Source organism: Cydia splendana, chromosome 5 (genome assembly GCF_910591565.1).
Source record: "Cydia splendana chromosome 5, ilCydSple1.2, whole genome shotgun sequence".
Taxonomy (NCBI): Eukaryota; Metazoa; Arthropoda; class Insecta; order Lepidoptera; family Tortricidae; genus Cydia; species Cydia splendana.
The window spans coordinates 16,389,358-16,510,138 of record NC_085964.1 but is presented as its reverse complement, the minus strand read 5'-3'; the positions used below and the strand labels follow the sequence as shown (position 1 = coordinate 16,510,138).

The 120,781-nt window shown below is 38.6% G+C and overlaps 5 protein-coding genes across 9 annotated transcripts; 2 read left to right on the top strand and 3 right to left on the bottom strand.

Moving 5' to 3' along the window:
• Nucleotides 1-6,105: 6,105 nt before the first annotated feature.
• On the top strand, nt 6,106-7,527 carry LOC134790844 (transcription elongation factor S-II). Its single transcript, XM_063761815.1, has 2 exons — nt 6,106-6,290; nt 6,520-7,527. The coding sequence occupies exons 1-2, from the start codon at nt 6,222-6,224 to the stop codon at nt 7,327-7,329; spliced, it is 879 nt and encodes a 292-aa protein (XP_063617885.1). The 5' UTR covers nt 6,106-6,221; the 3' UTR covers nt 7,330-7,527.
• A 6,569-nt stretch (nt 7,528-14,096) lies between these two features.
• On the bottom strand, nt 14,097-60,276 carry LOC134790843 (zinc finger protein 729-like). Of its 4 annotated transcripts, none has more exons than XM_063761812.1 (5): nt 60,064-60,276; nt 22,818-23,765; nt 17,958-19,396; nt 17,527-17,701; nt 14,099-17,271 (listed from the first exon to the last, which is right to left on the bottom strand). In XM_063761812.1, exons 2-5 carry the CDS (start codon nt 23,757-23,759, stop codon nt 14,548-14,550), a joined length of 5,280 nt encoding a protein of 1,759 aa, XP_063617882.1. In that variant the 5' UTR covers nt 23,760-23,765; nt 60,064-60,276; the 3' UTR covers nt 14,099-14,547. The 4 variants fall into 4 exon arrangements, with proteins under 4 accessions (XP_063617881.1, XP_063617882.1, XP_063617883.1 ...); XM_063761813.1 differs by lacking the exon at nt 60,064-60,276 and adding an exon at nt 32,905-33,068; XM_063761811.1 differs by lacking the exon at nt 60,064-60,276 and having other exon boundaries at nt 14,097-17,271; nt 22,818-24,163.
• Nucleotides 60,277-63,816: 3,540 nt separating this feature from the next.
• Nucleotides 63,817-73,417, top strand: LOC134790834 (uncharacterized). The gene is made up of 5 exons (XM_063761802.1): nt 63,817-63,993; nt 64,378-64,578; nt 65,111-65,257; nt 65,561-65,672; nt 71,133-73,417. Exons 1-5 carry the CDS (start codon nt 63,841-63,843, stop codon nt 71,555-71,557), a joined length of 1,038 nt encoding a protein of 345 aa, XP_063617872.1. The 5' UTR covers nt 63,817-63,840; the 3' UTR covers nt 71,558-73,417.
• Nucleotides 65,980-70,113, bottom strand: LOC134790833 (mRNA export factor GLE1-like). Of its 2 annotated transcripts, XM_063761800.1 has the most exons (3): nt 70,020-70,113; nt 67,537-68,630; nt 65,980-66,363 (listed from the first exon to the last, which is right to left on the bottom strand). In XM_063761800.1, the coding sequence occupies exons 2-3, from the start codon at nt 68,622-68,624 to the stop codon at nt 66,177-66,179; spliced, it is 1,275 nt and encodes a 424-aa protein (XP_063617870.1). In that variant the 5' UTR covers nt 68,625-68,630; nt 70,020-70,113; the 3' UTR covers nt 65,980-66,176. The 2 variants fall into 2 exon arrangements, with proteins under 2 accessions (XP_063617870.1, XP_063617871.1); XM_063761801.1 differs by lacking the exon at nt 70,020-70,113 and having other exon boundaries at nt 65,980-67,240; nt 68,466-68,591.
• A 137-nt stretch (nt 73,418-73,554) lies between the features above and the next one.
• Nucleotides 73,555-109,748, bottom strand: LOC134790838 (uncharacterized). Its single transcript, XM_063761805.1, has 5 exons — nt 109,646-109,748; nt 85,748-85,856; nt 75,836-76,015; nt 74,763-74,899; nt 73,555-74,344 (listed from the first exon to the last, which is right to left on the bottom strand). The coding sequence occupies exons 2-5, from the start codon at nt 85,854-85,856 to the stop codon at nt 74,099-74,101; spliced, it is 672 nt and encodes a 223-aa protein (XP_063617875.1). The 5' UTR covers nt 109,646-109,748; the 3' UTR covers nt 73,555-74,098.
• Nucleotides 109,749-120,781: the final 11,033 nt, after the last annotated feature.

Genomic DNA, 120,781 nt, shown 5'->3' with positions numbered 1-120,781 from the left:
AAACGGGACCCTATTACTAAGACTCCGCTGTCCGTCCGTCCGTCCTTCTGTCTGTCTGTCACCAGAGCCAGACCCACAGCCACATTGATATAAACTCGTACTGAACACTAATCCATATTTAAACAGACCCTAAGGCAAGTGTACACGCTCGTAGGGGCCAGGGGCCTTATCTGATAAAATTAAATTATTGATTATCTCCGAAATGAAGTTAATTAGAATACCGGTGTCTTTGACAAAGTTACTAAATTTAAGTTCAGGAAAGCACCATTGAAATTGACGGAAATAAAAAAACCGGATAAGTGCGACTCGGACTCGCCAACCGAGGGTTCCGTACTTTTTAGTATTTGTTGTTATAGCGGCAACGGAAATACATCATTTGTGAAAATTTAATTTAATTTTGGGCTAGCGTGGGGACTTAGCCCAAGCCCTCTCGCGCATGAGAGGCCTGTGCCCAGCAGTGGGACGTATATAGGATTATAGGCTGAGATGATGATGATGATGTGAAAATTTACCCTTTGGGCACGGGACCCTAAAAACAAAGTGTATATAGCTATCAATACGATACGGTATTGAAAATTAAAAAAACATGGACTTTAACATTTTGATTATAGAGGCCTTGTGCAGATATTTGTAAACACCTTGGCCGCTCCGATATATCTGATGGCAACTGTACCTACATAAAAATCCCCAGGAACCATAATAAGTGTTTCATTGAAACATCTCACACTTATTGTTTATTATTCTGACTAATATCTGACTATAAAATAACTAACTAGGTTGTGACAAAGCTTTGAAAACATCATTTACCGCGAATGAGGAAGCCTAAGCGAGTAAGCGTCCTTTGAACACTCATCGATTAGTTGCTACTTTTTTAGGGTTCCGTACCCAAAGGGTATAAACGGGACCCTATTACTAAGAATCCACTGTCCGTCTGTCTGTCACCAGGCTGTATCTCATGAACCGTGATAACTAGTTGAAATTTTCACATATGATGTATTTCTGTTGCCGGTATAACAACAAATACTAAAAAGTACGGAACCCTCGGTGGGCGAGTCCGACTCGCACTTGTCCGGTTTTTATGTTGCATATTATACACGAGGAATATATTTAATTAAACTATCTCGACATCGGTTTCTTCTTTAAGTATACAGGAAAACTTTATACTGTATATTTCAAGAAATCACAATGCGGCTTAGCTAAATGCTATACTACGTTAAGTAGATACAATGCGGGTATTGAACTAGAAATTAATGATTTAGCTAATTATTATTAACAAAGTTAGGGGATTCCCTAAAAACAAGGTGGTCGTAGCTAAAAGGGCCTTTACAAACCCCACCGATAGTTGCATGCTATGCTATTTTGTTTCAAGGTCTATAGAGGCCTTAAATCAGCAAGGGATAATCATTCGTCGCGGCAGGTGTAGTAGCCGGTTTAGACTCTCGTCTCGTGGCTCGCCTCGAGTGGCCTTGAGCGCATGAGCCCGTCGAGCTAAATGATTACACTCTCGCCTCGTGGCTCGTCTCATGGCTCGTAAGCTCGTCGAGCTAATATATTTTAAACACTAACGGCACGGCATAAGGTTTATAATTTAATGACAAGCCGAACGCGAGTGTGAACACAAGCGCGCGTCACGCGCGAGCCCCTTTGGCTCGTGCCCAAAAAACCGCTCCTCCACGCGAGCCAGGCGAGCGTGAGCCGAGCCACGAGACGAGCCGCGAGCCCACCGCTTACACTCGCGTCTCGTGGCGCGGCTCGCGGCTCGTCTCGTGGCTCGCGCGAGAGTCTAAACCGGCTATAGCGATCGTGCCCATTGAAGGGTCGGCCATCTTGTGGCCTGAATCGGAAACACAAACATGTACATTGGCTACATTGCCAAAGCAAGTGCTACCATCTACCGTTCTCGTAAATTTTCTTGTGCATAGGTTCTGCCATCTTCTGGGCTACGCCGGATGCATAAACTTCACATTTAGGCCCCATTCGCACGACAGCTTAAAAAGCGTTGCGTTAAAACCCGACGTTGGCGCTTTTTTACCGTTTCCAATATTTGTGTTCATATGAACGCTTAAAAATCACTTGTGAGTCGTACTGCCACGTACGCATCTCAGCAAAGCCATACTTTATTTGCTATTACGACGTATTATTTGAATATAGGTTGAATATTTCAGGAATTTGTAAGCAAAAGTTGACATTTTTAAGGTGAAACTAATAATAATCTTGACGATTGACACCAAAAATTGACACTTGACAGCCAACTGACAGCAGCGCCGGCGCTTTTTTAACGCTTGTGAGAACAGATACACGGAGTTCCGTATGCTCTATTCAATTTGACGCCAACGCTCAACGCCGAAAATCGAACAGTGCTCGATAAAAAAGCGCCGCGCTTAAAAACCACCTTCGTGTGAATACATACATGGTTATCCATTTGCGTCATTCAAACGCTTTTTTAACGCGCGTTGAAAAAGCTGCCGTGCGAACGGGGCCTTACGTCTCGCGCATAGATCTATTTAGTATATTTTATTTTCTATAGATGTGCTATATACGCGTGCGCCCGTCAGGAACGAACATACGCAATGCGACAAAATAATTGAAAATGAAAATGAAAAAATGAAAATGAAAAATGTTTATTGTGTTAAACAGTACAATTTGAATACAATTACACTTGAGTCCTCCTTGCAAGTATATGTATACCATGGTCTAATAAAACATGGTCTTCCATTCCCAGAGTGACACGGGCCTACGTCACAATAACATTGCCACTTTATTTCAACATAACATGTTACATGGGTACATTATACCTATGGTTAATAAGTTAAAATATTTCTTTATAATTTTATAATTTTCATTTATATGTATTTTAGCTTAAATTTTACAATAACACGTCATTTTTAATTACTCGTTAGCAATATCTTCCGATTCACGAAAGAAATTTCAGACTTTCGGGTAATTCTGTTTATACTACTGGCAACACAGGATAGCGCTGTGCACATTTGACAATTCGGATCTAGATAACTTCATGCCCTGACCGTCATCTTTGTCGAACGCGTGTTAATTGTTATTTCCTTCTCGCTCAGTGTCAGCAGTCGCAGTGTTTTCCAAACTTTTCACGTCGTAAGCTTGGTAATTAATGTGTAACTGTGAATTAGTTTTTTAAACGTTTGTCTTGTATAGATAAATAAAGTTTAATTTAATACATTAGATTTGTTTTATTTTACTATGTTTCTACATGAATAACTTAAAATTAATGCCGTTAAAATAATTTTCACCGTTGGTTAAAATTCTCCCACATTTCAAAGTTTGAGAACCTGTAAACAGCATGATGACGTAGGCGGGTCAAACAGATTTTATTTTATTATTTATTTCCAAATATGCAAGTTTACAGTTCTAGACCAAAGCACTTACATACTACAATAATTAACATTAAATTACATTATATTAATACATGCATGTCACAGAATAATTCAAACCTTATTTCTAAAATATATACAGCCATATTATTAAATTACATTATAAATAATTTGCGAGTTAACATTATAAGAAATCATTAATTTTATTTTATATAAGTAAGTCAAATATAATACCATCATAATAATATATAAATCATGTCAAGTTTGAATTAATTGCCTACCTATATAGCTCTGCAATTGCCAAGATACAGCCTAACACGTCTCACGAAAACACCCATACTGTCGTGGAATATATCTGCATCAGCAACCTGCATGTACAGATTGTTCAGCAGCAGAAGTGCTCTACGCGTGGGAGCATTATCACCCCGTCGAGTGCGCGCAACGCTCCGCGCGAACGGGTGCGGGCGTCGCCGCGGCTCCACCGCAGCGCCACCTCCGCGCTTTAGAATGGGGACGTGCAGTCCTATCTGCCCCAACACACTCGGATTGTCAACTCTATAATTTAGAAGCTGGTAGTAGTGTACTATGAGCAGCAACTTCCTTCTCAATTCCAGAGTGTCCAACCCTACCATAGCCGAAACAAATAGTGACGGATACATATAGGGGTAGTATCCATATTTACGTCTGTATATAAACCTAGCAAATTTGCGTTGTATTTTCTCTATATTTAGGATATATTTTGATTCATGGGGATCCCAAACTATAGCGCCAAATTCCAGTCTGCTGCGAACGTATGCATTGTACAGCCTTATGGCAACATTAGGATTAGGAAACTGGTATGCCATCCTCATGATAAATCCGAGTGTTTTGCTCGACTTCAGACATATGGTAGTGATATGTTGCCGGAAGTTAAGTTCCCTGTCAAGCGTTAGTCCAAGGTCACAAATCTCTGTGACGCGCTCCAATCGGATACCATGCAGAGTGTACGATGCATTTATCGGCTTGCGGATTCTGTTAAAAGTGATAGTTTTACATTTGGAGACATTAAAATGTAATTTATTGACTTCACTCCATTTAGCCACCGCATCTATATCACGCTGCAGCGCCTCACAGTCGCTTGCTTCGCCAACACTCAGGAAGAGTTTGAGGTCGTCTGCAAACAATAAACACTTGGCAGTGGCTACAACTAGATCACTGTGTTATGTCTTTCCTGTAGACATACACAAGAGTTAAGAGCTATAAAGGTTAATTTTCTTATTTAACCCTTATCCACGTGAAAAGGTCCTCCTTTTATTTAAAGAACTATGATAAAATCATTACTTACATGCCCACAAGCTGTTAACTATTGCCCACAGGAGAGAAAACTAGCGTGTTATCGCGAACTGCACATTATTCTCTCCTGTGGGCAATAGTTAACAGCTTGTGGGCATGTAAGCAATGATTTTATCATAGTTCTCTAAATAAAAGGAGGACCTTTTCACGTGGATAAGGGTTAAATAAGAAAATTAACCTTTATAGCCCTTAACTCTTGTGTATGTCTACAGGAAAGACATAACACACTGATCTGTTTGACCCAGCTGCGCGTGTCAGTTAGGTCATACGCGAATCTCGGAATGGAGTACCAGGCGGAGTATATTATTATACCATGATGTATACCTGTATCAGGAGAACCCGCTCTATTAAAAACACCTACGTAATTTAGTCGGTTTATTTGTTACCCACCATAAAAAAATGTGAGACTGTGACCAACTATAGCCGTTCAAACAACTTTGTGAACTTTGTCAGTTGGGAAAGGCACCAAATTCAAATTTTCTATGGGTCAATAGGGGGTATTAATGCAATGTTCTGCCGCCATGCAGAGTGCAGCACTAGCGCTTCTAGTAAACCATAGAGTAATTAGAGTAACGTATACATACTGTGCCTTAAACAGTTTTTTTAACAAGTTTTCACAGACAATATTGATGCATCAAGGCGGTTTGTTAACAAGGGCCTACCGGGAAACCTACAGCTATCCGCCTCTTTATCGCTCGAATATGCAAGAGTGATAGAGAGGGAGGAGGGAGGGAGGAGATTCTGTTATCTAATAACAGAATTTTGACTCTCCCGCTTCGCGGTAGACCCCCAGATTGTGTGGATTGTGGTAGTGGCGCCCCCTAAGCAGAGTTTCGCGTAATATTCCCTATTACCCTTCGCGCCTACATTTTTTAAATTTGCCGCTTTTTTTCTCTTGACTGACTGACATGTTGCCTCCCTGCCACACTCACGTACGAATTTACAAGTGCGACAGAGAGGCAACACTTCGAACGTGGTTCGCGGTAGGCACTCTGCCCCAATAGTTGATCGCACGTAAAGGCCAACGCCGGCCAGTCCAAGGGACGCAGCCATGCGGTAGTATGAGATAGCAATATTGCTGCCTCCCTCTAACGCATAAATGTGTCCCCCAGACTGGCCCACGGTGGCCCATTGTGTACAGGGGCCTTAACAGACTAACGCACCGCACCACGACCTTGGTGCGGTCAAAATACCTTTTTCTCGCTCTAACTTATAGCTGCGTCCTTAACGCACGTACGGCGACCACCTTCGATACGTGCGCCGCACCCTCGCACCGCAACAAGGTCGCAATGCGGAGCGGTGTTCGCAAGTGTGGATGTATGGGTCCTAAGTCCTAATCTCATCTCAACTTCCCAAATCGTGTATAATAAGCATAAATACGGTTGACAGCATCTTTTGATATCTGTGGTTTGGCCATCCTAAAAATAAATATTGTCTATGGTTCAGTCTCCAAATTGGTGTGGTGGTCGATTTACCAATATTTTTCCAAGATTTGTGTGCTGAATAAAGGCGGGAAGAGCTATTTCTCAATTAGAACCTGCAAAAATGAGCGTAGAAGAAGATGTTATGAAAATACAAAAGAAATTGACCAAAATGACATCGGATGATGGCACGGTTAGTTTTATAGATAGAAATTAATGGATATAGATTTCCGTACAACAACGCTTGTCACAAAGCTTTGAACGCCGCTTACTTATAATTTCCTACATTACGAGAAAGAAGTAACTTATTAAAATGACATTTATAGGTTTACAAAACACCGGTTGAAGCTTTGCAAGCGGTGGTTGCAGCTATACTTATTAGTATTACAGTGAAATGATGAATGATCTTTTGTTGTTCATAGGGCCAAGAAGAAGCATTGGAGTTGCTTAAAACTCTGCAGACCATGGCTATTAACCTGGACGTGCTGACTAAAACAAGGATAGGCATGACTGTTAATGCTCTACGTAAGTCAAGTAAGGATGAGGAAGTGATATCTCTCTGTAAAACGCTAATTAAAAACTGGAAAAAGTTCTTGTCCGCACCTAATACTCCGTCCAAGGAGTCTGGAGGGTCATCGAAGTCTAAAAAAGATTCTGGGAAAGACAAGGATAAGAAAGATGACAAGGAAAAAGATAAAAAACTGCCCCAATCATTCCCACCTCAGTCAAACATAACTGATGCTGTAAGACTCAAGTGCAGGGAACTGCTCACTAGTGCACTTAAGGTAGACGGAGAAAACCCCAATTCTTGTGGAACCCCAGAAGAGCTTGCTGAAGAATTGGAAGAATGCATTTATGCTGAATTTAAGAACACAGACATGAGATACAAAAACAGAGTGAGGTCGAGAGTAGCCAATCTAAAAGATCCTAAGAACCCGACCCTGCGCACAAACTTCCTCAATGGTGTCATTTCAGCTTCTCGGTTAGCTAAGATGACTCCAGAGGAAATGGCCAGTGATGAAATGAAGAAACTAAGAGAGAAATTCATTAAAGAAGCTATTGATGATGCTCAATTGGCCACTGTACAAGGCACCAAAACTGAAATGCTTAAGTGCGGTAAGTGCAAAAAGAAGAATTGTACTTACAACCAGCTGCAGACCAGAAGCTCTGATGAACCTATGACCACTTTTGTACTCTGTAACGAGTGTGGTAACCGCTGGAAATTCTGCTAAGACTGCTTTTAATCTGTAGACGAATATTGTGTCAATGTATGATGTATCTTGTCATACAATGTTTTATTATGAATTATGATTTTGTTTTTTTCTATTTTACTTGTGACCTTACTGCTAAGTTTGACAGAGGAATCACATTAAGTAGATAAGGCATTCTTAGTTTAATACCAATAAATTAATGTGCTTATGTAAGTGAAATTATAGTTTCATTCAAGCCACATGTTTGCCGTATGTAGCGCGTAGTCGCTACGAACAGTGTACCCGACAGTCGGGTTCTTTGCCCTGAATGTGTTAACCCTTTATTCTGTAGCGGCAACATACTTGCCATCAGACTTAAAAAGCATCTCCACTAAGAATTACTGTTCGAAATTGAATGACTAGAAAGGAATGTCAATGTTTAAAGGGTTAATGTCCCAGATGCAACCCAGATGTGACAATTTTATTTGCAAATAAATATAAAATATTTAACCCTTTACCAGGCTGACAATTCAAAAATGACAATTGAATGTCAATCTTACTCATCGAAAATATAACTCATGTTTGAAGTGCCGTATGTGGGAAATATATATCCCTTAGCCTGGTAAAGGGTTAAACTAAGCCCATCACCGTACACACTAGCGCCACTGCTAAATAATCGTGATTATTTAAATTTAACGAAATATAGTTAAAAACGGGGGCCGCTACGTACTGTATTTTGTATTTAAGTACGTTTTGAATACATCAAACTAGTTAGGGTTCCGTACCCAAAGGGTAGACCCTATTACTAAGACTCCGCTGTCCGTCCGTCCGTCCGTCCGTCTGTCTGTCACCAGGCTGTATCTCACGAACCGTGATAGCTAGACAGTTGAAATTTTCACAGATGATGTATTTCTGTTGCCGCTATAACAACAAATACTAAAAACAATAAAATAAAAATTTAAGTGGGGCTCCCATACAACAAACGTGATTTTTGACCGAAGTTAAGCAACGTCGGGCGGGGTCAGTACTTGGATGGGTGACCGTTTTTTGCATTATGGTACGGAACCCTTCGTGCGCGAGTCCGACTCGCACTTGCCCGGTTTTTTATTTATTTTGCAGTCGATCTATGAACTCAAAACAAAAACGGCCGTATTAACTTTTATCGCATAGATTGACGAATCCAGCAACATAAAAACTAGTTTGATGTATTCAAAAGGTACGTAAGGGGTCATCCATTAATTACGTCACACGTTTAGGGGGAGGGAGGGGGTCAAGAAAATGTGACATATTGTGACATGGGGGAGGGGGGAGACACAAACTTTGTGACGTCACTTTAACTTCATCAGTAACCGATTTTTTTTTTTAATTATTTTATTCGCTATACATTTAAATAACAAGTTTTTAAAACGATAATCGTTTTTATTCTTTTAATTTTCTTTCCTAAGCAGTTTTGGGTTATAAAATTACTAATATTTATATCGTCAAAAATATTTTGATAAAATATTAATAATACTTAGGTACTTACTTAATTCGATTTGGCGATTTCGTAGAAAAAATGTGACGTCACACTAGGGGGGAGGGGTTTGCCAAATGTGACCAAATGTGACAAGGGGGGGGGAGGGGTCAAAAAACCTAGAAATTCGTGTGACGTAATTAATGGATGACCCCTAAATACAAACTACAGTACGTAGCGGCCCCCCTTTTTAAATATCTTTCGTTAAATTTAAATAATCACGATTATTTAGCAGTGGCGCTAGTGTGCACGTTCATGGGCTCTTAGTAATCTTAAGGCCGTAACGCACTATCGCACCGCACCAAGGTCATTGTGCGACGCACCGATAAGTAAGAGCGAAAAAGAGATATCGCTTTCTCGCTCTTACTTATGGGTGCGTCGCACAATGACCTTGGTGCGGTCCGATAGTCTGTTACCACTATTAGTTTGCTATTATCAGGGGCAAAGAATATAATACTCACTAGGAGAAGAACGGTAACTCCATACAAAAAAATGTCCCCAACCGTTTATACGTTTATACTAGTGGCGCCGTCTTTGTGTACCAATGGAACTAAAGTTGACAACCGGTTTAGCCTGGCGGGTATTGGTAGGTAGTAATTCTGTTGATAAACATATTTGTTATCTTCATATCACGAAATATATGCAAGATGCAAATATTACCCCTTGTTTGTGGTATTATCAATTGATTTAAATAAAAGGCATGTTTATGTTTATAACATTATATATATTATTTATTAAAAAATGTTTTACATATAAAAATATACACTGAAAACTGGCAACTGGCAACTTAATAAAAAAATAGACATTAATAAAGCGCATTCACAAAGTTTTCAGTACCTTTTATACAAATAACATTAGGCATGCCTACCTATTACACTTTACACACAGATACACTACACTTTACATACGGCATTTTACACAGGTTTCCAACTTGTATTCATACATTTCTTCACGGTTAATTAATACGCTTTCCAGATGCGTTATGACTCGGTTCCTTCTGAACCCACTAAAGTTGTAAATTTCACTCTGGCTGCTTCAACAGCCGTTGCTCCGCATTTAGCACATTTTCTATGTGCATTGCTGTAATCCATGTAGGTACAGACTTACAGTCTTAAGTGGTACGTAGCGGTACACGTTCTATGTATTATTTAAAGAGTTAATAAATAAAATTTTCGTTATGAACTTTAACCACAGCAGTTGGACAGAGTCATTGACAAATATATTTTTTATTATGGTGGGTAGACGTACCTACCCTCCATATATTTTATGAACATTGATAAAGACAGTTGGAAGCAAATATTCATTATAAAACTTAATCGCATGTAATTAAGTTTTAAGCGTTTTAAGTCCCGTTTTATGATTAATATTGTATAAAATTCGTGATAATTTAAATCAGAGTTGGGAGCAATGTTGCTGTAGAAAAATGTTTTTATTTTTATTACTCGCAACTTTTTTCCGGAGGCCAACGCACACATAGAAGATTAAGGCGCACACATGCGCAATTATTTGGGGACATAACTTTCTTAGGAAGTGAACAGGCCTTGATCAGGGGTACGAAACCATAGATTTATAATATATAGAGATACCGTCTCAGCGAGCTGTCACTGTTGCCACTTTTGTTTAGTGTACGATTAACAATTTAACACCACCTTGCTGTAGCCATGTCGATAAAGTCATATCGATAAACTATCGACATTTCTTGCAATTTTAATTTTACTTCAAAGGTTTAACGATACCTAAAATGAACAAAAACGCTTTTATTCTTTATTGTAGTTATCAGATCACAATTTTATCGTCACGCCCCAGCAGGGAACGAAGGGAAAGTTCAGATATTTAATTAAAATACATAAATACCTACTAAAATATGTGTTCCGCAATAATTGAATTATTTTATTATATTCTAATATATTTATTATTCATTAGCATTTCAATTATGTTTATGTTTAACGAAGATATTGAAGCTTCAATTAATAGCTATTTCGTCCCGCTGTGTAGCGTTTATCGATATATAACATGATTCAAATCGACTTTTCACATCCCTAAAAGAGCACACATACACATTTTTACGCACACATACACAGCCTGGATGCATCAAAAAAGGCAACACTTTGATTTGAAGTACATCTTGTCAACAGTATAGTTGTCCTTTTTTGACAAACGGCATTTTTAAAAGAGCGAGGAGAGATAAATGATACTAGTTGCTGCGCCGTCAAAGAGAACAGAAAACGTTGGGGCATTGTGCGAAACTCCCTGACTTCGGCCAAACTCGGCTCAGCATTGCTCCAAGCAATTATTAGCAGGGGTGCGAAACTCCTGACTTCGGTCAAACTCGGCTCCGCTCGGCTCAGCATTGCTCCGAGCAATTATTAGGGTTGGCACCACTTGACTTCCTTTTGCGTGCACGACCACAGATAAGATAATCACTTGATTTTTGACAACCCTAAATAGCCGAAAGGGATAGTGTCATATATTAGAAAGGGCCAGCATGATTCGACCCTGAACCGCTGTCAAACTTCGTTTTTGTAGGAAGTTTCCTTTCTGTACGGTAGTACTATTAATTATTCTGTGTTATTAGGGTTGACAAAACATGACGTCCCTTTGCGTGCACGACCACAGATAAGATAATGGCTTGAATTTTGACAACTCTAAATAGGCGAAAGGGATAGTGCCATATATTAGAAAGGGACAGCATGATTCGACCCTGAACCGCTGTCAAACTTCGGTTTTGTAGGAAGTTTCCTTTCTGTAGGGTAGTACTATTATTTATTCTGTGCTGTTATGAATATTTGCAAAACGATCATACTCAGATGCAATAATGCAGCGGTCGGCAACCTTTTAGCAGCCAAGGGCCAAGTAGGGCCAAAAGGGTAGTTAACAAAGTTGACGCGGGCCGCACTTTGTTAATTGACTTTATCAGACATTGTCGTTTGTCAATATTACATACGAAATAGCCAGGGAGGCTCGCGGCCCGCGGGCCGCAAGTGTGAGGTTCGCGGGCCGCATGCAGCCCGCGGGCGCCTGTTGCCGACCGCTGCATTAATGCATAGTTTAAATTATAGTGCTGTTAGTTTAGTAGGTATAAAGAAAGCAATTACGCCCTGAGTAACAATAAAATTAAAGGGATGTTTACAAAAACTACATAACTGACTACACTGGTTGTCTGGTTGGCACCTGAAACGATTAACAATGTTCTTAAAAAAGTGTCAACCGCTCTAAGCAGTTATGCTGTTTTTGTAAGCATCCCTTCAATTGTTTTCTACTATGCATTTTAATCAAATCATTGTATTTTTATATTAAGGCAAAATGTTTTAGTTTCATCATTTCTTAGTTTAGTATCTACATAGGTATAAAGGAGATTTTTTAGTTAGGTATAGTTAATACAATATGGCTCATCAATTAAAACAAGTTTTTATTCATTCATTTGTTTATTGTTATTGAAATTAGGTATATTGATGGGCCTTTACCCTGCGACCAAGTTTTCGTGCAGGTACAGTCAGCAGTTATGGTCATTTGTGTTCAGATATCTTTCTCTTCAACTGTACCTACATATACACAAGCTCGTACCCACTTTTTTGATAAATATTAGATTAATAAGTACTATTTTTTGAGCGCTTTGAGTCTGTGTGTATATAGCTGCTGCTGACTGTACCTACTTAGATAAATCGTAAAAGTACATTGACTAAATTGGACATGTTTTCAAGCAAATATAATGGTTATCATCAGTGCTGTAGTGTTTATTATTACATCTAGCTTACAAAACTGTCAGCGTATCTAATACTTGGCACAGGATTGTTTGTAGGTAATAAAATATAAATTGTTTATGGATCAACCACATTAAGATAAAGGCGAAAAGCAGCCTTAACTGTTATTTCGTAGTTGTCTGCATACAAATGTCCAAAAAGTGTCAGGATAATCCAGTTTTACTGGATAATCACTCATATAAATTAATCTTATTTATCTATTTGACTTAATTATCTATATTGCTACAATATATAATAATATATCTAACACCCTTTTGGATAGACATATAATATACGACCATATAGTAGTTACCTATTATTGATTTAGGTACCTCTACATTACACATATAACATTAGCATCTTCTAGTACAATCTGAGTACAATCAACAAAAAGCTTAGACGGGATATCCAGCTCAAAAAAGGTACTTGATACTTTCTGTACTGCTTGTCAATATGACATGGTTCCATAGTGGCTAGATTTACATTTGGTTATCTGGGGGCCTAGCCAAGATGCCAATCGTTTCCGCTTCGTACGACAACGAAACGCTTTCTGCCTCTACCACTCTTACGTATAAGGCCAAGCGCGCACCACGACTTTTTGTCGCGCGATAATTTAGTCGCAGAAATGTAACGTATGTGTTTATATGGCAGTGCGCGCATATGCGACAAAAAATACGCAGCGATTTTAAAATTGTGATTTGTCACATTTTTCCGCGACTGCTCGCGACACGATTGTCGCAAAGTGAATTGCAGCATACGGAGTTGTATCGCCCCGCGCGCACTGCGATAATAAAATCGCACCCCGGACCTCAGTCGGCATTTCGCTCTTCAAGCGTCAACATATCGGAACCTGCTTCTCCAATGGAGTTACAAGATGAGACGCTAGATGTTGACCGTTTAATTATAGAAATAGAAGGAGATCACCTTTGTGGTATAAATACTCAAAGTTATACAGCGATTGCATATTGTTTCACGACAAGCGACTGGTACGAAATCCATGTCGAGAATGAACAAATCGTCGACTTTTTCATCGCAGTGAATTTTCTGCGATATATTACAGCGCGATTCTAAAATCGTGTCGCTAAAATTAAAATCGTGGTGCGCGCTTGGCCTTAGTGCGATAGCGCCAACGATTGGCATGCTAGCCCAGCACCCCTACCTACCTACTGTACGCGACTAAAGCCCCGCATTTACACTCCTACCTTGTAGTCCGCCTCGTAGCCCGCCTCGTTGGGTAGGATTGTGTATGGGGGTTGCGGACTACGAGCCGTCCTACCGTTTAGCCGTTTGTAGGACGGCAAAACAATGATAATAATCGAATTAGCAAATATATATAGATTGTATTAGATGTGTACCTAAAATTGTAAGATAAATTTGTGTTTCGCATTTGTCAGGTTTTGTAGATGGCGCTGTACTGTTCTATATTATGAGGCAAATCTAGGTTTACATAGTTAATGCTTCCAGTGACTACTAATCGTAAGGCCTATATGGCGCAGTACAGCGCCATCTATTTCAGCTATCCAATTAGGACGCATGATATTTGCTTAAACTTCAAATCATTTTAACTCTTTATAAGTAGGTATTTATAACGTATTTTCCTCCTTTTGTGTGACAATAGTATTGCAGCGTGCTTTGCATAACAAAATGCCTAAAGTAGTCAGAAATTGTAAAATGAGAAACGCTATTATTAGACATTTACCACCTATCCAAAACACAAAGTTCTAGGTACATTTTGTTTAGCATAGTTGCAAAACGGTAACAACTTGTTTTACATTAAGTACCATTTACCTATATATCAAGTAATGAGTAGCTATAGTCCAAATCAATACAATTTTAGCAAAGGGCAAACATTTTTAACCTAATATGGCAAGCTATACTTTGGTGAACATATCAACAATTCCTATTTTGGCTTACCTATACTAAAAAAGCTATTCTGCCAGTTATTCGAATATGGTCATAATCGTAACAATCAACTTATTTTACGAACATTATATAGGAATATTAAAATTACTCTACAATAAGCTCCCCTGTTTTAAGTTTGACAAATATCTTATTATCATTTGAGTCGAAAGTAATTTTTTCATCTAAAGTAATAACTAGATCTGCAGAAGTCTCTTCTTTCACCGCAATTTTTAAATTTAGTTTTGGACCATTTTTCTGTCCGTTTTTAAAGATATCTTTCAGGTCACATATTTTGTTTTCTTCTGCTTTCTTGTCATCGATCAAACCATCCTTTTCTTCTTTGAGTTCAATATCAGTGATATCTTCTTTAAAATTTTCACTCTTGTCTTCATCTTTTGTATCTTCATCATCGAGTTGTTTTATGACAAAAGTCACACCTTCACTAGCTGCATAGCATTCAGGGGTCAAATGCTTTTGATAATTAAAATGAGTCTTCAGGTGTTCTCGCAGAAAGTGTGATTGAACGACGACTAGGTCACAATGAGGACATTTATGAATGCCATTGGCGGCATTTAGGTTATCTTCGTGTCTCTTATAGTGATTTGTTAAAGCATCTTGGCGCTGGTTCGTGTACGGACACAACAAACACATGTGTAGCTTACGTTCCTTTGCGGGAGTGGGGTCCGGTTGCTTTTCTTTTTCAGCATTATTTATAGACCGTCTTAGTTGTAGTAGGCGGAGTGTCTGTTGGTCACTGACAGAAAACTGCTGAAAATCACTTTTTGGCCTTGTTGGCCCCTTTGGCATTGTCTTAATAGCTAGCTTAATATTTCCCTTTGCTGGTTTATCTTCCTGTGTCTCGTTTTCAGCCTCATTAGTCTCTTCGTTACCTTTTCTTCTTTCAGCCTGGGCCTCGTCATTCATTTGATGTTTCCTCATGTGCTGGACGTAGTTGGCATAGTATTTAACAGAATAATCACAAACCTCGCACTTGTATCTCTGTTTGGATCCGTGTAGCGATAAATGTATTTTGTATTGTTCTCTTTTCTCAAATGCGGATGGGCATTTGTGGCACTTGTATCTTTTCTCTTTTTGACGGCCATTTTTCATGTACGTAGGATAGATAAACTCTGGATTACCATGCATTAGGTATCCGAATTGAGGATCTGCCTGAAGTACAGGTGGGAAATGGTCGTTTGGTTTCACCAACTTGTTGTTGTCTTTTACAACTCTTTTCTGCGCTTCAGTTTTCCGTTGAAATAGATCTGTGCCAGATAATGGAATGTTTTTGTAATCATTGTCTTCTCCGGATTCGTAATCACACGTGTTGGCTTTTCCTTCATTCTCGTGTAACGATTCATGCTTAGCCAAATTTCCTAAGTTTTTGACAGTGTAGCTACATTTTTTGCACTTGTGGTCGCCATCCCCTCCGTGCAATCCCGTGTGATAACTTAACGCAGAAGTTTTGAAGAATTTGGCTGGGCATTCCTTGCAGAAATATTGCTTAGGCACTCTATTCTCATTGCACTTTTTCGAAGACTCTATAATCTCAAAGTTAGTCGCAGGGTGCGAAACTATCCAATTAACTTCTGAAGTGAGCGGGCAGTGTACAACTTCCAATTTTGGCTCCTTGTGCGCTGGGTGAGATCGGTGCTTAAACTTGAGCATTTTAGTTTCCGTCGCATACTCATCGGAATGGTGGACCACATGAGCGTTTAATTCAGTCTCATGGGGCACTGAAAACTCACAAAGCTTGCATTTGTTCGCAAACAACAGATCGTGGAATTTATCATGGATCCTCAAATCACTATCAATCAAAAATCTAGCCGGACATTTATGACAGAAGAACAATATTTTAAGTTCTTCATTATCTTTTAGAACCATGTCGTCTCTGGGGCTATCCGAGTTGTTTAGTTTCTCAGTTTCTATAACCTTGCGTAACTTAGTAATCTGCTCTTCATCGGGAACATCGAGTTCGACTGGACAGTAAATGCGTCCGTAAATTTCGCCGTGCGTCCTCGAATGTTCGGCCAACCTTCCGGCATTATCGCAAGTAAACTTACATTCCAAGCATTTATAAATAGTAATTTCACTGTTTTCAAAAACGATACAGTGAATCTTCTCATGATTCGGTATTTTGCACTTTTGTGAATTTACATACGAGCAGTAGCGACATTTGTACATTTTGTGGAATTCGTTTTTAGCCGAAACCCACACGAAAGGAATTTCGTTTAAATCGATAGGAATCTCCATCTTACAAGAGGACGAGGACGCTTCCATTTCTAATTCCATTTCAGTCTTCTTAGGCATGATCCCGTGAACTCTCATGTGCTGATGGAGGAGGTGTCTCTTGGAAACGCTGTAGTTGCATTCCTGGCATTTGTATGGAGTGTCAGCTGGGAGCCGGTGGAATTGCTCGTGATACATAAACTGAGACTTGCTGTTCGTTTCGTAGGGACACTCTGTGCACTTGTGTCGTTTGGTTGAGATGGACCCGCTCGAATTTCCAGGATTATCTGGCAGCGGCGACTTGCATCCCATTGCTTTGGAGATGTATTCTTCTGGGTCTGTGATACCATGTAAAGCTAGATGTTGTACTAAGTCGTGTTCAGTTTTCACGAAGTACGGACAGAAGTAGCATTTGAATATGGACTGGGGCGAAGGCTGGTGCTGCTGCATGTGGTTTTGAAGTTGTTTTCTGTCTGCAGCTTTGAACGGACATTTGGTGCAAGTGTCGTTCATTTCGTTCAACAATGACGAGGCATCAGGTTTCGGTTTGACCGTGGTAATAACTTTGATGACTCCATCATGCTTCAAACGACAGTGTCTCTGAAAAAAAAAGACAAGATGGATGTAAACACACGAGAAAAGATATTGATTTTAAAAAGCAAATTTTTAATATTCAACAAATATGGACACGGCGGCTGTAATGTTATTAAGTGTTTTTAAGGTTTTAAATTTTTTGTCGCCACCCGATTAAGCTCAAAAATAAATACAAACTTTGTAACTCCATGTAGATGTCGATTTCTTGTGTTGTTCGCAACGGAACTGCTATATAATGTCACATATGATAGGCTATCTTACTTGTATGACGTGCTTCCAGTTGGACAGCTGGTTGCAGTGCCCGCAGCGGTAGGCCAGGTCGGCCGGGTCCGGCGTGTTCTCAGGCTTCTTGGTGAAGGACTTGTTCTCCTCGTGTCCATCTTCGGGCTTCGAATGCTCGCGGACGTGTGCTAGCAGCGCTTCCTTCGATGGGTCCCTGAAACCAAACCATTCGTTCGTTGTTAAGTAACGATCTAACGATATTATATTGCACTTAGAAACCTTTCAGTTTTTTAAACAAATTAATTTCACTTGGAATTAAAAGAAGATTCATAGAAGTTTGACGTTTAATATAACACTTGCACAGTCTGGGCTATCAAAATCGGTGCCAACTTAGCTTGGTCTAAGTCTAGTTACAAAAGCGTATATACCTTAAGATAGGTTTGGAGTTGGTAATAGAATTTAACACTTACTTGTAGTTACATTTTTTGCATTTCCACATCGTTTTCTTTGGTTTCTGATCTTCGTTTTTGATATCCATTGTCTCGATACTGTGTTGTCCATGTAGAGTTTGCAAGTTAAGAGGTTGCATTTCAAGTGTTGTGTTGATATTATCATTCGTGTCGTTGAATGATTCATCGAGTTCCATGCTACCGTTTGCTAATGCGTTTGGATCTATGTAGTCAAACTCGGTTTCTCCATATTCGTTTACGACGGGCACTGCTAAGAACTTGTTGTATTTACTGTAGTTCCTACGTCCAGTTTCATCAGTCATCAAAACCTTTGCATCATTGTGTTCAGGGTCTCTTGCTGATTTCAGTTTTATGTGCTTGGTGATGTCCCATCTCCAATTCGACTTATATTTACAGAGGGAGCATTCGAAAGGTTTTTTATTCAAATGGCCGACGATGTGAACATGGAACCGTGATGCGGTCGATGCCCAGAAAGTGCAGTGCGGACATTTAAACACCTTTTTTCCGGCAGCTTGGCTTGGTGACAAGTTCATACCTTCATTTTCATCAACTATTTCTGAGTCATAGTTTTTATTTGTTTCGGGCATAGTTGAATCATCATTAATATTGATGTCCAACGGCGTCTCGAATTTGGCGGTATCGGGATTAATATTATTCCAAACGAAGACGACATTCTCCATGGGATGTGGTTCGTCTTTAACAAAGTCAGCTTCATGGGCTGTTGACGTGGTTTCGTGTTTGTTTTCACTGTCATTTGATTGTTCATTTTCTCCTTTCTCCACTTTGCCACATGTTTGCATGTGAACATATAAATCGGCACTTGATTTGCATCTATGCCGACAATTCTGGCAACGCGTAGAGCCAAGGCTCGTGTGTGTGTTATTAGCCAAAACCCTGTTTGCGGATACTGTGCAGTTCTTTTCGTGCACGGAATGTTCTGATAAGCATTTGCTTTCAAAACCGCAGTTTTTGCATGTCAAAGTTCCTTCCTCTCCGGTTGCCGTTAGCAACCTTTCTTTTAGTCTGTCAAAAAAGGATTCGTTTTTCTTTTTCACCGCGGGTTCTTTTGTAGTAAGGGGTGTACCATTGGTGACAGGTATAATTGTGATATCAGCTGGTAAATTGTCAATTGTATCATTATCAACTGTATTAGTATCTCTACTTGGATCTTCTTTAAACTTTTTGAGCGGTGGTTCTCCTGGTGGTGATTTATTTTGATTGGGCGTCGACGTGTTCAGGGGTATTAGTTGCGGTATTGGTCTGGGTATTTTTCTGCTTTGTTTATTTGTTTTCCCTTCTCCCATCGCGCTGTTTGGCGAGTGTCGATGTTGCGTATCTTGTGCCAATTCAATGTCTTTTTTGGCAGCGGTTTCAGTGCTCGTTTCATTATCACTGGTACAGGTAACCATTTCTATATCTGCATATTGGAGACCCATTTCCTGAAATGAAACAAAACAAATAGATACAATTAAACTGTACGTTTAAGATACACTTTTGCGCTTCTCCTCCACACTTCCTTTAGATAGGTACCTACCTAAGTCAGGTAGAGAATGCTTCTTTATAAGGTACGGTAGAGAACTTTAAAAATCTTAGCTTTTTAAAAAGAAGTGGAAGTGGTCGCGCTCGGTCCTAACGAGCGACGTGGTCGGGGCTCCCTATAACTAACCGGCAATAGCCCTCACCACACCGCGCAGGTACTTACAAAAACTTTTTCAACTCCGTAGTCCGTAGGGTTCCTCCAACCGTATACTTAGGTACCCATACTTGTTTTGCGGGTTTTGTTACACGGGAACTTAAATAGAAATGCGTGTGAATAAAAATAATTCACATGCACTTTATCTTTAATGTCATTCAATTCAACAATTTAACATATATTGTTCATATTATATTAGAAAAGGGTACCTACGCGTAAAAATGTATTTTATGTGCAAAGTGAACGTGTTCTTTTGCAAAACGCGATATTTTGTACAAGCTTGGGCTTTGGGCCCATTACACGCAGGCGAGGGGCATAGCGCCGGCGGGGAGCAGCACGATGGGGTACCTAACTGGGGTAACTTTATTACGGCACGACGCGGCTGCAAGCACTTCTTTTAGGTGTTTGCTACGTCATTAATTATGCATAAAATGCCTCGGTAAAGATAAAAGTCGCCACCGCGTATCTATTGTGTTATCAATAATTGTTTGCTTTGCTTATTGTTGCCTATATACCCGGAATCTATCCATCGACTGAGACAATGGACAACTAATATAAATACTCCGAAAACTATAAAGAACGAATCGAACAATGCAACAAATACTTTGTTGAGTTTTTTAGACAAGTAACGAAGAAGGGAGGAAAACTTTTTTAACACATTCAGTGCCAGCCCGTGCTACGCGCTACGAGCGTAGCCGATAACACGGGAAAAACCGTATGTAGCGAAAAGCGCCTACGAACAGTGAACTCCCCTAGGGAGTCGCTGGCAGTTAAAGTGTTAATGTAGGTAGATCACTTGTGTGTATATTGGTATGGATATTTGTTACTTTCGTTAGCATCCCGTCAATCCAGTGTCTTTCAATTCGACTAGATTACAGAAGTGACACAGCTTTTTTAAATATTTATGTCATTAATTACCTTTTTATTTACAATTTCTAGTTTTATCTAAAACATTGCAGTAAGCTATTCTAACACATCTGCCGAGCGTTTTTTTCTTTAGTCGCATAAATCGCCGCGACGCGATAGCGAAGACAGTGGTCGGACGACGGTCGACCTTGAGCCGATGGAGAGGAGCGCACTCTGTAGAATACTCCTACCTACTTATGTATAGCAGTTCGGTATAGGTAACCACAGACGACCCTTGTGCGTATACATATATATTTGGTTTAGGTAGACGCCTGCACAAATTCATATCGTGTACTTATACGATCAAGTTTTATCAGGAAGTACATATTTTTTTAAATGTTACGTATACGTACCTACCTACATACAGTAAGCTGCTGAGAAAAATATAATAGGTACCTATCTTGATAATCATCATCGATTTTACGTCATTTTAGGTCTTATTTTAGAAATCTGTCACGCAATTTTTATTTATTGTGACAGTTACAAATGTCACAATAAATAAAAATTGCGTGACAGATTTCTAAAATAAGACCTAAAATCGATGATGATTATCAACATAGGATTGTACTATATTTTGGCTCTCTGTACTATATACTTTTGGAAAAATATATAGTACGTTAAAATACTATATTTCCGATTAAACGTATTACACTCATGTTTAGTATTTTATCTAAAAGTACTATATTTTTTTGAAATGTACTATAATTTTGATGCCTTATTCTGGAAAATACTATATTCCACCAAAAAAAAGTTGGCAACCCTATTTGTAACTGTGACTAGAACACTAGAAGATTTTATTATTATTTGCCAACCAACACGTGTTAATGTATCAATCTTTATATTACACTAATTTTATTCTTACAAAGGGTGGATGCCTGGATGGGGTGGATTTAATGCCATGGTGCATTCTTTAAGGTACGTCAAAGTACCTACAATAATTAAGTACAATAATGGATAGCGCGAAAATAAAAATAAAAAATATACTAAATTATTTGATCACGATGAGTGTGTGTCCCTGGTCCTGATCAATAACGATACTAAATATTATGATTATTTTATTACACACCACTTAAATTATCGTTTACAGATGGATATATTGGAGATCCAAAGACCAGAAAATTATAGTAGATTGTTAACCAAGGGATGAAAGGTACTCATTCCTGCCGAGGTAGTCCGAAGCTGAAATGATGCCTTTCACCCGAGTTAAACACTCTACTTTTCATTTCGAATACGAGGAAAGTACCTATCCTTAACTTTAGAAAACATAATGAACTGTTTTATATTGTGCTTCAGATTAACATCGAGGTAAACTGAAGGGTAATAATTAATTAGCAATATTCCGTTTCAAGTTCCGAGTGTTTAAAAATAGTCATAACGTTAAATCTTTAGTCTGGGGGAAGCGGAGCCTCTTTAGGGGGTTGTAGGATGTGGTATAGCTTCAGTAAAAAGATTTATAAGAAATAAGCGGTATTGACTTATTTACAATATTAGTGGTGCTAATTACTACAACTGTTCCAAATTATAGGTATCTACGTCAAACGGTCTCTGAGAAAAACGAATATTTGCAAGACCGAAGTGATACCATAAGTGTTCCGTGAACAAAGTTTTGTACGGAACACTAAAAAGTAGCTATCAAATATAATGTAAGTATTTTTTTTTTAAATTTTTAACAAGCAGAAACGTCTGCGAACGGTGCTATTAAGCTTAGAATAAATTTAAAAGTGGAGAAATTACTGTCTTGGGTGAGACTTGAACTCACGGCCTCTGGATCTGTAAGTACTTGCTTTCATTGAATCTTGTCGTTATGATGCTTGTGATTATTATTGGGGATTATTGGATTTAAATTAGAAGGACAATGTACAGTCACCACACGGGATTGTTATGCCATTTAGGGTTCTTGCTAAATTGAAAATTCTAAGTACATATTGAACAACCAATTTAACTAGGACCCTAAATGGCGCAACAATCGCAATATAAGTGTTCCATTGATTCCGACCCGAGCTTAATGCATTTCATTTATATAGTTACCTATAAGTGGAGTTTTCAAACCACACGCAGCGCAAGCGGTATGAGGGCAACATGCATAGATCGATATGGGCACATATGATACAGATATATGGAAACGTGATGCAAGAGCGCGAGGGGTCGAGAGCTGAGTGCAATCGCACACCAACGGTGGCGTGATAACAGCGGGCGAGCATGACGTCACCAGCGGCGCTCAGGGCGCGGCCCCTCGGCCTCCACAACAGGGGAACACTCACCGATGCGTGCGAGGAACGCGAGTCACCGCTCCCTTCCTCCTCCTTGACGACGAGCGCGCGCGCCGCGTCGGCGAGAGCGATGTCGCTGGCGCCCACCCGGTTGCGTCGGCGACTCGCGACCGATTGTCCCACGGGCGGCGTGTGGTGATTCATCTCGTGCACCGTCAGACTCTGCTTAATGTCGGCGGTGAAGTTGCACATGGAACAGTTGAAACTCCCCGTCCCTCCGTGATTCTTCATGTGTCGATCTAAATTCCATTTGTAAGGTGTACGGAAATCACACATTGTACATTTTATCATTGGCATCGAATGGTATTTGACGTGTTTGGTGAATCTTGCACGGATGTGGGTGACGTAGTTGCATTTGGTGCAGGAGAAAAATTTCGTCTTGTCCTTTGGTAAATCCGAGGGCTCTTCGGCGACAGCCCTGTCGACCTCGACCTCCATATCTGCGGAGTGGTCCATCGACTCTTCGATGCAGTCTTCTAAATCTAATTGAATTTCTTCGGTGTCCTCGACTTCTTCGAGTAAATCTTCAATTCGCTCCTCCGGCTCCGCTGTGGTCGTGGCAACGGGCGCCGGCGGAGGCTCTAAATCCGCTTTGACCACTTGCGATGGCGCCGCATGAACCATCTTTATGTGTCTCACAAGCTTTTGGTGATGTCTCGACGCGTAAACGCAATGGGGGCAGTCATATATTTTAAACTTTTCAAAGTGAACGTCTCTCGTATGCACTAAATAAACCCGCGGGTTCTGTGTGTAGAATGTGCACTTGGTGCAATTATAGTTTCTTCTTATCTTGCACTGTGGTAGTTCAAAATCTTCGGCGGCGTCCGAGGAGGCCTCAGAGGACGCGTCGCCGCACACGCGGCCCTCAAGTCGTACTAGGGATGCGACCTCGCCGACGTGAACGCTCGGCGGCGAGGACATTTGCTGGAGCATAGTCCGCTGGAACATAATAATCGTGTGTCGGTTAAAGTACGGGGGAAGGCGCGCGGCACGGGGCGGTGTTACGCGCGCTGCGGAGCGACACGTGTGCGGACCGCGAGAGCGTCGCCGGCAGAGTGAGGCGGCGGTCGCTGCGGCGCGGCAGGCGGCAGGCGGCGACGGCAGGCCGAGCGCCCCGGCGGCGGCGGCCGGGCCGAGGGCGCGTGGGCGCGGGACGGGCGCGGAGGGTCGGACGGATGCGATGCTCCTATGTTTTTCATCCTCCTCGACGGCTATAGGGGAGCCGGCGGGGACGCGCCGCGCAACACTCGACAACCGGCCTAATGAGATCAGGAGCACCGCTCTTGACGCTTGAATGTCTTTCATTACATTCCAACATAGTATGGCATTGTGAAGTAAGCAGAAGGTCGTTAAAGATCAACAGTACAATAGCGTCATGCGAAGCAAACCATATGTAACATGAAAGTCAGCTACTATCAGTTCTCTTCGCAATCCATCTACCAACACGTACCTACTACTCAAGTAATGTGAGCACTACATAATATAAGTACCTAACTACCTATATTAGTCAGCTCGCCGAGAAGTCGTGTTAATTAAGACTAAACGCACTGTCTATGATACCATCGAAGTTAAAAATAACCTAAATATGTAGTTATGTCCTGCGTTTTTAGACTTGGAAACTACAAAACTCTACTTACCTAATCTTTTTACTTATGCGTGTATACGTACCTACATATATGTTATCTGGGTCGGAGAATTTTCTTTGGTACGTAACATTTCATATAATACGAAAGAGAGCGGCATTTTAACGAACTCATTCATTCGACATAATTTATTTTCATTCATCAAATCCAAATAGTATTATTATGAACGTGTTAGTTACAATGGTATAAAGTAAAATGTGATATTTTTAAAGCCAGAACGTTGATGTCTTTTCTTATGAAAATCGCTTTTTAGCAATTATACTATTAATTTTCTTGTTACACTTGCTACATAAACCCTCAAATAGTCATAAATGTTTAAGTATTATGTTTTTTCTTACAGCAACTTTTTTCTTTATTGAAGTAAGGACAACATGCGTAAAGTATCGTTAATAATATGTATGCGGTGCGATATACCTAACCCTCAGGGACACATGTGATACTCGCTCGTTGCGTTCGCATCGCGTACCCCTCAGCCCCTGTGCCCTCACCCGTACACCCAAAGGCATACGTGGCATAACTATGCAATCTTGCACTAATTGCATTGTATTAATAATAATTACGCCACTAATCACCGCTACGTGCGTGCTATACGCGTGTGCTACGAAGGTGTTAGTGCTACGGCCTACGCAACCTTTTTGAGAAATTGTTAAATTCTCTACAAATCTTATGTCAAGTGTTTTTGTCGAGATTGCTTTGTTTAAAATATTGTGCTCGATATCCATTGAAGGTTGATTACTGTCATACTCATATCATATAATTCATATAACATGAACTTACATATTTATTATACATATTAGGTAGGCAATGGCAATGTAATTTATTCCTCAAATCAAATTCTAAAACGATACCTATTTTGTTAGTTGCAAAATATTAAATTACACGCGACTACGATTTAGCTTTTTTGACATATTATTTACCTACTACCGAAGTGTCTCATTTATTGGTCGACAGTAAAGTGTCTGTGCAAACGGTTGGAAAGAGTGGAGAGCGATTTGCTGAAATATTTTATTTTCCCTGCCTATTTTTAGGGTTCCGTGCCCAAAGGGTAAAAACGGGACCCTATTACTATAATAAGACTCCGCTGTCCGTAGTGTCCGTCCGTCCGTCCGTCTGTCTGTCTGTCACCAGGGTGTAACTTGAACCGTGATAGCTAGACAGTTGAAATTTTCACAGATGATGTATTTCTGTTACCGCTATAACAAAATATAGGTACTATAAACGAAATAAATATTTAAGTGTGGCTCCCATACAACAAACGTTATTTTTTGCCGTTTTTTGCGTAATGGCACGGAACCCTTCGTGCGCGAGTCCGACTCGCGTTTGGCCGGTTTTGTTTATTACCACGTCGCTGACAAAAAGACGTTTGCAACTCCAGGAAGGTCACATGCCATGCCCATACATTCCTTTTTTTTTTGAAGATTTCCATACAATATACATCAGAAAACCTCTGCATAGAGCTCATTCCACATCCGGGGGTCTCGCGGGGGGAAATTCCTCTAAAACCGCACGGTGCGCACCATATATATTATGTGTATGTATGTATGAAACAATGTTGCTACAGAAATATTTAACGTCTTTTATTACGTGATGTTGGGAAGCGACGGAAGAAACGAAACGAGCAGAGAGATTCGGTTAATATTCTCTTATTTATGTAAGACTGTTAGATTTATAGACTATATTTTATAAAATGGGTACATGACGTTTCCCTATATAGGACCGATATTAAGATAGTGAGATACACAAAACCTATGTAAATAATTGCAAACAGTCAGTGGTTGTCCACTTTTACAAACCTAATGTAAAATCGTGATTGATTAAGTGCCACTTAGGTAAGTACAACATATGTATACCTACTCTAGATTCATAATAAGTTTTCCTTAATGAGGTTTTTGCAATGACTAAGGTATTTAGTAATATAAATAAATGAATATATTTTGACTTTATCATCAATTTTAAACAGTTACTTCGGGTACTGCGGATAGTGCGGTTTAGAAAAATAAAGTAGAAATATGAAATATTAACAGTTACGGAAGGAGCATTCGTCAACTTCGTCAGTTAACTTCGAGCATATGATTGTTCACATTTTTAGATTTGATTCCATTGCTACTTACACAATAAGCAGAAAAGTACGTGTATGTGTTGATATTCATTCATTGTGTGATGATTTTTTTACTTGGGACTTATCCCAGCTAACTTTACATGTTTTTGGCTCATGTCAGATTACCCATGTGACCCATGTCCCATGTCTCGCATCTTTGTAAAAGAAATTCTAAGCAGTGTTATCAGTGCGAAGCATCGAGTGACTCGGCGGACCGAACAATACCTACCTAAGTCACTAAACTGCAGCAACTGGTACCGAATTGACTCATCTGTTGATATGTATGCGATGCGATGAAGGAATTAAATATGGTGTGATAATATGTGCTCCAGTGCAGTTTTAGTCATGTCATAGACTGGGCTGTATAACTTACGTGTGAATGAATATAGAGAAGCTGAAAGGTAGTTTTTGTTAAAGCATCTGTAGGTCGGTACTGTATAAGTAGATTGGTCAGCAATTATACGACTTAGGAAAAGACTACGTAGTAGACTAGAGGTCAGTTCAGTTTGAGTATAATATGCGATTTAAAAATGGAATGTGAAACTGTAATGCGAGTTACATTCTTTAGTTGTATTAATAAAAAATCAAATTTTAGATCGATGGCAGCAACAGCATAACCCGCGAGTATTCATTTTCAACGGTAGTGAATAATTTAAAAGCGCGCCTCGTGCAAGTGGTGAGGTGCAGTTATGTAGTCGCCGGCAGCTGTCGGACGTGTCCTGGTGGGACAGGGGCGCGGGGCGCGGCAAGCGAGCGAGGCAAGTCAGGGCCGAGGCAGGAAGAAGGCATCCCAGCCCGAGCACAATGGCGGCGGCGCGCCGCAGGGGGAGCCCTCACAATCGATATGGCGTCGCTAAGGTCCGTTGGCCGCTGCGAGCGGTTTGTGCTCTGCAGAGGCGGATGCCCTCTCCCCGCGCGCGCTCGCCCACCACACCTGCTGTGTATTTATAGAGCCCGGGGATGCAGGGATGTCGGCTACCACGGTCCTCTACCTATCTGCGGCTACGTGCGCACAAGGCTGTTATTCCGGGCACATTCCCTTGGACGAACTAATATAAGTATGTCCTCGAGATTCGTATAAACTGTGCGTAATCGAATACCACACTTATACTGCTTCTCTTTAGTTCCAATCGCTTAAGGAAGGTACACGAGCAATCGACTCATGGGAACCAGTCTACTCTGCGTAAGTAATCTAATTATGCGCAGGTAAGCGGAGTCCTAGACAATCGCTCCCATGCACTCGGTTAGCGATTGCAATATAGGGCAGGCAGTCTGTCATATTCGATCTAGTATAACGTTACCTCGAAATTCATAAACTACGCGGAATCGGAGCTCAGACTTATACTGGTCTACTCTGACCGCGAGTAAGTGCTTCGCAAGCATTGCGAACTAGGGTGCAGAATGTTTGCACACGCTCTACCCAACGTGGATGACGCTCGGCATTTGTCACAACGAACGTAAAAATACCACACGTTTGTCGCGAGTACCGTCTTGCACGTGGTGGCACAGCAACATGATAACTATTCGCACCAACGGATCAAAACATGGTATAATATAATGACGCAATAGCACTCCACATGGATGCGACTAACATTTCAAAATGCTATTTTTACTTGGTATGGAGGAGTACTCGATGTCGTCAGATGTGCGCTGTTGCGAGTGGATAGACATTTTATTTGAACGAAGCTGCATCCTGCATCGCGGTGAATTGTGGCCGTGCTTCGACTTGCCGCATTTTTTTCTTTATGTCCCAGAAGGTAATATTCTTGCTTTTCAAATTACATTTTTTCAAGCTTTTGCATAAATTATACATGAATCCAGACTAAATTTGTATGAAAAATCGCTGTTTCAAAGATGTGTTTAAAATCTAAATATTTTAAGTCCCAATCAGCACTCTATTAATTAAGTACAAGTGAACTGACATATTTTTATCGAAGAATATATATGCAGTTCACCGTTGTCATAAAAATTTGTAGTGTACCCGGTATTCCTTTCACTTTCGTTGCCCGAGTCCGATTCCCGAGACACGAGTCATTTGGAGTTATCGAGGACGCATACTAAAACTCTTGCTTTCAACGACCATCGCTCTATTACCGATTCTCGGACCGTTCATAATCGACTCTACATAGAGCACGTTTGTATTGTGTGGACCGATATCGTTAAATTGTTAATTTTGGCAAACATCACCATGTGGCATATGATTCGATAAGTCTATGAAAATAATTTGAATGTTTTTGAGAAAAAAATTGACCAATTTAACAGTTTTGAAAATAACTTTCCCGCAGAAGAAGAATCAACTCCTCGCTTCTAAGTTTTGTACCGTAAGCCCTAAACTGTAAAAAAAAAATTAACTTGATGTTTTATTTTAAGACTGAATTTACACTATTTACAGCCATAAAACGTTATTAACTAGTTAGTTATCCTATTGGTAACATTGTAATTTGCCGTCTTGTTTTTAATTGTTTTGAACGCGAACAGTAGGTAGGTACAGCTTGTTGCAAATAAAGCGAGTACTTAATTTGGTGCAATGAACCCCCTTTGACCAGGTGTACCTCGCATCGGTACGCTCCATTGTCACCGGCAACGCCTTCGTATGATGCGAATAAAAGTATTCACTAAGCGATATTCATTACCTACCTACTCGACATAAAGAGAATTCCGCTTGCGCTTAGGAAATCTTAATTCTGTTCCATTGTAGCGCCGCAATGTATGTCATTCAAGGAAATATTTTAGTGTTGTTTACGTTTGCGTTCCGAGAGTTTCACATCGCCTTTAACAACATATGTTGTCGGAAATTAATACATCGTAAGGAGGTAGCCTAATATGCTTAAAATCTGTCCGAAGAAACACATAGTTTTATAACCAAATTAGTTAAGGTCTGGGAGGTTTCGCAAGACATTATCTACAGAGTCGGCGATTTAGCACGTGCGGCGTGCACATGTATGGTTTAGCGTCGGTGAAGTGTGGACGGAGCGTATTATTTATAACAATCGTGGCTGTCTGTGGCGTCACATACCTACTTAGTTGATGGTTATACTCTTTGGCGTCGTTAGCGTCCGTCGGGCTAGAATACTCGGTAAAGCGTAGTGTTAACCGGAGCGCACGGAACACTGACAGCACGTTGTAAAGGCGTTAGGATGCAAGGACACATATGTCGTTATTCTACTAAAGGAATATCTGGTCCTCAGTTGGCGTGGGCAAGTGGGCATTCCACGCGTGACTAACCACGCAAATGCCGTGGTACTGGTAATGGTACTGCGCTCACCTCGCCGCGGCCTCCGCTGAACACTTCTTGCATTCGAAACTTGTTCTTGCAAACGGTTATCCGGCACTCCGACAGATATTCTCTTAGGCTAAAATTAAGAATAACCAAGGACCAATAAAGTTCTAGGTTAGGTTCTATGTTATTTATTTACCTATTAACTCTACCTCGACCAAGATACAGATGGTGTAAAAAGAAAAGTTAGCTTTAACCACAACACAAATCACTACTGAATTATGAATAGTGGTCATTACACGAACATAATTATTTTATAGGATGTTGAAGTCTTAATTGGGACGCCGGTTACAAGCAATGATTTAATGTTTTTCGTCTTTATATTGCGATCATAAGATTACCGCCAATTTATTAGACCCTCTACAGCCCTCTTTGAACAACTTAATTTCATAACGTTAACGACTCGAGAGGCACCCTGACTTAACAACTTCCAATGCAATTTAGGTATATTACATGGTAGGTAAGTACTTAGTTTTGGTAGTATGTACTTATAATCCTAAAGTACGCAGCCAACAGCGACAAATATTACATATGCCACTCGGCCTATGAGCTGTCAACTGATAAGTCGTGAGTTGATTCTTTGATACGCACGCCCTAATTAACACTTGACGTGACGTTGCGCCGACACCGGGAAGGTGAAGTATTCTCTTAACAGTCTGTAAGGACTAAGTTCGATTACGAATGTGTTACTACACATAACGAAACACACTATGTTGTAGGTTGGGTAGATATACCTTGTGTTGATAGCAGCGGTTATAACGCTTAATAATGTTAAGTGTTAGCTGGATGGTGCACCGACGCTGCGGATTTTGCGACGCAAATAATTTGCGCGCCAATTGACCTTTCATCGGACGTCGTCGGCGCGGCGCGGCGGGTGCGGTCTCACCGGCTCCAACACGCGCTATATATAGATGCGACAACACGCCACGCCGAGCGAACACCCGCCTGGGGACGACTACGTAGGCAGTTTTCCTTTATCACCCGCCCGACAGCCTCTAGCCTGGATTTTACGGATGCGTCGCTTCTGCCGCTATGGAGACGAAGGCGATGGGATGCCGACCCGCGCCTCCCTCCGGGATCGATACAGATGGTCGCCGCAAGAACACCCTAGTGTGGAGATGTAGGTATACACGGCAGGCGAGCGCCAAGCCCAAGCGAAGGGAACTTATTCGATATGACAACTAGCGCGGCCGGCCCATTGTGTTGCTCATAATGCAATGCAAAGCAAAGACATCGCACATAACTACTAGATAAACTCGAGTTGTAGGTAAGTATCAATGCTCGCATCGCAATGAAAGAGTAAATAACTTTAACAATAGTCAATAGAATTGGTAATAAATCATCGGCGGTAAGACACGCGGCTGTAGTATGTAAAAGTCGGTAAGCATACGTGTGTCGTTTTAACAATTACCTATGCTTTGTTTACAGACTCTACTACGTGAACATTTCACTTTGCTTGTCCAAGTGGCCATTTACATTATTAGCATAACCTTGGAGAGGCAAAGAGGTCGGCGGCGGCGCGACGGGCGCACGCTTGCAGTCGCACATAATGAAAGGAGTGCAGCGGCAGATGATGGCCGTCGCATTAACAACGTGATCTAGAATGGAATTCGTACCGAGCAGCGCGGGCGGGTAGCGTGCTCTGTGCTCGTTTAAAGATGGCTGCGATAAGGCGCAGTTGTGACGCTCCTCGGGCATCGGGCGCGGACGCCGTGTTGTCGTGTTGGCAGCGCGGATGTGTGCGTGCCGGTGAGCTGACGCCAGCCGTCCCTGGCGCTCCCGCCCCTCGCCGCGGCGCCCTCGCCCCTCGGCCCGCTGCACGTTCCGCAACATGTGTGAGAGCCGCCGCCGCCGGCTCTGCGCTCTGCGCGTCCGCCCGACTGCGGCCAACACCCGACCGCAGTCGCGGAGGCCCGCTGATAATGCCCTCTTATCAAACCACCAGATAGCAGAGGTGCTGCTCGCTCGTGTAGGTGTCACGGACGACGACGTCGCGCACTATCACAAACAACCGCTTTAACTTTGTTTGTGCCTCACGAGTCGCTTATTCATACGATGAGATGCGGCAAACAAACAACAACCCATACTACCCATTAACATAACACACGACTACGTAGGTATGTTTGATTACAAATCATAGTTAGCAACCATGTAAACAGGTTGCATATAGGGTCGGCGGGTATGTTATGTTGTTAAATGTACAATCAAGTAGAGTCAACAACACACGACTTGCTATAATACCCGAAATACTGTGGTTGCCCGTAAATAATACATACCTAGGTAGATGGTTGAGTTACCTACCGAGAGTGGACATCTACTTATAGCACAAAGCGATGGTGGGTCATACAACGCACCGAGGCAGCGACGTACCGGCGTGCGTGCCTACAACAAGCCTACAATATTAATGCTTCGGTCAATTCCAGATTAAACCAGACAGCTCGAAATAGATGCCAGAGAACAATGGTACCTAACTAACTAATACCTAATGTATGGCACATGGTGTAGCATAGATGTTTAAAATGTATAAAAACTACTTCAAATTTTCATTAAATAAGTATCCTGAAACGAAGATAACAAAGTCACATAATATATAACTAGCTCTCATACGATATTATATAATACTTGACTTTAAAATGCTAGTGAGTAAGTACTTAGGTAGTAGTAGTACTCACAGCCGTGACTTAGCTCACAAATTTAATTATGGACTGAAAAAATATTTAAGATTAGGTACCTGCCAATGTTAAAATTATCTACTGCTATTCGTAGGTCGGTTGTAATGTAGAGAAGAGTCGTGGAATGTATGGCGCCCGATACATTCCACGACTCTTTACCTTTCCAAACAGACTCTAGTCTTAGCAATACTGTCGCCGGATACATAATTAGTTTACGTTACGTTACTCTGTCAAGGCGTGGTTCTAGTGAAATAAACAAATTTGGGCGAAGTGTAAATAAATTATCTTACCCATTTTATAGAAGTGATTCGTTCACACCTAGCTCTATGAAATAGCGAGTATTGAAATGACTGTTCTTCAAGAAAACAGCGCGATAAATTTTACTCACCTACATATGCGTGTGGTGTAGGGAGTAGAAACCCAGGAAAGCGGTCGCAACGTGTCGCAAGAAGCCGTTGAAGTAACATAAGCGCAGCAAATTATCAGGGCCGTGCGACGACGCCGCCGCGGGCTCACGACGGTCGCTGCCTACGCGCCAGCCGCCTATGTACCCACATAACTAGCTATACACGACTATGTACTCTAGCGACTCGAGTAAACAACTCCGCGAAGGCACGCTCGCAACACCGGCGGAAAAATACGATCACGGACGCGGCAAAGGACAACCGCTCGACAATGCGCACGACAACAAAGAGAGCCAGCAAACCCGTGCGCCCGCTTCTCAGAAACTGTAGGGCTGAAGAGTAGGTATCTATTGTTCTGTGTTAACGATGACGACACGGACGCTGCATCTGCAGGTAGTGGATTAAGGTCATGATAACGTGGGCGATTACTGTTGTCCCGCGATAAGTATTGTTGAATGTTTGGTGGTTAGTCGGCCATATTGCCGCGTCTGTGCCTGGAAACAAGTTTTGAAGCCGACACTGGCAGCCGGCCGCCAGCTGCTCTCGTGTCAGGTGGTGGCCTCGCTAGCCATGTTAGTGTATAATATAACTGGTGCCTCTATAACAGTCCGCGGCGATCGCAGACAAACACTAATTAAGGTGCAGAGTGGAGTCAATTAGGTGACACCGCTCTTGCTAGCGTGCTACGCCCAGCCAACCAATGAAAGCGCGCCAACACTACCATACTATGAGTATATTTAGGTATTTATTATTTAAACATACGCAATATAGCTATCTTCGACCGCGACAGTACATTAAAAAAGAAAATTCGCATAAAGAAAACCAAAGCACTAAGTATTGGCCGATAGTTCCTAGTATGTAGATACAAAGAATAGGAGGATATGCGCTTTTCATAATTATGTGTTTCGGATTTTTGCTACCTGTCGGAATGTGAAAACGGAATCGCGGTAAAAAGTCTCTTCGAGGAAATTTAACTTTCCGTAATAATAGGAATTCCCTAGTTAAGGTGTACATATATATAGGTTTTATTTAGGCACTACAGCGCCTTTGTGAAGTGAGGTCACTACGGGAAACCTTCCGCCCCTGAACAATAACTCTTGTCGGCTAATAACTTAACACCGAGGCTGACATACTGACACATCCCCTTGTCACTGTGGAATCATGAGAAACGAGAAATAACAAGAATGAGTTTTGAATACGAAGTTTTAAAAGCCCGAGTGAAATAGTAGGTAAAGTAAACGGTAGAGTTTACTTGTCGATACTGGTAGAGTCTTTAATGTTCATGAATTAGTACCTCTCACGCCTTGTTGTTTCTCATCTCACGTCAAAACAAAATGAACATAATAGCGGGCCAAGGGCCAAATCTAAGCCTAATATTTTAATTATTTCGGCTAATTTATCTGCCATGCAAATTTGACAAAAACATAATGTTAAATGTTTGTAAGATCAATGATAATCGCATGAAATATTATAGCTACGATTATTTTAAACAGCGATTATATAAATTCAATTCAACATCACGAAATGTTATGCAGACTTGCAAAACTCTTATCACGGAACGAAACGTACGTTGAAAATCTTGTGCTAGGTATCGTTATCGCTGAATTCCCTAAGACAACGACATCGATAGTGCTGAAACAATCATTCGCTCGCGAGTAGAAGTTCGTACCTAGACGTATATTAATTTTAAGCTCGTTCGAATCCTCTTGCTAAGCAACGGATGGCGGTCTAAAAAAAAGTGTCCATGGTGAAATCATGTACTGAAAGGTTCTTGTCATCCCTAGAAATAAAAAAAACCGGGCAAGTGCGAGTCGGACTCGCGCACGAAGGGTTCCGTACCATAATGCAAAAAAAAAACGAAAAAAAAAAGCAAAAAAAAAAACGGTAACCCATCCAAGTACTGACCACTCCCGACGTTGCTTAACTTTGGTCAAAAATCACGTTTGTTGTATGGGAGCCCCATTTAAATCTTTATTTTATTCTGTTTTTAGTATTTGTTGTTATAGCGGCAACAGAAATACATCATCTGTGAAAATTTCAACTGTCTAGCTATCACGGTTCGTGAGATACAGCCTGGTGACAGACAGACGGACGGACGGACGGACGGACGGACGGAAGGACGGACGGACGGACGGACGGACAGCGAAGTCTTAGTAATAGGGTCCCGTTTTACCCTTTGGGTACGGAACCCTAATAAGTAGGTAATAAAACAAATACCGCAATATACCTACATACAAGCATCTGCGTTAGTGCGTCCTTTGCCCATTTCTTGTTGCACACTTGGCTGAAAATGCAGTCATGAAAATTACGGGTACTTTTACATAGGTATAGCATTTACATAAAGTTACAAAGTACATTGAGCACCGAGTACAATGGGAGTGGGTGCTTTTACTAGTGCAATACACACACCATTTGTCTCGTGGAGCTGTCCTAAAACCTCGCCCATGTGTCAAGCGTGCATAAAACAGATTCAGCAGGATACCGGCGAGTACATCGCGGTGTCACGCGTGTGCTTTACGCGCGCCGCTGTGTGCGGTGTGCATGTATGCGTGGTTATACTCGATATAGAGGCGCTGGCGGTTGGCGAGAGGCCGACCTCTTTTCGTTTCAGTGACAGCGAGCATGACACTCCAGCTGCCTAATTCACAAGAAATATCCCAGCGCGTCCCTAATATAACGTGGCCTCACAAGATCTGTAGCTACTGCGTAGTTGAAGATCAGAGCTATACCAGTTTCTCGAAGCGATATACGCTCGGTATGTGATTACAATAGCATCCCAGAGAGGGGGCGCATTGAAAGCATCCTGCCAGTGCGATTCCCATAACACGATACGACGATGAACTGGAGCCCACGGCCATGACTGCTAAATTTCTTTAAAGTGGGCGATACGCCAAACGAGTGCTCGTCATTTTGACGCATCACCATCGAAATGATCGAATATACGAGTCGCAGCAACAAAAAACAGATGCTAAAATTAATTGAATTTATACTAAGTAACGCATGTTTAGAACCTTTATGGTTATTATGAAGCACGGTAATGCCCTAATGCCTCCGCGTTGTCGAGCAGACATCAGCAGACATTACCGTCTTTTCTCGTAAGAGCTCAATAAGTTAATAATTACTCTACTCTAGTTCAATATATAAAAGTAGTGACGTACTTATTTCATTACAGGAAGTATGAAGTCTTGTTTGAGCTTTAACGTTATAAATTATAATCTTACATATTAATCTGATATCAAAACATTTTTTAATCAAAAGGGTACCTTTTGATGATAATGCGATATTGTTTTAGGCATTTGGGCAAACAGGTATAATTAACTTAAGTGTTTCCATTCTCCACTAGATAAGTATAGATTGATGTTTTTCACACATATTTAAGGCGCTGGGAGTCTGCATGAGCTGAAATTAAATGCAATACATATATGTAGTGGACAACGCGGTGCAGTGCAACCGACTCAAAGAGAAAGGCGAGCTGTGCTTGCGAATCCCATTGCATGCGCGGGCGTGGGGAGTAATATTCTAAAAATTCCTAGCATATTTTGACCTCGAGGTCAGTAAAAACAATGCAGCTAATCGGAGAGCATTACACTGGTTCTGCTGAGCCTCGACCCGCCGCTGCTAGGGAAGCGATAGCAATGCACACACGGCCGCAGAATCCTCGGCAAGGCTCGGCTGCCCTAAGCAGAAAACAAGTAACTCGAAAATTTTCAAAAACGGTTTTTTTGGATTTTTGGAATCTACAATTTCAGGCGCATCTTTCACCAAAAAAATAATTATAAAATAATGTGTAGTTTTCAAAAAAATCATGTTTTTAAAATCCGAGTATCTTTTTTTGACCCTGTATTCTACGCTAAATTCAAGTATATGTCCCATTTCTACGCTAAAGACAAGTAACTAAACAGAGATACTTGTAATTCATATAGATGACCGAGATACTTGAGTTTAGCGTAGATATTCGTAACTGCGAATTAGTTTATTACAATGGTAAAACAAGTATCTCCCAACACAATCTGCGATTTAGGTTAGAAATTAGTGACATAGTTATACAAAAGGTAGCTTGTTTAAAGACATACATAGAAAACAAATTTGCTTAGCAATATTCCTGTCAAAGGTGAAAAGTCTGTGAAATTTAAGTTTAAAGAAAAAGTGTTGTTAAAACAATTAAAATTATCTGTATTGTCTACACTGTAGACTCTACAGTAATGAAAACAGAACACTAGAATACGCCAAAGAAAGAGGAAATCATAATTATGCAGTATCCGTGCCAAAGGTTTTGGAAAAAATTAGGAACAAACAACAACTGACTGTATTCAATTGACCAAAAGGGAAATAATATTTAATCCAGGAATAATGCCAAAAATTGAATTTTTATAAAGACACTTATTATGTGGTAAAGTGAATCATCTGAGGTCAATCTCGAGAAGTGTATTAGTAGAGTTCGACCAAGAAAAATCTGCAGAGATGTTGAAAGAGTGCCAGTGTTATTTATATGTCATAATTTCATAGAAGTTTGACGTTTAAAATAACACCTGCACTGGTGTGCTCTCAACATCTATGCAGACTTTTCTTGGTCTAACTCTACTAATGGACTTCTCGGGATTGACCTTGTGCTGTCAAAATCTCTGCAGACTTTTCTTAGTTTAACTCTAGCCACTAAAGAGATCCACCAATTACTTACCATAAATAGGTGTATACTGTATATCAGCAAAATTTCAGATCGATATGGTTTTATAAGAAATAGGTAAAAATGACTTGAAGGATTTAATTAGATTTTTACTTTGTTACAAGTAAAGTTTAATAGTAAATAAAGTAACTATGTACCTAAATATGTATTTATCTATACACGTATGTATATATCGTCGCCTAGTACTCATAGTACAAACTTTGCTTAATTTGGGGCTAGGTCAACCAGTGTAAGATTGTCCCCAAATATTGATTTTTATGAACTCACCAGCTCTCACCATTCCATGCACTTGCCTCATTCCTATCAAACACGTCTGTCAAATAGGACTATAAAAAACTGCAAGTCGGACTCGCCCACCGAGCGTTCCTTACAAATTTAGTTATTGTTTTTTTTATTTTTTACAAATTTATAGTTTTCAGATTATTCCCTGTACTTATAATGTAATACAATATTACTTGCCAAATTTCATAATTCTAGGGCAACGGGACTTCTCGTTGACCTAGCTAGCTACTACCCCCCTACTTAGGTACCCTTTAAATTTTGAATCCCTTGAGAATGTCGAAATATACTTACATATTTTGGCATAAACCACCGTATCTTTTTTTTACGTTAATGTAGATGTTTGATTTTTTTTCTACGTCTTTAAGGGAATGTAGACCTGAGTATGTGGTTTTAATTTCAACTCGATACCTCCACGCGTTTCCGAGATAAAAGATCTTGACAGACAAATGGGCGGAGGACGGACGGACAACAAAGTGATCCTATAAGGTTTCCGTTCTTTCCTTATGAGGTATGGAACCCTAAAGAAGAAAAGTTCGGAAGCAGGATCCTGTAGGTACCACCCATCCATGAAGACAGAGGGTTTGTTGAAGGAATGGGTATCACAAAATAATCTCTGAAAATAAATAAAATCGATGAAATAGGTACCAATAACCATGTGTCAGAAGGTACGAGGATGGCAACATCAATCACTAATTTAAAAAAAGTCTATCTTCCAATAGAAAAGACCTTAAAATATAAAAAAAAAATTTCAAGCGTTTTATTATCTAACAGGGATTTTGAAGTCGATAAACCTGAAAGAAATAACAATCAGTTTCCGGTAGCTTATGTTATTAGCTTTCATTTGGTACCATTTTCTTCAGAATTGCATGAAAATTGGAAAAGTTATTGAGCGGAGAGCCAAATATGTTTAGTATTTAAGAAGCTAAACTGCTTGCTATTTCCAAGCTAAACACGAGATACTTGAATTTGTGTAGAATGGTTCTGAGATTTTCGGGCAGTAAACTACACAGAAAAGATTTTATGCCTGTACAAAGTTTAATATACAAGATTAACAAAAAATAAAGTTTGTATAAGCTTAATTTTATCGCTTTTAACATAATGGTATAAACAGTTGTTACATTTTAGACCAAATACCTAACAAAACTGACAAATTACGTTTTTTTGCTCTACTCAAAAATTTGTCAAAACTGGGTTACTTGTTTTCTGCTTAGGGCAGCCGGGCTATCGCTGATAACATTATCTCAGAGCGGCATGACAGCTACCTACTTCATAAACCGCCTTTGCCTCGACTGTCAAATCTTGTCTAACGTAACTTGACATCTCGTTCCGTAACGGTAAAGCGTAAACTGAGATACACTTATGCCGGTTCGCTTGAGGTAAGTAATCGTTGAACGAGCTCTAAACGCCGCCACCCAGGAAAATTGTGGATGGGTTTTCAGTTTTCCTAAAGTCGCTAGAGTTGGGCCTGGTTACTTGCTAAAATTACTTTTATACTTGCTTTGGCACATTTTATAAGATAGGTATAATACTTATTGCATGTTTTAATTGCCAACTACCTTTCAACAGTATCAACATAAGGAACACGCACTAGATACGCGTGTATCTACTCATTTGTTTGATCCAAGCAAGATCCAAGCAAGATCCAAGTCCATAGCATGCGTGGGAACATTTAACGCTCGCATGTATGAAATCATTGAAATGTAATCGAGAGTTATCACCAGTCGAGTAAAACTGACCTAATTGCTTGTTAGGACGCAGGCACCGCAACGAGCCAAGGACGAGACGCGCCTACCTCATTCATGGCGGCTATGGCTGCTACAGTTACGACACGACACGACGCCAACATACCCTACAGCCCCGCCCGACCCCCGGCAGAGGGCGCGTTCGTAGCGCTTATGGTCCACTTTACCCTGTAGTAACCAGTATAAACCGGCATAGTTACACCTCCGATCGCGCATCTAGTTTATAAATCTTGAGATCAAGTTACACTAGCCATGTTGAGTGTTGAGACAGAATATTTGGTGAGTAAGGCAACTCTTGGCTGCGGAAAACGACGGGAGGCCACCCAACCTCCTTGGGAATACTCCAACCTACCTATCCTAATGCGACTCGTCTTCCACGAGTCGTGCAACTTTTTTCAGATTATTTATACTTATTCTGTACGAAAGCAGCATTAATGTTTAACGTGGTCTTGTTATCGTTTACGTGCATGCATGCTGGACTGATTTTACTGGCTTATGGCAAACTGTTAAACATCTCGGACCATCAATCACACATCAGCTCGGAAAGGCTCTCTTTATTCTATAAAAAGTGATTGGAAAGCTTCTTTTTATCCACATGAGTGGTAAGGTACCTTATTTGATGCAAATTGAATAGTTTGCTCATATTAGCTTAGTAAAATGAACTTTCTAAGTAATGTTTTTGTATGATAAATATTTAATAGCGTTAAATTTTATGTGATTGGTATTTTTTAGTTTTTTTACAGCTCGCAGGTATTTCTCTCGCGTAGATGTGGTTTGAAAACTTTTGCTTTACTCGGTTACAAAGTTTGTTTAACCCTCGCAACGCTCTAGATTCCAATTTTGAATCTTTTACTTGCTCTGGTATCAAGACGACTAGCACGAGGGTTAGGTAAACAATAGGTAAACCCTTTTTTAACCGAATTCAATTTCATAGAAGGAGGAGGTTCTGTATTCGGTTGTGGCTATGTTTTTTTTTTTTTTTATATGTTCATCGATTACTCCGAGACCCGTGGGCCGATTTGAGTAATTCTTTTTTTGTTCGAAAGAAGGTACATATTTCCAAAGTGGTCCCACATTAATCTGGTGCTGTTCTGATGATGGGATCCATAAGGAAATGAGGGAACTCCTCAATTTTTAAAGGTACGAGTATGGCGACATCGTTGTTTTTTATAGTAACTCAATCATTTCCTCCCGAAAATAACCCACTTGATGAAGTGCAACTGTGGCCTTACCACGAGTTAGACACTACATATTCGCTAACGTCTTTCGTAACTTACTTTCTATACATCTCGCTTGCACTAATAGGATGCCAGTACAAGCGAGACGCATAGAAAATAAGTTACGCACACGCTAGCAAATATGTCAGTGTTAGACTTATGGTAAAGCTCCTGAGGAGTCGGGAAATGGCGGTTGAAGGGTTGGTGGTTCAGGCTTCAGGGTCGAGGAGTTCCGTGATCAGGGGTTGATGTGCTGTGAGGTTGAGTGATCTGGGGGTTGAGAGATTGGGTCAGTGGCGGGGCGGAGGTTGGATTTTGTGTTTGTACACTGTATTAGTGATAGGAATGATTACGAATTTAGTGATACGCATCATTATTCTTTTCATTCATGCGTCACGCGTCACTCGTAAGCTGTGAACAATGCCTTACAATTAAAAATGGAAAAATAAAAACTTTTACAAAAAATATAAAACCGACTTCAAAAAGGATAAAATAATATATTATAAGTTTTTAAGTATATGCGTTACCAACTGATATGTTTGAAGTCGGTGCCAAGACAAATAGTAACAATACCGGTCAAAAATAATCAGCTTTATGTCTATAAATCACATTACAACTGTACTAATAGGTATTATAATGGTGAACGTAATTCTGTCTGTCTCTTTGTCACCTTTTCAGCTAAAAAACTGCCATGTAAACTGGTGAAATTTGCCATGCAGGTAAAAAGTTAAAGCCCTGTAGATGGTTGTTGAATTGTTTTATGTTTTGAAATCAAGTTCTCTGGATAAAAGGCGGAAAATAACTCAGTCCCAATCCCACACCTGAGTACTATGGACAGTTCGAAAATTAGTAAAAATTGCTCTTTAAAAAACATGTCGGCAATCGCATAGGTTTTATACTAGTACCGACAAACATGGCACGGACTGCGCCAAGGTGGATTAAATTGACAGTGGGTTCTTAGGTATCTACAGACAGTATGATCATTGCTGTCGTGTAAGGCAATCTAACGTACATACATATAGCCACATTGTTATCGAATCGCCCTAAAATCATGGTATGCTTCAAATTTGGCTTGGCACCGACTTCAAACATATCAGTTGGTAACGCATATACTTAAAAACTGATAATATATTATTTTATCCTTTTTGAAGTCGGTTTTATTTTTTTTGTAAAAGTTTTTATTATACAATCAAGTTATAATATAATTGAAGTTATAATATAAATCAAGTGATATGATGTTAGGTACTGCCGGTACTGGTAAGTTTTAAGAGAAGGAAAGAAATTGACAGGTGGCATGTCATAAATGTACGGGCAGGATATTAGGCAAAGGTACCTACCTCATGTTTACGTACTTTTATACATTTATAATATAAGTATAACGCATGTTTCCTTGTCGATGCCGTCGATGGTATATTTCGAAAAATATAGATCTAAGAACCCATTGACAAAATAAATAAAGGAAAAGCCGAACATGCGTGGTTATTAACAATATTAAAATACGTTGGGATGACAACATTCTTAAATAAAAACTTTTACAAAAAAAAAAGAAAACCGACTTCAAAAAGGATAAAATAAAATATAATCCGTTTTTAAGTATATGCGTTACTAACTGATATGTTTGAAGTCGGTGCCAAGCCAAATTTGAAGCTTACCATGATTTTAGGGCGATTCGATAACAATGTGGCTATATGTATGTACGTTGGATTGCCTTACACGACAGCAATTATCATACTTTCTGTAGATACCTAAGAACCCACTGTCAATCCACCTTGGCGCACCGTACCATGTTTGTCGGTACTAGTATAAAACCAATGCGATTGCCGATATGTTTTTTAAAGAGCAATTTTTACTAATTTTCGAACTGTCCATGGTACTCAGGTGTGGGATTGGGACTGAGTTATTTCCCGCCTCTTATCCAGAGAACTTGATTTCAAAATATAAAACAATTCAAGAACCATTTACAGGGCTTTAACTTTTTACCTGCATGGCAAATTTCACCAGTTTACATGGCAGTTGTTTAGCTCAAAAGGTGACAAAGAGACAAAATTACTTTCACTATTATAATACCTATTAGTACAGTTGTAATGTGATTTATAGACATAAAGCTGATTATTTTTGACCGGTATTGTTACTATTTGTCTTGGCACCGACATCAAACATATCAGTTAGTAACGCATATACTTAAAAACGGATTATATTTTATTTTATCCTTTTTGAAGTCGGTTTTCTTTTTTTTTTGTAAAAGTTTTTATTTTTCCATTTTTAATTGTAAGGCATTGTTAACAGCTTATGAGTGACGCGTGACGCATGAATGAAAAGAATAATGATGCGTATCACTAAATTCGTAATGATTCCTGTCACTACAGTGCACAAACACAAAATCCATCCTCCGCCCCGCCACTGACCCAATCCCTCAACCCCCAGATCACTCAACCTCACAGCACATCAACCCCTGATCACGGAACTAGAGATGTGCGCCGATGGCAAAATCATCGGCGGCGGCGTCCGATGATTTTTTGACCGGCGGCGGCGGCGTGATCGGCGTGAAATCGGCGTGGCTTAATTTTTGATACTGCATGAGAACGTGGCTGTAGAAACTATTTACTAGGCTACTAGAGTCTGGCTACTGAAATATTACACAAAGTTTTGGCGGGAAATTCAAAAAATACTGTGTGTAGTAGGAATTATAGCTTTGATACTAGAAATATTTTTGATTTTCTGTGCACACGTAAGGTACCTAAGGATATAAGTTAAATATACGTTGACGTGCACTCAAAGTCAGCTCACATAATTTCTACCACTATGTAAAGTACAGTCAACGATAAACACATATGTTAACACTTTCTCACCATCATCATCATCATCATCATTTCAGCCTATATACGTCCCACTGCTGGGCACAGGCCTCCTCTCATGCGCGAGAGGGCTTGGGCTATAGTCCCCACGCTAGCCCAATGCGGATTGGGGACTTCACATACACCTTTGAATTTCTTCGCAGATGTATGCAGGTTTCCTCACAATGTTTTCCTTCACCGAAAAGCTAGTGGTAAATATCAAATGATATTTCGTACATAAGTTTCGAAAAACTCATTGGTACGAGTCAGGATTTGAAGTTTGAACCCGCGACTTCCGGATTGAAAGTCAGACGTCATATCCACTCGGCCACCACTGCTCACTCATCACCATATACCATTGTAACAAGGCGAAAAATGAAATATAGTGTAAATAAGACCTAGCTCGATAATAACGTAATATTAATCCATCACCAAAAAAATACATAAGTACTATGCCAAATATGGTAAATGCTAAGTATCAAAATATTTATAGAGCACCAACCTCCTAATTTGTTTACATTTGTTTAGGAGTTGTAAACATTGCAGTTTTTCGTTATACAACGCTACACGTCGACTTCGCACATTGTCGTAATTATTTACGAGCTTAAATAATAGTTTGCGAACCTCACTCAGTATATACATTATTAATATTATTTAAAATAAACCCCTTATAAACCGCAAACAATTTGAATGAATGACATAAATTGACAACTGACTTTCAACTTTTTTTTAAATCATAGACAATTGGTGATACAACAACGAAATATCTGTCAACAATTTTTGGCTAGCCAGACTCTACTTCTGAGTATTTACTAGGCTATCCAAAACATATTATGTGTGTTTTCTAAATGATTGCCGAAAATTATATCCCTTCATGACACTTGGCAACCATTTATTACCAATACCGACCTAACGGCTACCAACGGTATGTTTAAATATTAAAATAAAAAGGATACTTTAAAACGCTACATTTTAGGCAGTATTTTTACTTACTTTGTAAGTGGAATACAAATAGAACACAAAAAAAAATCTTTATAAGTTAAGTCTTAAATCTATGTATATTGACTTTTCCCAGCCGCTGTCGCCTCACCTAGGATTTGTTACGAAATAATGATGAACTACCTACATACTTTACATTTGTCTGAACTGAAGTTTAACAGAAATGTAATGTTAGATTAAAGATGTCATCGTTTTCCAAAGAAAACGTCTCTGGCAGGTAGATTCGCTCAACAGAATGTCTTTGAAGTGTCCCGTTTTATGGAATACTAAGGTCTACTTTGTTTTCTTTACTGCTAGCTTAGTGATGATAGTTCCTATAAATAGGTATAATTGTTTAAGTATAGCTTATTGCGGAGCTTTAAACTGATTTTTATAATTTTGATTGAAATATATATTATCAAACTACACAACGGGACTTAATCGCGTATTTAAGTTTTAAGATTTAAGTCCGACGTTTCTAGGACGGCGTTGTCCCCGTGGTCTCGGAGAAGACTGGCTCAAGTTGACATCAACATCTTCTAGCCGCGCGAGTTTTTCGAACTACCCGCACTTGGTCTTGTTTATCAGTTTGAACGTTTTGCGCACTAGGGATGTTACTCTGTTGACACACAACACTAACGATATTCGATTTATCGACTGTCGATATTCGTTTCCGCTTACATTTACTAATGACTGGATTCCATGTGGATGAGATCTTAAAACCCTCGTCCCGATTAAAATTGCAATGTTTTTTGATTTCAATGGCTTCCCGCACTTTTCTACTGTAGAAATGGCGATCCGTGGAAAGGATTTTAGGGTTATGCAGCTCAATCCAGTGGTTTGGTCCTGACTCCAGCAAATGCTCAGCCACGGCAGACTTGTTCACCTGACGATTTTTGACAGCTGCGATATGTTCCTTAACTCTTTCTGCTATGGTGCGCTTAGTTTCTCCGATATAGGAACTACCACAACTGCAATCTATTTTATAAACGCCAGGTGACTGGAACGGAATAACGTCCTTCGGTGACCTTAGGCTCCCTGCAACTTTGGATAAAGGAGTGTACACCATCTCGTTCTCCGAGACCACGGGGACAACGCCGTCCTCGAAACGTCGGAGGTAAATCTTAAAACTTAAATAAGCGATTAAGTCACGTTGTGTAGTTTGATAATGTTCAATAATCGTGAAAGTTTAAATCAGTGAAATATATATTGTTAAGTAAAAGAAGCTGATAATCACCATAAAATGACTAAGAATTGATCCTGTGTAATTTTAAATGAAATAGTATATTATGTAATAAATAAATAAATCATATTTATTTATCACATAATATACAATTTCATTTACGTTCTACAAAAACGCTGTGCGAAAAAATATCAAATAATAACCTGAGATCCAGAAACTAGATACTGTTTAAATTAACACTAAATCGTTATCACAGCTAACACCGCAACGACAAAAATGATGCTAATTTGGTTAACCGGCAAATAATAACCGAAAAAGCATAAGGATCTTTAAATTATACCTCTGACACTATCTATTCACTACGCAACATGGAATAAGACACGATAGGTATCAACATTTCCCACGCCGATTATACGCCGGTCAAATTTATCGGCGGCGGCGGCGTGGAAAAATCGTCGGCGGCGGCGGCGCGGCGGCGCGGCGCACATGTCTACACGGAACCCCTCGACCCTGAAGCCTGAACCACCAACCCTTCAACCGCCATTTCCCGACTCCTCAGTAGCCTTACCATAAGTCTAACACTGACATATTCGCTAGCGTGTGCGTAACTTACTTTCTATGCGTCTCGCTCGTACTGGCATCCTATTAGTGCGAGCGAGATGTATAGAAAGTAAGTTACGAAGACGTTAGCGAAAATGTAGTGTCAAACTCGTGGTAAGGCTACAGTTGTACTTCATCAAATGGGTTATTAACGGGAGGATATGTTTGAGTTACTATAAAAAACAACGATGTCGCCATACTCGTACCTTTAAAAATTGAGGAGTTCCCTCATTTCCTTATGAATTCTGTCACCAGATTATAACCAACAATATTATGGGAACACCTTGGAGGTAACTTCGTTCAAACAAAAAAAATATTACTCAAATCGGACCACGGGTTCCGGAGTAATCTAAACTTATAAAATCATCATCATTTATCATCAACAATCATCATCATCAGGTCCACTCCATCAAATTAGTGGTTTTCAAGAGGAAATGCTTGATATGCTTAAGACAATACCCAAATCACCATACATGTGCCTTTAAAAATGGAGGATTTCCCTCAATTCTTCACGGATCCCATCATCAGAACAGCACCAGATTAATGTGGGACGCTCTTGGAGGCAGTTCCCTTCAAACAAAAAAAGAATTACTCAAATCGGCCCACGGGTCTCGGAGTAATCAATGAACATACACTAAAAAAAAAAACATAGCCACAACCGAATACAGAACCTCCTCCTTCTATGAAATTGAAGTCGGTTAAAAATATCCGAGAAGAAAATTATAGTATAATTATTTTCATAATGCCAGTGAAATTCGAATCGATATGGAGTTTCATTCCAAGTTCTGTAGATTACTTATTTTCTTTGTCGTTCGTACACTACTTTTATGCACCTACCTAAAGAATTTGGTACTTTTCTTCTACCAAGCTCTATTTGCTAGTTTTTGTGTTGCCACTTACTAGGTTAACAGATTTCGAACGATTTAAAACCTAAATGCATAGTGTATGTAGGCACTCTCTTAAAATATTTAGGCCTGGTAAAAGTTGAAAATCAAACCTAAGGCGAACCTGATGCATCTTGCATCTAAAACGCATCCTCGCTTCGTACGAGTATCTAAAATGCAGCGAAGCGTAAATGCACCGAGACGGACAGCGTCAACGTGTCCGTAATAGGTTGCAACGATGCACTGGGTGCCGTCGGTGCAGCCAACAGCAAAACGAGTGCCGTGCCAGCTGCATTGCAGCTGCCGTGCGCCCGACGGCGGCCGCCGGCCGACCAATCTCGACGCACGCGAATTATTCAACCATCTAGCTGCATGGGATGTACGCTACAACGTGCCGTGCCGGGTTCGGTTCGTTCGTACGCAACCCGATAAGCCTATTCTACTCGTATTTCTCCAAGTACCTAAATAAAGAGTGTACCGGTATTTGTAGCTTCGTTTTTAGCTTTCTGAATTACATAATAATATACGCATTGTTTTTGTTTTACCAAACGTTGTTTAATTCTGCCGTGAACGGCTTTGAAAGAGTCTTCGGTCATAATATGTAAATAAAGCTCTTTACATCATGTTGTGTATTCTCATTTTTTCGAACGTGTCGACCAAAGTGGATGTACGCCCCATTACCTAGAGTATGCAGTAGCCTCTTCATCAGTCATTAAGGCAGCCAGGGCCAATATTATGATTTTATTACTTCCTTCCATATCCGCTTGCTTCCGATCGAACCATTTTTTTCAATATGATTGACATTTATTATGACATTTGTCATGAACAGTCAGCCCGGACGTCCCGGTCGGCTCGGATAGTGCTGGGTAAGCTCGAGCCCTTTGAGTCCTCTGCTTGAAGACTCTACTCAATTTTCAGACTCTTATATTTAAGTTTAAACTCGAGTTCTTTTCAACTAGATAGAGACCCAAGTCTCTTGTAGAGACTTGCCTACTTTTCAGAGAACTCTCGTTTTTTTTACAAAAAAAAATCGAAATACATTGTCTATATGTATAATTTGTAGATTACATAAATCATACAATAACGCTTAATTCCTTTACTGTTATATAGGAAAAACCTATAAAATTGTTCACGAAGTCTTTATTTGGAGGCTCGAGTCCTTTTAAGTTGCTCTTAAAAATACTACAAAGAACTTTTAAGCGCAGTCTTGTAAAAACGAGCTGTTCTCAAATTCAGACTCAAAGGACTCGAGTTCTTACAAACGCTAGAGGCTCGGACTTTGCTCGGACAGCACTATTGTTAATGTAATATTAGTAATATACTAGTGTCGGGTGGCTCTGACGCCCCGATCCCGGAACGGCCCGGTCACGGTGGCGCTCCTGACAGCCCCTGTGTCGGCTCGCTCCGGCCTGTCCCGGTCCGGCCACGGCCCGGTCTAGCGTGAGTCATCCTTTAAGGGTAATTAAGTATCGGTACCGCTCGGATAAGGTAAAATTAAACATAATTCTAGTTACCTACTCACTACGCAAACGTAAATGTAAACAAACTCGAATCAGTGAGCGATATTGCAGAGACATTAGTTCGGTATGTTATGCTCTCTGAGGTTAATGACCACCTTAATGACAAATTACGGAATGCAAGGATCGGATGAATGAGCAATTTTATTACGTTTATTGGACATGGATGAGAACAATGTAAACAAATGATTCGTTGTGGCCAAAAAGATGTAATTATCATATACATAACGTGTACCACGTTTAGTAACTTTTGGAACTTCACCTTATATAGTTACATTAGTTACTAAGGTGAAGTTGTTGGTATAGAAAACATTTAAATTCATCTTTGTATATTTATGAACCATACAATATATCAGTATAAGAAAAATCGTTACTTTCTAGGGGCAACGATGTAGGGCCACACTCACTAGGGCATTAATCAATTTCACCGGCAGTCGTCTCGCCCTTCACAACAGAAAACTAGGTAGGTAATAGTAGGTACTTACAGCACGAAGAATACCTAAGTAACACTTCGGTTGTGGTATACAGAACTTTATGTAAGTAAGCCAAAATGTTTTTTTTTATATGTGCCGTGCTTTGGATAAATATGTCACTTTGTCGACTTATAACGCTCCGTTGAAGACCGTTCTTGTGACAACCGACAAAACATGATAGGTACCTCTTGCCTAAAAACCTCACATGTTTTAATACATCAGTGGTGGTAACGATCCGGCCGGACCCCGCGCGGAATCCTGCCTCTATAAATTGTTTAGTAGAACCCCGTTTATGCCGGAAAATGACACAGTACAACGAATAAGTTAAGCTGGTTTTAAGCTCTTCCTCGATAAAAAAAACCTGTGCTGTCGGAGTAGAAAATAAAAAATTTATAGCTCGCTTTGTTCGGCTAACTTGAAAGATGTGGATGATTTAATTTCAACTTCACAAAAGACATGTAGTTATGAATCTAGAGGTCAATCTATATTGGATAGGTTCACAGCAGAGACGAAATGTTTTACCGAAGATGCTTTTCAGGTCTTACCCAACCGAATATTCGGTCGAATTATTCGGTTCATCTGTAACATTCTAATAAACCATTTTAAAACGCATTAATTACGAGTACATTAGTAGCTAAAGATGAAATGCTACCTAGGGAATTGAATTGGCGTAGGCACTAGAATTTACGAAAGTGACTGCCATCTGACCTTCGAACCCAGAGGGTAAACTAGACCTTATTGGGATTAGTCCGGTTTCCTCACGATGTTTTCCTTCTAGCCGCCGCTATAGCTATATGAGCGCCGATAGGCATTTAGCCGGCGGCGGCGCGCCGGTCAAAATCGGTCGGCGGCGGCGGCGAATCGGCGGCGTGGCCTTGAAACACCTTTGATTAATGAAAAAAGAATTTAACCCAAAATTTTACCGAAAAAACATGTTTTTGCTGTAAGAAAGTTATAAAATAAGTGCATTTTTCGATTTCAAGCAAAATTTATTGAATAAAGGTAGGAAATAAGTTTTATATAGTATAAACGGTATCGCGCGGCATCAGAGGCGGTCTGAATCTTGGCGAGGCCCTAGCCGGAAAATCTTTGCGAGGCCCTTCCCATATAACCATTCCAGTCGCAGAATCACAAAGTGGTAACTAAATGTCAGATGTGTCGTAACAGAGTCCACACAATGTGTCTAGAATTGTTTCGAAACAAAGTGTCGTCGCCGTGTCTACACTTTTCCGTAACAAGGTGTCGACACATTTGTGTGCACTTTGCGTGCGGTTTGCGACTAAACCTGACAGCAAATTTGTAACAGCAAATGTCAATATAAAATACCTCTTGAAAACCAAGGTTTGTCAAACTACTATTAGTGTCTCGTGTGCTCGTAATTCTAGTAAGTCATCATGGGCAATGCAAATGATAATAATCGACCGAAACCATATAAACACCCAACACCCGTCAACCTTTTACAGAAAAGATTTTAAAGAAATGCAATAAGGTACTTAGGTCAGGCAACGAATGCTCCAAAAGTTGTAGAGGGAAATGCTCGGAACACAATTTTTGACTCCGTAACTCGGTTTGACAAGTTAGGAGGTGAACATATCAAAAGTCCCCGGCCGTAGCCCTTGAGCGGGGGGGAGAGAGGGGGCTTTGAAGGTCCCATTTTCCCGTTTTTCGATTATATCTCGGAAACTATGCATCTCAGCGACATGGCCACTTATACAAAATGAAAGTTAATTTAATTTGTTACAAGTTTATTCAGTCAATTTTTTCGATATGTTGAATAGTTTTTGAGATATCCGCTCTTGAAAGTTTATTTAGGGCTCTCAATTTTATCTTGATATATCTATATCAGTGAAGGTGCTAGGCCGTGTTTGGTATCGTTTTCGTATAAATCTGGGGTGCTGAATCCATTTAAGATATCACATTGACACCATTCCACAAAATAAAAATAAATCTTTTTAGGGTTCCGTACCTCAAAAGGAAAAAACGGAACCCTTATAGGATCACTCGTGCGTCTGTATGTATGTCCGTCTGAATACACAAAATAGTTCTTTACCTATAGATGACAGGAAAACCTATTAGAAATGTGCAGTTAAGCGCGAGTCGGACTTAATGTACGGAACCCTTAATACGCGAGTCCGACTCGCACTTGGCCGGTTTTTTTGAAACTCTTCTTGACGCTTAACCGCTGAACCGATTTCGTTGAAATTTGGTATAGAAATAGTTTGCGTCCCGGAACAGGACATAGGATAGATCTTATAACCAAAATCATCTTTTGAAGGTGTGAAAAGTGGTGTGGAAATTTGTACGGGAAATCAATAACCGCTGAACCGATTTATATGAAATTTGGGATGGTCTACATCTTTGATTTAGTTAAAAATGATGAAAAAACATGACTTCAAACCTAAACTTAAACAGTATTAACTTCAAGAAGTCAATACTGAATTCCCCCCTACACCTCATTTCACACCTTTAAAGGATGATTTTTGAGATAACTTATTATATCCTGTCTCGGGACTCAAAATATATGTGTACCAAATTTAAATTAAAACTGTTCAGCAGTTTAAGCGTGAAGAGGAGTTTAAAAGAAAGTATTTTAATAAGTTTATATGTTTTTACTTCGGAATGGTGTCAATGTGATACCTTAACTAAATTTGGTACTGCGAATTTATACGAAAACGATACCAAAACATGGCCTCGTAGCTTTACTGTTGTAGAAGTCAAAATAAAATTGAGATCCCTAAATTCTTATTACTTGGCCAAACTTGTGTAGAAGGAAAAGGTAAAATAAAAGTCTTCGGCAGGAATATAAGACACAAATATATATATTTTTTGCGTTACTATTTCATTCATCAAATATAAACATACCTTGATTATACTATTCTAGTGAGATCCTCATAGATAAACAAAAACATTTACTTAAAAAATTACAAGGTCGAAATGTCACGGAACTTGTGAGAGTAATATGTGAAAAATATAAACTTTTATGAAAAATAAAATCTGGACACAATTTAAGAATCACCCAATTGCGTCGAGGAATCATCTGTATTTTTGCTTGTTTCATTACCTCCTCGCTTCTTTTTTGTCCTTTGTATTCTGTAGCAATTTGTTAGATCTGAAAATAAAGATAACTTGCGTCGTCACGGATGTCGATTTATAGGTTTTAGGGAGTGCAGAATTCGAAAACGATGATCATTTTATAATCCAAGATGGCGGCTACGATAGTCATCATTTTCGAAATCTGCGCCCCCTAAAACCTATAAAACGACATCCATGACGACTTTTATGACATAGTGCATGGCCGCCATCTTGGAATCCAAAATAGTCATCATTTTCGAAATCTGCGCCCCCTAAAACCTATAAAACGATATCCATGACGACTTTTATGACATAGTGCATTGCCGCCATTTTTAAATTGAAAATGTTATCATTTTCGAAATCTGCGCCCCCCAAAACCTATAAAACGACACCCATGACGACTTTTATGACATAGTGCATGGCCGCCATTTTGGATTCCAAAATGGTCATCATTTTCGAAAGCGGGGCCCCCTAAAACCTATAAAACGACATACATGACGACTTTTATGACATAGTGCATGGCCGCCATCTTGGAATCCAAAATGGTCATCATTTTCGAAATCTGCGCCCCCTAAAACCTATAAAACGACACCCATGACGACTTTTATGACATAGTGCATGGCCGCCATTTTGGAATCCAAATTGGTTATCATTTTCTAAATCTGCGCCCCCCAAAACCTATAAAACGACACCCATGACGACTTTTATGACATAGTGCATGGCCGCCATTTTGGATTTCAAAATGGTCACCATTTCCTAAATCGGGGCCCCCTAAAACCTATAAAACGACATCCATGACGACTTTTATGACATAGTGCATGGCCGCCATCTTGGAATCCAAAATGGTTATCATTTTCGAAATCTGCGCCCCCTAAAACCTATAAAACGACACCCATGACGACTTTTATGGCATAGTGCATGGCCGCCATTTTGGATTCCAAAATGGTCATCATTTTCAAAATTGGGGCCCCCTAAAACCTATATATCGACACCCATCTCGACTTTTATGACAAAGTGTTTTGCTACCATCTGCATGCAAGACATTTCTATTATTTTTACGTACAAAAATGGCCCCCTGTCAACTTTCAATCGAGATTTAATCGATAATTTATTCGATTAATATTCAGATTAATTCAATTTCAATCTATGTTAGGTCGACTAAACTAATCGCGATTACAATTTGAGAATTAACTTTTTTTATTCCATTAATTAGTCGAATAAACAGTTAATCGATTAATACCACGGCATTTTTACACTTTGAGAATATCTGAAAACAAATCAACACAAGGAGCCATTTTGCAAATCCAGTAACATACCAGTAACTTTGTTATTACTTTTGACAGCGCGTGTCATGTGTCAACACAGAGTCGACACAAAGTCGAAACATTGCAACTACTTTGTGACTGCAATATTTCTCAGCCTTAAACCATATTTATACATCATAATTAACAAGTTTCGTAGTATGTAAAGCGTTATTTCTGTTATTTAAGTATAGTATACGCATCGAAGTACTAAAAATGCTTCAAATAATATAGTTATGAACACAGGCACTGAGAAGTAAACAATTTCATTTCCGGCTAAACTAAAACAATGTGGTGGCGCGTTGATTATATTACACTTAGTTTATCAAATCACTCGAGCAGTTTAATTCCCCATAATAATTTAAGTCATATTGTAATATAAATGCAAACAATATATAATTACGTCTTGTAATCCGTTTTAGAGATGGCGTATTAATGTCACTTATTTTTATTTAAGTATTTTTCCATCTGACAGTTTCCATTTGACAGGAACAAAATGAACGAATGAACGAATGATTTTGGCATAAAGTAGTCGCAAACCCGAAACAATGTGTGCACACGGCGACCACACTTTATGTCACTTTGTGTCATGTGTCGACCCTTCCCCATTTCTGGTAACTGTGTCGACACGGCGACGACTCTGCGACTGGAATTGTGACCGAAACAGACGGTGTCGACACAAGATGTGTCAACACCGCGTCGTAACGGCGACTGGAAATGGTTGTATGGGGAACAGCTGCCCTTAGCACTAAAGATAATTATCTTTAGTGCTAAGTAAAAAGTATCGGATTGACTGTATCAGGGAAACGTCTGGTCGACATTTCAAAGAGCCGAAGTGAGGAAAATCAAGCCCCGTCATTAATCAATATCGACCCAACAAACCGATTTATGTCAAAAAGTGAGGCCCAAGGCCGAGCTCCACCTAACACCGAAGACCTGATTCCGACGCCTTCCCATGCGAGGCCAGAGGCTGAGCTGCAGGTAAGCAAGCATACAGCTTAGAATCGAACGCCAAGTGTGAACTTGGCTGACGGCCGAATGCCCGGAGCGCCGATTACAGCGAGCTTCTGTGCGAGGCCGAAGGCCAAGCTGCAAGAGAGCAGAGCTTGGAATTGAACTATTGGTCCAGTGTAAGCAAGTCCGAAGGCCGATAAAGACCGAGGCCATAGTGTTAAAGACCTGGAGCTTTCCTGCAGGTGCATTCGTGCGAGGCCAAAGGCCGTGCTGCAGTGGAGCTAAGATCGGAGAAGAACCAATGATCAAGCATTTTAAAAGCGAGCCCGAAAGTTAGGCTCCAAACAGGGCCGAAAACTTGGAGGTTCAGTCTTACTTCTGTGCGAGCGATGCGAGATTGGGTTACGAGAGAGCAAAGTTTGAAATTAGAACAAGGGCCAAGCTTAAATGAGACCCGATTCTGTTTCTGACGCCCTTCCGTACGTAGCCAACGCCCGGACCTTTGGACGTGAAAACGCTTAATATCTGAAATTAACCCCTTTTTACACCTTTTAAAGACATTCAAACCATGCTTGCAATGATTGAATTCGCGGTGAATTACGGATGAGCTAGCCAGCTGGCAAAATTAGTCATTCCATTGCTCTAACACTAGTAGCGTGGTGACGAAACAGAAAAGTTTGATTTACCATCAATATTTTTGAATTATGCGGACCTAAAATACCTTTTGAATGTCTATAAGCTATTCAGACTGGCGCCGTTAAAGATCTAAACTAGATAAAATATATATTATCTTATTCTGAAAGTAGTAGTATCTATCAAAGTCACGCCGACGCCACGCCGATAGCGCAGCGTCGGCGGCGGCGGCGCGACAATTTTGTCGGCGGCGGCGGCGCGCCGGCGCGGCGCTCATATCTATTTCCTTCACCGAAAAGCGGCTAGTAAATATCAAATGATATTTCGTACATAAGTTCCGAAAAACTCACGGTAAGAGCCGTGTGGTTCGAACCCGCGACCTCCGGATTGAAAGTCGCACGCTCTTGCCGCTAAGGCCACCAGCGCCGAATATGCCGAATAATTACCGAATATCGGCCCATCTCTAGATAACATCATTGGCATGGCATCCTTTGTCCCCTGAACCCAACGAACGAATTGATTAAGACCGCCTTACTGATGTGAATCTATAATGCTTTCAGGCGTTAATGGCGTTATTCGTTTCGCATATCGACTATTCCGACAATAGGCGTATAGACTTTATTATTAATAAACAACATTATCATGCAGATGGAAGACGCCTCTGCGGGGAAAAGCAAAGCCTATAAAGGAGATACGAGGAGCTTGACAACTACTTTCTGCCAACGGTTTCTTGTAAACTTGATCAGGTCGTCGGTCTACCTTGCAGAAGGCTTTTCCCTTTTTCGGCATAAGTGCGTTGTCGCCACTCGAAAATCATTTTCGCAAGGGCTATGCTATGCTAGTGTTAATTTGGCCGTCTAATGCCACTTAAGTTGAAACTTAAAGCTTTCTAACAATATTTTTTGCACTATTGTGTGGACAGGGAATGGAGCAGGACAGAGTAGACACCGCATTACCGCACCGCCTTGCCGCTGCCCGAAATTGCCATAAGAGGCGATGTTTCATGCAGCAGGTAAAGGACCGGCATGAGCGATGGGTGTTTACTCTTTGCCCGTAGCGGTAGAGCATGATCAAAGTGTAAATGGCACATCTGGGCTATATCGGTGAAAACATAGTTGCTACGAGTTTTCAGGTCAAATTGCGGTTGAGATGAAGGTTGAATAGGTACCTCATGACTCTTGTACTGTGAGGAGAACTCAGCTAATCGTTCTGCTGACGGCGTGTATAATTGCAATACGGCACCAGCAGTGCTAACAAAGTTAGCGGGTAATTTAGCGGCGTGTCGTGATCACGGGCGCGGCTCGCGTGCTCCGGAGGGCACTCGTCCCTCGCCCGGTAAAATGGGCACTACGAGTACCAGTACAGTCAGTCTAAAATATCGACACGGCCAGCGGCCAAAAATGTGTGTCCACGACCTTATAGCCTGGACATTAAGGACGTTAGTAGTCGTTAAGGCAAGTTTCAAGGGGCTTGAAAACTTCTAGTAAAATCCCCTGTGACATAATCCTTAAAGTTTACAGATGGACACAGATTGATTTTGATGACGATGACGCCCACAGTGGTATGATATTGTCAAAAGGTATCGTTATCTACCGTAGATAGATATGGCATAAGATTACTGCATGTCTGGCTACATCTAATATTGATAGACGTATATATGTATATGTTGATGTCAGCGTAATGCATATTTCCTCATGTCAACATTGAAAAATCCTGCTACTCGCGACTCACTTATTTTCGTTATGCTAACTCGAGTAACTTCCATGAGCACTTTTAACAACTTGCATACTCTTTGTTGGTTTCTAACTAAAAGTGGTATTAAGAATAATGATTCATTAAATACAACTGTTCTAAAAATATATTTTAATTGGGATAGGCGTGTTTAAATAACACCTATATACCTAGTCTACCTACCTACCATTAACAAAAAACATAAAAAAGTCTATCATAGGACTCTAGAATCTAGATGTAGGTACCTACCTAATACCTAGTACCTACCTACGGAAACAGTTGATCTTGAGTAGGTACCCACGTCAGTTGGGATGAGCTCGTAGACAGATGGTGTTAAGTGTTAAATCTAGAATGGCAATAATTTAAATACAAAACCACGTGACACGGAAGTCTTGGTTCGCGAGTCAGACCCGCACTTGACCTGCTTTTGATCACAATACCAATGCCACGGACATAACTAATAGCTCCTGTGCGCTGATATGAAACAGTGAATGTCAGCAAAATGAGGTTTTTGAACCCGTGCGAATGACAAGATTAAAATTGAAAGTTCCCATTCTCAACTGTGGAATTGTCGAAGCGAAATGCCAATGATAATGCATTGACTACTTGCGGTGCTCCGAAGTACCTATCTACGAGCACGTGTTCGAGCACGACGCACTAAGAAAAATGTTTGAATTGTCATTGAAATTCTGTTCCCAAATACGGGCCTGTAAGCGTGTTATCTACAAGAACATCCGATTTTTCTTCGACGTCGAGTAAAGCAGCAGATTTAGCAAATCCTGGTTGGAAGTCCCGGGTCGAGCACTCCTGCGGGGAGGCAACCGACCCACCCACCCCCGACTTTCACTCTCATCGGGCCCTCGGCCACGGGTGTTATTCTAAATGTTCCAAACTTAACACGAGTCGAACGCTCAGAGGAACGTTGCTATCTCTGATTACGCATAGTTGATACGGATCTCGAGGTCACAGTTCCACTGGTCAGCCTAACCGTTTGTGTCATCCATGGTTGTTAAGCATTAGGAACACACAGCTAGCTCCGATGCGATGCTGCCAGTGCCCACTCGGTTATATCCCTTACCATCCCGTCGTAAGTGTGAGTTTGGCGAGAACTTGAATGGTGCGAGGCCGGAATCATTTTAAGCGGTGCGTCTAGGGTATTCTTGACGCGTCTCACCGGGTTTTAAAAGCTGTACAGTTTTATTTAAGGTTTAGATTAGCGTACGCGGTTGCGTGGCGCGCAAAGTACTCTGCTTCCGAAGAGAACGCGCTGTAACAGATCCTTCGTCACCAGGCACACTACTTACAATTATTATTATTTCATATAAGTGTATGAGATCAGGACGTGGAGGTTGGTTTCACATTTTAATTAATAATAAAGAAGTAACGGGGCACAATACAACGTTTCTTAAAATCTGTTAAAGAAATAAGACAACTGCTTTAATTTAAGCACACGCAACAATGTGCTAACAATTAAGAATAGCTGTGCCCGCGGCTCCGACCTCGTGGAATTCGGTCTGTGTCAGTAAGCGGCTAAAGGATGACTCACACTAGACCGGGCCGGGGCCGGGCCGGAGCTTCCGGAGCTTCATTTTATATGGAAAGTACCTAGGTACCACGTGATCACCGATCAGCTGTCATAGAAAAAGACATGTCGGGCGCCTCGGCTCGGGCACGGCCCGGTTTAGCGTGAGTCATCCTTAATTCACCCCTAATTTCTCTCTTTAATTCTTACGTGTCTCAATGGTTTGTAGGTAAGTTTGCAGATGTTCGCCAGGCGACCCATGACAATGTGTGACATCTGATCGCTTGAGTCTGGTCTAGCCAGATGATTTGGTGGTACTTAGTGCTCAATTGGAATAATAGATTCTTAACTGAGTAATTTTAATATGTAACTTTAAATTCTGCTTTTTAATACTAATATTATATACTTAGGTAGTTACTTTGTTATGCACAAAAGGCTGAACGTATTTGGATGAAGCTCACTTTTTATTCTAAAATTTATTTCCTGAGGGGACGAAATAAGGGAGTCCCGTTTCCGTCGGATCATCATAGCAATCTACGTAGCCTACGCGGACGAAGTCGCAGGCAAGCGCGCTGTAAATAATGCTGGGATTGGACTCACTGTTTGTGTGAAAACAAAACTGTAGGTAGGTATTTGAATTAATTGCAGAGCGGTAGTTACTTGGCAACTGTTATTTTAACTGTGAAAACATTTGAAGATATGTGTCAATCAGTAAACATATTATAAACATGGGTATATGCTATTACTTATCATTGCACGCTTACGTAACGCGATCCGATAGATGCCTAGGTTATTTACTTCATTGAATTGCTTGCAAATTCAGCGTCAATTATTGCTTCAAGTAGGTACTTACACTATTATACTAGTGCGCGTTGTAGAAGTACATGCAACAAGCTAACACATATCTAGAGTTACCTACGTAAGTAAGTACTTAACTCGTACGTAGGTATAGTATAGGTAAGTTATTTATCACAAATTGAATCATGTACCTAAAAATTGCCTACTGTGACTAAAAATGTCAACCAACAATTTTACAGGTACCTACAGGTACAGTAGCCGAGGAAAACTCAGCTGACGCTATTGTACTGATCTCATTGTTTTGGTGCGAGTGTTGCGCTTTAGCTGACCGCAGGGCATACGGGTACTTCGTGTGCTATAGGTGCGTAGTTGTAGGAAACGACGCAAGAGCAGAGCAAAGACAGAACAGCTCGAGGCCGGCGGGCGTCGCCGCGCGTCTGTCGCCGGCCGCCGGTGCGCGCGACCCTACGGCCCACGCGATAAGGCCCATAACGCGGCGCGCGCGGCTGACCTCACCGCACCGACCGTCGGCAAGTAATAAATATGTAACACTGATAAACCCGCAGAAGCGATGACCGGCGTATTTAGGGATTCTCGGCAAACAAACAACGCGGGTCATCGCGCCGTACGAGGCCGTCGGGATAGACGCCGACGACGTCGCACATCGGCTATTTCTGGTCGCTAAGCAACAGGATCGCGCCGAAATAGCCGCGCGGTACAGTCACATGTGGTACGTACCTGCAGCGGGCGTAGTGGATGGTCGCGGGGACGGCACTCGAGTCGGAGGCGCGCGGCGGACTGGCAGGCGGCAGCACGGCGCGGCGACAGCGGCCGCCGCCCGCGCCCCGCGCGTGCATTCCGTGCGTCGCCGCCGTCGGGAGCGCTGCCGCTGACATCAGCCCGTATCTCACGCGCGAGCCTGTCACCTCTGCGTGACCCTCCCGACCCTGCCTACCCGGCCGGCCGAGGTCGTCGTTCCTGCCTTTAACAACATATCTACCTACGTGCTAAAGCTACTCTGCGCTGTTTCGTTTTCTTGTGTTCTGAATGTTTTATACACTTTCGAAGTTAACAGAAAACCATATCACAGACGTATAACAAGTTTGCATCAAAAATATCAACTTCAAAATTGAGGAATTACAATAAGAGGAGGAAATGTTATCATGTTAATCGTTATCCGAAATTAATGTAGGGCTAGGTTAGGTACCTCCACTACACTGTACTTTTATCTTAAATCTACTCCAAACTTTAACAAGCCATATATGTACGTATTTATAACAATGGTAACATCCATTACGTAAGACTTACGAAGATAAGTCTTTAACTGTTTATTAGTCTTTGTTTATATTGGAGTACTTACCTATCTACGTGTCACAACTTATAACTTATAAGACTAGTGGTGAGTCTGTAGGTGAAGTCTTATCACTACATACTATTTTATCAAATACTAGCGACCCGCCCCGGCTTCGCACGGGTTAACAAATTATACACCTAGACCTTTCTCAAGAAACACTCTATTGATAGGTGAAAACCGCATGAAAATCCGTTCAGTAGTTTTTGAGTTTATCGCGAACAAACATACAAACACATAAACAGACAGACGCGGCGGGGGACTTTGTTTTATAAGGTGTAGTGAAGTACAGTATACTAAAACTCTTCACACACCTAACTTAATTCAGTCAACCTAGCTGGCATCCTAGGCAAGGCTCTTGTAGTAAACAGACAGTACCTAGCTTCTATTTACTACGAGAGGCTTATAAAAATAGTTAGTCATTTTGGCAAACGGCAAGCTACAGCAACTACTTATATTATTTTCTTAATTATATACTAGCTGCAAAAACACTCATGGTGGGAAAGCCGGGAAGGGACAAGCGGGGAGCGTCCGATAAAAGGGTAAAAGCATAAAATTTGATCGCTCGATTTAAATGCAAACTAATTTGTCCTTTCCTTACCTAGGTACTCGTACATAGGTACTAAACTTAGGTAGGGACACCCAACTGCAAAAGTGCGTTCATGGTTCATAATGTGTCCATGCAGTTTTACAGTTCGCTGTTCAGTTCTTAATATAATTATGTTGACAGGATTACGCTTTGTTATTAAGATTACTGTACTGTTACAACTACTACGCGCTACTCAAGGAATTAGTGTTTAGTGATTACACTTGTGTAAGGGATAAGATAACCTTTTCGCAGTCGAGCGTAACATTGTTGGGTAAATTAAACTTAATGCAAAACGCGTACCTACATAACATGCCTGTCCGTAATTTTTACATCCGATATTAAAGTGAACTGAAACGAAATATCAAAATGATTTCTAAAATAAGAATATATTATTGTTGTTGATACTTTTTTAACAAAACAACCAACTTTTCCAGTAAAAAGCGCCATCTACAAGAACACGGTGAAATTATAAAGGAGCCCTGCGAAACGGAACTTATCCCTCCGCGATGTTATAAATTGGATGTAAGGAATTAAAAAAAATGACCGAAGTAGTATGTAAGAGTAAAAATACTATTAATAATAGTTTTACAATTTATTTAATAAAAATAACTCTTCCTCAAATTATTATTGATAACGTCCATATAACGTCAAACTGCGCCATCTGGCTGTTACTACTTCTAAAACTAGTACATTCAGTGTTGCCAACTTGGCATAAAATATGCCAGATCTGAGGGGCTACCGCGAAAACCGATATTCGCAAATTGCGGGGATCTTTCTCTTTTACTCCAATGAAGGCGTAATAAGAGTGACAGAGAAAATGCCCGCAATTTGCGAACTTCGATTTTCGCGGTTACAGCCCAGGCATATTTTCACCATAGATATAATATACTTAAAGATGACGTCTAAGCGAGCTGTCACTGTTACCACTTTTGTTTAGTGTACGATTAACAATGTCAATCCACCTTGCTGTAGCCTTGTCGATAAAGTCATATCGATAAACTATCGACATTTCTTGCAATTTTAATTTTATTTCAAAGGTTTAACGATACCTAAAATGAACAAAAACGCTTTTATTCTTTATTGTGGTTATCAGATAACAATTTTATCGTCACGCCCCAGCAGGGAACGAAGGGAAAGTTCAGATAATTATTTAATTAAAATACATAAATACCTACTAAAATATGTGTTCCGCAATAATTGAATTATTTTATTATATTATAATATATTCATTATCCATTAGCATTTCAATTATGTTTATGTTTAACGAAGATATTGAAGCTTCAATTAATCGCTATTTCGTTCCGCTGTGTAGCGCTTATCGATATATAACATGATTAAAATCGACTTTTCACATCCCTAAAAGAGCACACATATACGTTTTTACGCACACATACATAACCTGGCAGCACCTAAACCGGTAACACCTTGATTTGAAGTCCATCTTGTCAACAGTATGGTTGACCTTTTTTGACAAACGGCATTTTTAAAAGAGCGAGGAGAGAGCAATAATACTAGTTGCTGCGCCGTCAAAGAGAACAGACAACGTTGGGGCCTTGATTTTCACTCGCTTTGGCTTCAAAATTTTCCATTTAGCATCTGGCATATTTTTTAGCATATTTGGTCTAAGCCAAGTTTGCACCAATTTTGCAGCAACATTATGCGCCATCGCCTAGCCCCCCATTCACACTCCTACCGTGTAGGCCGCCTCATAGTCCGCCTCGTTGGATAGGATTGTGTATGGGGTTGCGGACTACGAGCCGTCCTACCGTTTAGCCGTTTGTAGGACGGCTCGTAGTCCGCAACCCCCATACACAATCCTACCCAACGAGGCGGACTACGAGGCGGCCTACAGGGTAGGAGTGTGAATGGGGGGCTTAATGTCGTTCATATTTTCATATGAATTTTGAGTTGTGGTGTGATAGGCGGAAAAAATTGGCGTCAATCCCATCTAGCGTCCTCAGTTCCACACGTAAACAATTTCGAGCAACTACCTCTTTTACTCCAATTAAGGTAATGTGGATATTCAAATAATATAATATGGACATCATTAAAAAAAACACAGGACCTGAAAGTTTAAGTAAGTATTTTACTGCATATTTTCAAGTGAAATTTTTGTATTTTTTTATAGCATATTTCCAAAAATTTTAGCATATTTTTGGCATATTCTAGACATTTAGTCTAGCATTTTTTCAAAATCCGAGTTGGCAGCACAGCAGATTTGGTATTACCCACCTTTCATAGATGGCGCTGTTAGACATAACATTGTTCACGGTTTTGAAACCAGTCAGAGGGCCTACCGCGAACCACGTTCGACGTGTTGTCTCTCTGTCGCACTTGTACATTCGTACGTAAGTGTGACAGGGAGGCAACACGTCGAACATGGTTCGCGGTGGCCCTTTGACAATATGTTTATTGTTTACCGCCATAGTGCAAAAGTGTTTAAAGTGTGAAAAGAAAGTGCGAGTTGCGTTGCGGGCGCTTTATTTTGTTTGGGTCTTGATTTGTTGTCAAGATAGGTACGGATTAAATTACAAGTTTTTATGAAGTACTAGACTAGCTGTAGACATTAATCGTAATGGAAGTTACGGTTACACATATGAAAAACCCATTCTCGTTCTTTTTAAAAGAAAAGGGTAATGAGTGTGATCGGCCACTTAAAGATGAGGATCGGTGTGATCTGCAGAATACCTATTTGAAAAAACAGTGGTCGGATGTGAACCACGGAAAAGTGAGTACGTTTTTTGTCTTTCATGCTCTTGGACATAAGCGTACTAATTATGGTATTCTGAAGTCTTTAAAAAAGAAGTGTTTATAACTCGGTTAAATTCATGTTAGATAATAGGTTAAGAGGAAAGTAACTTAAGTTTTAGATAAATCTTAATTTCATTATTAGTATTATTGAGTCTCACTGAAGCTACTATCTCGTCAGTCAACTTACCTTTGGCGGCTTTAGCGATGTTCATGAATAAGTACCTCATAGTTATTTAAAAATAATCCCTTAGTTTTAGCACAACAATTTGTTTAATAAATGTTGTCTATCGTAGAGATCCCATACAAGTTTTCTGTAAAGAGAAAGTTAGAATGTGTCTAACACTTTTTATTCTCTTTCTAGTATGTTGCTGTATGGCACCAGAGTAAATGGACCCGTGGTATTGTGCACATGGAAACCCAAGTTTTAATCTGGTTGGTTGACTGTGGGTACTATGTACGACCGGATGAAAGCATGGTCTATGTGGATTTACCTCCGGAGTTTAAGAAACTGCCTACTAAGGTGTTTGAAGGCAGTATTCATGGAGTGGTACCAATTGATAAGGTATGGAAGTATAGTTCTGTTTACATAGTGGCAGATTTGCAGTCTTGGCCGCCCTAGGCCTCAGGCCATGTAGAAAGTACCAGCCGCCCCTGTCTCATTTTTCTGTCTTGGTTGGCCGACCTAGGCTCGGGCCTGCTGGGCCTTAGGCCAAATCTGCCATTGAGTTTACGGTCTAATATAAACTTGGCTGCATCATACATAACTATAACTTGTGAATAGGTACCAACATTAAATACCTTAATTCGTTAGACATTCCTTGGATAAACTTTATCAAGTGTTTGAAATAAAATTGGGTTTTGATATGAAATGGAGCATATTATGCTTAGTATAAGACTGATCTTTATACAACTAGAAAACAAATCAAATTATTTCTAAAATGGGTGAAGAAGCTGGTGCTGGTTCACATCCAGCATCAGGCACTGTTATGACATCATTTTTAATAATAATAGTTACACCACTTGTTGTGTTAGCTTTTTTCAGGTCTATTATACCTACATACTATAAATGTATTTATTAACATTAAAATTTTCAGGCACTCTCAGACGAATGTGAAATTAAAGATGTCATTGCCACCACCTGGAATCATGGATCCATCGAAAAATCCCAGAACATAATCAATCAAAGCAGGGCTATTTATTTTGTGCCCATAGCCCTGTTGTGTACTAAAGGAAATGATGTTGTAAGTACCAAAACCTCTCATGATTCAGTCTATTTAAATTGTATGATAGAGAGATAAAAAATTATGAAATATACAATTGTGAAATTAATAAACACAAACATACTATAGAGAAATTTTATTATATATTCCTAAATTAATATCACTTTTTAAATTACCTAAATATACATAAGAGATTTAACGACTTGTTATTAGCCATCAAAAATATTAGCCTGTTCCAAGCACTCATGGGCTATCTGTTTAGCATTAAGCAAGCAGTATACTCAATCATCACAATATTGTGGTTAAAAGCAATTTTTTTTACAGGTGCTCGGAGACCTGTATGTGGACACTCCTTGCCAAGGTGTGGTTAACTTTATTGACCTCATGGAGTTGTGGCCCGTGCATCTGCAGAAGAACCCAGCGGTGTACATTCAAAGTAAAAGCAATAGTATTTTATTTTATAAAATTGTTAGATGTAGTACCTACCTATATGCATGGTACTAATAAATAAAAAAAAATTGACGTTTGTAGCTTTTCTCATCGAAAGACACAATATGATTAAACTGGGTATCCATTTTTATTACTTTACAGGTTTTACAAATTGTCTATCTATGCTGTAGCATCTAACTCCCTAATTGTAAGCAGGTGAATGATAATCAATTTCAATATCTGACAATAACCATTTTTCATAATATGTTTCTTATAGTTTTCTGATTATAATAGGATTTTTTTTGGACCAACAGTACAAAACGTGAGGATAAAAGGCTGTCAGACGTTTTCATCGTGACTTGGTAATATTGGGCAATCAATAAGTCTAATTCTCACAAATCTACATTTACAGCTATTGTTTTTTTAACAACTAATAACTGGACAGGGTAACTGTCATCTTCTAGTGAACTATTATTAGCCCCCAATTGTTTATCTCTTTCTTTTTTCTCTTTCACTCGTTGATATCTTCTCTTTGATTCTGCTCTCCACTTGCTCTTTTCCTTTGCTGTTTTTGCTGACGAGGTGTCATTTCATTTATCGGGAGAATTTTTTTTTGCGCTTTCCTGTTTTCATAATTTGTATTTTGTTTTCTTTGATATTCCGAATATAATTCTGGATTATTTTTAATATAATGGTACCTTAGCCTCTCGCGTTCCCTCTTTTTGGCTAAAAGTTCTTCTCTACTCTGTTTACATTTATCTTTTTTATCTTTCTTTGGTTGACATGTCTTCCCTTCTTGTCTTAAATTCTTCCTTTGCATTATCTGCTGACTAGATGACATTTCTTTTGTTGGGGTATTATTTTCTTGCTCTTTGTTTCTTTCATATTGACTTTGATAATAAAAATTCAATTCTGAATTTAGCTCGTCACTTTCCGCCTTTATGAAAAAATCTTCTTCACTGTTAACTTCCCTTTCATGGTCTCTTAACGTCTCCCTTTGCATTTTATGCTGACAAGATGTTATTTCAATCGACGGGTCATGTTTGTCTTGCCCTTTTTTCTTTTCATAGCTTCCAATATCACTCAAATTTAATTCCGGATTGTCATTGATACTTTGGTAGCTTAGGTCCTCACTTTCCATCTTTATGGTGAAAACTTCTTCAATGATCTCATGTTTGAGGTTTTCGTTTTTATCTTTATCTGGTTCGTTCATTTGATTTTTTTGCTGACAAGCTGTGATTTCTATTGTAGGAATATGTTCGCGCATTGTAATATTTTCATGTCTACTTTGGTAATCTGAATTTAATTCCGGATTATCTTCAATGTCTTGGTTGATTAGATCCTGACTATCTGTCTCTATGGTGAAATCTTCGGTATTCTCAGGGTTAGGTAGTATTATGGTTTCTATTAAATGAATGGGGTAACTGTCATCTTCTGGTGAACTATTTCCAGTCCCTGATTGTTTATCTCTTTCTTTCTTGCCTTTCATTCGTTGATATTTTCTCTTTGATTCTTTCCCCGATTTCTTTCTCTGCTTTCTTTGCTGTGCAGATGTCATCTCACTTATTGGGACTACTTTTCTTCGCGCTAGCCTTTTTTCATATTTTAGTTTCGCCTGTTCTCTCTTTTTGGTTAAATAGGCTTTTTTATTCTCACCCACAGATTGTTTCTCCCTTTCTTTTCTTTCTTGAATTTTTTGATATCTTTTCCTTGATTCTGCTCTCCACTTCTCCCTTTGCTTTTTTTGTTGTCGAGGAGTCATGTCAGTTATGAGGAGAATTTTGTTTTGCGCTTTTCTTTTTTTATAATTAGCATTTTGTTTTCTTTGATATTCTGCATGTAATTCTGGATTGCTTGTAATATGATGATACCTTAGTCTCTCACGTTCCCTCTTTTTAGCTAAGATTTCTTCTCTGGTCAGAAGTTTACGTTTCTCTTTTTTATCTTTTTTTGGTTGACATCTTTTCTTCCCTTCTTCTCTTAAGTTCTGTCTTTGCATTTTCTGCTGACTAAATGGCATTTCTATTATCGGGGTAATTTTTTCTTGCTCTTTGTTCCTTTCATATTGAGCTTGATAATCCATATTCAATTCTGTATTGTTATTAATGCTGTAATTTAGGCCCTTACTTTCCGTCTTTATGAAAAAAACTTCTTCGCTGTTAAACTCCCCTTCATCTCTTAACGTCTCCCTTTGTATTTGATGCTGATGAGATGTTATTTCGATTGAGGGCACATTTTTGTCTTGCGCTTTTTTCCTTTCATGGTTTCCAATATCACTCAAATTTAAATCCGGATTGTCATTGATACTTTGGTAGCTTAGGCCCTCACTTACCATCTTTATGGTGAGAACTTCTGCAGTGTTCTCAGGTTTGAGGTTTTCTATTTTATCTTTATCTGGTTCTAATCTTCCCTTTCTTCCTTCTATCTTCTCCGTTTGATTTTTTTGCTGACAAGATGTCATTTCTATTGTAGGAATATGTTCGTGCATTGTATTATTTTCATGTCTACTTTGGTAATCTAAATTGAATTCGGGATTATCTTCAATGTCTTGGTTGATTAGATCCTGACAATGTGTCTTTATGGTGAAATCTTCTTCGGTAATCTCAGGGTTAGGTAGTAATATGGTTTCTATTAAATTAACAGGGTGACTGTCATCTTCTGGTGAACTATTTTCAGCCCCTGATTGTTTATCTCTTTCTTTTTTGCCTTTCTTTCGTTGATATCTTCTCTTTGATTCTTCCCTCCATTTCTTCCTCTGCTGTCTTTGCTGTATAGATGTCATTCCACTTATGGGGACTACTTTTTTTCGCGCCAGCCTTTTTTCATATTTTTGTCTATTTTTTCTTTGATATTCCGCATATAATTCTGGGTTGTTTTTAATATTTTGGTACCATAACTTTGCCTGCTCTCTCTTCTTGGCTAAGTATTCTTCTTTATTCTCAGGTTTAAGTTTACTCATCCTTAACTGAAACAGAAACAATGATTTAAGTAAATAAAATGAATGTGTGTAGTGTTTGCTCCAATAGCAATTGTTTAATAATTGGTCCACACCACATCATAGCTATGCCTATTAGCTGTGTTTTGGCCAATTCGGATTTATTTTATTTTTATAATGGGATTGGCTAGTCGAAACCTTTTACAGATGGCGCACATAATAGATTTCCCCTGTCAATTCTCCAAATACCATATGGCATAGAGTCTGTGCGGAAAGAGAAGAGTATGGGAAGAGTATTGAATTGTATGGGAACCAATACATTCCACGACTCGTCTCTTTCCGCACAAACTCTACAAGCCTTAAAGTAGTGTCAAATTATTAATTTTTTGTTTTAATTTTATGATCCAGAATATCCAGATGTAAGCCAGATCTAATAGAACAAAATTAGAAACAGTGGAAACCTATAAATTATTGACTTTTAAAAAAAGCATAATAATTTTAAAACCTCATTTTTGAAGTCGGATAAAAAAAAGGAAAGACTGAACTGAACTGACTGACTGAAAACTGTCCGTCAAATATGACTAATAGCTATTAGTGAATTACAAGTTAAGATGTCGTTCACGTTTTTTTAGGGTTCTGTAAGTACCTCAAAAGGAAAAAAAGTTCTTAGTTAATATAAAAAAAGATACGGCCGTTTATGCCCCAAAAAACGTATATTTCGACACTCAAGGGAATCCAAATTTATAGGATACCTCCCGTTGACCTAGAACTATAACGTTTGGCAAGTCTTGTAATAAATCGTCTGTACAAGTACAAAAAAAATCAGAAAACTAAATTTATAGAAAATAAAAAAGTTTAATTTGTACGGAACACTTGTGGACGAGTCCGACTCGCACTTGGCCGGTTTTTTTTTAATTTATCGACCACAGTATTTTTCGAACTCGCTAGGTAGGATGACGGCTCATCTCCATATAATTTATAAGGTAATAACACCAAACCTCGCAAAATTTTACTGAAATGACACCTGTCACCGTGCCCTTACTAACCGTACTTGAAAAATACTATAACTTTTCCTATAACAGAACCAGTTATTGTTGCAATCCGCATAAAACTCAAGTTTGAGGCACATTGCGTGTCAGAATTTTGGGACACACACTGGTCTACCTATACTAACTAGTTCTAAGCGGCAGGTAACAATAAGCATTTAGTTAATTACCTATCCTATTATTTACCTTATTAAAGAACATTATAATTATGATTCACTGGGTCGTTCGACGTATGAAAACAATGTCAGTTACCTGGCAATGTCATACTTTCGACGACCGCGTTAGGTGAACGACCCAATGTGATTTAACTTTAACCGATACTACCTATCTTCAACACAATAACTAAAACAGAAATAATGAAACGTGTACTTACTAGTTAAAAACTCCCGTTCGCATAAGATTTATGTTTGTTTATTATTTATTATGGCCGGCACAATGACGACGCGTAACTTCTGGCAGTGTCAGCTGGCGACTAAAGTGACGGGCCCGGGGGTGAGGCAAGCGGGACGGAATAGCGCTTAGATCGCGTTCATAATGGCTCCTCTTCACGTTGGGCCAACGCCAACGCCAACGAGGGACGCATTTATGCGTTAGAGGGAGCAAGTGATATTGCTATCTCATTCTACCGCATGGCTGCGTCCCTCGTTGGCGTTGGCGTTGGCCCAACGTGAAGAGGAGCCATAATATAGTTCGGACAGGACAGCGACAAAATAATATTGTAATGTAAAATAATATAATGTTTCATGTAGGTAGGTAATAATGATCAGGTACATGCATTTTTAGACAATGCTTATAAAAGTTTATTTAGGGTGGAATCACATCTATCAGTATCGAGCCGCATTTTATATATGAGAAATTGCTCGTTCGTATGAAGATGCGTACGCATGCTTTCAGCTTTTCGATGCGTACGCATCTTCATACTAACGAGCGATTTCTCATATATAAAATGCGGCTCGATGCTGATAGATGTGATTTCACCCTTAAAAACATAACATAGTATGTACTATGATATTATGTTTTGTAAATGAAATAGTATTCTCAAGTACCTACCTAATATTGATTACCATCTAACTTATGAAGCAATTGTTTCTACCGTACAACCTAAAATAAATAATTAATTTGAGCTATGGTTTTGTTTCGCCCTCTTGACCGCGGCGAGCTGTGATTGGTCAATTTCATTATAGTTGACTAAACCGTTTCGAAATAAATACTATAGTTGAGTTGGGAGCCCATACATTAAAAGTACCCAATTACAATTTGGTATACGAAATCTTAATTCGACAATTACTTACAGTCGACGAGTAGAAAAATACGTAAATTTAACGTGTTTAATCTAATTATATATATTATAGATTAAACACGTATAGTAACTATACTTATACATATCATAACTAAAAGAGAACTTAAGGTAATTATGACTACTGTGTAAATTTATATACTTAAGTATGTTTTTTTTATTTACTCCCCTAATTTATTTGTCTTCCAGACATTTCTACGTTTTATTCGAGCCGGCGTAAACACCACGCATGCATCCTCAAGCCGGTGATGCCGAGAGAACTACCCGTGGTGACTCCCGCCACCATCACCCTCGACCAATACGAAGCCATCGCCAACGACGCCCCGCAGCTCGAGCTTGCCGACAACGCCAGCACGGACGAATGTAGCACTGTCGTGACCAACCGCCAGGATAACCATCTCACAGCAGACGAGATTGAAGAGTACTCTAAGATGTATATCAAAGTCAATGGCATACAGTATAACGTTTTGAAGATAATACTTAACAAGTGCCACGATTTGAGCATGTGTGAAAGGTATAAAGATAAAAAGTCTGTAGGAAGGGCGACTACGCGTCATTCTACTTTCTGTGGCTATCAACGCCGGCATTTGGATGATTTCGATCACTTTGCTTAGAAAGTATTTGCAGGCGCTACAGTCGTCTAGCCAGCTTTCGACTGCAGTGCCTACAAGTGTCTAAGCAGATTGCTTATCCATTGGCAGATAATAATTAATTGTTTTGAATTCTAGTGATAAAACAAGTCCGCCTCTCTTTGCCTTGCCGGTGAATAAACCCTTTATGGAAGTTTTGCAGTGCGGTATTTGTGCAGTGATGTTTTTTTTAAGGCGTGTGGGATAGTTTATTTTTCTTTGGTTATATATTGTATGAAAATAGGTACATAATATAGCAATACATATATTTCTGGGTGCCTTATACTAAATATTTTGCCATTTATGTTACGTTACGTGTGTAATAAGACTAATAAGTTACTTTACTGAGCTTATCAAGCTACTTATTTCAGTTACATAATTATTTTTAAGTAGGTACACTTAAAAGCTGGACTTATATTTTCTTGTATAACAATGAAGCATGCGTTCACATTGCGAAGGTACAATAAGTATGTTATTTTGGTAAGCTACTTCATAGGTACCTTTTTTCTTATGATAAATCAGTTTGTAAGTTAATCTCTCAGTACTGATTTAGATTCTATGATTGAAATCAGGGTTTTAAGTGTTGTGAGAGATCAAATAATATAAGCCTTTTTAATTATACTTAGGTATTACAATTATTTAATAGTTTATAGTTAAGAATTAGCGCTGTTGCTAACGAGAAGTTTATATTTTTGTTTAATAAGTTTTTTTCCGATTTTATTTTATTTTGTGAGCATGTTAGTCACATCATAGTTTAAGTTGAATGTTGAATAAATGTTTAAACCTGCTTTATCTGCTTACTGCAGATGCTGTTAAAATAATATACAAGTAAATTCAATATGTTTAAGAGTATACCACAAGTTATACTGAGTATGTATTATATTAGAAGCAGACATAGAAGTTTTGGTGGCAATAACGTCAATTAACTAGGGACTTCCTTCCGATATTAAATTTATCGACAACTGAATACTTATTTCGAAATGCCATTTCATATTAACTATTAAGTTCACCGGAGAAAATAGAAATTAACTAAAATATGCTGATTACTACCCATCAATGTTACCTATATAATTTTTAGGAGTTTTAAAAATCAACATAAACAACATTTTTTTTTATTAGTAACGTGTTTCTTACACAAAAAGTTATTTTAATGATATTCAATCGATTTCCATGCAAAGTAAACGGAATCCAAGAGTGCCTTGCAACAAAGGCCAATTTAGGTAAATTTTATGACACGTAACGAATAGGTGCACTACAGCATTTTTCATTCAATCAATTATGAACCTTATGTGGGTAATAATAAAGTATTTTAGACTTATCGTTATCTCATAATCATAACATAACTACTGGCATAAGAAAGTACAATTTATCGATAAAATAATATCGTGTGGAAATCCCTAGGTAAATTTTATTCGTGCCACCAAAACTTCTATGTCTGATTATAAGTAAACAATTGTATCTAATACTTATGGCATTAGACGTGTAGGTGTAGGTATACCTATGTCTCCACAACATATATATGTTGCTTTAAAACTAATTGTTGTTTATCGAGAATTACCTTTTTAAGTTTGAGAGTAATATGCTATTTTTTGTTCTTAATACTTGGTATTAAAATTATACTTAGTTTATGTTTAGAATTTATATTTAAAGGCGAGGTGTAGTTATGCTGATTGGTGCGGTGCGGTGTTCAGGGCAAAATTATCTATTAAATTTTATGCACGTAAACATTTAACAGTAGGTAGTTGTTCCTTTTAAATTAAATTGAGTACATATAGTGTAGCCAAACTGGAAAATGTTTTATAACATTACACAGAGTTCGTTCTTAAGAGTAGCCCGTAAACCACCACCAGCCTGCTTGATTATACCTCTTCACAAATAATACTCAATATAGAGATACAAACCTAATACTACCTCAACTATACTAAGTGTTTTGTTTTTATTAAACTAGATAAGTAAAATGACAAAGGAATAAAACAAGTTGATTATCTTTCTTAATTTTATTTTATATACAAATGAAAATTCGTCCCTAAGGTGATACACTAAATTCAACTTATTTGATACTTAAATTAAATTTATTGTACAAAATATTGTACGATGTAAAACAGGCAGTGTTGCTGGGAGTTTTCGATGTCATACTGTATGGCAAGTTGGGCCTTTGCTTACCATACAATTTTTTTTAAATAAAATTATTATTTGTCGTCAGGCCCAAACATTGTTCACACCTTGACAATCAGGAATTTAATTTCCAAATTTTTAATCTCAAACGTATTTTATTACTATATGAGCACACCTTAGTTTCGGCATAGGTGACTGGTAACTGCGGATATAACGTACCCGACAACAATGGTTACATTGGCTTGAATCACAGTAATGCTACATTTTAAAATAGTGGATTTAAGTAATAGTAAAGTTGCGTTCGCCCCAAAAAAATTGTATGTGGCCAGTGTGTTGATCACAGTAACATTAGTGATTACGGTTAGATTGTTCTGATTTAAATAACTAAATATTAGTTAGAAGGCGGTTTGATCACAGACGGAGCCCAGGGTTGGTGCTGGCGACGTAGTTGAGGAGCTCCTCGGAGTCCTCGCAGACGACGGGCTTCTCGTGGTAGCAGGCGACGTCGTGCCACGCGATGCCGTCATTGTACACGTTATTGAGCACGGACAGGCACGACTCGGCGGTCTGGTTGATGTCGAACTCCGCGTTGTCGGGCTGCGGCCGCTTCTTGTGCCCGGTCTGGGACCAGGGGTTGTAGCCCCAGCCGTTGGGGATCTGTAATAGAAACAAGAGCGACTTTAATATAAATTCCCAGCAGTGTGAGCGATGACTACGTTGTTGTATCGAAATAATTAGTATATGGCTCGCGACGAAACGGTTTCAAATCAAAATGTTGTTTTTCTGCAATGATTTTTTATTTATTTTCTGGCCCTCCATGAAAAAAGTTTGCCCACCATTGCCTTAGCCTTAGAGCCGCTAGCTGGCACGGTTCAACAGAGCGGGTTAACGAAAAATAGTATGAGCAATGCAGACGCGTGCGACGGATTTTACCTACAATGGCACCCGCGTGCGTGTGCCCGCTCCGTGACCCCGCGCCTGCTACGGGACAGGGCGGACCGTCTTAAAGTCCTAGTTATACTCGTAATTTAAAAAAGAAATGAATTATGTGGACATGGTTGCAGTTGGTACTTACCCTGTTGGTGGGCGTGATCTTTTCGCGGTTGGCGGACCAGAACCAGCCGAAGAGGTTCTTCGGCTCGAGGTCCTTGCGCCCCTCGCAGCCCTTGAAGTCGCAGAGACGACCGGAGGTCCAAATGTAGGGCACGTCATCTGCAAGGAGGTAAACCAATTAGATATAAATGATATAATACATTCGTTTAATTATTTAATACATTCACAGTTATATGTTATGGCCTTATGGCACAGTTGAGCTCAAATCACGTGATTTTTTTCCACTCCATGCACTACCCCAAGCCGAAAACTTCTACTTCCTGATATTTTAGTCAAGCATTAAATACATGTATAATGACGGCAAATCATAATGTAACACACCTTTAATAGTTATCATAGAAATAAGGTTGTTTCGATATATTTGGCCGTCACTATCTATTTGTTGCTGACTAAACTTATGTAATGTTTCTATGTGAAGTTTACCTATTTATTTAACTTTATTGCACAAAATACAAAGGCATCGAGTCGAGTCGAATTCGGCAATTTGCCCCAGCAGTTGCACTGGCAGTGTTAATGCTGATGACGATTTGAACCCACATGTTGATCGCATTTAGCTCTCCAACCACGAGATTCGGTCAAACATAGCCATTAGACTGTGATTACACAGTGGTGTTTATTGGAGACTTTAATAGTTTGGATAATTAATATTTACTAATAGACAGTGGTCTAGTGGTGTGGTGTTAGTGGACTTTCAATCCGGAGGTCGCGGGTTCAAACTCCGGCTCGTACCAATGAGTTTTTTCGGAACTTATGTACGAAATAGGTTATTATTTGATATTTACCAGTTGCTTTTCGGTGAAAACGTGAGGAAACCCTACTAATCCTAATAAGGCCTAGTTTCCCATCCCAACCCAGAGGGGTTGGAAGGTCAGATGGCAGTCGCTTTCGTAAAAACTAGTGCCTACGTCAATTCTTGGGATTAGTTGTCAACCGGACCCCAGGCTCCCATGAGCCGTGGCGAAATGCCGGGATAACGCGAGGAAGAATACTATTTAATTTACTAATAACAGATACATATTTAAAAACGAAACTTACTCTGCTGAATAAGCTTAAAGATCAGGTTGTTCTCTTCCTGCGTCTCCAACGAGACGAGGTCCATGCAGTACTCGCGGCAGAGGTTGCGGCCGTCCAGCCAGTCCATCTTCCTGTTGGCCAGCGCGGGCACGTGCCCGCTGTAGAAGTAGTTGTGCCCTCGGTAGAAGAATTCCTTTGGTCCTGAGGAAAAAGGACGGTTATCGTTAAATTGTGTGTGACTATAAGAAGTCGCGACAGTGGATAGAGTAATTTACTGCGCTAATGCGTTTCATTTACCTACCATAATTAGATCTGAGTAATGCTAGTGCCACTAGGTAGGTATTACGTAATATTGCATTAAAATTACAAGTCACGATAAGACATTAAAAATAACATAAAAACGAATTAGCTTTAGCAGTTTTATTAGATGTTCAGAATATAATTGCATTTATTGGCCATTGAGTTGGTAGACCATGCATAGTATTCTGTCTCGGATTGAAATAACTACAAAATGTGATATTTAACTCGATTTCCTCAACATGAGCCTTTATGCCGATGGCCCTTATAAGTGCGTCCTTAAGTCCCATACTTATAAATAATAAATAAACACAGCCGCGAGGTCGCATGTTCTAACCTCACGTAATATACAGGCGTGAATGAATAAATAGTGAATAATAATTTACATACATCCGCAGAGCTAATATGCGACCCTCGACATGGGTCGTGTACCCCAAATTGCGACACCACGGAATCTGCGATCACGGTCGTGACATTGCTCCTGGCTTGGAACATGCCAAATAAGAATTAATTGTCTATTGTCCATGTGGGGGTTGCACAACATGCACTTAACTTTGTAGCATCACACTTTTAAAACTACAGTCTGTAACTCTGTAGGTACCTTACATTTCGTGGCGCCCAAACTATACTCTAGGACCTAGAGTCTGTGCTAGAGTCTAGGTATTTAAATAAAAGTAAACAAACACTTTGTACACTTTCGGGTAGTTATAACATTTATTGGTTAACCGACCAATTACAAAATCTTAGTTTTATCTTAGTTTGACTACCATTTCATATGTATCTCTCAGTTACTTAAAGGTTAGCTGGAAGAGATCCCTTAACGGGATAAGTTCGCCTTTGTACACATTTACTGTTTTCTCTCTGTGTTATGTACTTGTTTTGTGCAATAAAGTGTTTACTACTACTACTACAAAACCGCCTGGATCAGTCACTGAACGACCTGACTTTAACCTACATTATTTGATCATGCAATGGTTTCATCTACCCTCAACTGACTTAAGGAGCCATTTGAGGGTACATTTTGTTTACTTTTATTTAAATACCTAAAGATACGGACTATAGATGTGGTTGTTTTTATCCGTTGCGGAGTTGATAATATAAATATACAACTATGACCAACGTCCAACTACCATCAAATCAGCTCCATGTTAGGATTAACATGTTAGCATACACAAACATTACGGAAGTAGATATAGGTAGGTACTTCCGTCCGAAACTAAGCAAATAATAAAAATAAACCTAGATGATGCTGTCTCAAGGTGCATCACTTGACCTTCAGGCATTATATTTGCATTAGACATCTATATAAGTATGTAGAATGTGTTTACAAATTACCTGTTTTTGTAAGTACCTACCTAAACACAAAATATTACGTAAGGTCATGGAGTAAATTAAATAATACATACTTGAATTTTGTAATATCGTAAATAAAGAGTTAGAGTTCTCTGTTCGCGGTAAATAATAATCCCGACACTTTCAGGCCAATTCGATTGTTGTTATTAGCGTTAGACCAAGCTAAGTTGTCAGCGATCTTGATAGCCCAGACTATGCTAGTGTTTATGCGTAGAAGTTTATAATAACACTCACAGTCTGGGCTATCTAAAACGCTGCCAACTTAGCTTGGTCTAACTCTAGATCTGTTTCCAATATGATATATACTTTATATGTAACTTTGGTAGGAAGACTAGGAAGAGAGGGATCTCCTGCCACAAGTATAATTTTACTTACTTGTAGATTCCAACCATAATGTTGTACACAATATTGTAACCAATAAACGCTTTTTCATTTTCATTTTTCACTGATCTAAAAAGTAAAACTCGAATTGGCCTGTTTATTTTTACGTTCGTCTTATTTTAATAAATATCGCGCCGATGTCTGTTTGCGTTTGGAACTTTAATATGAATTGAATGAATGATTGATTTGCCTCATAGTTATTTCATAAGTGAGGTTCTATAGCATACGTGTACATAGTGTAGCGGCAGATGCGTCGGTCACGCGGTACCAACACTGCCAACTAGGCCAAGGAGCCGCGGGCGATAATGTACATCGAATTATTATTTACTAACAATACAATGCCCCCGAGGCGGCCGTCGTCACTATGATAATTTGCCGAAATGTCGGCGAACAATAATAGATTGCATTCATAATCCTTTGATATGAAAGCGCGTTTAAATATCATACATATTTATTTGGCAATTTGCTTTTCTCATAGACTGTGGCGAATACCTGGCTCAGGTCAGATCAGAAAGATTAGCTGGATCATTGTACAGAAGGTCAGCGCCCATGGTAAATTACTTGCTAAGCATTATTTGCAGCCGGAAATTAAAGCCAGAATAGGTTTAGTAGATACTACTTCTTCTCTGTGGCGATAGCACGGTCGCATTTTTATCGCCTGTCACCATGCCTGTCACGTTCTAACAAGTATGTAAGTGTGCGAAAGTGACGGGCATAGTGACAGGCGATAAAAATGATACCATATATGCTGCGCCCGCTGGTCTGGATAAATTTTGGTGGATTCAAGCATTCAAAACTCGTAATCTGAAAGATGCAGGTTCTTTTCTGATTTATTAATTTTGCGTAATACTGTAAAGTTAATTGCTTACATTGAATTGCACAAATATTAGTAACGAGTAGTGATTGCCGAGGGAATGTGTTAAGACTTTAAGAGTCGCACGCAGACAATTATAGCGGGACCTTGCGCGGTGACAGACAGACAGATGTGCGATTGTTCGTCTATCGAGCACGCAACTCCGGTGCTATAAAGCTATCTTATTGTTTTCTCACACAAGTACGTCGTTAATATGTGCTATTATTCAAGTACCCGCGTTCCAAAACGACTAACAGGGTTCTAGACGTCTATGACGACGCATTTACATTCATGTTTACGTCTCGCATCCTCGTTAAATATTAGCATTTAGCAATGATCGCGCCGCTTATAGGTTTTAGCTTTAGCATAGAGAGGCTGCATAAAGATGTAATAAGTTGCATGTTAGCAATATTGAGAGGCTGGGGTATTTGGACGAAGGCTAGATGGCGAAACAGAGGGTCTCGTGACTATATTGTGCGGTTTAGTTTGTGTATCGATCGTCTAGATAAGTTGCTCTTGCTTAAAAAGACGTGATGTGTGCTCATCAGTAGACAAAATCCGAGTCACGCGTCGAGGTGATAATAAGTCATAAAGTAACCATGAACAAATGGACTTGGTTCAAGATTGACATGATAAATTCATTCAATCATTGTCTTAGAGGACCATGCAAAGTTTTTATGCCAAGTGCTACGACAAGTAGGCTTAATAGGGATATGTATGCGTTCTTACTGCCAGGTTTGTGCCAAGTTTGTGCCGTGCTCACTGCTCAGAGTATAGTATACCTAGTTAAGTAATATTTTAATCGGTTACATTGTTGGAAATAGAGATGCTTTGATACGATGCTACACAATTTAGGTAGGTATGATAGTGTTAAAATGTCTGTGCACACATCTACGTGATTATGAAAGCTTTGATCGTTCAACGACCGATTGATTGCATTGCCGTTGGAACTTTAATCATTAACGAAATAATCCCTAAATCGATATTACCTCAGCAATAATAGCCCCTCTGAAGGCTACCAATGCAATTAAAAACATTTTTCCTTTTAATTATCCGAATATTTCAACATGCCCTTCAAAACTCATCAAGGGCCTGTAAAGATCAGTTTCAAAAGACGTAAGTATATATCAGCAAAGAAGTGTAAGTAATTACAATGATACTTATGTACGTAGTCAATTAGTTGCTGATTGAAACCGAAATGGATGTGACCCTTGCAATTTTATTACTAAATTGTCTTAACACCGTTATCGTCTTACGAATGGGTAATAAAATGAGACGGCTTTATGAATATTGAGGTATCGAGGACGCTGCAAAGTCATGTGTCCCGTGACTGGCCGGCCCTGAGCCAAAACTCTACCGTGCTTATATATCAGAATTAATTTAAACTTAATGAGAAGCCATTAAACACACAGAAGTCAAGTAATAACGCTTCGCTGTTAAGGCGGAATTACAAAATATCCAAGCTTCGCTTCGTCGCTGAAGTGCTAATACCTATATGTATTATTTTTACATTTTAGTTATTTGCGTTTCCACATTGTACGCCTCTCTGATGCAGGACGTGACAAACTGTTGTCAAACTAGAATAACATCTCTATTTTGCTATTACTCATGAGACCAACAATAAAATATATTAATTTGACTTGAAAACTGACACCCTACTGCTATTTTTTATAATTTTAAGACGTACAATTGGACTTGACTGACCCCAGTTATAGTCACAAAAGTACCTACAATTAAAGCATAAGCATATCATTTTGGGGCTTAATAGGTAAAACTAGATGGTGTCATTAAATAAGAATATGTCTAATATGCTATTGTGCATATAACAGCAACTATAAAAAATGGACTTACGTTGAGAAATCATAAATAACAGTAGGTGACAGGTTTAATATGTATAAAGCCAAAGTGGAAAATTAGTAAAAAGGCACGCGAGAAACGCGATGTTGTATAGAGTTTGTGCGTCTTGAAAATTTACAGTTTTGAAGTCTCTGATAATAATAATTAAATTCACATTAAGTATGTGTTTGCTCTGCAAAAACTGGCAGTTGTGTTGGCGAATTTGAACAATAAAAGATTTAACGACTACTCGAAACCGGTAGCTTAGTTTTATTTACATGTAAAAGTATTTACCTAAATGTTTAAATTTTGGGAGGGGGGTCCCTTTGTTTAACATAAAGTTTTAAGTCATAATGTATTGTTTGTCATTAGTCATAAAACTGAAACCTTTAAATTTTCAGGATTTTCGTAAGGTTATCCTGGCCTATAGATAAGTTAGGTTAGGTTTGTTTTATGGCAATCCTGAAAAATTACGCGTTAATTAACTAAATAAATTATGACTAACGAAAATGCGGACAATCAATACATTATGACTTAAAACTTTTTGGGAAACAATAGATACCCTTTGGGAGAAAATCTTGAGAGTACAGTACTGCAGAGATCCTGCAAACAAATTTTAATGCAGAGTGGGTCAGTTATCTCTGCAGCTTACTTGTACAGACATGAGAGCCTGCGACCTAGGAGTACGCCTCACTGACATTAGGTCAAGAATACATTTATGAGGATAGCACCGATGTGTGGGCGAGTAATATGCAAATACAACTGTATACACAAGCTAAGCCGGCTAACTTTATACAGCCACAAGTGTTTGCTATGTCTACAAAGGTTATATCATAATTGTGTCATTTACTCATTACCTAGTCGTATCGTAGTTGGTAATGATAGATGTTTACAAAGTTGCAAGTTGCGAAAAATCCGGTATTGTTCAACGCTGTGCAATGATTAATGACGTTACATTATGTTTTCGTCAAGGGACCGCGAGAAATTGGTTAACAGAATTAAAAAAAAGATTTTAAGTACAAATATATAATAAGACCTTAGTACATGACGATACGAGTGCGAAAAATGGGAAATTCGCAACGAGTGGCGATAAATTGTTGTTATACATAGTACATAGGTATGGCCCTTAAAATTTTCGACATAGTTACGTAATATGCTAATTATCGCACTAGTGCGGTAAAGTAGCACCATAAAATGTGCTGTAAAAAATTATAAGCCATTGTTTCCAGGTTGGAACTACCCAAGAAATATTGTCATTCCACATATTCAGAGTTCAGACATTAAGAACCTATTCCAAATTAGACGAAGACATAATGAAAACGTTCCTATAATAAATACAGTAATTAGAAATAATACGTAAAACTAAACTCTTTTGAGATAACATCAGTTACGTCGGTAGGTATTATGCAGTTTATGTTCATAATTAAACTGATTAAATGAGAGCAACACAGTAATGAATATCGTGAACTTCACTGCATTAATAATTAATAATATTTACGTTATATAACAGCCCTAAATTAATATGAATTAAGATGTACTTGCTTAGAGTAAAAGTTGTAAATACGAGTATGACCTGCTTCCAAAATGTTTTCAGTCGTTAAGGCAATTATGAGGGTTTTCCGGCAACTGATATGACTTTTATAAATTAATTTAAGCATTAAAATTTAAATTCTGCACTCATTAAACTTCTTCCACGTTCATCTTTCAACACATTTTAACGTTATGAGAATATTGCTGGCTGGTAAAAGATACGTGCGGCACAAGTTTAGTATTGTACTTAAAAGTATCATCTTTACGACACTGTCCTAGGTTCCATTTTCAAATATCAAAACCCTTATAGAGTGAACAAAAGACGCGCGTTTCAGATTCCATGCACGTGAGGTCTCCGGGGGTCTGAAACGCGCGGGGCAATAGAGCGCCGACGCCCTGGAGCCGCCGTCCTCGCCGGCGACCTTCCCGGGCAACGACCGGCGAAAGTGACGAGCTTTTACTTTCGTGGGCGTACGGAGCCTGCGGTGAGCGCGCCGCGCTGCTAGTTTTTCCTACGTTTACGTTTCGCTTCCTTTATATCAATTATTTATTAACTGTGGCTTGTTTCCGGACACTACTCTGTCTGTCTCTGTACTTTAAGAGTAGCAAGAATGAACTAACTTAATGAGACACGAATAATGAGGATTTTTCTTTGTTTTTAACTATAAATAACCTACGACGAAAGTAAAGTTCGATATAAGAGGGATATAAGTTACCTATGCTGGTTAGAGTGGTTAGGACGTTTCAATTGTATTTAACTACATTCAAATATAAATTATTAAGCTACAGACTGAACCTACTTAGGTACATATTTAAAATAGGATACCAACTTTTTGGGCTGTGTTCTGTTACGTTTCATACTCAACTCAAAAAGCTGTTAAGGGGTTGTGCACAAATCACGCGAGGTATTTTCGGCTACTTTTTGGCCCCCCCTCCCCCTTGGTGATATTTGGTGAGGTTTTTGGCTACCCCCTCCCCCCACACAACCTCACATCTAGTTTATTTTTCTATTTTCGTTAAATAGACTCGCTATTTTGAAGTGCAGGGTGAAGATTTATTTTAACGAAACCGAGAAAAAGTATCTACTCATGTGGTAGGTTTTTTTTCCTTAGTTTCGATCACTGTAGAAAAATACACGTGAGGTTTCCTTATACCTCCCCTCCCCCAACGTGATCTATCGTGATTTTTTCGTGACCCCCTCCCCCTATCTGACCTCGCGTGATTTGTGCACAAGCCCTAATGAGCATGAATGTTCCGATTCATATAAAACGCATGCGACGATCAAGTGTCCTTAAGACCAGGACGCGCATTGTTTTAACACGATGATCTAATAAAAGACCACCGTGTCACATAACACCGTAAGGTTAATAGGTATAAGTGAAGTTTAAGATGACCTCTTCATGCTAAGTAGTTCCTGATCAACGTTTCCTTATTTTCATTTCATTCTTATGAGAATTGTATGTTCTGATGTGTCAGTAAAGCTGAAAATGAAATATTACATTGAATTGAGATTATATACTGATAATAGAATAATATAACGAAAAAAAACCGGGCAAGTGCGAGTCGGACTCACGCACGAAGGGTTCCGTACTATAATAAAAAAAAAACGGAAAAAAAATGCAAAAAAAAAACGGTCACCCATCCAAGTACTGACCACGCCCGACGTTGCTTAACTTTGGTCAATAATCACGTTTGTTGTATGGGAGCCCCATTTAAATCTTTATTTTATTCTGTTTTTAGTATTTGTTGTTATAGCGGCAACAGAAATACATCATCTGTGAAAATTTCAACTGTCTAGCTATCACGGTTCGTGAGATACAGCCTGGTGACAGACAGACGGACGGACGGACGGACGGACGGACGGACGGACAGCGAAGTCTTAGTAATAGGGTCCCGTTTTACCTTTTGGGTACGGAACCCTAAAACATGCGCAATATGAATAAATATTTGTAGAAAATAATCACTAATAAATGCTAAGAATTAATTATATTTTGTAGGTAAAGAATACTTAATTATGTGATTATTTCTAGTTTAGCTACCTTCTAAAGTGAATAAACCCACAATTTGTAAAACACGTTATATTATAATACATAATTTTAATTATCTCTAAGCGGCGTTATAAATCATTTGTATGAGAAGTTATCGCATGCCTAAATAAATTATCGTGTTTTCCACAAATTATTTTTTTTGTTGCTTCTTCATTCTAATTTACGTTTTTATCGAAGTATGTGCTACATCCGCTTATATAGCTTAAGTGCCCAGCAACAGAGAAGACTTGTTTGCGAGACACGATTATGTCTGTTTTACGGGATCTAAAATTTTAATTTATCGGTTTTACCATAGTTTAATTAAGTGTTAATAGATAGGTAACTACTAAATTTAGAGACGGCGTTCGTTCAGTTGTGGAGTTCGATAGTTCATTCGTATTAGAGACGAAATATTGCATAGATATGTGTAGATGCACGATGCACCTAGATTTAGTTCTAAATCTAACTTGTCTTTCCAACACTTGAAACAAGGCTAGATCTTGTACCCATGATTTCAGTAGAGGCACAAAATATATAAGTACTGAGGATAAAAACATCTGACCGGTTCTTTGCAATTTTGCTAGATCCTGTACAGAGGGGCTACCGCGAAAACCGAAATTCGCAAATTGCGGGGATCTTTCTCTTTTACTCCAATGAAGGCGTAATGAGAGTGACAGAGAAAAATGCCCGCAATTTGCGAACTTCGATTTTCGCGGTTATAGCCCAGCTCTTCTACCCGTAACTTATCAACCCGAAATTAGAAAACTCGGTAGGTAAGTACCTGCACATAGTACAGTCCGCGTCAAATTATATAGTGACTGCCAAAATGGCCAAGTATATCGCAACACATCTTTATACCTATGGTAACACCGTGTTGCAATAGATTTTGATATTTATTCTCTTAATATAAAATTACAATACAAATTATCCCTAACTAATCTACACGAATTTATATTATGATCGTCAATACATATAACTTACATCATTTAATAATGTCAAACATACAATTTAATTACATGTTGCTTGTTTGATACTGACTATACACGCACAATAAAGTACAGTTCGGACTAGTTTTCTTGTATAAAATAGGGTTGTAAATGTAATGCGTGGTGGGTCATAGGTGCAACTATCTTAACCGCACTGGGAAATCCTCAGGTCAGGACTATATAATCGGCCGCATACCGAATAGGTATTCGGCAAAATGGCCGAATACCGAATAGTTGCCGAATATTCGTGGCATCTCTACAAATTAATTAACCGAACTAGGTTACATAGAAAGAGACTTACCTAATAGTTTAAAACTAAATAGTTGCACAAACATCTTGCAGAATATTAAAACTAAAGTGCATAATTTAAAATATCTTCAGTCTCGGTATAATTTAGAGAGGTCATAGGAATTTCTTAGCTAATAGCTAGCCATACACGTACGGATCTGCCCGCCGGATCTGCCTGAAAGATGTGTCTGACGGGCACATCCGTCAATGTGTGGCAAGAAATAGACACAGATTTGTCCGCCGGATGTCTGTCCGCTGATGTCCGTGCTAAAAACCAACGGATCAGGATGTGCCCGTCAGACACATCTTTCAGGCAGATCCGGCGGGCAAATCCGTACGTGTATGGCTAGCTAATGCTGGTAATATTAAGCAGGCAACTTACTGTTAGCGCACTTCTCGGGCACGGGAAGCGAAAGGAAGCGGCCGGGCTTCTGCGCGTGCGACAGGCACGCCAGCGCCGCCGCGAACGCCACCACCAACCACCTTTGCATCTGAGGACAAAACAAACACTTTGTTAAACTTTGTCATGAATATAGATAGACCGACCGCTTAAATGAGTCCTCGCCTGCGTGGTACTAAGGGCGGAGGGGACCTTCTCCGCCACCCTTAGTCGTCCTACCCCGTCGCCCCCGTACCGCACAGGCGAGGACTCATTTAAGCGGTCGGTCTATAATTTAAAGTTTAATAAAAGCGCCCATGTTTTTATTGGAATGAGCAATTAATCACCAGCTAAATTATTCGTCCACATTTTTGAATGACGAATGATTTATTCAACAGCTTATTTATTTTTTTGTCATTGAAATATATTATCGCTTTATTAATAGGTTATTCGTATTTAAGTTGACCAGGGGGTTATGTAAGATTACATAAGTACTGTTAAGGGATCAAGGATCAATTTTGATTAGCATACAATTCCTACAGATGACTGCTCTCTGACACTTATTGCCGCACTTAAGTAACCTAATGGGAACATGCGCATAATAATTTCGAATGCCAGAAGATTTGCAAATTAGCGTACCTATGCATTATGCTATTCTAAATGCCAGTAGGACTAATGGTTATTTAATATAGTCGGGGCTGGAGTGGCATGTGGGTCTCACGGCGTCGTGTCGTGACGCAAGCGTACAACCTCATCCTGTGTCATGTGATCGGTATTAATGACGCCGTTCTAGATTCATACTACTAATCGAGTTTAAATTAAATCTACAATATAATTACGATAGTGAAGTCATTAGTTACATTACAAATTATGAAACAGAATTTATTCTCTCTTTACACATTATTATTTGAACGCAATTCTAGTAAAATATTGCATATATATCTACATATTATTTCTTGAAAGACTAAAGAATTAAGAGACTGTGGTCTATCGCTAGTGTAAGGGGCTGCTGTGCTCAAAAGAATTTGACATGACGTCTACAGTATGGCTTGCAATATCGGATGGTTTCCAATTCCGGAACTGATTTTCGATATTGGATTCCAATTCCGGAATTCCGGAACTGGTTCCGGAATTAGGGTTTATCATATTTTTATTCGATTTTTTAGTAAAAAACAACAAAAAATGTGAAATTCTGATACTTTACGTTTATTAAAGTTAGTATTGTTTAAGAGAAATTTAATTTGAAGTAGGTACGTTTTATTTTCCCACCTTATTAAAATGGTTACTTTTATTCACTTCTATGATACGGGGTATTTATTTGGGGAAACTATAGTTGCTAGCAAACCATTCGATGCATAATTTTATAAAATAGTTAAATGTAATAGCTTCCTACTCTTCCTAACCTAGTAGGTAGTGGTGTTGTTTAAGAAGTTGAAGGTCTAAGTTTGGCTTTTTCCTTCCTAGTTCCTAATTATGATTCAGAATATCACATATTATGTGCTTCTACAGGATTCGAAATCGTTAATAGAGAAAACCTTTCTCTCTCTGAATTCAAGATAAAAAGTCCAAATATTTTTAAATTTCAATTCTACAAATTCGCTTATGTAAGATTCAGATTATTCTGACTATTATAAGCAAGTAAATCGCTCTGCTTTATTGTATTTTTATTTTTTATTATGAGTCCATATTGTCCCACTGCTTTAGCAAACGGAAAAGTAAAATATACCTATACTATAGTTCACTGAATGACTAAGAAGCACTTAATAACTACAAAAAACACCCGTACAGTGTAGTTTCTTAACAAATTTTAATAACAAACGTATTAAAACCTACAAAAAGTACTTAAATCCAATTCTCCAATTCCGGAATTTTCGATATTGAGTGGTATCAATTCCGGAATTGTAATATCGGAAAAATTGTCCGAGATTCCGGAATTTCGAAATTCCAGAATTCCGGAATGCAAGCCCTAGTCTACAGTTGATTTTACAACCGCAGCGCTTACTGATGACAGGTCCTTCGTCACACCTTGTCAAAGACTATAGTAAGTATATTAACCTTGTGCTGCTTCAGATAAAAATCCTTCCCCAAAGAACTTATGCTGCATATTATGGTGACGCGGTACATGTTTTGATGGCAGGCTGTACGGTTAGTGTATAAATAACTTGGCCTTATCTTATTAAGTTGACTAATCTATCAATATAATTTGCGTAATAATACCTTGTGCGGGTGCTTGCGATGCAAAAAAGTTGCGCCACCAAAAGCCTGAATTATTTCCAAAAGTCTTGTGTTGTTGGAAAGTCAGATTGTGGGCGGATGACGGACTGGGGCGCGCCGGTGCGTTGGGTAACCTCACCTTTTCGGAAACGTATGTAATCGAAAACTTTGTCGATCTTAAGGAGGCATATCGCGAGCAATGTCATGTGTAAATAGACTTAGACTGGACAAACAAATTGAAAAACAAGTCTTCTTACTTAACCATGTGATGACTGATGATTAAATATTAGCAGAGTTAAAATTGGTGGTCAATCATAAATAGGTACCTACGTAACTACCATAACGTAGTAATGTATTTTTTCCTAGTTGTTTGCTTTAGTAAATACGACTTGCACAATTATTTGGTTGAAATTAATACTAAATTACATTTTTGTTTGAAGAATTAAGCACTTCTTTTCAACAGTGTTAGCACACAACACAGTAAACGCTGGATGTAATAAATATGTATTTTATAAAAAACATTCATTTTCTGGCCTATATTGTCAAGTTATGGATCAACAATAAATAAAATGAGAAGTATTATAAATTATAATAGGTCCACTAGATACAACGTACAATCTATTTATCAGGGATCGTACCCGCTTCATTTCGTCTCTTGTTTCTTTCGCAACGTTGTACCTACTTGACATAGGTGATATTAGTCTGACGTCAAGTACTCCCTAATATTTGTTCTACACGACGTCGGGGCGGGACAAGCCCGTCGATTGTTTTACGATTGCGGGTCACACGTTGGTCAACTTTACTGTCGTTATTACGTAAAGTTCCCCGAGGCGACGCGTGACACGACTCACACGACGCGACGCGACCTGATAACCGTTAACTGTGTCATACCAGGCTGTACGTAATAATAACCTAGTGGTCTAAGAGCTAGCCACGGCAATAGGTATGCAATTTATAGAGCAACGAAATCCCTCTAGTTAGTATGCCATACTATCATTATTAATTAATCCGGGCACCTGGCAGCTGTTTAGCGGTGGGTGCGGGAGTGGATGGGCAACAAAGGGGTTGTAAAATCAATTGAAGATGTGCAATTTATAGAGCTCTGAGTTTGGTGTGATATCATAGCTAATTATGTATTTAATTCAAATATAACAATGCCAGGCGTTTTATATGGGGGAAAAGTAGTGCCAGGTGATGAAAGTACACAATCACTTGAGCGCCTGCCGAAGAGCACAAGCAAATTGCATCCTTTCACTAATTACCCAAGTAACATTTTAGTCCTATAATTTTAGTTTTTATCGCTAAAAGCTTGTATAGACGTCGTATTAAGGTTTCAGAGGTGACCACCTGTCGTATAAAAGCGCTTGGCAACACCTTTTTGCTCTATAGGCTTATACAGCTAATATATTCTATAAGCAATTGATGTAAAGGTTTATTTCATCATTTTATAGAGCCGTTATAGGCGTGTACTATAACAGGTTCAAATATAACCACTATAGAGCAATATTACTGTATAATAGTATTTGGAATCACTTTTATGCAACTAATTTGCGCTATTAAGGTTCCCTGCCAAGCCGCTATAGTTTTGTGTTTTAACAGTGACAAAAACCCAACTATACAACGATTTTAGGATATAGTGGCTTTAGAGATCACTGCTATAGTACATAATACTTTAGTAGTTTGCGCTATTAAGGTTCCCTGCAAGCCGCTATAGTTTTGTGTTTTAACAGTGACAAAAACCCAACTATACAACGATTTTAGGATATAGTGGCTTTAGAGATCACTGCTATAGTACATAATACTTTAGTAGTCATATGAACACTATTATAGCACTGTTTTGCTCTATAGTAGCGTTTTTGGGACATATTTATAGCGTTAAAAAGCGCTTTAGTAGTTTTTAAATCCCTATTATATCTCATCGCTGTAAACGTCACAATGACTCTTTTATATCACAAAACTGTTGTATAGTGGTTTTGTTTTTTCTTTTAAAAGACAACAGCGTTATAGTTGAGTTTTTATGTCTTTTATAAACCGAGTTAGATACATAAAGGTAGAAAACGACTACTTGTAAATGATAAATTTGATCTGTAATGGCTACTTACATCTTGCTTATATAAGTTCAGGCCTAAGCCACATAATGTGGTTCCGTACAAAATATTTTTATATTTTAATGAATTGATAAAAAAGGACCCCAGTGATATTGTAGGTGAGATTTATCATCAATGATTTAATACAAGCATAAAATCGTGACGGTTTAGATATTTATCGACATCCATTATTAGCACATTTTTTTTACCAATGACACTGAAAAAGGAAACAACAGTAATGACTACATCTAAATAAAATAAAAAATCCTATATCTTTCTAAAGAGTTTGTAGGTGTAACTGGGTCACAGCAAAATTCTTTTGGAACCCTAATTTTAATCATGATGGCGGTGAATATTTCGTCGTAAGTTCTATAGTTAGCCTATAAAAGCGTCAGATTTACTTCTTGGCTGTATAGTAGTAACTATGGTGAATATCATAATATTTTATTAAATTATTTTATTAAAAACATAAATAAATCGAGGGGGCATTTAAAATTCCTCATTAAACTAATACTATTCTAACGGTAAAACTTCCGTCCCATATACTTTTTGCACTAAGGACCGAATTATTCGACATCTAAATGGCGCATATTAATATAAAGTCTTTACTTATCACCATTTTACTTAGTACCGTTTTTGTGAAGTAAATACACAACAAAACCACTCACAACAGTTCATGGAAAACTTGATAGCAAATTTCGTAGTAAAGGAACAATGAATTCTACAATAGTATAAAAAAGCACTATAATACAATTTCAAATACTACTATAGTATAAAACAAGCACTATAATGGAATCTCAAATGCCACTATAGTATAAATTAACACTATAATGGCGTTACTGACAACAAATTAGCACAAAAGTGATCATCACATCACTTTTATAGACCTAAAACGTCACGACTGACACTGCTACAGGTCTACTATATCACTGAATGGCACATAAGATGCGCCATTTCGGCTTTATACAATCTTCTTTGGTCTTTTATAGGACCTTAGGTGGTATTTGGGAAACGTTCTATCGACTACTATAGAACCACAAATTGTTACTTGGGTAAGTGCCGACTAATCGGCCATTTTTGCCGACTAGTCGCCGACTAATCGCCGACTACAAATGTGGCCGGATAGTCGGCTTTCCCGACTAGTCGGTACATCCCTAGTATCTATATGATGTAGGTGTACCTAGGGAAGTTACGTATTTACTTACTAGAAAGTTTATTCTTACTACATATGTTTAACAATCTTAGCACACCTTAACAAAGACGGTATGTGCCTATTAGCCACTTATTCACGTGTTGTACATAAAGTTTAGCTAACAATATTTGCGGAGCTAGTCATTAAAGTAATGACTAAGTCATGTAATTGACTTTAGGTGATTTAGTGGATGCAAAAAATTGGTAGATCCGTATTTGTCACACATGAACATACGCTTATTGAAAAGAACAGAAGGCTAACGATCATTTTTAACAACATTCTTGCAAATGAATAGGATACCTATTCCAAATCCAAGTTATAAACCTGAGTTTTATAACTACCTTGACCATACATTGAATATACGAACACACGTATCGCGCACGCGCGAGGTTAACATTATAGTGCCTACCCACAACATTTTCGAAAAAAAAAAGGAATAGGGACTTACACGTTTTCAAATCAAAACAACCTTACAGATTTTTTGACAGAGTAATTGAACTTTTACGGAAGTTTTATAACGTGCAAATTATCAGTCATTTACGTGCCAAGACTGTTTTTTTTTTCATAATTTAAGTCGGTTAGTTTGACTCCCAAACATAAATTATCCGCATTACTCGCCTAAACAGTTAACACTCATTATCCGCGCGCGTACCAAATGACATGGAAAAAAAGTCACGCAAAGAGGATCTAAATGGCGCATAAAAACCAGATTAGCGATGTCGTGTTTATGGCATACGGACCCGGAAGCTCAGCGCGACCTTGACACGGATCTGTGACGGTATAATTGCGATCCCATCTCCATCTCATCAATAAATATAGGATCGTCGTGCACGCTCAGGGTTACTGGTAATTGACTTCCGATCACCAATATGGGCATAACCACCTCAGTTCCGCTGAGTTTGATGGTTCATCTTGTAATTTACGACGCGTATAAGTAATAAAAAGTCAATTACGTGATAAGGTTATTCGATTATAAAAGTTAAGTTATTTTGTAATGTTTTATATTTTTGGAAATGCGGCGTCTTGTATTCCATTGCATGCAGCAGTAGATAGGTATGTAATGCAAGCGTAACTAAAGAAATATTGTATGATAGAAATTTCCCTATAGTCTCCTAGTCACATCTACGGATGCATTTCAGTGATTAAGTTTGGGAATTGGGATAATTTAGGTAAGTACTGTAGTATGTGGGGCCATACACAAAAAAAAAATCGGCAAGTGCGAGTCGGACTCGCGCACGAAGGGTTCCGTACCATAATGCAAAAAAAAAACAAACAAAAAAAAAAGCAAAAAAAACGGTCACCCATCCAAATACTGACCACTCCCGACGTTGCTTAACTTTGGTCAAAAATCACGTTTGTTGTATGGGAGCCCCATTTAAATCTTTATTTTATTCTGTTTTTAGTATTTGTTGTTATAGCGGCAACAGAAATACATCATCTGTGAAAATTTCAACTGTCTAGCTATCACGGTTCGTGAGATACAGCCTGGTGACAGACGGACGGACGGACGGACGGACGGACGGACGGACGGACGGACGGACAGCGAAGTCTTAGTAATAGGGTCCCGTTTTACCCTTTGGGTACGGAACCCTAAAAACAAAATGTGATATTTGTAACCAAAAGTTAAGTGTGATTGGTACTTACATCGGACTAAATGCAGCGCGCAGTAGTTTTAGAATATTTAGAACTGTGGACTTATGCCCAATAATGTGATAAATTTTTAACTCACAGTTCTTATTTTTGGAGAAAAATATAACAAATGTGAACATTTGTGTATGTCCGTCAAATTCAATTAAGGGATCAGACAAACCAATTCTTTGAAGGAACGTTCTACATATTCCGCTAACTGTGGTAGGTTACCTCCAATAGTATTAAGGATTTAAGGACAAGAAAGTAAGTTAGGTACAAGACCCAAATGTGACCCCACAAAGGCTTGCTAAAGCCAACTTGGCTTAACAAAACTCTAGGCTTAACAAAACTTCCCACGTTAACTCGATCACAAACAAGTCGTTATCACAATGGACTGAAGGCAAGGCTCGGCTCAATAGTTCGCGAATGTAATCGCGAGTGCAGTGCGAGGTTCCCTCTAATAAACAATGTGTTTCCACGGGGCGTTTCGCAAGCGTTTCGAGGTCGGTCGTCCGTCCGTCAGTTTTGGTCACGATGCACGATCCTCTGCAGGCCTAATGCTAGGGTTGTCACTTGCTGGTGAAGTAACTTTAGTAAAGTAGTACGTTTCAAATGTTAGTGTATTGTCAAGACCAAAAAGCTTATGTACCTTATATGGATACCTATCCGAATAAACCATGACAAACCTCTAGCCCCCGATTTCATTATTTTCTTTGTGTCGATTTCTTTGTTGTATTGAAGTGCATTCTATAATAAAAACAACCTTCAAAAGTATGAATGAAAAGGTATGTCTTTGGGAAAAAACACTTTGAAGTTAAAGCGCGTTCAAATGCAATAGCTAAGCTAATGGTATTACGGTATTTGTTTTAAAGTTTGCAAAATATGCCCTACAGTTTTTTCATAACACAAAACTGTACAATATGACATTTCCTCCGAAATCAAGAGGCAGTCATTTTGTTTTTAAAATTGGAACCCTTAGTTACTTACTAAAAGTTCAGGAACTTCAGAATAGATTGTGGAACATGTACAAAAAATTGTACGCGGGGTCTCAGGAGGTTAAAGTTGCCAGTTGGTGTGTTACCTGATACGAGTATAGTAAGGGTTGATGTGATACAAGGCCTGAAGTTACGTGCTGTAAGTAAAAGGTAGAGTTCATAACTCATAACTCATTCTACCTGTAGATAATCATGATTATAATTCAAAGTTAATTATCCATCCTTGGAATGGGAAATGATAGTATTGTTGACCAAGGTCGGCAAAACGCGTTTATCTAATATTTTTGAATGAACAGTACGGTTACCATCAGTTTGTCACTGACATAAACGCCGTCGAGAACGTAATTTACTTTCTATACATCCCGTTTGCACTAATATGCGAGTGCGAGCGAGATGTATAGAAAGTAAATTACGTTCTCGACGCGGCGTTTATAGTAGAAGAGCCGGCCGCAAAATTTTTAACCGACTTGATACCACGATGAAATGCACAATGGTTTCCCAGAAAAGTTATGCTAAGTCCGAATTCGATAGTCTGCCACGGCGGAACTTGCCGAAAGTACGAAAAAGAAGGCCACTTCCGGTGCGAAAAAAGGGGCTGATTTAACCCATCTGATACCGAGATAGTAGTTATGGCAGCAGTTAGAAATTTACATGTAGACACAGAAAAGCGAAGTCTGCCACTATTTTTTTTGCCGGAAGTGCTTGGCAGACGCTCTCAAAGGTGACCATCGGGACCCCTAAATTAACCCATCTGATACCACCATGAAACCAATGCCAGTCGGTAGGTATGAACTCTCATGTCAGGAATATATAAGTCTGCCAAGGCTTTTCCTGCCGAAACACCATGGCAGACGAGATTATGTAAGCAAGGTCGCCATCGGTTACCCTACACTAACCCATCTGATACCACCATGAAACCAATTCCATTCGGTAGGTATGAACCCCCATTTTAGGAATATATAAGTCTGCCAAGGTTTTTCCTGCCGAAACACCTTGGCAGACGAGATTATAAGCAAGATGACCATCGGTTACCGTACACTAACCCATCTGATACCGCCATGAAACCAATTCCAATCGGTAGGTATGAGCCCTCATTTCATGAATATATAAGTCTGCCAAGGCTTTTCCTGCCGAAACTCCTTGACAGACGAGATTATGTAAGCAACATCCGCATCCGTGGGACCGGTATACGTGATTACTGTAGGCTTATTTATTACTTTATGCTTTTACATATTTGTATATTATTATGTTATTAATGAAATATGTTTATAATTTATTAAACCTATACCTAATACATTGGGAATTCATTACCTGCTTACGGCAGTAGTAGGGAGTAGTGGGTGAGTTCTGGCTCACTTAGCCAGGCCAACAGTCCCTCCCCCTTTTTTTCCCTTGTTGAGGCCCTGCAACCTTACCTTGAACCCAACCTATTGTCATTGTAGCTCGAATCTAACCTAATCTATTTTTATTGCTTTTAGAAAATATTCTAATAACAATTATCTACTTTTGCAAAGTTAAATGTTGAATTCTTTATTTCGCAAAATGGAATTTTAATGTGACTATAATGTATGTGCAATCTACTTAGAAACTGGGTTTAGAAATATAAAAACACACATTTTATATAGGATAATAAGTTTATTCAAGTAATATTCTGAACATATGAGATATAGTAACATCATTACTTATTCTGTGTACAGTGGAGAAAACATGCAAGTTGACATTTTTCGTTTTAAAATAAAGATAAACTAAACAGTATTTGCCACAAACCGATGTTAAAAAACTTTGCAGTTGTTGGTTGGCATAATACCATCTCTTACAATTTCTCTTCATTAACATTTTATGATACCTTCCTGTTTTTATTTACTTAATTTATTTTTTTACTTTTTATGTGATCGGTACTTCATTTATTTTAGATTTTGGGCTAATATAAGTTTGTTAACCGACTTCCAAATCTCAAAGAAGGAGGTTATCAATTCGGTTGTATGTTTTTTTTATTTTTTATTTTTTTTATGTTTGTTACTCTATATCTCCGTCATTCCTGGACCGATTTTGAAAATTAGTTTTTTGATTGTATGTATATGCATACAGATTGGTTCCGTTTTTGTCAAAACCCAATTCTGATGATGGGATCCATGAGGAATCGAGGGAACTCCTCAAATTTTAAACGCATACATATAGTGATTTTTGGGTTTTTATCATCAAATTAAGCATACACATTCAAAAAAGTGACATTTGATGAAGTGCAACTGCTGCTGATGATCAGAACGGAACTCTTCAACGACGCATAGTTCACGTTTGGCGATTTGTCGTCTTCGTTATGTTTGTTAAGCAAGTCAAGTTTTTAAGCCACATTTTTGTCAAGCTCGAGTTCTGATGATGGGATCCATGAGGAATCGAGGGAACTCCTCAAATCTTAAAGGCATGCGTATAGACATTTTTGTATTTTCATCAGAAAATCAAGGATTTTCATTAAAAACTGGCGCATTTGATGAAGTGGAACTGCTGATGATGACCAGAACAGAACTCTTCAACCACGCATAGTTCACGTTTGGCGATTTTTCCTCTTCGTTATGTTTGTTAAGCAAGTCAAGTTTTAAAGCCACATTTTTGTCAAGCTCGAGTTCTAATGATGGGATCCATAAGGAATCGAGGGAACTCCTCAAATATTAAAGGCATAAGTATAGATTTTTTTTGTATTTTCATCATAAAATCAAGCATTTACATTAAAAACTGTCGCATTTGATGAAGTGGAACTGCTGATGATGACCAGAACAAAACTCTTCAACGACGCATAGTACACGTTTGGGGCTGTCCATAAATTACGTCATCGATTTTTGTCGATTTTTGACCCCCCCCCCCTATAATCATCCAAAAATCATGCTTCAAATGACCCCTTTTCCTCCTACTTCATGCTACCGTCATCCGATGTCCAGACCCCCCCCCCCCCCTAATTTGAAATGACGTAATTTATGAATAGCCCCTTTGGTGATTTCTAATTTCGATTTTGACTTGGACTGCGACCCGGACTCGGACCCAGAACCGGACTCATACCCGGATCCGGTTCGGACCCGGACTCGGACCCGGACTTGGAATCGAACTCGGACCCGGACTCGGACTCGGACACGGACTCGGACTAGGACCCGGACTCGGACTCGGACCCGGACTCGGAACCGGACTCGGAACCGGACTCGGACTCGGACCCGGACACGGACTCGGACACGGATTCGGACCCGGACTCGGACTCAGACTCGGACCCGGACTCGGATCCGGACCTTGACCCGGAAAACCACTATAATATATATTATATTATAATTATTATTATTACACGTAAATTTGTTCACGAAGAAACCGTGTACCGACTCTTCATGCCATTATATTTTTAATTTGCTGTTATTCTCTACAAATCGACACTAAAAGTATCAAAATATCAAAATATGGAGTTCCGTTTGAGAAAGAAGCAAAACAATTTTGTCTTTGACAGTAATTGAATTATTGTGTGATTTTGAAAGCTAGACAATTCAAGATTTATATTTTTACTCACAAAGACAACACAGAAATTCAATCTCAAATGTAAACCTTCGAACAATTTCCATACATTGACGACATCACTCAAAATTCTTCTTCAAGTCAGATGCCCGCTGGGGCTGCACCGGAGCCCACGTATAATTCTTCAAATAAAAATGACAGCTTGATTTGACATTAAATCATATACGCACACGAGAAAGTATACCAGTAGATAAATTGTATTTCAAAAAATAGGGTACATAAATATCAGCTCGCGTCTCCTTTAAATTTGATTTGCTGTTATTTACGGGTCATAATGGTTGAAAACCTCAGTAAACTATCTTAAAACAATACGATTACAGTCGAATTTAAGTATTATGTTCCTTCAAATCAAAACTCGCTTAAAATGAAAAAAGTTTAAAGACTCATCCTTTACTGATTGGGATTAATTTTCATTTTGCGTCATTTTAAAAACGTATTTGACTTCTGTACGTCAATTAATTTTGATGACAATTGTAATCTTGTAATATATTATAGAACTTTTATCTTAAAATATTGCCTATTAACAGGAAGCGTTATGTAATTCGTATAAGTAATACCTGAAAGTCTTGTACCTAGATCTGTAATGAATGAATGAATGAATGAAAACATTTATTTTCAGGCAACTATTGGCCCATAGATAAATACCTTAAAACTAGCATACATATTATTACAAAATATATCTTAAAACTAAAAACACAATTATGGCTGCGATGCAGTTCGCAACCCCGCAGTGTCAGGGAGCCGGCCGCGGAACCGCCGGAACTTGACACCCTTCGGCCAAAACTCCTCCTTGGTGAAGGTCGCTAGATGTTCAGTCGGAACGCTCAGCACAAAAGAATTAAAATTCACACTGTGTCGAGATTCCAACTTCACGACCCTCAGGATGAATCCGGACTTGGCTCGTACATACTTCACGATCTCCTCGACCTTCGTAAGGTAGTGTAATCGGGACACATACAGCAGCGTCGTCGGTGTTGCAGGACGCAGCAAATGGTTAGGTCCAGTCGGTGCGGTACCGCACTGATTCGGACGAGCTGACTTCTTTCTCCTCTCCACCTTTTTGAAGCCATCTCTGTCGCATCCCGACTCTTTTAGAGTCAGCTGTGACCGATCCTTGTGAACAGGTTCACGAAGGCTCAATACCAAAGGGTAATACCATGGATTGCGACGAATAAATGATTATGATTATGCCGTTCGTTCCGTCTATATGTATAATGCGTGTACGTGCTGTTCTCTGAAAATCTTCAAGAAAAAATAACGGCTAGACCAGCACGAAGTACTAGCGAGTTTTTGCGGCTTTGGAGACCGAGATAAAGCTTACAGGCCAATACCGCTGTGGCCTGGTTATTGTTATGTATACCTATGTATCGAATGTTTTTAAAAAAAATTTACTATAAAAAGCAATGTTTTATTTCGATTAGGTCTACATTTTGTGCATATTGTATATCTGAAGTATTTTCGTACTAAACTTGAAACTTTCGTTGAAACTAAATAAAATAATTATTCCTAATATACAGTCACCTGCAATTTATGTTACACAACACACAACGAAGGCCGCAAAAATATCTGACACGATCTTATTTGTAGAACCATAAGAGCATGTCATATATTTTTGCGGCCTTCGAAGAGTAGGTACCGGTCATTATCACCAACTTTGCCCGCATTTAAAAAAAAACACGAATTTCTCAAAAAAAAAAACAAATCGTAATTACTTTTTTTGCTCAGCACGTCCATTGTGATCAAACGCATCAGTTTATTTGAAGAAAAAATATTTTTATCGTGTTTTTACCCATTTTTTTGCGTTTTAGAGGGTGGGCAAAGATATCCGGAGTTTTCGCCAACATTGCCCACGTCAATTTGGTATTCAAATACAGCTCGTATGATGATACGAATCTAGAGGACCCCGAGATTCCGTGACCAAAATTTCAGCGCGCTAGGACAAACTTGAAAAAATTAAAAAAAAAAGTCAGCCATTTTGAAAAAAAATGGCGGCGTCAAAAACTGCCAGGGTCCCTCTATGACATTTGGTCGAGCACCCCCCACCTACCTCCCACCGTTTGGCCGGGCCGTCAAACATTTTTCTGACCGGAAGCGGTAGGCCAAAAGTCGGAATTTTCTGAAGTCACGAGACCGCCCTCTATACGACCGTACCAAAGTCTAACACCCCACGAACCTCCTTCTGGGAGAACAATCATGTCAATTAATCAGTCGTGTTGCAGCTTTAAATAAGATTAATTATTAATTATTAAATTATTAAATTAAATTAAATTAATTAAAACTTTCTTCGACCGTTTTGATTATCTTTTTTATTTATGACATTAATAAGATTCTGACTTTTGACAAATGTCATCATTGCCGCACATTTTCAAACAAATTGTCAAAAGCACTGCCAATGATTAATACAGTATGTTTCTTTTTGTTGTCGATTATTGGAATTAACTTTTGTTTGATAATTTAATGTTTTATCTTTTGTTCTAATTAAAAAGAAATTACCGTTAGAGCATTTCTGAGAAGTAACCCTATGTGGGATTTCAGGGTTTGTCCAATGGCTAAGGTCACCCTGTATTTAAAAACGTAAACGTTAAAGTTTTTGGGATATATGTATAGTAGACTATTTATACTCCACATTGATACCATAAGAAGTTAATAAAACTGCCTGAAAGTTAGAGAGGACTATGGAGGAGATTACTGTTTACTAGCTTTTGACTTAACTCCTGGCCCCTGTTTCACCAACGTGACAGGTGCGACGAATTGTAAAATCACTGTTGCTGACGTCACAGGCATCCATGAACTACGGTTACCGCTTACCATCGGGCGGGCCGTATTCCTGTTTGCCACCATCATTGTATTATTAAAAAAAAACTTTATGATATCGGAAAAAAACAGATATTTCTCTTGCTAAGTTTATGACAATTGTCACAGAAACACTGCAATTGTCACGAAATTCCGACATATAACTCATTACCTGTCAAGAATTACCTACAATTCTTCTAGATCTTTGACAATTGTCAGAAACTTCACAGGAGAAATATCTGTTTTTTCCGATATAATAAAGTTTTTTTTAAATAATACAATGATGATGGCAAACAGGAATACGGCCCGCCCGATGGTAAGTGGTAATCGTAGCCCATGGATGCCTGTGACGTCAGCGATAGTGATTTTACAATTCGTCGCACCTGTCACCGATGTGAAATTGGGGCCTGGCCTCTATTTCACTACGGTGGCAGGTGCGACACTTGTCGACATCACAGTTGGTACTGACGTTACAGGCCTCCATAGGCTACGGTAACCGCTTACCATCAGACGGGCGGTGTGCTTGTTTGCCACCAACATGTTAATAAAATAAAAACTCCATTATATCGCCAAATACTAAGTACTTATTTTTCGAAGCTAATGACAATTGTCACAAGAAACACGACAATTGTCGGTAATTCTTGACAGCAAATGAGTTCTGTGTAACACTATATGAGTAAAATGAATATAGGCGTGGAATCGAATGTATTTGCAGCCAACAAAATGCCAATGTTTGTTCAGCTACCTGTTCACCTGTTTAAATTGCTTATTATCAATTTAGATCCGGATTTTAAACCTGGCTGACATATAGCCATTTATATTGATGTCAATGGTGTTGGTGAATATTTTAATTCATTCGGGCGAAAACCGGAAGGTTGGTTGGGTATCATAAAATGTCCATGGAGAGAAATTGTAAAGGCCCCAGTACACAATGGGCCATTGCCGGCCACTCCAAGGGACGCAGCCATGCGGTAGAATGAGATAGCAATATCATTTGCTCCCTCTAACGCATAAATGCGTCCCTTGGAATGGCCGGCGATGGCCCATTGTGTACTGGGGCCTTAAGATATGGTATTGTAATCAACAACTGCAAAGTTTTTTTTACATCGGTTTGTGGCAAATACTGTTTAGTTTATCTTTATTTTAAAACGAAAAATGTCAACTTGCATGTTTTCTCCACTGTACACAGAATAAGTAATGATGTTACTATATCTCATATGTTCAGAATATTACTTGAATAAACTTATTATCCTATATAAAATGTGTGTTTTTATATTTCTAAACCCAGTTTCTAAGTAGATTGCACATACATTATAGTCACATTAAAATTCCATTTTGCGAAATAAAGAATTCAACATTTAACTTTGCAAAAGTAGATAATTGTTATTAGAATATTTTCTAAAAGCAATAAAAATAGATTAGGTTAGATTCGAGCTACAATGACATTAGGTTGGGTTCAAGGTAAGGTTGCAGGGCCTCAACAAGGGAAAAAAAGGGGGAGGGACTGTTGGCCTGGCTAAGTGAGCCAGAACTCACCCACTACTCCCTACTACTGCCGTAAGCAGGTAATGAATTCCCAATGTATTAGGTATAGGTTTAATAAATTATAAATATATTTCATTAATAACATAATAATATACAAATATGTAAAAGCATAAAGTAATAAATAAGCCTACAGTAATCACGTATACCGGTCCCACGGATGCGGATGTTGCTTACATAATCTCGTCTGTCAAGGAGTTTCTGCAGGAAAGGCCTTGGCAGACTTAAAAATTTCCGAAATGAGGGTTCATACCTACCGACTGGAATTGGTTTCATGGAGGTATCAGATGGGTTAATGTAGGGTAACTGATGTACACCTTGTTAACATAATCTCGTCTGCCAAGGTGTTTCGGCAGGAAAAGCCTTGGCAGACTTATATATTCATGAAATGAGGGTTCATACCTACCGACTGGAATTGGTTTCATGGCGGTATCAGATGGGTTAGTGTACGGTAACCGATGGTCATCTTGCTTATAATCTCGTCTGCCAAGGTGTTTCGGCAGGAAAAACCTTGGCAGACTTATATATTCCTAAAATGGGGGTTCATACCTACCGAATGGAATTGGTTTCATGGTGGTATCAGATGGGTTAGTGTAGGGTAACCGATGGCGACCTTGCTTACATAATCTCGTCTGCCATGGTGTTTCGGCAGGAAAAGCCTTGGCAGACTTATATATTCCTGACATGAGAGTTCATACCTACCGACTGGCATTGGTTTCATGGTGGTATCAGATGGGTTAATTTAGGGGTCCCGATGGTCACCTTTGAGAGCGTCTGCCAAGCACTTCCGGCAAAAAAAATAGTGGCAGACTTCGCTTTTCTGTGTCTACATGTAAATTTCTAACTGCTGCCATAACTACTATCTCGGTATCAGATGGGTTAAATCAGCCCCTTTTTTCGCACCGGAAGTGGCCTTCTTTTTCGTACTTTCGGCAAGTTCCGCCGTGGCAGACTATCGAATTCGGACTTAGCATAACTTTTCTGGGAAACCATTGTGCATTTCATCGTGGTATCAAGTCGGTTAGAAATTTTGCGGCCGGCTCTTCTACCATTATGTCAGTGACAAACTGATGGTAACCGTACAGAAGTCAATGGTGTGGCGAATGTGAGGGAGTAAGTAATTACCGACATACGGTGGCATAACCGCGGTTAACAGACACACAGTACTTCAAGTTCAATGCTACGATCGGAGGCGAACGAGACATACTTATATGTGTTAGTATAACCTGTATAACTATGTACTACACTGAAAAAAATATGATCTATCGAGCACACATTAAAGTGATTTCGTAAAGATTAACTGCTATATACAATATCAACTAATGTACGTACGTATGTCGTGCGAACGGTAACATTTACTGCTTTGTTCGATAGGCTCATATGGAACTGTTTAAAGCATAAAACGTTAATGCAATTTCAATTGTTTTAAACGATTTTTTTTCTCAGTGTAGCAAAATAATTTTAGTAAAATTAAACTTAGGTACTAGAGTGCAACTAGATAGACGTCAGTAATTTGATTGTAACGGTACTAATTATAAAAATAATAAATGTAAAGCATATATAAGGTGCTAACAAATTAGTCACGGATATTTTTACAGCTGATAGTACTCGGTTCTCGGAGTACATTTAAGTATGAAACATCATTGGTTTTGTTATGTTTTTTTGGAGAAATTAGGAAACAAATTTGCTACGTTAAAACACCCTGTTAATAAGATAATTAAATGAGACCTCTTTAGACATTCTAGAACCTCTTTAAACTTGACGTGACGTGACGTGACATGACAGACAGTGTTAAACATCTTGACAGGTACATAATAGGGAGATTATTTTAAAAATTAATTACAATATTTTTTTTTATTCGGTAAATGAAAACAAAAAAATTATATACAAATGTTCCTTAATTACAGTTAAAAGTTAATTGTTTTAATGTAATGTATTATCTCTTAAAATACCCGTGACTAATTTGTTAGCACCTTATATATGGCCACGTGGTAACTGACAAACTATAAAAAAAACATTATCATGCAGAATGTTGAAGTTGTTACGTTACGGGTAAACTTACGTAAAGACAAATTGTGTTAAGACTGTATCGATATTCATCGTCATAAAAACTATGACGATCTTGATCACTAAAAAGGGTTTCAAGAGTATATGTATGAGTCAATCAGTTTGGTTAGGGTCTCTATTATTTCCCAAAAAGTTTTAAGTCATAATGTATGGTTTGTCCACATTTTCGTTAGTCATAATTTGTTTGGTTCATAAACGCGTAACTTTACAGGATTGCCATAAAACAAACCTAACCTAACTAAGGATAACCTTACAAAAATCCTGAAAAGTTAACGGTTACAGTTTTATGACTAATGATAATATGACAAACAATATTATTATGACTTAAAACTTTATGTAAAACAAAGGGAGCCCGTGTGGTTATGGATCTGATGTTCGATAATAATTCACCATTAATTTGTGTAAGTGCAAACAATAGACATAATAGAGGCTTTTATCGATGAGGAAAGAGCAATCACGCGTACCCGCCGTTGCACAACTATAGTGGCTAAATTGATATCTAATATACCTATAACATGACCTAAACATGTGAGAAGCGAGAATTTTTACGATACATAAACTAACACTTAGGTTTAATTTATTGTATACCTATACAAATAATAAATTTTACGAGTTAAAATTGTTCTGTTGACCATTATGTTAGTTTACGTCTTCTTTGTACCCGTTACGATGTTTGCCATAGCCATATAGCATGGTTCGCATCTAAACGTTGGCAAACAAAACAATTTAGCTCAAAACAACTCATACAAAAGACATCAACGCACCGCCGCGCACATAAAATAACTAAATTGCTATAATATCCACAATCCTCTTTGACACGTAACATGATGATAATAATTCAATAACAACCGGACGTTTTTTACGTTAAGGTCAAAAAACTTACAGCCATTATTACCTAAAACACGACAGCCGAGAGGTCCGTAGCCTTGACCGGTTGCGTAACATTTGACATTTGTCCTGAGACGTAAATATCTCGTCTTGCGGGTAGTTCGCCTTTCGAAAGACTGCCGCTTTCAGCCTTAATGTCCTATCATCAAATAAGTGCATTCGATGATTTGCAACGTCACTCTGCCTGCACTCGATCATTGCTTTTTGTAACGATGCATTGGTAAGTAGGTCGTAAGTAGGTTAAGAGCGAGACCATTTCGATCTGAGATCACATCAATAAGTATTTTTTTACATTAGATGATTTGACATTGGAATAATTTATAAATATGTATTTAAAGTATTCTATGAAAATTCACCAACAATTATGACTGAAAAGGTAGTCTTAAATAAAATAAAATCAAAATTAAAATTAAAATGGTTTTCCCACACGAAGAGGCTGGCTGTGGCCAGGACTAGTGACACTTGCTACCAGTTCAGTAGTCAGTATCACGTTTCATAATCGGCATGATCTTGTAAGATAGCGATCTTTCTTGATACGACCGGTTGTCGAACCAATTCGCACTGCGTTGCCCAACGGATTCATTACTTATCTTTGTAGTCGTGGGACCGCCTTTTTGTTCTATTGCGAGCACTTTGGTAATGCACTATTGTAATTAAACCACGTGGTTGGGCTTCACACTGTTTGGATAAAAGTATGTATGTTACTATGTTACGAGTCTATATAAGATTGAGTTCAAAAAGTTTTAACCGAGTTATTTTTATGGATTCATTAGAAAGCTTTAACCATTTATTGTTGGAACACCATTAACACATGACGATACAGAGGTTGTAAATGTATTATCTGGAGAACAGTTTATTAATTGACTAATTACTTGAGATCACTTTTTTTACTATGATAAGGACTAAAATATGCGCATAATACTCGTCTTCGTTACTTGTTAACTGCACGCATATTGCAGTTCCTATTCCTATTCAAGTTGCAGTTAGGATGCCGCCCGTGTTTCAGCCTTGAGTTCCTGTTCGATATGATAAATGATTTATTTATAATAAAATGGAAGCACGAAGCTAACAAAGGTGATGATTTCCGGTGATTCTCACTGTTATGAGTAATGTACTAAATAAAATTCATACTCTATCTAAACTCAATAGATACTCGATCATGGTCCCTTCGCCTGGCGAGTGGCGGCTCTCCTAGGATGAAATTAGTTGTTAATTCTGTCATTAATTGCAGAATGTATAATCTCAAGTAAGTACTTAAAATAATTTTGGACAATACGTGTACTCTAGTCTGAGTAATCAAATCATAGCGATGTTTATAAAAATTCAAGCTTTAAAACTATATTATCCTCTTTTTGTTCACGTAATCCATAATAATTTATTTAACATTTGCAAAAACATGATCAGCACTTAAAATGACTCTGATGATGATGACGATAAGTGATTAAAATAATGCGATATACCTATGAATATGATGGCAATTAGGGTCCTATGACTAAACTTATGCCAAAGTGAACAAGAAACGTGTTGTACAGACCTACACAAGTAGGAAGATGAATACATGTAAGTAGGTATCTTAGATGTACTTGTTCTACCTAATTAAACACATCGTCGGCGAATTAATAATGTACTTAAGCATATATTTTGGAATTTAAATTAAATAATTATCGATTTTCACATTTAAGTAAACAACCACGTCAATAAAATGTTTGAAGTTTTGTGCGGGGCAGTTAAATCCAGCTGGTCTACATAGTTTAGCTTAGATATCCAAATTTTGAAAATCCACATTTCGCATACTTTCTAACTAAAACATTAGCTACGTAATGTTCTCAAACCTTGTAACAATGACAAATGAGTATCGAACAATGTTTGGCATGCTCAGTAGCTGACACAGATCCATGCGAGATGCGCCGGCGGCGGCCACGGCGCCTGTTGCAAGCTGTCAGCGCCGTCAGCCGTCACGCATGCGTAACGACAAGTGACAGTTGGCAAGGGACTTCATTTTGGAAGTCTTCATTTTAAGTGGAATGTTAATTTTATTGTTGACTGGGGAGGGGACAGCGGGTGACATTATGAATGGCATTCCAAAGAATTGAAGGTTAAGCCGTGTTTTTAATTTGGTTCGTAAAATCGAATAACACCAGGTTTGTTATTTGGTTTGTTTATTAGTATTTCTGATTGTTATTGTACAATTCTAGACAAAAGTGGTAAAAAATATAATGAATTTCATTTTTTGAATAATAATTTATTTGTAATTTTTGCTCGATAAAATTATATCAACGGCTGTTAATCATAACTTAAAAGAAGAATATTTTAGTGAACATAATAATATTTTCTCTAGCGATGAGTGTACTGAACCGAGCGTCCAAAACCGTCACCGCAATACAATACCTAACGGCTATAATCTCACTCATAAAGCACACCACCTGTAGTCCAAGATACTCTTAATCCAAATCCTAAAAATAATGGAAACGAAGATGTCGAAGAAAACGAAGAGGATTCCATTACCTATTATTAGGATTTGGACAAAATTTGCATACATTTTAAATCAAAGTCGGAAAAAACAAAAAGAACTTTGGTATTTGTAGAGATGTATTATTTAATTTTGTACAATAACTACTTGTTGTTTTGGATTATTTTTCCTTACGGCATTTACTAAAAACTGAAATAAATACCATGAAAATGAACATAAATTACACGTGTTACTATATTTTATAGTTATTATTATTAAACGCGTATATGTATACACAGTGTTTTTTTTTATTTCCGTTAATTTCAAGGGTGCATTCCTGAGCTTAAATCAAGTAACTTTCTCAAAGACACCGATGTTCTAATTAAGTCCATTTCGGAGATAATCCATAATTTATTTTTTTCCTATAAGGCCTCTACAAGCGTGTACACTTGCCTTAGGGCCGGCTTACATATTGATTAGTGTTTAGAATGAGTTCATACATTTGCTACTAAACTTAAGTACAATCTCGGTCGATTGATGTACGAAATGACATTGATATGTCACAGATTTCAATTGTTTGGTTAAGTTAAATGTAATACCCGTGTTACAACAACGCTATATGCTACATTTAATTACTTTTTAAACAAAAAAAAAACAAAAAAGAAAACAAAAAAAAATTTTTTTTTTGAAAATTAACTATACCCCGAAGTTAACGGAATTCAATAAAAACACGGTGTATAGTATATATGTTGCAGTCAAAAGTGTGAACTGGTCAAAAGAACTTTTAACCGACAAAACAGGCAAAACTGCTTTTGATTGAGCATGTTGGTCAAAAGTAGTTTTACCTGAAAATCATACCTATTTCTGGCAGCAGTTTCGTTTTTAGGGCGTAGCAAAAAAAAATAACCCTAACCTACCTATCTCTGGGAACAGTTTCGTTTTTTGGGCGCAGCAAAAAAAAAAAAACCCTAACCTACCTATCTCTGCGAGTACTTTTGACTGATAGTAACAGTCACAATTACTATTAACCAATGATTTTCAGGTAAAACTACTTTTGACCAACATGCTCAGTCAAAAGCAGTTTTGCCCGTTTTTGTCGGTTAAAAGTTCTTTTGACCAGTTCACACTTTTGACTGCGACATATATACTATTCAAATGTCAGACGTCCCTCAGTCGGAAAACCGGTAATGTAAAGCTACTTAATGATACTTATGACATGACATAATAATACAGATAAATACAGATTTAATCTATATCTCTTGGCCGAATAACTTTAAGCGGCTTAATAAAGGACTTAAGTATGTAAACTATTATGATTATCTTCAACTTTGTACTTAGGTAGGCACTTCTAAAGCGATGAGTCAATGACGTTTAAAAAATATGAACGATCTAATATCTTAATTGAAATGTTAAGCAAATTAAAGAATATTAATATGTGATTCAATTATTATGTATGTATGTAGGTACTTATAGTATCGAACCGTAGTAGTACCCAAAAATTATAATTATTTCAATGTTTATTGTTCAATTAATCATCAACAAAGTATTATAAGTACCTACTACCTATTACGTAATATTCGTCTCTTTTTTTAAGTTTCCATGTGCGAGTAGGTGTTTTCCTAGATAGTAAAAAAGTACTAAATATAGAACTGCAATTTAATATACAATTGTGTCCATTGACGCATACGTTTTTAATTATGATTGGATTATCATACTTTAAGTTTAATTAGATGCCCATGCTTAATTAATAACATGGCCGGATGCCGTTTACAACTCGAGATACAGACATATGTAGCAAGACAACAAACAACAGGTTCTTATGATTTATGATATTAACTAATGTTAACTTCTTACATTTTTATTTAGCCAAAATCCAAGTCTAGATCTCTTAACAAATCGACTCGGAATAAAATGATGAAAGCCGATTTTAAAATGTTAAAGCGAAAAGCAGTTTGGTGTTGGTGTTTCCATTAATTTTGTTGAACATCGTCGATATATAAGTAGTACCTAATTCTAATCAGTTTTTTGCAATGTGTTGATTTCTTTATAAACGCCATTGGTGCCCTTCGGCGTCTATGCTGAAAGTGTCGAAATGACTGTAGAAAAGGGCTCTTAGGCATAATCTCAGAATCGACGGTCCGTGTTGCAATTGTGGCTTGACATACATACGAGATGTTCGCTGTAATTTGCAGGCGGTACTTGGCCCGGCGGTTCGCACAAATCGTTAAGGACGCTGATAAGCACGGATTAGCAATTTTTGTGTCGGCCCTGTCATGAGTGACGAGCCTTCGGGCTCTCCGAAGCGCTTGACGCAACACATAAGACCGGCATGGCGGGTCAGGGGTGTGCCCGTAATTTATCTTTTGATTACTGTGCCAAATAAGTGTCACTAAAGCAATTAACTGAGGATTCAAAAATAAACCTAGTTTTTTTAATAAACCCGAATTTTATGCGACCCCGGATGATCCCACTTTTATCCTTAACCCCAAGTTCACTTACCTTTATTGAAGAATTAAATACTATATGACGGCGGGAAAAATCACAGAGGCACTGTCGTAATAGCGCGCGGCTGGTTTGGGCGATGTCTTATATAGTCGGCGTAGCGGGGATGCGCGCGGCCGCGCGAGTATGGGGGGCACGGCGCCGACCCGCGCCGCGGGTTCATGGGAGCCGGGACCCCATCATATGTCACACTAATTTGCTTATTAATTAAATATATTGACAATACTTCAAATTAATCAACTAGGAAAGAGGTGACTAAAATGTTGTAGCTAAGTACTTTAACGAAACTTTTTTTGTGTAAGTTATTGATAATATTTGTTATTTGCCTGAAAAAAAAACTAAATTAACGGAATAAAATATTCTAGGTTATCATATACCATATGCGTAAGTATATTAGGCTTAAATAGGCGCAGAGGACGAATGCGACCGCCTGGCATTGACCTTTGAGGTATCATGTGACCGGCGATATTTACATTGTTTTGAAAATAAACCAATTAATTGATTGAGCCTCGTCCATTTTATTACTTCCACACCACAAAAAGACGTATTTAAAAAAAAATATGTCTAATTTAAGAGACAGGGTCAGGGGGCTTTGCTCTAGATTCTAGATCACGCACCATTCACGAAAGCTGGCACGGATTTTATTTTACTTGAGGAATTTGACAGTTCAGTAGAAGCTTTAGCTTCTCTGCATACAAACAAGTAAGTATACAGGACTGTACGTAAATCGTACCAATGTATGCTGGCCAATAATCTAAAATTACATCATCGTAATTCTACTTATAGATACTTCTGTAGTTAGTAAGCAAATGAGACAAGTGGACACCCATTAATTAAGATAACAAGGTATGTATTTGTAATTAACCTTCATAGGTCGTGTTTAGTATACACTAAAATGTCATGACTTTGATAGTGATAGGCCATGGGTTCAACAACCGTACTGTTAAACAAATTTCCAAAGATTTGGGTCATAATTAGATATACATACATAAAACAATAGAAAAAACTACCCCCCCTTTGGCAAGCTAGCTAGAATTGGTCTCTTAATTTGGTTCAGCTCAGCAATTAGCATACAAATCTAATGTCTAAGTAATCCATAAAGAAAAATGTGATATTTGTTCTGCAATATTCTGTAAAAGTTAAAATAATATATTTTGGCGACGAAATTATCAATAGATGGAACGACCGCGACCTTATGTATACTACTAACCTTTGATTTCAAATAGGTACTTATTTCCATTACTTCCACTTTGTTAATCAATCTTTAAAAAGCAGTAGTTAGAAGTTAACTTAACTAGGTACATGTAACTTTATTCGTTTACAACTTTTTGCTTTTTAAAGGTTGATTAACAAAGTGGAAGTAATGATAATAATTACCTAGTTAAGAACCGCTTTTATTACTTATATCACTGTATGTTTATTTTGCTAGCCACCCACATCTTAATATTTAAATTAAATCGTAATAATTAGACTACATCCACGAGATGCTACGAGTATTACGAGTAAGTATATGAGTTAGTTCTGAATCATTAATTGTACAATTACAAAATTATTATAAACGTTAACATGGTTTTTATGAAGAAAGGGGACGGCTGCTTGTCCATACAAAACCGTAGTCGTAATTTACGAGATTCCGATTTCTACATACATATATGTATGTGTAGATATTTCGTTTCGGTATGTATAAATTAACTAAAGATCTTTAATTTTGATAAGCAGTGCTCTTCTATTGGCTAGGACATCTTCGATAAAAGTTTGCCATTAATGCCGACATCATCACATTTTCTCGCCTCGCCAGTGAAGAGCACCATATCAAATTACTTGCATACAGATCTTATTGAATCAAAGAGCAAACGGCCGCCCGTATTTCTAGCAAGGACCAATTGAGTCAAATCAATTACTAAATATATAAAAAAAGATTTGCAAGAAGTGACGAAGTGGCTGCTCGGCGGGTTCGGCGACTCAAATAAATATTAACGCTGGAATCCGGTTGTTACGACATTTCCATGTTACCTCTTGTTATTGAATTACGTGTTACATTCACGCCCTTTTCTGAGGAGCACCCGTCCGTAGAACTCGAATCCCGCCATTTGTGTTTTCATTTAAGACATCAATTAATATCGCGGTCCGAATGAAGCACTCACAGAGAGAGAACATAGTGAACATACTGACGATCAATTTCGTATTTGCGTGCTTTGTATTGTACATTATATTGTAGTTTATGTACTTACGTATATTCGATACGTTCATGTAGAGATTGTAGAGCTTAATATAGTCGTCCGAATAACAAGAAAGTATTTACTTGGGACATTTTTAAAATTAATAAAAAATAACAGGTACCTACATATATATATACTATACCACAAAAGCAAAGTTCATGTTTATCTTTGTTGACCTACCTTCACCCTTCACTTCACTATTATAGTTAGTATTAGATTTTAGTGAATAGTGATTTTGGAGCTCACACGCACAAAAAACTATACGTAGGCATTAAGCAAGCACTTAGCTATGTATGTGAACTCGAAAATGGTTCATTTTGATAGTAAATAATATCCAAACTAAATATTAGGTAAATTTGTAAAACAGTTATATACACTTATACAGGGTGATTCAGGAGACGTGAGCAGGACTAATACTGCACATTTCGTAGATTATAAGCAACACTTTCGTATCAGTATTAGTGAGGTTAACGTTAATTTTCTAGTCGTGTTGAAAAAAAAAGTTATTAATTTATTTACGACATGCGTGGTCACCCTAAAATTAGAATACTAAACTACCGATATTCTGTGTCAAATTGAATGTCACCACTGTCATCGCGGTCTGGTTACTTTTGAAAACTCGTATCTCACTCAAGTTTGACAGTTTATTTTCTTCGTAATCAAAAATTAAAGAGGTTTTATGCTTATTAATTAGGTCTTGTAGGGTGACCATGATTGTAGAGGATTAAATTTGCCCTCACCAAAAAGTTAAAAAATAGGAAAAAATCTGGCTGTTTCACCTAAATACGACGGTGATCGATCAATTATCAGTTACCGAGTGTGCAGGATTAGTCCTGCTCACGTCTCATGAATCACCCTGTATATTATTGATGAAATGTGGTGATATAAAATATAACTTACATTGTACGGTGATGTGTATTACCTGCTACCTTTGTAAATATTTATACAGTGAAACCTGGTTAAGTGGGACCTGGATAAGTGAGAAACCTCTATAGCTGGGACTCATGGTGCGGTCCCGACACTTTAGCACTGAATTACCTCTGTTAGTGAGATAAAACGAGCCTCTATAACTGGGATTAGTTGTTGTGATTTTATAGTCACATTTACCTCTATAATTGAGACAGAGAGTGTATTTTACCTCTTTTACTGAGACTATATTTATAAGATTACATTTTCCTAATTGTTTTTTTAGAATTTTATACGAATTACCTCTGTATCTGAGATAACGTCAATCTATGACCTCTCTAACTTGGACTTTATTGATCTATTTCCGTATTATTACTAACTCTTAGTCTATCCACAAATTCCGCATTTGCTTAATTCTGTCTAAACGACTTCAAGTTTCATTTAGTTACTTTATGTAGTTAAAATTATCGAAACGAAAGCTGAAATCTTGTAAAGTAACAAGAATAAACAAATTTTCATTTAATTAATTTCTAAGACGCAATGAAGTCCGTATCAAATTTAATTGAAAAAATCTATCCTTTGGAAAATCATTCAAAATAAATTCAAAGAAATATTTAAACAGACTTAAAAAATATTTAGGGACAAGGATTATTTTACCTAAACATTTAAAGATAATTACAAAATACCTTATTAACCACCTCTATAACTGAGATATATCCTCTATTCTCACCTCTATTAATGGGACCCTCTGTAAATGAGACAGAAATTTATTTGTACTTGGCTAACTGAGAGCCTGGGTAAGTGGAATACCTCTTTAAGTGAGACAAATCTGCTCGTCCCTTGAAGTCTCACTTATCCAGGTTTCACTGTACAATGTAAAAAAGCTTAACTCAACCAAGACCAACCGTTCAATTCTATATAAGTACATCAGGGTACATCTACATATATAGATTATAGATCTTGAAGTTGCATACAATCGGATTGCTCCATTTTTTATAATTATAATAACTCAGCTAAGTCATATTAGATGCCTTTATATAAAGGCATATAGATTCCTTTCCTTGTTAATACGATAAAGCAATTAATGAATATTCATGATATCTGGTGTGGATACGTGGTCATATGTGATACGTAGGTAACGTATTCTGCGAAGTTTGTCCGCGACCTTACGGCGCGACACAGTGATTCACAAGCTTTTTTGGTCTTTTTGGATTCGATTCCTCAATACTTTAAGTAATTTACTTGATCGGAGATATGAAATGACAAAGAAGATTGGAATGGTAATACAATTTTAAATTATTCTTATCTTTTCCTCAAGCGAACACGAATTATATATTCGGTCATAACATTACAGAAATTGTTACTACCACGTTAAAAATAAAACCGAATATACACCTATAAAAAATTGTGAAATATTGATGTCGGTCAGTCTTTCTCTTTTAGGTAGATACCTACTATAGGCTTCATTATAATACCATCCTATCCCACACAAACTTTACTTGGATAACTTAATTGGTTTTAATCTAGATTGTCGGTCCCCATATTCCTATAATATTTTCCATTCTCTGACTAAACGCACGATAAGGAACTTATTTCAAATATGAACTTTGGTAGGCTTTTATATTATCGGGGAAGTTATAAATAGGTGTTTTAAAAGATACAGCTTTATCTTATTCGTTTAATTTTATTTGCTGCACTTTTAACTTCATACTAGGAAGAGATTGTAGGTTCAGGGAAAACAACTCTTGAGGCTCGTATCTTCCTTTTAGTTTTTTTTTCTGATGTAGTGACAGTACCAAACTGTGTATAAATAAAAATAACATACATTTAGGTAATCAGCTGAAAGAAGTGGAATCTTTTGTCTTCGACAAAAGTCACATTGAGCACTATTGATACTCTTATCCCCTTATTCATAACTAGCGACCCGCCCCGGCTTCGCACAAAACCTTAGCAAATTGCACACCTAAACCTTCCTCAAGAATCACTCTATCGATAGGTGAAAACCGCATGAAAATCCGTTCATTCGTTTTTCCGTTTATCGCGAATATACAAACACACAAAAAGACAGACGCGGCGGGGAATTTTGTTAAGGTGTAGTGATAATAAGTCATAACACATAAGTTAGGTACAACAATGTAATTTAAGAAGCTAAAGGATCTCCGGCTCAACTCAACCAATTGTGATTGTATGAATTAAACATAAGTACATCACACCATGATGTCATAGATTATCTTAACAGATTCATTTAAGATGCTAATACGGATACCATGGGGACCGATAATTATGCTACAAACGATCTATTTTAAAATCAATACCGTGTCAATTTATGTGGTAGGTACCTATTAAGTACTTGTACTTCTTTATTTATTGTTTGAGTGACAAGTATTATCGTATTAATTAAAGAGTTATAAATAATAGTTAAATACTTTACTGTATAAGATACACTGTATAGGTGTAAAATCCAAGCCATCTCGAAAAAACCCCATGATGTAGGTTACCGCTTCCTACGATTACCTAAGCTATTTAAGCTCTCCTACGCTAAACAGCCCAAAAAGTAGGTACAAATTCATTATCTTACGCGGCGCAGCGCATTTACCAGGCTTAAGTAGTTATATATAGTCTTATATCGACCGGGTTATGGACGAGCTCCCGATAATTCGACGCAGTTACATGCATCTTGTTCACGGGTAACTGAAGATAGCGGGTAACTGCGTCGAAATATCGGGAGCTTGAAAACAATACAAAAGGTAATCACGGTCCATCCCGGTCGATATAAGTCTAATAGTGAAACTAATCGTGAATCATTCAAAACTGTTAAAGTAGTTAGTATCTACTGCAGTCTACTGCATGCCGAGCAGATAGCTAACTTAAAAGGATGTAGAGGTCTCGAATAATATTATGTTATGAGCGATTATGCAATGCACAGGGAAAACTAAAAGAGTTTGGCTTTGGCCCAATCAATCATGGCCGTGCATCATTGATGCAGGGTATCGGCGATGGTTAAGACTTATGATAGAAGTAGAGTAAGTAAAGTAACTTTTATAAGTGGTAACAACTGAGAAAAAAAATCCCAGTAGGTACCCATTAGTTACCACAAAAAAACAAGTGTTGCCTATATTATATATACTTACTTATATGTAATCAGGTAACTAACCGATTAACATCATTTAACGTTTAACAAAGCTTTGTCTGTCGTACATCGAAGTGTCTGTGTGCTTGCAACAATTCAATTGCCAAACGCCATTGTGTGCTTAAAAAATAACGCACCATGGGAAAGCTATTGTTTCCATCGACAAAATACATTGCTACTGCTCGAAACAATGCCAGTGTGGCGTGTGCAGATCGACGGATGCAGAATAATAAAGAAGATACTTATGCGTCTAGATCCCACTTGTCTTGAACACCGACTTGATTCGAAGGCCTGCCGGCTGCCGGGTATATTGATGTTTTTATTGAATTGGCGCTAAATGTATTTTAAGATTATTTTGATATGGTATAGTTGTTTTTTCTTTTATGGAAGGTGCCTTAGTTTTGCACTTAGTTTTGTTTGCTCGCATTTAATGAGGCTCGTGGTGTGGTTAGGTAGGTATTCGTTTTTTTTAACGAGTAATAAAGAGTTGTGTATCTATTTGCACTGTCACTATTCTGTAACATTTACTTATAGCTGTAACTATATTGAACAAAGGTACCTTTAGCATTTATTCACCTAAGCTTATTTCAGTTGATACCTTAGGTAATTTTTTTTCACTTATATATGCACAGGTGTTTATTATTATAGGTATTAGACCGAGAAAACTCCGCTAAACAATTACAAATGATAAATCTAACTATTATATTTCTTAAACTGCATATTTTACATTTCATTTTAATTAAACACTGTTTCCAAGAACTCATTAAAATGTACATATGTAAATGTTTTCTTATTTCATTTTCCTTTTATAATGTAGTAATAACACGGATAAACCTAATTACACTCTGACATACATATACTAGAGAAAATATCAATGACATCAGTCAGCAACTCTACATTATCGCGATATTATTAGATGTACTTTAATAAGCTCGTGCAACACTATTCTGAAGCACTGTGTTTATTCAGATCAAATGGCCGAGCGATCTCGGTGATTACTCCATTCATATCGGCAATCGCTAATTTACGGGGTGTGAGCGTCACGACTCGGATGAGCCCTAACCTAAGGCTGATGTTCCTATACCAATGGGATGAACCAATATTTAAATGTGACTTCTATTCGAACCAATATTAGTGTGGTCTCTAATTAAACCACACTAATATTGGTTCGAATGCAGCGATCGCTTGCATAGCAGAATGACAGTCCTGCCCGGCCTTCTCGCATCACGTGCTAGATCCTCCAGCTTATAAATCCGTTCATTTTTATACCTAAGCAAAACAAGATTGCGAAACTGAAAAGGATATTGCACGTTTATGTCAATTTGCCTAGAATGCAAGATAATAGCGACGCATTTCAATGCGCTGGCCAGGCCGCGCGCCTCGCATGCCAAGTGAAGCCCGTGGAAAAATAGGCTCACGATGTACACGCAGTGCGTACCGAGTGATATGAGTTATGGCATCGCTAACAGCTGCACTTAATGAATCATGTTCATGACAGATTTCTCTGAGGGTTTTTATCCTACATGTTGCGAAGTGCTAGTGATGATTGCCTCCACTCCGATTCGTATCTTCGTCAAACAAAGCCAATTTGTAGCATATAGGGTGCAAGGATTAGCTTACTGGATACCGGCTCTAACAGAAATTTAAAGGACTAAAACTTCTAAATAATAAAATATACCCATCTAACACTGAAACGGACTCTTTTAATTAATTTATCTATTTAGAATTAGCTTCAAAATAATGACAAAGCATTCTTGCACATCCTCCAATCAACTTGAACTTTTACACCTTGTCGACAATGAAAAATATTCGCTGCAAGACCAAGTCCTCGTCTTCGTACGTGCCTATTATCATAAACGTCGGTATGAGGTAGGTATGTACATTCGTGTAGGGTTACCTCTACCTCATAACATTATTATTATTGTAAAGTCCTGAAAAAATACTCAATTTTTAGAACTAAACAAAATTCTACATAGATGTTCACACATGAACCACCCTTTCCTTTCCTCGTAATCGAATCGACTACCTATCATATTGTACAGTCCACTGTAAAAATATGTGTGTGTAGCCAACTTATCCAAAAATATATCCCATAGTTCTTAATTCCCTGACATAAGAGCTATGGGACATATTTTTGCGATTATTTGTGCACCCATATTTTTACAGTTGACTGTACCAATATTTCAGAAAGTATTACCTTACAAAATTAGGTACAATAAAAAGACTAATCCGTCCCATTTCGGGGCACTATATTATTTTTGATTACTTGACATTCCGAACGTACGTGGCTGAGACTTATACATAGACGACATATACAGGTACCAACATCCGCTCGGAATCCTGACAAACAATCAGAATTCTTAGCATGTTGAGAGCATCAAGACATCTGCGAACCCTAATCGCGTAGGGTCTAATTAGCATAGCACGGCGCGATTGTTTTGGAGGTGTAATCACCGGCGACCTTAGCCCGCTTACGTCCCATCTGTCAGCAGTCAGCTGAGCAGACACGCCGCGCCGGCGCGGTCGGGCTGATTGCGGTTTCAGGAGGTCACATTTCAGTGACCTGCGAGAACCAAACTAGTAGTTAGGTATTCTAACAAACATTAGAATTTAATACGTTCAATGTTACAGACAATCGAAAGAGTTTCACCGAAATTAATTTGTCTGCTAGCAGCAGAAATTAATAAACAGCAGTGTACTCGTAATTGTTGGTAATTGTAGTAGGTACACAGGTGTTTGTTCATTTCTGCACCTACTTTATATATGAATCCACTCTAAATATGTAATTCAGTGGTTAAAAGACTAACTTTTTCAATAGCACGATTTTGACGAATCGCGAGTTCACAGTTCGAAGCGCACTAACATACTACAAGACAACTAGAGACTTTGTAGTAAAAATAAATACATGATGAATAAATATGTTAGTAAGTACCTGTATGTTTTGTTTTTTAGTTATAGGTACCAGGTATAACGACCTCTAAACACTTATCGTTACATGACTAAATGTAAGGAGCATTACATATATTATAATTAAATAATATTCAACTTTAAATTTAGTATTTAAATGTGAAACTCTAAAGAAAAAGACCTCGATTTTTTTTTGGAATAGGAATGACCTTCCTGCATAAGAGATCAAATTAGACGTGCATTGTGCGTAACATATGCATACAGCAATACCTATTTTAGTTGTTCGGTGTCTGTGTACGTCTGATGATACTAAAAAGCTGGAATTTATCATAATCTAGGAGTTTTAGTTCTAATTATTTACGATCGATTTACAACGGCATTGATTCGTTCCAGATGTGGTGTTGGAGGAAAACTGCAGATTCCTTGGACTGCATTACGCACAAACGTAGACAAGTAAATCATTTCGAAGTTCTTTTCAAAACCCAACATCAAGCTGAGTCGACATGCTTTTGGCCGGTTTTTAGGATAAGATAGGTAAGTACCGTAAAACGGGGTTAGTAGGTTTCGCGGGGAGCTATGGGTTATGAATGGGGAGAGAAGGATTGAGAGGGGGGTGAGGTGGGTTTTTAAGGCTACTGCTACAAAAATAATGTATTCCAATTTAAAATGGAGCTATAGTAATATTCATAATAAAAAAAATCGATCCAACTATCTTCCAAAATCACCTTTGTATGAAAAACCCTCTCACCCCAAATACGAGGAACTAGGGGGTGAGGTGGGTTTTCCTCTTTATCGTCAAAGTTATGAAATGGAACTACCCAAAATAAAATACAAACTAAAATACAAACGTCCGAACCACTTATTATACATATATGTCGCAGTCAAAAGTGTGAACTGGTCAAAAGAACTTTTAACCGACAAAAACAGGCAAAACTGCTTTTGACTGAGCATGTTGGTCAAAAGTAGTTTTACCTGAAAATCATTGGTTGATATATAGTAATTGTGACTGTTACTATCAGTCAAAAGTAGTCCCAGAGATAGGTAGGTTAGGGTTATTATTTTTTTTGCTACGCCCAAAAAACGAAACTGTTCCCAGAGATAGGTAGGTAAGGGGTTTTTTTTATGCTACGCCCTAAAAACGAAACTGCTGCCAGAAATAGGTATGATTTTCAGGTAAAACTACTTTTGACCAACATGCTCAGTCAAAAGCAGTTTTGCCTGTTTTTGTCGGTTAAAAGTTCTTTTGACCAGTTCACACTTTTGACTGCGACACATACACCATTCAGTTTTCACATGTAAAAATAAAATTTTATCAAGGTTTGAAAGTCAAATTTCACCCAACTCACCCCATTTTACGGTACCTACTTATGATAAATATTACCTACAGCAAGAACTCCAATATATTTTACAATGCGAAAGGTCAAAAAGTAGATACCTAAACTTTGAAATGGATTCTACTTCCGCGAAGATTAAAAACCACTTTCCTATAGCAAGGTTTTATTTATAATTGCATTTTTATCAATCGGTACCGACAGCAGTTCTTCGTGCTAATGGAGACCTTGCTGAGGACAGCAAGGATACTATTAAGAGGTCGATATCTTCTTGCTGAGTGGTTTCAAGTCAAATGAGCACTTCGTTTAGCCCTAGCCTGTGCCTGATGGAAAACGTGTACTATTTGTCACTTATAAAGATAAATTGACAATTTACGACTATTATATAGGTGAACCAGGATCTATTGAGGGTGCGCCATGTTACGGAAATTTGTTGGTACTAATTTCTAGCAATGGCAACAACTTTAATAATAGACAACATCTACCCTTTATGATAGTTGTCAATATTGACAATGTAAACATTGCTTTGTCTAGTTTCGTGTGAATTATTATTAGACTGCAATAATCATGCCGAAAGTTTTAGATTTTACAGAGAAAAAGTTGTAAATAGTGTATATAGTTATTTATTGGAAAAAAAACG

Bases quoted from the DNA above. Each gene is read 5' to 3' on its own strand.
- LOC134790834 (XM_063761802.1), top strand. From the start codon at position 63,841: ATGGAAGTTACGGTTACACATATGAAAAACCCATTCTCGTTCTTTTTA. The intron at 65,258-65,560 runs GTAAGTACCAAA...TTTTTTTTACAG, and splicing joins GTACTAAAGGAAATGATGTT to GTGCTCGGAGACCTGTATGT. The intron at 65,673-71,132 runs GTAAAAGCAATA...TTTGTCTTCCAG, and splicing joins CCCAGCGGTGTACATTCAAA to ACATTTCTACGTTTTATTCG.
- LOC134790844 (XM_063761815.1), top strand. From the start codon at position 6,222: ATGAGCGTAGAAGAAGATGTTATGAAAATACAAAAGAAATTGACCAAA. The intron at 6,291-6,519 runs GTTAGTTTTATA...TGTTGTTCATAG, and splicing joins TGACATCGGATGATGGCACG to GGCCAAGAAGAAGCATTGGA.
- LOC134790843 (XM_063761811.1), bottom strand. From the start codon at position 24,131: ATGAAAGACATTCAAGCGTCAAGAGCGGTGCTCCTGATCTCATTAGGC. The intron at 19,397-22,817 runs GTGAGTGTTCCC...GTTTCATTTCAG, and splicing joins CGCGTTCCTCGCACGCATCG to GAAATGGGTCTCCAATATGC. The intron at 17,272-17,526 runs GTAAGATAGCCT...TTTTTTTTTCAG, and splicing joins ACTGGAAGCACGTCATACAA to AGACACTGTCGTTTGAAGCA.
- LOC134790833 (XM_063761800.1), bottom strand. From the start codon at position 68,624: ATGAGTAAACTTAAACCTGAGAATAAAGAAGAATACTTAGCCAAGAAG. The intron at 66,364-67,536 runs GTATCATCATAT...CGAGAGGCTAAG, and splicing joins AGGGAACGTGAGAGACTAAG to GTACCATTATATTAAAAATA.
- LOC134790838 (XM_063761805.1), bottom strand. From the start codon at position 85,856: ATGCAAAGGTGGTTGGTGGTGGCGTTCGCGGCGGCGCTGGCGTGCCTG. The intron at 74,900-75,835 runs GTAAGTTTCGTT...ACCTCCTTGCAG, and splicing joins CTTTAAGCTTATTCAGCAGA to ATGACGTGCCCTACATTTGG. The intron at 74,345-74,762 runs GTAAGTACCAAC...TTTCTATTACAG, and splicing joins AGATCACGCCCACCAACAGG to ATCCCCAACGGCTGGGGCTA.